General features: G+C 40.3%; 1 long non-coding RNA gene and 1 pseudogene across 1 annotated transcript; both read left to right on the forward strand.

The window, feature by feature from the left end:
- The first annotated feature begins 37,184 nt into the window (after positions 1-37,184).
- Positions 37,185-101,047, forward strand: LOC137498892 (myrosinase 1-like; annotated as a pseudogene).
- A 15,606-nt stretch (positions 101,048-116,653) lies between these two features.
- Positions 116,654-122,160, forward strand: LOC137502546 (uncharacterized). Its single transcript, XR_011018818.1, has 3 exons — positions 116,654-116,687; positions 118,021-118,127; positions 122,050-122,160. It is a non-coding gene; the product is annotated as an uncharacterized lncRNA (long non-coding RNA).
- Positions 122,161-144,179: the final 22,019 nt, after the last annotated feature.

A 144,179-nucleotide genomic window follows, 5' to 3' on the forward strand; every position in this document is an offset into this window, starting at 1 on the left:
TTGCTCAAATGTTTTCATTCTCCACCCTGAAGGGGCCAAGGGATGCGGGAGGTCAGTAAAGGATGTGAATAAGTTGGAGATGGGAGAGGATGTCTGTCTATACTTAAGTATGGGACAATTGCTTTATTTATTTCATAGGTTAAGTTACAGTCTTGTATAAGAGAGAAGATATAAACTAGGGTATGATGGGCAATGTGGAGTGTCAGGATGTGAAAGAAAACAGTTTAACACACATTAAAATACCACAAAATAAATCACACGAATATAGGAAACTATGAGCATTTCAGAAATTAATATGCCTGGGACGTACTGCAAGGCGCAAGTATAAATGCATGACCGTAGGTCGGTAATGTCTTTGAGGTTGAGTCAGAGGTACTCCTGAAGCGTGTGGTAATGTGATGGGGAGGACCCACATAAAATAAACGGTGGTTGGTACGCGTGGATTTTGACGGGGTGGAAGGAGGGCTGTTTTGTCTAATGTTATGTAAATAAAAACAAGGCATCATTGAGATATGTGTTTAATTGACTGTACAGTTGAAGGTGTGCCATAAAACTACTTCTTCCTACAATATTTATCCATTTATACAGGTGAAAAGTTATTTGTTGCCTAACAGCAACAGTATGCAGTAGAGGGTTAAGGTAGAGCTCCTGTATTTGTCTAGTGTGAAAATGGGAAACCACAGAAAACCATCTTCAGGGCTCCGACAGTGCAATTTGAACCCACTATCTTCTGGATGCAAGCTCACAGCTGAGTGCCCCTAACCACATGGCTAACTCACCTGGTGAACCAATTCTTGTCTTTTTCTTCTTCTTGCTATTGGCTTTACGTCGCACCGACACAGATATGTCTTATGGCGATGATGGGACAGGAAAGGCCTAGGACTGGGAAGGAAGCAGCCATGGCCTTAATTAAGGTACAGCCCCAGCATTTGCCTGGTGTGAAAATGGGAAACCATGGAAAACCATCTTCAGGGTTGCCAACAGTGGGATTTGAACCCACTATCTCCCGAATACTGGATACTGGCCGCACTTAAGCGACTGCAGGTATCGAGCTCGGTATGTGAACCAATTCAACATAACGTACAGGCTCTTTCCAGATCATAGAAAAATAAATACAGAGGCTGCTGTTGCTCTCTGCATTTTTCCTGGTGTTGTATAGCACAGAAGATCATATCTGTTGTGCCTCTGGAGGTTCAGAAACCACATTGAGACTCAGGCTAAATCCTCTCTGTGATAACTCGGAGCTAGTTTAATAGAATTCTTGCAAGAATTTTACCTGCAATTGCCAAAAGCAATATAGCATGGTAGTTCCCACATACCCTATGATCGCCTTTCTTGAAGCATTCTTCAAGTCATCAAGTACTTCTCAAGTTTCCCAAATCAAGAGGATGAGTGTGAAAAGTATAGTCTTTAAGGGACCAGGAACCTTTCTTGGTTTTCGTTGACTGAGTGCTTTGGTGAAGTCTCTGTATGTGGGTGGAACGGCCATGGTTGTTGGGGCTGCTGACGGACATTACAAAGTAAGTCCTCGGCGACACTGGAGACATGATTTAAAATTTCTCCATTACATTACAAGTAATGGAATTAAAATGTTCAATGTTTCAAATTGTGTTACTGTATATTGTGCTAATTTTATGAACACAGCTGTTTCTTGCAGGATAAACCTCTGTCACAGGAAACATTCTCACACAATTTTATTATTTGTCCTTGAATGTTCTCTTAATGATATTGTGATGGATGGCAATATATTTTAGATGATGTAACATTTCAATGTGATCATGTTTACACAGCAGAGAAGATTGTTTCCAATTCCAAATATAATTAATTCAGTTCAAGCCCTTGACACTCTGATCACATTTGAAATTAGATATAGTGGCTGCATACAAGCTGCTTGCTACCCCCTGTCAGTCAGGTGATGGTGGTGATTATTGTTTTCAGAGGAAGTACAACTAGGCAACTATCCTCTATATAACACTAATCAGAGGGAAAAATGGAAGGGATCCGACACTTCAAAAAATGAAGATATCGGTCAAAGAAAGACAAGGGCCACGAAGGGAATGAAAATGAAAGACTCCCTAGCCCTCGCAAAAATAATAGCGTCGGGGTCGGAAAAGAACAAGTGTTGACCAAGGTAGGTCAGATAGGATAGATGAAAGTGAGGAGCCTGGCACAAGTAAGTGGAAGCAATGCCAGGACTCAGCTGAGGGCCCCGTGTTCGCCGACCCACGCTCCAAAGTTCGGAGCCCCTGGAGCCCCTTTTAGTTGCCTCTTACGACAGACAGGGGATACCGTGGGTGTTATTCTACCGCTCCCACCCACAGGGGGACCCTGTCAGTCAGTACACCATGGCTCTCTTTCAGCTGGGGATCTGTCTGGTATTAGCATCATCAATTTCCTGGTACCATTGTAACCATGGCGACCAGTAGCGCCATCTTCTCACTGTGTGCTTTCTTCCTCTAACTAAGAGCTTGAAAAAAATCTCATTTCAGATGCTCTTCAGTCCAGAATTAAAATCCTTCTTGCCAGAAAATAAACCCTGAACCTTGGAATAAGAGACAGGCATGCTACCTCTACACCACAGGACTAGCTAATAATAATAATAGTATCTTATTTACAATATGTAGAAAGTCTTCATTCTCTCACAATTCATGAGCCTTACCATTCGTTTGCAAAGACACTCATTTTTCTCTCAGTTTATTGGAACGCTTTTTCTCCCCTGTGGTGGAATCTCCGTACTCCCTGCTACTCTCTCTCTCCACTTCTCAGCCCAAAAATAAATCCATGATTCAATGTTTTTCCACGTAGCAGAGAAAATGCAGGAGGGAGGTGTCATTAATATTTCTATATTAGGTGATTGGTTATTTATCTCCAAGTTCTGTTTGTGATAATATTACTTTTTGGATGCTTAACTTTTCATTATGTAACAACCATCTGTTATGTCATTTCAGCCAACTCCTGTTGCCACAGGAAATAACCGAGGTATGTATGTAAACGTGCAGCTTAAACATCTACAAAGAATAGAGCAGTCATTAGGCTAGAAATGAGAGGATTAATCAGAACTGGATAGACTTGAAATTTATTTTCCTTTCCAACACATTGTATCAGTACACAACACACAGAGCTGACTACTAATTAACATTTATTACAACCATTATGTTTCAATACCAGGTATTAAACTTCCATGAATGCAGATGGCATTGATTAGGAAATTCCCAGATGTCAGTGTATTCATAGTTTAATGAATTTGTCAAGTTCTAGATTTAACAATCCTGTAGTCTGTTTAGACATGGTGGTAACCGTAAATATTAGAATAATTTAATTTTTCTTCTGGTAATTCACTTGAGAAAAAACAGGAATTTTTCATGGGTTAACCAAAGATACTTGTTCAGTTATTAAAGTAAAGTGAACTCGTGAGTTTGTGCTGCACAATGGAGATGAGTTGCAATTACCATTTTGAACACATACCAGCCCTCTGTCATTCTTAAAATCCCGGTACAGGAATTGAGGATGGTAGTTGATAGTGTTATGGAGGCAGACCTCTTACATACCTCAAAAGACCAGGTGGAATGAGTACCATCCTCTATATAACACTAATCAGAGAGAAAAAATGGAAGGGGTCCGACACTTCAAAAACTGAAGGTATCGGCCAAAGGAAGAGAAGGGCCATGAAGGGCATGAAAATGAAAGACTCCCTAGGCCTCCATACATAATACCGTTGGGGTCTGAAAAGAAAAATAGTTGACCAACGGAGGACAGATAGGGTAGGTGAAAGTAAGGAGCCTGGCACAAGTAAGCGGAAGAAATGCCAGGACTGAGCTGAGGGCCCCATTGTCACAGACCCATGCTACAAAGTTCAGAGCCCCTGAGGCCCATTTTACTTGCCTCTTAAGACAAGCAGGGGATCCCCCACCCACAGGGGGAACACGTTTGACTTGTAAAATGATGTCACGCAGAGAATTTAAAACTGTCACACTAATAATTTCAATTAAAAATTATTATCACTTAATTTCCAGCTGATGACTACCTATTAATTTCAGCATTGGTGAACATTGGCTTCTGTGACTATTTCTCATTATATGCTCTAGTGTGGCCAGTATGTTTGTAGCCCTGTTCACTGACCCATCGTACCAGTGAATAACGGTCTGCTCATTATTATCAATCCTAAAGTACAATGGACTGCTCTCTTCTGCTCCCCTCTCAGAGCACAAATGTATTATTCCATCTCCCTTTCAGTTGATAGCAGCTGTGACCATCATCTTCCCAACCCAATGATTCCGGGCAAGTACGGGCAAGTAAGTTTGAGGAGGTCGAAGAAGGAGGAGTAGGAAGAGATTGTGTTCTTGATGGAGTAGCTTTATTCATTATTTCTTCAAAAGGGATGTTAGGTTTTCTGTTATTAATAAGTTACCATTAGGATTGGTTCTTTGACCTATATTGGTAAAAATGTTTTCGTATATAATTAGCAGAGTACCTTTACTAGCTATTTGAATAGTGTAGACAATGAATGACATAGAGAACTCATTGCTGAAAATCTGTTTTTCTATTACCTTTTAACATTTGTGAGGATGAAGATGTCCCCAAGAGGGACAAGACATGTTCCTCAAATTTTATTTTAAAGAATAAACTTTTAAGTATTGTAAAGGTGGCCCTTTTTCTTTATAAGAATCAAAAACTATTCAGAGTTGACAATACAGGCAAAAAATGACTTTGTTGTTTTAAAAATGTTTGGAAATGGATCTTCAAGAAAAGTCTCAAGGCAGTGTTGTTCTATTTTGCTGATTTTATTTTCACATTGTTTTCAAAAATATGTTTTTATTTTAAACAATTGAAATTGCCATATTGTACTAATGTGAATACTTATAGAGTTCTCAGAATACCAAAGAAAATGTGTTACAAAAAATAATTGAGAGTTCTGACAGAACCCTCCATAGTAGTTGAGAATTTAGAGCAGCCACCATGTGGTAAAAATAAATAGACCTGGTGAACACGAGACCTGTTGGTGTCTTTTGAAATGAAACTCCTTCACAATGCAACTTAAATGTCGACAGCTTAAGGTCATAACAAAGTCATTACAGTCCCAACTAAGTCTATACAGTATCATGTCTATAAGTCTGTTACTATTTCTTACAATGTGTAGTCGAGTGAACTGTTGGTTCTGGTCAGGTTAAATATAGAGTAATTGGAAGTGAAAACTTGTGTGTTTGACATTTGTATTTTTGTTCTTTTGTTCACAGGTCACACATCACGCACCCGCCTTTCGTAAGTACCATTATTAGATATGTTTGTTAAGAAATGGGGATATTTAGATTATCATATTTTATCGAGTTGTAGTGTGTATTTCAATGGATACCCTGGGGTGAATAATGAATCAGTTACTATTTCACAGGAACGAGCTCAAAATTAATTAATGGAGCTACAGCAACACTATTATAACTCTCCATCCTTCTTGTATCAAATCTTGCTCACCCATAAACAACTGAAATGTTATTTCACCAGTGGGGGTTGTCACATCCTAGTAAAGGTCCCGAGAGTCATTACTAGACCATATCCTCTTTGAGCTCAGGTGGTCAGGACTGTTGTGGTCCCTAAACTGGAGTGATGACACTCACCATCTTTTAAGAGTCTTAGACCTATGAGTTGCACTTCCAGAAGACAGGCCAGGGCTCCTTAGAAATACCCTGGTGTGGCTTATAAAGTAAGCTGTGTCAGGATGTTTCAGTAAGGATGAAGAGGTGGCATATTATAAGGTGTTAAAAGAGAATGTTAAAGTGCAATGTGGGAAATGATATCATACAATATAATGTTTGGCACTGTTGCAAAAACTGGTCAAACTTTAGGTAAAAGTAAGGACAAATTGTCCCCACTATTACACCTTGGATGTACAAAATTCCCTGTTGTGGCAAACATGTCATCCATTGGTACACATATCATAGAAAAAGAATGAAATATTCGCCTCAACCAACCACAACCAGCTGAGCAGTAAATCCGTAACAATGAAGATGTATGTCACGCACAGTGCACAAGAGGGACAGTCTAAACTCGTTTCTACTATGGTTCCTACAAAACCAGGCGAGTTGGCTGTGCGGTTAGGGACACGCGGCTGTGAGCTTTCATCCAGGAGGTAGTGGGTTCGAATCCCACTGTCTGCAGCCCTGAAGTTGGTTTTCTGTAGTTTCCCATAAAGTTACTACAAACATTGCTATGTAGCATTTTACATACAAGTAAAGAAACCACAGGCACCAGCACTTCACCTGCACATTATCACAAACCAGAATTGAGACTGATATAGTGATACAGTTTCATTCAGAGCAGCCAACTTCACATCTTTAAATTCACAACAGTTTCATTCATCCATTTGCTATTACTCTTCATTCATCTCACTCTCTAATTCAAGAACATTTCTACTAAGTCACCGTAGATAATTCAATGTTGTACTCTCTGTTTCAGGGTGAGGAGAATGCCATCTTTCTCCATATCTGTAAGTATGATTTTGTACCTCACTAAATATCATAGTTTTCAGTTATTTGGTCTTAAATATAAATATAAGTATGAAACCAATTTAGGTTTTGATGTCTTAAATGTAAATATGGGATCTGATCGATGTTTGGATGTCTTAAATGTTGTTCAGTCCTTATCCCATTTCTCTACTGTGCCGTGTACCATATTTTACAACCACTTTCCCTTCCTGATGTCAAGCTCATCTGGGGAGTTTAACAAGATGAAGTGAATGACATGACATATAACAGTACCAAGGAGAGGGTGAAACCCAGTGCCAGCACATAACCTACTCCTGTTGTATAGGACCAAGGCTTAAATTCCTCATCTGATGGACAAATCACCATCAGGAGTATCATAAGCCCTCACTCTATATGAACACTGTGGTGAGGTTTGGCACGCACTCAAGTGATTAGAAATTGTGTACCAGCACCTCTTGTACCCTGCCACCCCACAGTCTGGTGGTAAACTAAAGCCGGCTAACCACGGTGTCAGACCATCTAGACTTTATGCCTTAACAATCACGGCCACCAGGCAGGCTAGTTTTGATGTCTTAAATGAAAATGATTCCTCCTTCTTGCCATCGACATCTGGTAATCATTATTGTCTGTTATTCCTTCCTCTGTAAACAACTGGTGAAAGTCTCCTCCTTCATTCTTACCCTTAGGTACCAGTAAGTCTCAGTGTCATTATCATTATTTTATGATTTTGTATACCTTTTGCTGCATGTTCTGCTTCTTCTCCTGACTTCCAGTCATTGAGACTTATATTTGAAATGATTGCCCTGATTTCTCATCATCATAAATATCATAGATGTACTTTACTTCAACTTTATATTTCCTTACTAGCAGTTACTCGCGGCTTCACTCGCATGGATTTCGTAAAATTATAAAAGTAATCATTCCATTGTACTGTAATAAGACATTATCTGAAAATCCCTAAAATATAAACACTCACCAACAACGTGAGTTTCATTTACCCCGGAAACTCTTTATAACCACGTTTGTGTTATTGCCTTTTGGGGTTAAGATAACCATGCAACGTAGAACTGTACGTGTGAGAAAGTCTTCTCTCAAATTGAAAAAAAATATATTTATTTCCATCTATTTCCATGTCTGTAACATCTTCAGTTTTTGAGATAAGCTATAAGTATCTCCATCAAAAGAATTCAATCCCCTTATCAGTCCTTCCCATTTTCCGAAAACAAAAAATACATGTTTCTTTACTTTTAAAGGAGATTCCAAATAAAATTTTTGCGTCTATAACATCTTCAGTTTTTGAGATATGAGCATCCTTATAAAAAATTATTTCTTCACTTCTTTTCACCCTCCGTTAAATGCCTTTCCAAAATCAAAAAAATATGTGTACCTGTATTTTTAAAGGACTTTCCAAATAGCAAGTTTCATGTCTGTAACATGTTAAGTTTTTTATGTATACTCTAGATATACCGGTACTCATTTTAAAAACTCACCCACTTTTTCACTTCTTTTCAGCCCCTTAAGTTGATTTTCCAAAAACAAAAAATATGTGATTCTTTATTTTCAAAGGAGATTCAAAATACAAACTTTCCCATCTGTAACATCTTCAGTTTGTGAGATATAAGTTTCCTCATAAAAAGAATTCAACTTTTTCTTCTCTTCATTCCACCCCCTCTCCCTTTAAGTGGACTTTCCAAAAACAAAACATATGTGTTTATTTTTAAAGAAGATTCAAAATACCAACTTTCACATCTGTAACATCTTCAGTTTCTGAGATATAAGTATCCTCTTAAACATAATTCAAATCCTTCTTTACCTATCCCCCCCCCTCCCCCACCAGCCCTTTAAGTCAATTTTCTGAAAACAAAGTATGTGTTTATTTTTTAAGGAGATTCCAAATACCAAGTCTCATGTCTGTAACATCTTTAGCTTTTAGAAAGATAAGAATCCTCATACAAATAATTCAATAAATTTTTCAAGCCTTTCCCTCCCCCTTAAGTGGATTTCCGAAAACAAAAGAAGACGTGTTTTTTTATTTTTAAAGGAGATTCCAAATACCAATTTTCACACCTGTAACTGTCAATTTTTGACATAAGTGTCCTTATAAAATGAATTCAACTCCTTTTCACCCCCTCCCCCATAGTTTATTTTCCTCTGAAATGTGTGTTTATTTCTTTTAAAGGAGATTCCGAAGACCAATTTTCACGTCTGTATCAACTTTAGTTTTCATAAGGTACATATATCCTCATACAAATAATTCAAATAATTTTTCAATTCTTTCACCCCCCTTAATTGGATTTTCCAAAATCAAAGGAATATGTGTTACTTAACTTTTAATTGGGATTCCAAATACCAATTTTCACATCTGCAACAACTTTAGTTTTTCGGATTTAAGTAGTCTCATACAAATAACTCACCTAATCTTTCAATTTTTTAACCCCCGCTTAAGTGGATTCAACCCTCTTTTCACCTTTTTCAACCCCTCTTAATGGGATTTTCCAAAAACAAAATCATACATGTTTCTTGATTTTTAAAGAAGATGGCAAATACAAATTTTTACGTCAGTAAACTTTAAAGTTTTTGAGATATAGATATACTCATTTTAAAATTTCTCCCCTCTTCACCCCCTTAGGAACGGAATATCCAAAACCCTCCCTTAGTGAGCACCTACACTCTGGTATAAATGTATCCCCAAAATTTCATTGCATTATCTCCAATAGTTTTGGCTCAGCGATGATGAATCAGTCAGTCAGTCAGTCAGTCAGTCAGTCAGTCAGGACATGTTATTATATATACAGTATATAGATATCCTTTCTCAAGAACCATATGCAGCAAAAGAAATTTTTATTAGACCCTTAGTTTTCCTTGCCTATGTCCTTGGTGACCTGTTCTTTTATCTTACTTGTGATGTAATTTGTTGTACATTGCTTGCAGGATGTCTAGGTCTCTGTCACTGCTTAAGGTATATTATATCTACCAACATGTGCCCTTTGGAAAACAGACACTGTATTTCAATGCATACATGGGCTTTAATTTCACTATGTTTCGGCTTAGGGTTAATAATATCACCCTCTTCATCCTGGACATATTAATCCATTTCAGAGCTTTCTGTAATTGCATTTACGTATTATTATTAAAAGGCTGTCCAGATTAAGATAAAGTTTGAATTAATGGGGTCCGGATTAATGAAGTTATACTGTACTATGGAAGTTAAAACTACCTGTGGTCAAGAACTATTCAAAGGATGTTAAAAGAGAAATATTAAATCCAGTTTTCTGAATACTCTAGTGCTATAGCCAAATCATTGTTGTCCATTAACATAATCTATTTTTAATCACTAATGAACCACAAACATCAGATATAATTTTGATTTCTTCTCTTCCTTAGGCTCGACCATCAGAGCTGGAGGTACCAGATGAGGTAGCTCCTGGGTGCTATTGGGGTAAGTAACAAATGACATGCGAATAACAGTGAAGTTAAGTGATAATGGCAGTAATTATCTGATACACAGAAGCAATTTTCTCTTGATGAGGAGAATACCTCAGAGAGATAGTATGCCACCTAAGGAATGTGGATATTATAAACCTATAAGTAAACTAGACTTGAACAAGGTAAAAGAGATGGAAGGGAGGTGGTGGTGGTGGTGGTGGTGGTGGAGATTATTGTTTTAAGAGGAAGTACAACTAGGCAACCGTCCTCTATATAACACTAATCAGAGAGAAAAATAGAAGGGATCCGACACTTCGAAAAATGAAGATATCGGTCAAAGAAAGACAAGGGCCACGAAGGGTGTGAAAATGAAAGACTCCCTAGCCCTCGCAATCCTAATAGCGTTGGGGTCAGAAAAGAACAAGAGTTGACCAAGAGAGGTTGGATAGGATAGATGAAAGTGAGGAGCCTGGCACAAGTAAGTGGAAACAATGCCAGGACTCAGCTAAGGGCCCCGTGGTTGCCAATCCATGCTCCAAAGTTTAGAGCCCCTGGGGCATTTATAATTGTCACTATAGGTAGAACTGAGGCGTCTGAAACTTAATCAGCAGATGTTCATAAAGAGAAATGCGATGCCTATAAAGCCACAATTCCATGCTACAAAGCAAAATACAGTAGAACTCTGTTACAGCAAGAATCCAAAACAGCAAAAAATTTAATCGTTATAATGGATCATTTGTGAAATTCAGAAAAAACCCACACATTAAAATAGGTATAAAATGACAATCGGTCTGTTTAAAACTTGGATTTTTACAGATGATATCCATACTATGGCTTACTCATTTTCTAATTCTGTTACTATATAAACATGTTTGTTCAATTTCATCCATAAAATTGTAATAGTACCCCTCCAGAGGCTCCTGTGGCAAATGTTTCTATTTTCTTATACAGACAGCTTCACCTAACCTAACTTAATCATATATGTATCATGAAAACATTTTCATTATAAATTTAGATAGAAACAGAGTTTACCAGGCGAGTTGGCCATGCAGTTAGGAGCACGCAGCTGTGACCTCACATCCAGGAGATAGTGGGTTCGAACCCCACTGTTGGCAGCCTTGAAGATGGTTTTCCGTGGTTTCCCATTTTCACACCAGGCAAGGTAACAGGCTGTACCTTAATTAAGGCGATGGCCACTTCCTTCCCATTCCTAGGCTTTTCCTATCTCATCATTGCCATAAGACCTATCTGTGTCGGTGCAATGTAAACCAACTAGCAGACTTTCCAAAATTTAACCAGATGAGACAAATACTAACCTCTGAAATCAGTGTTGCACTCTGCCATATTTTGAGGTGTGTCACTTCTTTCTTAAGTTCAGTACAAAGCATTAAGAATGAGCAATCATTTATTTCAGCCTTTATTTCTAATGAGTTGTTGTTGGTTCAGTCATCAGTCCATAGACTGGTTTGATGCAGCTCTCCATGCCACCCTATCCTGTGCTAACCTTTTCATTTCTACATAACTATTGCATCCTACATCTGCTCTAAAATGCTTGTCATATTCATACCTTGGTCTACCCCTACCATTCTTACCACCAACACTTCCTTCAAAAACCAGCTGAACAAGTCCTGGGTGTCTTAAGATGTGTCCTATCATTCTATCTCTTCTTCTCGTCAAATTTAGCCAAATTGATCTCCTCTCACCAATTCGATTCAGTATATCTCCATTCGTGATCTGATCTATCCATCTCACCTTCAGCATCCTTCTGTAACACCACATTTCAAAAGCTTCTATTCTCCTTCTTTCTGAGCTAGTTATCATCCATGTTTCACTTCCATACAATGCCACGCTCCACACAAAAGTCTTCAAAAACGTCTAATTCCAATATCAATGTTTGAAGTGAGCAAATTTCTTTTCTTAAGAAAGCTCTTCCTTGCTGGTGCTAATTTGCATTTTATGTCCTCCTTACTTCTGCCATTGTTAGTTATTTTACTACCCAAGTAACACTATTCATTTACTTCCTATAAGACTTCATTTCCTAATTTACTATTTCCTGCAATTCCTGCCTTTGTTCGACTGCACTCTATTACTTTTGTTTTGGACTTATTTATTTTCATCTTGTACTCCTTACCCAAGACTTCGTCCATACCATTCAGCAGCTTCTCAAGATCTTCTGCAATCTCAGATAAAATAACAATACCATCAGCAAATCTCAAGGTTTTGATTTCCTCTCCTTGGATTATGAGGTGGTGGTGGTGGTGATTATTGTTTTAAGAGGAAGTACAACTAGGCAACCATCCTCTATATAACACTAATCAGAGAGAAAAAATGGAAGGGGTCCAACACTTCGAAAAATGAAGATATCGGCCAAAGGAAGACAAGGGCCACGAAGGGCGTGAAAATGAAAGACTCCCTAGCCCTCACAAACCTAATAGCGTCGGGGTCGGAAAAGAACAAGAGCTGACCAAGAGAGGTCGGATAGGATAGATTAAAGTGAGGAGCCTGGCACAAGTAAGTGGAAGCAAGGCCAGGACTCAGCTAAGGGCCCCGTGGTCACCAACCCACGCTCCAAAGTTCAGAGCCCCTAGGGCCCCTTTTAGTCACCTCTTACGACAGGCAGGGGATACCGTGGGTGTTATTCTACCGCCCCCACCCACAGGGGGGGGGTTTGGATTGTGATCGCCTTTCCAAATTCCTCTTTGATTTCCTTTAATGCTTGTTCTATGTAAACATTGAAAATGAGGTGGGACAAACTGCAGCTTTGCCTCACTCCATTCTGGATTGCTGCTTGTTTTTCAAAGCCCTCGATTCTTATCACTGCAGACTGATAATTCTTCGTTCTCGGTATCTGATCCCAATCCCCTTCAGAATCGTAAACAGCTTGGTCCAATCAACATTATCGAATGCCTTTTCTAGATCTACGAATGCCATGTATGTGGGCTTGTCCTTCTTGATTCGATCCTCTAAGATCAGACGTAAAGTCAGGATTGCTTCACGTGTTTCTACATTTCTTCTGAAGTCAAACTGATCTTCTCCCAACTCAGCTTCAACTTGTTTTTCCATTCTTCTGTAAATAATACGTGTTAACATTTTGCAGACATGAGATACTAAACTAATGGTGCGGTAGTTTTCACACCTGTCAGCACCGGCTTTCTTGGGAATAGGTATAACAACATTCTTCCGAAAATCGGATGGGACTTCTCCTGTCTCAAACATCTTGCACACGAAATGGAATAACCTTGCCATGCTGGTTTCTCCTAAGGCAGTCAGTAATTCAGGGGGAATGTCATCAATTCCAGGTGCCTTGTTCCTATTTAGGTCACTCACAGCTCTGTCAAACTCTGACTTCAAAATTGGGTCTCCCATTTCATCAGCATTAACAGCCTCTTCTTGTTCCGGAACCAAATTATCTACATCTTTACCTTGATACAACTGTTGGATATTTTCCTGCCATCTTTCTGCTTTGTCTTCTTTCCCTGGAAGTGGCTTTCCCTCTGAGCTCTTAATATTCATACACCTAGATTTCCTTTCTCCAAAGGTTTCCTTGATTTTCCTGTATGCAGCATCTACCTTTCCTAGGACCATAAAACCTTCGACATCCTTGCATTTAGGCGTAGATATCAAGGATAATTTAATAAAAAACCACCTATTCAATACTTTCCACGTTTAATGTGGTAATTATCTACATGATTTTATGTAGACTTATTTAGGTCAGTTACATGTTTCACCCATTATGTTGGGCATCTTCAGCCTGTAAACAACCTTTAGGTCAAGGTTTGGGACCTTTTTAACCAATATAAACATACCAATATATACACTATATACAATATATACATTATATACAATATATACAAACATTAATGAACTCTTAAGATGGGTAACATAAGTTGATACAGTTAAGTTTTTTGGTCCTAATCTATCTAATATGAAAAATGTCCAAAACTAAAATGGATCTTCTTTTTGGTAAAGAGGATTACATATCGGGGTTTATGTGACCCCTATATCATATTAAGTTCTTGACATACCGTTATTGGTGACAGGATGTGTCGTCAACAATAAGTGGAGATTTGAACTGATTGTTGCTTGTAGGTTGGTTATGATTGAAAAATATAAATTTAAATTAGATGTGTTTTTACTTGGCAGTTCTATTCTGGTTAACTTAAAATGTTCAAAAATAAAAACAAAATGAAACGGATCTTCTTTTTTATCATAAGTCTTGAGAAAGGGTGATATTAAAATTGGGGCTTATTTGACCCACGATTTTCATTTTCATGTTCTTGACGTAACTAATATTTAAATGTGTTGTCATGCACAAGTGGAGATTTAAAAAACCGATTGTTGTAGGTAGACTGGTCAAGAACGTTGTGAATGTAACTGTTAGTGTCTTGATTTTGGGTCTCATGTAATGTCAAGGAATTGACAAGAGTACAATATTAAGCTGTTTCATAGTTTTAGGCTGCTGCTTAATTGAGAAGGAACATCCTAGACACTTGATACAGTCTTGTGTGAATATTGTTCCCGTTGATGTGTTGCTTGGTCTTTGGGAGGGATCTTAAGAATATCTGTAATGAAGTAGAAAAGTAATATTGAATTAAAAATTTAGAGCATGCGTTGTGATAAAATGTATTAAATTAACAGCTCTTAACTGTAAAATGACTTACTTGTTCAATTAATACTAGATGGACCTGTCTGTTCCGGCAGCGCCTGTCTTATCAACATTTCAACTCCTGGTGTTGTACTGGTGCGGTAATGGAGGGACGGGGCATGAAGGGATAGTGGGGGTAGGCTGGTCTATGGGCATGTGTGCTGTTGCTGGAGGGGAGTTTCTAGAAGCGATATGGGCGGGTTTAACTTTTGGCATGGTGGATGAAGCATTTGAGTGTGGAGATTTAAATAATTGAGGGATTTTGTTTTGATCTGAATTCACGATATTAATTAATCTAGGTGTTAATTTGTACAAAGGATTTTTAATTTCATTGACGTCGTTGAGATTTTTATTCTTATTGTAGGTTTGATCTAAAAAGATGTGTAGATTTTCCAGTTCATTCATTAATTTCCCTTTACCTATGCTTCTAATGATGGTAAGATCTTTCTCTATGGATGTAAAGTGATGGCCCGTTTCTATCATATGTTGGCTCATCACTGAGTACTTATTGTGTTTTTGAGCATTATAATGTTCCAGATATCTTGTGTTAAAGCTCCGGCCAGTCTGTCCGATATAAGAAAAATCACATTGTGTACATGTTAGTTTATATATGCCGGACCTTGAATAATGGTTGCTATTGTGATTGAACTTGTTGTGGTTAAAAAATATGTTTCGATTGGTGTTAACTGTCCTGAAGGCTATATTAATATTGTGCTTCTTTAAATTATTTGCGATCTGATGGACGGCTGGGTTGTTATATGTAAATGTGGCGAAACTAGTTTTTTTAAGGTTTTTCTGTGACGAGGTTAGTAAACAATTTAATTTTGATTTTATTGATCAAACGGTTGACCATATCTATTTTAAACCCGTTGAGTTGAGCAAATTTCCTTATGTATTTCAGTTCAACTTTTAAATTGTTGGGAGAAAGAGGGATTTTTAAAGCTCTATAAATTAAATTATAGAAAGAGGCTTATTTTTGGGACTTGGGGTGTAGGGATGAATTCATAATAGTTAAGGGAGAATGTGTAGGTTTCCTGTATATTCGAAAATCGAAGGAATTATGTCCGCATGTAATAGTTAAGTCCAAAAACTTTAATGAGTTCCTAACCTCATCCTCTTTAGTAAACTTAACATTGGGGTCAATTTTGTTTAGGGACTCCAAGATCTCGTCACTATTAGTGACATTTTTGTCGAAATTACGAAAGTATCGTCTACAAATCTCAGCCATAAACATACGCCTTTTAATTGTGTTATAATTTTTGTGTGTTCTATTGTGTCCATATAAATGTCTGCTAAGATGCCAGAAAGAGGGTCACCCATCGCTAAGCCTGTTTGTTGGTAAAACTTTGCATTGAAAGAGAAAAAGTTGTTGCTTAAGACAAAATTTAATATCTTCATGAATTCTTCAATTTCCATCTTACTAAGGCCGCTGTGTTTATTGATATTATCATTGATGATTCTTACAGTTTCTTTGGTAGGGATGTTTGGGTACATATTTACGACGTCATAGGAGCACATTGAGTGATTGGGTCACAGCTTAAACTTGTTTAAAATTTTGCAAAAAGTGAATGAATTTTTTAAAGGATGTTTATTATTGAATACGTAATGTTTTTTTAGGAAGCCGTGAATGAATTTTGATACTTTATAGGTGGGGCTGTTCAGTTTACGATAGGGCATATTGGAATGTCCTTCTTATGAATCTTTGGTAAGGCTCTGGCTGTCGGAATACTAGGGTTCATGTTAAAAAGTTTTGTGTTGTTCTTGTTCATTGAAAAGAAAGTTAGAACTTCTTATTAGAGTTTTTAGATTTCGCTGAATTCTCATGGTTGGATCTTTGTTGACTATTGTGTATATATTGTCCTTAAAAAAGTCTTCTGTTTTTGGAATGTATGTGTTTTGATCTAGGAGAACTGTGGATCCTCCTTTGTCCGCTTTTGTGACAATAATGTTGTTGTCGTCTATTTTCTTTTTTACGTTCTGGATCAATTTTTTGTGGTCGAAATTTGAATTTGCATTTATTTCTTCCGCTAATTTTGGTAGTTTCTTTTTACCTCAAATCTGGTATCATTTTGTGTTTCGAAAGGGAGTTTAGAAATGTTAGCCTCGATCTCAGCTATTGCATTGATAATATCCCTTTCTTTTTTCTTGCTAGGCCAGTTATGCTTTAAGCCTTTATTCAAGATCCTCATTTCTTCTTCAGAGAACTGTACGTCTGTCAAATTAACTACTGTGGGTGTATTGTTCTGTGAGGGAGCCGCTTTTTGCGTGTCTGAACTATGTTTTGGTAACCGTGATTGGGATGCTTTTAATTGAGATAGTTTCTTGTCGAGAGTAACTTGCTTCCTATCCAACAAAGCAATCAATTTATTGTCCACATGTAGTTGGAAAGAGTTCCGTTCTAACGGATGTAAAGCCTGAGCTAATGCTAAATGAACTTTATATAACTGCAGATTTAAAAATGACTTCTTTTTATATGACGCTTTAATTTCATTTCTTAACCAAATGTCGTTGACCTTGTTTTGAATTCTAATCAAACTTTGGTTAGTTAAGTTTTTTCGCTGTGTAGGCTTCAAAAATTTTGGGATCAATTTCAGTTCTAGACACTGTTTTAGAAAGGCTATGTCTTTAGTTAGTTTACTTGTACTTGTAATCCTTGCACTTCTCCTTCACCCATTCTTCCTTATCTACCTTGCACTTTCTATCCACTTCATTCTTTAATCGCCCGTATTCTTTACTGCCCTCTTAATTTCTAGCATACTTGTATTTTCGTCGTTCATCAATCAGGTCTAGTATCTCCTGAGTTATCCACTGATTCTTAGTTGATCTTTTCTTCCTTCCTAACATTTCTTCAGCAGCCCTACCGACTTCATTTTTCATGACTATCCACTCTTCCTCTATTGTGTTTCCTTCAGCCTTTTCATTTAGTCCTTTTGCAACATGTTCCTTGAAACAATCCCTCACACTCTATTCTTTCAACTTGTCTAGATCCCATCTTTTTTGCATTCTTTCCTTTCTTCAATTTCATCAGCTTCAGATGGCATTTCATGACCAACAAGTTGTGGTCAGAGTCCACATCTGTTCCTGGGAAAGTTTTGCAATCCAACACCTGGTTTCTGAATCTCTGCCTAATCATAATGAAATCTATTTGATACCTTCCAGTGTCTCCAGGTCTCGTCCATGTATACAGCCATTGTTTGTGGTGTTTGAACCAAGTATTGGCAAGGACTAAATTATGATCAGTGCAGAATTCAACCAGCCGACTTCCTCTTTTGTTCCTTTTTCCCAATCCAAATTCTCCTACTGGATTACCTTCTCTTCCTTGGCCTACCACTGTATTCCAGTCTCCCATCACAATTAGATTCTCGTCGCCTTTTACATATTGTATTAAATCTTCTATCTCTTCATATATTCTTTCGACTTCCTCATCATCCGCTAAGCTAGTAGGCATATAGACCTGCACTATTGTGGTGGGCATTGGTTTGGTGTCTATCTTGATGACAATAATTCTTTCACTATGCTGGTCGTAGTAGCTTACCCGCTGCCCTATTTTCTTATTCATTATTAAACCAACTCCTGCATTTCCCCTGTTTGATTTTGTGTTGATAATTCAGTAGTCGCCTGGCCAAAAATCCTGTTCTTCCTGCCAACATACTTCACTTATACCAACTACATCTAACTTTAGTCTATCCATCTCCCTTTTCAGATTCTCTAATCTACCACAACGATTCAAACTTCTAACATTCCATGCTCCGACTCGCAGAATGTCAGTATCCATCTTCCTGATGATCGCCCCCTCTCGTGTAGTCCCCACCCGGAGATCCGAATGGGGACTAGTTTACCTCCGGAATATTTTACCCAGGAAGAAGCCATCATCAGTACATCATTCATACCGAGAGAGCTGCATGTCCTCGGGAGTTAGTTACGGCTGTAGTTTCCCGTTATTTTCAGCCGTGCAGCAATATCAACACAGCTAAGCCATGTTGAGTATTATTACAAGGCCATATCAATCAATCACCTAGACTGCCGCCCTTGCAACTTCCGAAAGGCTGCTACCCCCCCCTTTCGATGAACCATTCCTTAGTCTTGTCTCTCAACAGATACCCATCCGATATGGTTGCACCTGCGGTTTGGCTATCTGCTTCATTGGGACACGCAAGCCTCCCCACCGCGGCAAGGCCACATGGTACGCAGGGGAGGTCTAATGAGTTAACAACTGCTATTGGCCACATTATTTATGCATCTGTTGTAAAAACATACTCTCCGCTTTCATTTCAAATTTTGTTTACAGTGCACTACTCGACTGGCATTACTAATCAGTTGTCGAAGATGAGTTAGTGCATGTCGCGAGAAAAAAGATACTGAAGATGGTCTATCACATTTGAAATAATCTCTTGAGTACATACATTGTGATAACAGAAAAATTAATGTTCTTAATCACTCGTAATAAATCTCAATGAGAGGATTCTTGCTGAAACTGGAGGATATTACACAGTTTAATATAGAAATTTACAAGGGGCAGGAAAAGAACTGTCACTACAACAGTGTTCTCTCTATGTGTTCTACTCGCTATAACAGACTTCTACTATGTAAGTTAACGTCTATAGAACTAGTGGGTCCTATGGTTGGAGTTAGAGACACAATAACATCCAAATTTGCATAGTTCTGTAAGCTGCTCAGGCTAGACAATCAAATTATGAACATGGCAGCCTTGGTAGCTGTTAAAGAGTTCTATTGCTACTTTGAAGAATCATTCATATAACTGTTATGGCTGACATACAGGAATATTATTTGTCATCTGATTATAGAATGTACTATAAAAAGTGTTCAGAATGCGTTGTCTACTGGCAACCTCTATCTATGGGAAGCTGAAGAGCATTTGCTTAATAGAATAATCATGTGCATGTATATTTTAATTAAAAGGGAATTACATTAATTAGTGATTCTCAGCCATTCCATCAAGGAAGCTGAAAGGCTGATAGCACGTGCATTGCGTTCACCAACAACATCCGACAGAAATTATAGTCAAATCAATCATGAAGTTTTGCAATAATTTTTAGGGTGATGCAGTTCTATAACTACTGTACCTTATTGGGAAGCACTTCCCTCTTATTACAGACAGCAAACTGTTGTCACAGATATTCCACAATCACAACGCATGTCCTCAAATGACAACAGCTTGCTTGGTGCAGTATGCCTCACTCCTTTCTGGTTTTAACTATTCTGTACAATTCAAGAAGTGGAAGAAGCCCCACTCCTGTACCCCAATCTACCCAGTGATGAGCTAATATGAGATAAAGTAGTTCCTCAGTTGTACACTGATATATTATACCAGATAACTGGTAATATAGAAGATCTCACCTCAACAACACCTGAAGCAGTGGGACTAATCGCATTCACTTGTAACTCAGCTTGCATCGAACATACTCGTCAAGCAGATAAGATAAATTTGATTCATTCTACTTGTGTGTAAATTTTGTTGTTTGTATTTTTCTTAAGTTGGTCAGTTTCAAATCAGTTGTTTAATAAGTCTGTAAGATACACCATAACCTAAATAAATAAATAAACAACTGCACAGACTATAAAAAATATCCAGTGCTCAACATTTTTCTCCAAGACCTGAAAAATAGCAACAGTTATTTCCAGTACACTTTAAAGAATGAAATTTTCTCTTCAGGAACAATCCAATGTTAATTACTGGCAGTTTCCATTCCAGATTTCTCAGAAATTTGCATAAGACTCACCTGGAAATGACATAAAGAAGCAATTCGCTGGCCAAACATTAATTGGAATATTAGTAGTTGTGAAAGCTGCTCTTCCACATGATCAGACCCTTCAAAAGCACCTGTTCACCTTGGGATACTCCAGTGGAAAGCTGGGAATGAATAAATATCAATTATGCTGGTCATTTTGAAAAATTGGTTTGTCATCACCATCGTCATTTCCCGTTTCCAGCTTCCCGGGTCAGGTTGTGAATCAAGGACCTCCATCGCTGCCTGTCTCTCCACCACGCTTCTCCTTTTTCAACTACATCTTCTGATTTTCCTCCCCTCTTCTCTATGCACTCACACACTGAATCTGTCCACCTCTTTCGGGGTCTTCCACATGGTCTCTTTCCTGTTAACTTCTCTGAAAAATTTTTTTTTTTGGCACTCTCTCTTCTCCCATCTCATCATATGCCCATACCACCTTAGCTTTGTTGTTTCTATCCTGTCTTCAAGTTTCAAGATTCCTGTCCTTTCCCTCATCTCTTCATTTCTAAATCTATCCTTTCTGGTCTTGCCCTTGATACCTACCTCTTAGAAATTTCATCTCCGCTGCCTGTATTCTACTTTCCTCTCATTTTGTTCAGTCCACGATCTAGCTGCATAGTTTAGTATGGGTTCATAATAGGTTGAATATAATACTTTCTTACATTTCTTCTGGACATCTTGGTTCCACAAAATACCCCCTAACACTCTGGTAGAAGCTGTTTTCTTGTTGTTTTCTTTTTCCAATTTCCTCGGTAATCTTTCCATCTTCTGTGATCACACTTCCCAAGTACTTGAAACTTTTAACCACTTCCAGAATTTTACCATTCAGTTTTATATTTTCCTCTTCCTTCCTTCCTTCCTTCCTTCCTTCCCATTCTCATCACTATTGAATTACTTTTCTCTGTGCTAACGTTCATCCCAATTTTTTCTATTTTTGCACTTCTGTTTCATCCTCATCCCATATCACTATATCATCTGCAAACAACATGGCTTTTGTTGCCTGTCTTCCCAATCTCTGTTTAATGTTCTTATAAATTTCATCCAAGACTATGATTAATAGTACACTTCCCTGTCAGACATCAGTTTCAACTTTAAACTATTTTGTTTTTCCTATCCTGTACTAGTCTTCACACTACTAACATAATTTTTGTACATAGCTTTTATCATTTGCACTTCCACTCTGTTAATTTGTTTTTTCCTTAATATGTCCCATACAAAATGTCTGGGCACACTATCAATAAAAGTCATTACTATGTCTTTTCCAAAGTCCCATCGTTTCTCCATCATATGTCTTAATGTAAAGATCAGGTCAAATGTTGATCTGTCTTTGCTAAAACCATACTGTTCTTCTTCCATTTCTCCTTCTAAAATAAAAAATTAAAAAGAAAAAAAAAGAGTGCAAGAGTGAATCAAGGCCTCGTAAAAATTGGTTTGTAAAGATAGAAAAGTGGTGGTGCTAGTAGTGGTGGTGATTATCGTTTTAAGATGAAGTACAACTAGTCAACCATCCTCTATAAATCAATAAGAGAGGAAAAATGGAAGGGATCCAACACTTGGAAAAATGAAAATATCGGTCTTAGGAAGATAAGGGCCACGAAGGGCGTGAAAATGAAAGACTCCTTAGCCCTCACAAACCTCAGAAGAGTTGTAGGTAGTAGTAACATTCGGCCCTGCCAATGAGTAAACACATCTTTCAGCTCCTTACGACTGACAGGAGATGTTGTAGATGTATTCTACCGCTCTCACCCACAGAAGGAAGCCTGATGCAAATGTATTAAACTCAGCTATGCAGCTACAGTTACCTGTGTGTATCTCTAGTGTTCTGATATCATGGGAGATACTGTACTGCTTTTTGCTGCTCATGAACTTTCATCTCTTTACTGCTTCTGGGCAACAGCAGACTTCCTCTTATTATGACATACATTTCATCCAGCTGTTGACAAAATCATCATCATCTGCTTACCTCCTAATTTAGCTACAAAGTGCAATGACTATTAATATTAGGCTACCCTCACAGCTTGGAATGTAAAATGTTCAACCTTGATAGTGACATAGATTTATGAACTTGTAAATCATTTCTTCTATAAGAGAATTTCCTCTGCAAGTTTAACAGTTTTTGTTAAATACAGTAGTTCATTCAAATATCACCATTGCTGACATGTTATTAATTCTATTTTGGAAGACCTGTTGATTGGTTGAAATGTAACAAGAGAACATGTAGAACTTCTAATAAAGCCTGCACATGGAGGCTGAGGAATGGCAATGAGAAAACAAGCTTTCTGTGCAGGCAGCATCGTAGATGCCTGGACTAACAGTAGCCAGTGTGATAGGGAATTGAACATTTTGCTATTGTTCTTAAAGCACAAAATATATGTACAAAAGAAATCATACTGAAAACAAAAATCTGCATACTTATATTTTAAAGTGATGGTAGCTAAAGAGAGTTTTTGTATGCATTCTGCACAGAGGGGTGATCTTCTCGTCTTCAGACTAGCTCTGCCCTATCCCTGGTGATACTTTGTACAGGCTTGAGGACCTGACTGTGTATGTGGGACACTGTAGCTATCTTATTATTTGCATGAATGAAACAGATGACTTTCAATAACATTAACACAGCCTGAATTCATTGAAACTCATATATATAATACTCATCTGTTGGAGAGGCGATGAGTACTCTGAAGGATGAAAACTAATAATTAATATTTTTCATTTTCCGCAGTGCTGAGGAATAGGAAGCGGGCTGTAAAACGCCCATGGTGTTTCGCCTGTGAGGAGCCTTACAGCCTGCCAGTGAAGCACCCAAGAAGGTGGTAAGTCTTATATTTAATATATACTAGCTGCTTCGCTATGGAATTCTACATTGTATATGGAATTCTAGTGTACACATTGTGAGCAAGATTGTATTAAATTGCATAGCTCTTAACGTTACCGTAGAAATGCAACGGGGAAGTCACCAAACATCTTTTCAAAATCAAATCAAAATCCCTTTATTTGCAAATGAGGTCTCTACCTCGGTGGCAAATGGTACACTAAAATACATTATTGTCAAGCACTAAATATTAAATTAACAAGAGAAGAAAATTTTCCTATAATACAATATTACACAATTTATGCTAACAATTTTGTTTATTAAACACACAGCTTATCCTTAATAAATTTATATTGTTTACAAAATTCTACTTATAATATCTCCTGTACTACTTACAAATATAGTAAACTGATATGCAGTATGTGGAATTACTTCAAATGATACTATACAATAGTATAAGATTAAACTTTAAATTGCATTTATTTACTTATTTTCTTTTTTACCCATTCTGGAACCTAAGTAGCATAACGACCTGCTGCGTCTTAACCAGAGACCCTTTTGCCACCACTTTTCAGAGTTCCTGAAGGGCCTTCACAGCTACCATAGCGGTCCCAGAGCCCTCGAAGTACCCACTTTTCTCACATGAACACTGAGTTAGGGAATTTTCACTGTGATGGTAGGCCTGCTTGCATACCATCAGTCACAATCAGATTGGGGAGTTTTCATTATAATGGTGGACACTCACTCTTCACCTGTCTTTTTACATCCTCAGAAAGACTGTCTTAGTGGTTATCCGAACTGAAATGAACATACATTACAATGATGTCAGTAGGAATGGCGCAATTAAAAGCAGTGCTTTCACATGAAATACTCGATCAAATGAAACACCACACATTTTCTCACTTTTAATGGACAGGACTACACTGCCGATCTAACAGTACATAGTTCCAGAGCTGGAATGACCAAGCCGCAGACAGCCGTGATTTGTAAACACTCTTTGTCATTTTACGGCGGAGAGAGGGTTGAATAGTGGAGAATCCCAGGGCAAATACTATGCCCTTTTACTAATCTGTTTCATATGAGTACCCAATGAGTCGGAAAATGTCAATTCACTACACTGGCGGCAGATATATCTATCTGACTTGAAGGCAAATTTTTCCTCCAAGGCAGATGAGAAACACCCTCTTCACTGCTAATTTTGAATAAAATGAATGTAGCATTTAATAAAAGTGAAGAGGAAGCTTTTCTTAAGAAACAGCTCTTTTCAGGGTTGAATTTTGAGTTATTTCGTAAATTGTGTTGCTATAATTTGGAATAGGTCTAAATTGTTTTTCTAGATCAGGCCATACTACTACAACTACTACTACTACTACTGCTGCTGCTGCTGCTGCTGCTACTACTACTGCTACTACTACTACAACTACTACTACTACTGCTGCTGCTGCTGCTGCTACTGCTACTACTACTACTGCTACTACTACTACTACAACTACAACCACCAAGTTAGCCTCTGCCTTAAGTATGCACACCGTTCATTCAAAACTGCGCATCAGAGTAGGGATCAAATAGCTGGAATACTATGAAGACCCAGTGTGTCACGTACCATCTGTGTCAGATATGAACCCGAGGAATGGCATGTTAAAGAAGAAAGTTTTCTAACTCCCCGGCTATTTCCCTCCAATATTCAGTCAGGCTATTATACTCGGTACACAGCAGTAATCCCATGTATCGGAGTTGAGAGGCAGCATAAGAGACAAATAATATCACAACAAACAATGGTCAATGTAATGATATTGTTGATCAATGTTTTGTACTTTCGATATTGTAGGCCTTCATATTTAGTTTTCTCCCAACTCTGAAATACCACTCATCATAGTCGGTACGATAAAACTGAATAAAACATAAATGATCGGAAAATGTATTCTCTGTAACTTTTGTTATGTAGTACTTCTCGATAGGACCAAAAACAAACGTATTTAAGAATTAACATTTAGGTGCCATCCCCTAAACTACAATTTCATCCAGGGTGAATAAAATTGTTTATAGCTTAGAGTATAGTTTCTTATTCCCCGACCCTATATACTGATTTTTATTAAATTCTGTTAACCCTTCTGGAAAGGTAAAAATGGATAATTACAAGTAACTATTCTCATTTTGGTTCCGTATTGAAGTTGACGTATAACTCAAATATGTATGCACACTGTTCAATCAAAACTGCGCATCAGAGTAGGGATCAAATAGCTGGAATACTATGAAGAACCAGTGTATTACGTACCATCTGTATAAGACATAAATGGTCAAAATTTAATTCTATATAACTTTGGTTATGTAGTATTTATCGATACGACTACTAATAATGTAAATATTTGAGATTTAAATTTTAGGCCTTCCCCTAAACTACCATTTTATTCATCGTGAATAAAATGATTTATAGCCTAGATTATAGTGCCTCATTCTCAGACTTTGTATACCAGTTTTCAATGAGATAGGACCACTAATGACATAAATATTTAAGAATTAAATTTTAGGCCTTCCCCTAAACTACCATTTTACTCAATGTGAATAAAGTTATTTATAGCCTAATTGTAGTTATTTATTCCCCAACTTTGCATACCAATTTTTATTAAGATAGGACCACTAATAACATAAATATTAGAAAAGTAAATTTTAGGCCTTCCCCTAAATTACTATTTCTATTAGCGTGAATAAAATTATTTATGGCTTCGATTGTAGTAACTTATTCTCCGAATTTGCATACTGATTTTTATTAAATTCTCTTTAGCCATTTTCTAGTGATACGTGTACATACATACATACATGACAGACAGACAGACAGACAGACAAATAGACAGACAGAAATTACGGAAAAGTAAAAAGTGCATTTCCTTGTTACTATGGACATGACCGATACAGAAATACAATTTTTTTCAAATTCTGAGCAATGTACAGACAAAACTCTTATTTTATATATATAGATGTATGGATATGATCATATTTATCTTGTCATCCAGACTTGTACTGATACTAATGAACAGCAATTTTTCTTGACCCATAATTTGATTTAACCTATAGATGTTTTAAACTTTTCAGCATAATATCCTTTTCGACATAACATCCTTTTATTTAAATACATTTTTCCCAAAGTTCTGCAAATTTGAAAATGACCTCATGGTAAAAATCCTTTCCATCATCTTGTAGACACTGGTGCAATTCTTACTGAATTTTTCAATGTTGCCACATAGTATTGACCTCACATCTGTATAAGGTAGTCAGGGATCCCATGGGCCTCTAGAGAGAACATACTCCTTAAGTGAGGGCTCCCATTATCAATCAATCAATACTGATCTGCATTTAGGGCAGTCGCCCAGGTGGCAGATTTCCTATCTGTTGCTTTCCTAGCCTTTTCCTAAATGATTTGAAAGAAATTGGAAATTTGGTGCATTGCTTGATGGAGTTGGCAAAGTGTTTGGACAAAACTGCAAGCAAAAGTTCCTTTTAGTTCAGTTTCTGATGACCTCACATTTTGTTCCCGGTTCATAATGAAGGAACCAGTTTTCATCATCTTTTACACCATTACTTTCATTTCAGTGTCTACAGAAGACCCAGTAGTTATTAACTTCTCATCAGCCTAAGCTTGCACTGCACTGTATCCTGCTGAAGGTGATGTGCCCAACTCTTTCCATCTTGCATTCAGTGCAGGGGGACCACAATGAGGGTTCTGTTTCAATTTCATTTCCTACCTTTGCTGGCTCCAATGCACACTTCTTCATGGTAACTCTGAAGTCTCTGGAAAATTTCAGCAGGAATTTCTTCGTAACCATTTTGGAGCCAAGAGCCGATCTGGTCAGCCGCTCACCATTAGCTGGAAGAGGCCACGGCTCCACCTCCACTCTATTACTGTAAAGTGCCAGGCCGTTTTTAGCGGAAATACATGTATTTTAAAATTCGCGTATATTCGCAAATACCGACATGAATTTTTCTACATATCGACTACGTAGAATAAACAACTAATTTAGAGTGATATTATTTACGATACATAAGAGTATACGTAATGATGTATAATGTATTTCTAAATACAATTATATATAATAATTAATCTGAACGAGAAAAATGAAATCATAAAAAATAAACATTCAAACATGCCACTAGTAAAAACAAGACAATTTTTACTCATCGATAAAATTCACGTATATGTATCGATGTATGGCAAATACTGACAAGAAACTTTCTATGTGCAGACAACATAGTATAAAAAATAATTCTGAATTATTAAAGTATAAAAAATCTAGTTGATGCCTTTTCTCATTTTCGATTCTAGTATCTATTAAAAAGAATTTTACAATACAACAGAACATACACAATTACAAAATGTATATAGATGTTGATTCCCATAGGGAATCTGAAATATTTGTTCCGAATGAGTAAAGTTGATAAGTGTGATAGGTACCAACTGATGAGCCCAGCCTAGCACACGAGGGCGAAATGCTGGCAACCAGGAATGAGTTAGCTGGAAAATTTGTAATGTCCAATAATGGATCATTTATATTGGTATTACAAAATGTATGGCGCTAAAGCCCTGGTTTGCTTTGGCCTGCTAAACGACCGGTGCTCAGGTTGAAGAACTGCAGTTAACGAAGTGACGCATTGTCAGTGAGACAAATCATCTCGGTCATTATCCTTGGTTTTCTACACCGGGATCGCCCTCCCACACTCAGATATCTCCCCAGTTGCAATCCTTAGGGTCACTTAGGTCAAGTGGACTTCGAACCAACCCTCAGGCGCAGGTAAAAAATTCTTGACCTGGCCGGGAATCAAACCTGTTACCTCTGGGTGAGAGGCAGGCACGCTACACTTGGCCTGCGGGGATGTTGGTGGTGGTGGTGGTGGTGATTATTGTTTTAAGAGGAAGTACAACTGGACAACCATCCTCTATATAACACTAATCAGAGAGAAAAAATGGAAGGGGTCGACACTTCGAAATATGAAGGTATCGGCCAAAGGAAGACAAGGGCCACAAAGGGCATGAAAATGAAAGACTCCCTAGGCCTCCATACGTAATACCGTCGGGGTCTGAAAAGAACAAGAGTTGACCAAGGGAGGTCAGATGGGATAGATGAAAGTGAGGAGCCTGGCACAAGTAAGTGGAAGCAATGCCAGGACTCAGCTAAGGGCCCTGTGGTCGCCAACCCATGCTCCAAAGTTCAAAGCCCCTGGGGCCTGGCCCGCGGGCACCGGCAGTTACGTAATTATAGAGGACTATATGTGACTATAAGGTTTAGGAGATAAAAAGTGAAAAGTAAATTGAAGTGTGATATGGGCGTAGAATCAGATGGAGGGTCATGTTTAGTTCCAAGAAGTTCCATGAAGTAGACAGGAGGCTGAGGAATGTTGTCAGGTTCATTGGGAGAAAATTCCACAAAATGTTCTCCAGAGACATTATTATTATAATGATCTTCGTTATCACTAGTTTCATCTACCACCATATTCACAATAGCTTTAGTGCCGTTAGAAACAAATAAATGTCTCTTGTTTAGGTGCAATGATTCCGAAGGCGTGTACAGTATAATTTCATTGCTACTCTCTGAACTAAATTCGCTATCACTATCCGATAAATCATTCGCGTTAACTTTGCATTGTTCCAAATACTGTATTAATTTATCGTCATCAATATGTGCTGAAAAAATATCACGTAAACCACTTGCCATTTTGCTGTCACAAATCCATTCACTGCAAGGAGCAATCTCTTACTGACCGGTTAGCGGTATTTGTAAACACAGCAAACGACTCTTGTGAAAGCTATAACACCTTCTTAGATCTGCCAAAGCAAGGTCAGGCACACAATAACGTGTAGCCCCTTTACTATAGGTTGTCACAAAAGTATGCACAACACTATAGGTTGCCTCAAAATTATGTATATCACAGAATTCTAAGCCGGCCGATGTAATCGGCTCTGGCAACTACCAACTGGGTTTTTAAAGGCTGATCTGATCAGCTTTGGAAATTTAAAGGGCGGGTGATCGCAAGAGGGTTAAACAAGGAATTCAATGAGAGAAGAGTGCTGAAGTGAAAAATCACTATCAATAATTTCATACCAACTGTTCATCCCAAAGTGATAAAAATGAATGATATCGCAATGCCTAAAGTACGGAAAATAAGTTGATGAATTCCTAACTTTTTCTGCTCATTTATTTTATATAACAGTTGTATTGTGTTTGAATATCATTTATGTTGCCATGCTGTACTCCTTCCTTTATCTACTGTAAACATGAGATTCTTATAACTTTGTACTTACTCTTTCATTCTGTCTCAACTTGCTGACGTGTTAATATGGGGCATGAAGTAGACAGCGTTACAAAAACCTGGATTCAATTCACAACCCCTTCGCACTGTTCATGTGAGTTAGTGAATATGATGCTGCTGCTAGCAATTTTGGGTTGTTAAGCCTGGAGAAAACCCCTCGGTACTCCTTGATACGAGTAGTTTATGAATGAACACAGGGCTTCACCCACTCCCTACCTCATCACTATCCTACATTCAGATGCACAGGTCACCTATAGGCATCAAATAGAAAGACCCGCACCAGGCAAGCTCAACATGTCCTGAGACATACCTGGCACAAAAAGCCATGAGAATTACAAAGACCACACAAGACTAGTAAGATGAGCTGTGAAATTACTGTGATTTTTATATTTTTTCATTTCTGGTACCAAGTTGGACAAATATAATGTAACCTGTTTAGCAGTTGTTGTATTTCTTTCTGTTAATCTCTTTTCAGCCCTTGAGCTCGCTCATCTGGGACCTCCAACAAAGGGCGGGTAAGTGTTTTATACAGCTTCCTAGGAGAAAGCATGAATTGAACAATTCAAAATTAATTCTGATAAATCAGCATTTTCAAGTGGATTAGTAATTTTATTGAGAGTGTACATTGTATACACAGAATAAATAACTATGAGTAGGTTAATATCTGAGAGAATGATGGTCTAAACTAAACTTTTAAACACTATAGGAAGCCTGTGTCAAATGAGAAGCAGGCGTTATGTTGTCGCATTATCCAACCCCCTCAATGAGCTGCGCTACATGGAAAATGTCACTACGTTATTATTACTCGTGCCACTCCAAAAGTTTTTTACTTCAAAAAATGACAGCAAAAGAAGCAGCTTCTCAATTGAAACAGACTGTAAAAATTGAACATGCATACTTTTGGAGTATCTCTTCTGGCTCTTAAAACTCAAGCATCCCATCTTGATCCCTTTAGGGAATTTTTGGACACTTTCTTCTTCTAGGGATCTTGCAGTTACCAGGTTCTCTGACACAAATGTTTAAGCTTCTAGGCTGCTTTAATTTGCTATGCACACCTCTGTATACTTCAACTTCCATATATTGGTATAAATACCCTCCCTTAGTATAATAATTCTATTTTCAAGTTTAGTCAGGCCACTTAAGGGGGCTATAATTTTATAATTTCTCACCAGCATTGTCTATAAGCTAACAATTCAACTTTAAACCTGCTGGAATTAGCTACAACATCTATTTTATTACAAGATAAGTGTAGTATTTAATATTAATTCTATAACTTAATTGGATTTCTTTTTATACCAGCCTCATCGAAAGGAGGGTGTACACCGTGAAGTGAAGGGGGACGACCATCTGTCCCCCAAACCGGGCCCAATGGGCCCAACAGCCACCCCTTCAAGTGAAATATCCAACAATGACTCCTTCAGGATGAAATATCCAACAGGGCAATTATTCTGGTGCAAGTATCATCAAAGGTAAGTCCTGTGGAGGTGAACGTCCCCACAAACATGCACAGTGGGTATGAACCCATCCTCCCTAGAGTTTTACCTATTCTAGTTGGCTCTTAACACTTGGGTACAACCATCACAAGAATACAAGAATCCTATAGATTTCATCTTAATAAGAACCCAATTGAGAATTTCAACCACCCGGCAAATTAAGCAATTCTGCCCTCGAATCCTAAGAGCAGAACTCAAGATAAAACTGCATACAACAACAAGGGGCATCTAAGTGATGGAAGGAAACCCCTGACAGCAGCAGTTTTCAAGAACATTTTCTACAGTTGGGTACCCCAGCCCTTACAAAAGTCCCAGAAGTGTCATGGCATAAGACAAAGAAATGGTTTGCAGAGATCTGGAAAAGAAATACTGGGTGCCAAAACAGCACCCTAGCTTTAACAGACTCAACAGCACAACTTACTCCCTCCCCAGCATCTACCTCCTCCAACGAATTTTCCCCTGGAAGTGAACATCTTGAACAAACTGACCCTGACCCTGCAGCCAACCACGACAATCTCACCCAGTGTTACTTCAGCAAACACCTCCCAAAGAATGATATCATTGCGATATTCCCCCCTCCCGCTTAACTGCCAAAACCATGAAAGCCAACAGGATATCCCTCCAAGAAACACTCACCTACTTGACCAATAGCCTGTCAGTCATTGAAAAAACCTAAAACCTTCTCATCCTAATAAATCATGTCAAAAACAGTCATGAATCCCATAACAAAAGCCCTAGAAAAATTTGCAGTACTTCTGAATAACCTATCCCAACTGACATCTCAATAAATCCACAAGCAGAGACTGCATTCTTCACAGAACCTCACAAAACTAATAGTACCCAAACCCCCATAGAAACAGATACCAAACAAACACAGAAAAATGGGCTAGGCAAGGGATCAAAATCAAAGCCCCATACAATCAATATCAATCAATGCATTTAGGGCAGTTGCCCAGGTGGCAGATTCCCTATCTGTTGTTTTCCTAGCCTTTTCTTAAATGATTTCAAAGAAACTTGAAATTTATTGAACATCTCCCGTGGTAAGTTATTCCAATCCCTAACTCCCCTTCCTATAAATGAATATTTGTCCCAGTTTGTCCTCTTGGAATTCCAACACCGCCCAGAACCCGGATCCGAGCCAAAACCGTGCCTCCTCTCAACCAGGGATGGAGGTGGAGACTACCACTGCAGCCCCTGCCCTCTCACCACCACCAAAGACTCCACCACCTACACATCAAAGAGAAATCGCCTGAATCCCCAGACCCAAGGCAAAGGCTATAACACATCTCGACAGCTTGTAATACAATGTTTCAACTGTCAACACTTACACCGCTCCGCCCACGGCTGTTCTCATCCTCAAGATGTAACAGGTGGGGGAGTAACCCCCACCATTCTGCATGTGAGGTACCCAAAGAGAAGACAACATTTGATAATTGTAAGGGTGCCCACGCAGCCTCTTACCCTGGTTGCCCCCTTATGAGAGTAGCAATCACACATAACCAAGCCACACTCAATAGAAAAACACAGCAGACCCAAACTAGTGGACTTCAACATAATACCTCCAAACTTAAATCTACCTCCTGACACTATGAAACTGGCTCTACAGTTACTAACTACACTCATTACGACGGAGTGGTACTAAGCAATAATGCCAAGGCAGGTGCACTTTTAATACATTATTGATAACTTCATACCAACAGGTAAAACTATTTATGGACTTATGACTTACCATAGCACACAACACTGGTACAGTGAGAGGGTACCAATAAAAACATAAATTATGCACAAACAGTTAAGCAACATCAGGCGTGGTCATCCACTGGATGGATCCCCACATCTGCGCTCAGACCCAAACTAGGAAGCATCGAGTTCTTTCCTAACACCTGACTATATAAACTTACTTGTCACAAGTCCACAACTCAAAATTTAATACTAAAGTAACTAGCTGCAAGTTGAATGCGTGCTTTGTCATCATACGCCATGATAGCTGTCCGGTTGGAGAGGATTTCATATCATACTTCTTAACATTACCTAACATTTGCTCTGTAGTCAGCTTCATCCTTAGTTGGCTACAGAGCTAAATTACTTCCACTCCACAGTCATAAGAGCAGCACAGAGATGCACCAGAAATAATGAAAAAACAAAAGAAAACCTTGCCTCCCCCCTTGGGGTAAGGGCCATTGGGGTGTACAAACTGGTTACAGGAGTATAAGGCTGGAGCAGAAGCTAGAGAACAGATAACAAGATAGAAAGATCTAGAAGACATGTAGAAAGGTGGTGTTGGTGATTATAGTTTTAAGAGAAAGTACAACTAGGCAACCATCCTCTATATAACACTAATATGTGTAATAAATTGAAGGGACACTTCGAAAAATGAAGATATCGGGCAAAGGAAGAAAAGGGCAATGAAGGGCGTGAAAATGAAAGACTCCTAGGCCTTGGGAACCTAATACCGTCGGGTTCGGAAAAGAACAAGAGTTGACAAAGGGAGGGCGGATAGGATAGATGAAAGTGAGGAGCATGGCACAAGTAAGTGGAAGCAATGCCAGGACTCAGCTAAGGGTCCCGTGGTCACCAACCCACGCTCCAAAGTTCAGATCCCCTGGGGGCCCCTTTTAGTCGCCTCTTATGACAGGCAGGGTATACCGTGGGTGTTATTCTACCGCCCCCACCAACAGGTTGAGTCCCTTTTAGTCGCCTCTTACGACAGGCAGGGGATACCATGGGTGTTATTCTATCACCCCAACCCACAGGGGAAGATATGTAGAAAAAGACTTTTAAAAAAAACTCAATTGCAGTGAAATAGAACATGCAAAAAGTGACAGAAACCATGAACACTGCAAAGAAATGTGTATTTTATCTTCAATCCACCCAGATGGATTTCGGTTCTTAAAAAAAAGGAAAGATTATGGTAAACCTAAAAAATCAATAACCACTTTATTATTTATTAATACAAATTCATTCCCCCCCATGACAAGGATGCTACAAACATAAAATATACTGATTACAATTTTTTTATGTGTACCGTATATCTTTTTTACAATTTTCTGTATGTCACATTGACACAGATAGGTCTTATGGCGACAATGGGATAAGAAAGGGCTAGGAGTGGAAGAAATTAACTGTAGCCTTAATTAAACCTGCTCTGAACATGGAAAAAAAAGGAAAATAATCTTCAGGGTTGCCAACTGTGGGTGGTGATTATGGTTTTTAGAGGAAGTACAACTAGGCAACCATTTTATTATTTATTAATACAAATTCACCCCCCACCCAATATAACAAGCATGCTACAAACACAAAATATACTGATAACAATATTATGTGTGTGTGTTTTTTCTTTATGTCACATTGACACAGATAGGTCTTATGGGGGTGAATTTGTATTAATAAATAATAAAATGGTTATTGATTTTTAGGATTACCATCATCTTTTTTTAAGAACAGGCACTAATCAGAGAGAAAAAATGAAAGGGGTCCGACACTTCGTAAAATGAAGGTATCGGCCAAAGGAAGACAAGGGCCACGAAGGGCCTCCATACGTAATACGTTCATTTTTCAGTAGATTTTTGTCAGATTCGAGATGGCTGAAACATTTACTTAATAGGCGTGCTTCGATACGTGCCATAAATATCAGTTGCCGTTTATTAGTGCCCAGTGTTCAGCATGCTTCTGGATACTGGAAGATTGAGGTACGATGGAGTAAAATAAAAGAAATTGGAGAACTGCATCAGAACAGTCCGAGGACTGATAATTTAAAAAAAAAAAATCATAACCTTATGTATTGCTATTAATGAAAAAAATGAAATCCACAGTCGGTTTCCAGTCATTCTACAGCGTCAGGAATGAAATGAATGAAGCCCCCATCTAGCGGCGAGGATAGGAATTGTGCCAAAGCCTGTCGCACTCCTCTGGGGCAATGATTAATGGCTGACAGATGAAATGAAATGATATTAGAGAGTGTCGCTGGAACGAAAGATGACAGGGAAAACTGCAGTACCCGGAGAAAAATCTGTCCCTCCTCCGCTTTGTCTAGCACAAATCTCTCATGGAATGACCGGGATTTGAACCACGGAATCCAGCTGTGAGAGGCCGGCGCGCTGGCCGCCGGCGCCACGGAGGCTTCCTATTATTATTTTGTTCATATCGGCCTACTAACATCCACGTTATTTGAGCTGTCTTCTCTGGGCTTTGATCGTTGCCAGTGCTCCTTCTTTCGTTGCTGGTGTTGATCTTTTCTATCCTCCGTCCACGTCTTTCCCGTCTTCAACTTTGGCTTTTCTTGAAAACCCTGGCGGTCCTTTAGTTATTATTATTATTATTATTATTATTATTATTATTATTATTATTATTATTATTATTATTATTATTATTAATCTGCTTACCCTCCAGGGTCGGTTTTTCCCTCGGACTCAGCGAGGGATCCCACCTCTACCGCCTCAAGGGCAGTGTTCCGGAGTTTCAGACTTTGGGTCGGGGTATACAACTGGGCAGAATGACCAGTACCTCGCCCAGGCGGCCTCACCTGCTATGCTGAACAGGGGCCTTGTGGAGGGATGGGAGGATTGGATGGGACAGGCAAGGAAGAGGGAAGGAAGCGGCCGTGGCCTTAAGTGAGGTACCATCCCGGCATTTGCCTGGAGGAGAAGTGGGAAACCACGGCTTCCAGGATGGCTGAGGTAGGAATCGAACCCACCTCTACTCAGTTGACCTACCGAGGCTGAGTCGAACCCCGTTCAAGCCCTCATACCACTTTTCAAATTTCGTGGCAGAGCCGGGAATCGAATCCGGACCTCCAGGGGTGGCAGCTAATCACGCTAACCACTACACCACAGAGGCGGACATTATTATTATTATTATTATTATTATTATTATTATTATTATTATTATTATTATTATTATTATTAATTTGTTACGTCCAACTAACGAGCACGTCCGAAATTATTTTGCACAATAATTCACGTTTTCTTTCCACTACCTCTTCATTCTTTCACTGAGTGCCTTACTACGTTCTTCTGCCCATCTCGTATATTTCTTTTCAGTTTTCGTCGACGCAAGTATGGTAAAGAAGCTGCCGTAACCTTCATTAAGGTACATCCCCAATATTTTTCCGGTGTCAAAATGGGAAACCACGGAAAACCATGTTCAGCGCTGCTGCCGGTGGGATTTGAACCCACCATCTCCCAAATGCCGGCTCATAACTACGTGACGCTAACCACACGGTCAGTTTTTAATAATTTAATGATATGAAGTGTGTGGTGCCGACTATAGTAAATTGCGAAAATAATACGAAGGAGTAGAAGAAGAAGAAAGAGAAGAAGAAGAAGAGTATGAGGTGTGGAATTAAACGGGGTCACGAAGCTAGTTGCAAATTGAAGACGGCGTAGGTTCTTAATTAATTCGCAGTGGCTTGGGGATTGAACACTGAAGAACATAAGTCTGTCTAATAATAATAATAATAATAATAATAATAATAATAATAATAATAATAACAATAATAATAACTGTTAGAAATAAGTCAGTCCTCGAAAACCAACAATGCATTGGGGAAGACTCAATAGTATCCGAACTTTGGAAGCAGGCTGGAGACAGGACAGTCAACAATTTGACGGAGATCCCCCAAAACACCTGAGAGACTGACTCGACTTCTGCCTTGCTTTAAGAGGACTAATTAAAGCAAATATCCGCTTATAGTATTGGGAGTTAGGGATTGGAATAACTTACCAAGGGAGATATTAAGTAAATTTCCAATTTTTTGCAATCATTTACGAAAATAGGAAAACAACAGATAGGGAATCTGCCACCTGGGCAACTGCCCTAAATGGAGATCAGTAGTGATTGATTGATTCAGCCCTTGCACAAGAAACGAGACTTGACCGACATGAACAATTTTATTGAGAAATCTCATTCGTACCCTAACTAGATCCACAACTAGGACTACACCAAGTGGGATTCAGAAAAGGGCACTCTTATAATGAACACATATTCAACCTGAAGTCAGTACTATGACAGGTAAAATGAAATGGCGTATGGCTCTTTTAGTGCCAGGAGTGCCCGAGGACATGTTCGGCTCGCCAGGTGCAGGTCTTTTGATGTGACTCCCGTATGTGACCTGCACGTCATGATGAGGATGAAATGATGAAGACGACACGGACATTCAGCCCTCGTGCCAGCGAAATTAACCAATGATGGTTAAAATTCCCGACTCTGCCGGGAATCGAACTTGAGACCCCTATCACCAAAGGCCAGCACGCTAACCATTTAGTCATGGAACTATGATAGGTAAAAATGGCTGGTGAGTAATATGTCATTGTCTTTGTCGACTTTATGAAGACGTATGGCTCAGTTGACAGACTAGGATTGGACCTGAGGACCCATGACCTTATTCAGCAGAATTTAAATAACACCAGGTCACGAGTGAAGTTCAGAGTAACGCTCTCAGAAAGTTTTGAAATCAAGATGGGGGTGAGACAGGGAGACGGTCTCCCATCTCTCTTCTTTAACTGTGCACCGGAAAAGATCATAAGAGAGTCGCGAAAGGAGTTAGCTAGATAGGGGATTCCATGTGGTATCTCTCCGGGACACAAGCGCAATGGACTCAATATTGATTGCCTGTTATTCACCGACGACCTGACACTTACATCTACAGTAATTCAATAGAAACTTCAGTGAAACAACTCATTGTTATCAGACAACAAGTATCAAAGATAAAGCTACACATTTCGCTCGAGAAAACACAACAAATGACGAACATCAGTGAATATTCTTAACACTGTTTCTGGAGCAGGGCAAGATCACGAAAATCAACGGGTTTAATGATCTGAGAAAATAGCTGGAACGCAATCTCTCCGAAGGAGTAGCACTATGAGCTCGAGGTAACAACTAGAACTGGTATACAAACTGACCAAGAACATGAATAATAAAAATTGTCTCTCCAGTAACACTAAAATGAAGCACTACCAGACAGTCATCCACCCTGTAGCCTTATATGCTTCAGAATGTGTAATACCGAGCTCGATAGCTGCAGTCGCTTAAGTGCGGCCAGTTTCCAGTATTCGGGAGATAGTAGGTTCGAACCCCACTGTCGGCAGCCCTAAAAATCGTTTTCCATGGTTTCCCATTTTCACACCAGGCAAATGCTGGGGCTGTACCTTAATTAAGGCCACGGCCGTTTCCTTCTCACTCCTAGCCCTTTCCTGTCCCATCGTCGCTGTAAGATCTATCTGTGTTGGTGCGACGTAAAACAACTAGCAAAAAAAAAAGAAGAAGAAGAATGCGTAATATTCAACGGGAAGGGACTTATCGCGTATCATTCAATCTGTAATCTACTCGTATTTCCACTACTGTTTACACATGAAAAGCTCTCGACTTAAATCAAGACTCATCAACTCTTCTCTTATTTATTATCTCCTTTTTCTAGGAGAAACTATAGTATTACTTTACTAAAACAAAGACATTGTTCTACCAAAGCAATATTGCCAACCCTTATCTCCCCTACCAGTTACCAAGTTACATTTAGACAATATTTATATGTAGGTTATGGACAGGAAGAATTATCGTACCATCGCGAGATAGTAGTGGTGACATTGTAAAGTTATTTATTTTATTAAGCTGCAATGGGTGGAAGTTGGCACCATGTGTGGTAGGTTCGGATGTGAAATGGAGCTCGGGTAATATTGCTGTAGTCAAAGAGGTGTAACAGCACATCAATCAATCAATCAATCAATCAATCAATCAATCAATCAATCAATCAATCAATCAATCAATCAATCAATCAATCAATCAATCAATCAATCAATACTGATCTGCATTTAGGGCAGTCACCCAGGTGGCAGATTTCCTATCTGTTGTTTCGCTAGGCTTTTCTTAAATGATAGCAAAGAAATTGGAAATTTATTGAAGAACTCCATTGGTAAGTTATTTCGAACCCTAACTCCCCTTCCTGTAAACGAATATTTGCTCTAATTTGTTCTCTTGAATTCCAGCTTTATCTTCATATTGTGATCTTTCCTACTTTTAAAGACACCACTCAAATCTCTTCGTCTACTGATGTCATTCCACGCCATCTCTCCACTGACAGCTCGGAACATACCACTTAGTAGAGCAGCTCGTCTCCTTTCTCCCAAGTCTTCCCAGCCCAATCCTTGCAACATTTTTGTAACGCTACTCTTTTGTCGGAAATCACCCAGGACAAATCAAGCTGCTTTTCTTTGGATTTTTCCGTTTCTTGAATCAAGTAGTCTGGTGAGGGTCCCATACACTGGAACCATACTCTACTTGGGGTCTTACCAGAGACTTATATTCCGTCTCCTTTACATCCTTACTACAACCCCTAAATACCCTCATAACGTTGTACAGAGATCTGTACCCTTTATTTGCAATCATATTTACGTGATTACCTCAATTAAGACATTTCCTTATATTAACACATAGATAATGATCCCCAAGAGCAACTTTCACCCCATCAATACAGTAATTAAAACTGAGAGAACTTTTTCTATCTCCGAACTCGTCCAGGCAAGGTCAAATTGCCAGCATACCTTGCCAGCACTTGTGAAATTCTAATTAAAGTGGTGTGTTTCCGTGGAAGTGTATTAGTTTCTCCTGGAGGAAACTTCAAACCAATATCGACCGTAATTCAACCTCAGTAATCTGGATGGAAAGCCAAACGCTGATCCATTGCGGAAATACCCCCCCCCCCAACGCCCGCCCTCAATTAGCGTTAGTTTTCAGTTCAGAGGCTGATTGGATCCTCAAATAGCGCCACGTAATGTTAGTTGCGGGCCAATTGACCATGTTTGGAACTGTACCTCCTTAAAAGGACTATTGGGTTTTTTCGACTTCTTGTTGCCGTGAGGCTCCTTGTTATTTTCGAAAAATTCAATAATTCGAGGAGGATAAGTAAACAGATTTACAAAGTCACAAAAATGGTGGTGTTGGCGGTAATAAAGAGACTCTTTATAATAAGCACGCACGCGTTTATTTCAGGTAAAGGAGAGAGTATATGGGACCATATGCTCCACATTCATCTAGATTTTGTTGTAGACGGGCAAAATGGAGACGTGGCCGATGACTCGTACCACCGTTACAAAGAAGATATCGCTATACTCAAGGAGTTAGGGGTACGTAACATATTGATCGGCCTCCAGAAATGCTCACCATACTCTCTCAGAATATCATCTGATGTATACCTTTGTTACAGGCGGAACTTCTACAGGTTCTCCATCTCGTGGCCACGTATTATGCCAACAGGAGAGGCGAACAACATCAACCAAGCAGGAATAGATTACTACAACAAACTGATTAACGAGCTGGTGGATAACGGGATACAGCCGATGGTGAGTAGATTGTCTAGAACTACCAGTGCTGCTGAATACAGTGCTCTAGTAGATTTATTATTGGGATGCACCCAATGAGAACAGTACTGTAGGAGATTTATTGACAGAAAACAGCATTCAGGGAGGTGTTTCGTTGGACTACGGTCAATTGTGAGTGAGTTATCTTGAGCTATCAGTGTTGTTGAATACCTTATTCTGTCAAATTTATTGTAAGGATATATACAATGGTGATCGAGTTATCTCGAACTACTAATACAGTTAAAAGAGTATTCTAGGAGAACTATTGTTGGAATACAACCAATGGTAAGTGATTTACTTTCAGCTACCATCGATATTTTCCGATATTATGAGCTCTACTATCGATAGTAATCGATAGTTTTCAAAAAGTGGAACGAATCATGAAAATAGGACCTTCACTGAACACAATCCACACAAAAAATTCAGTAGAAATTACAACTATTTCGTGCTATGTAATTTCTGAAATTCAAATCGGAATCACTCATAAATCTATTTAGTGGCACGTCCGAGACATTCTCGAGCTGCACGCGCTTGCCCATAACTTGACCGCCCGAGAATTTTTTTTTTTTTCAGCTGCAGTGTTCATTTGCGATTGCCCGACATTTTCTTGGGTATAGTAATATCTTTGGAAAAATGTTTTACAGCCTTCTGAACGGATGGCAAGAGAGTTTTCAGTTGCTTTGGTGAAGCCTTTGGCCTAAAATTTGCCTTATCTTCTCTCGCCTATAAGTTTTACATTCTCTGACTCACCAGCTGACAAGGTAAGCAGAAATGGCGAGGGCGAAAAGGAAGAAATGTTTGTCTGATGACAAACTAAGGGACTCGCCTACATCAAAGATGAATCTCTAAATGATACTGGTAATTCTGATAGTAGTAATAATGATTTTTCGCATGATGACCTGGTATTTCTAATGAATGTGAGGAAGATATTTTGTCGGAAACAATGCTGATGGTATATGTAGCACATACATTCGTGTGGAAAAAATGTAATCCTGTAAATACTGAACGATCTAATATAATTCCATTTGCGCATATTCTCGTGTAGGGGTTCTATTACAGTATTCCACACTCATTGCACTTAGCTAACTTTTTATCCTCATTACGCCTAAACCACTTCCAAACGTCAGGTATCTTCCTTCTGGGCATCTATATATGAAGTTCAAAATTTTAAACCGGGATATTAAAGTTACTACCAAACAGTGAAACATCTGTACAATTTCTGTTAGTGCGAAAAATAAGTCAATAACGAAAAAACGAAAACTATCGTTGACTATCGATAGTAGGCAACTGACTATCGATGTCAGACGATAGTGGTCGCTATCGATAACTATCGTTAGCACTATCGATAGTTTTCCGTCTCTAGCTACCAGTACTGTTGAAAACATCATTCTAGGAGAATTGTTGTTAAGATAGAACCAGTGGTGAGTTATCTTCAGCTACCAGTACTTCTGAATACAGTACACTGTCAGATTTATTGTTAGGATGCAGTCAGTGGTTATTGGGTTATCTTGGACTCTTAGTAATGAATGAAGTGAAGGTACCTTGCGTTAAAGGATACAATTGTATATCTAACATATAAATTTATTTTTCCTTGTGCTTATAATATTTGGCCAGTGTTAACACATAACTAAAAAAATGTTGAAATGTATCCTTGAATATTTTCTAGAGGAAATATCGTTTCATAACAATGTTTTCCCAGTATAAACTCACGTGTGCAGGTACTGGAAATGGCTCTAATGTAAAAAGTAATAAATAAATGAGGATGGTGATCGTATCCAAGTATCCTCAAATAATTTAAGCGCTCCAGTATGAAGCAGCCACAATAGCTGTATCACTGACTGTGATGGAATTTTCAAGTGGAGTTTCCAAAGGACAGCTTGGAGAGATGATCAAATCGTGAATTGCACAGCAGTCTCAATCAGCATTCTGTGTATAACCCCATCTTTTGAGGGAAGCCTAGGTTCTCGTCACTCCAGTCCTTATCCTGTTAAGGGCCTTCCAGACAGTTCAAGATTGTGAAGTATGTGCTGGAGCTCTTTCTTTTTGCCGATTCCAGTCCGATAGTGTGGAGTGTTGCTGCCAGTGTTGGTGTGGCTGGTGCTGCCGTTCTGATATTAATGAAACTTCTCCGTGACCTTAGAAAATGTGCTATGCCAAGCCTGTGGAAAAAAATGACGGTTTTCCACCTCTTGTCTCAGTTATATTCAGCTCTAGACACAGAGAAAATAAAAATCTGCGTACATACAATTATCTCCGCAACGAGTACGGATAGGCGGACAAGTGCAAGGAGTTCTTATGAAAAATACTTTTTCGAAAAGCAATGTCCTAGAGTTTTAATGGGCTTAACAGGTCGCTTTAAGTATAAATTACCTTTTAAAATCAAACCCAGCGAAGGTGTTGGTGAAAATTTCTGATATATTACACACTGCACGAACTTCTGCTCCAGCACTACTTACTTGATATAACCCAGTCCGTAATTGTAACGGAAGCACTCTTGACCTAATGTTAAGTGATCAATGTAACAAGGAATATGGATACGCTACTGCAACAAGATCCTAACCAGCCCGCCCTGAAAGTACAAGTTCTACTGTCATCGTGAAAATACATTTTACTATCAAGTACAATATACCATATAGTTTTAGGAGGGCAGAGTTTGGACTGATATACTATAACTGTGAGTCGGTCTATAAATAACAGTAGACAGATTTTATAATAATATTGTACTTATTCAGTTATATAAGACGCAGCACCTAAAACAAAACCATCTTCTAGCAGCAAATACCCCCTTGCTTCTCTCCTGAAATAAGACAAAAAGTAAAATGGAAAGAGTATCATAGAAAACTGTGTTTTGAGAAAACCGCAATTACAGCTTTCACTAATTGTCTTACCAATTGTACACATTTTTCATGACATCGAGTGACGAAGACTCGAACTGCTGTGGAACTTGAATTATTAAGAAGACTCACAGGTAGTGCAAGAAGTTAAAAGATATAAATGCTAATTTTTACACGTCAGACACGTTTGACCCACGGCTGGAAACTCCACACAAATCATTACAATACCCGCAACCACAACCAAAGAGACTCAAGCCAAACCGATAATGAAGCGCCAAAATTACACCAACACTCCGGAAATCAAACCCACAACTGATTCAGACATGCAAACAAACCCAACTCCAAACATCCCGACTCCCCCACCCCAGCCATACTCACACAACACAAACCGTTCTCTGGACAGAGGCCGAGCAGGTTCCGAACCCAGCCCCAAGCCCAAATACACAAGATACAGCTACACAGACTAGGAGCAGGCGTATAAACTCTGCCCCTAAGTCCGAGATACACCCACCACGTAAAAACAACACGGAGACTCGAACCCTTACTCGCCCACGTTCATAGCTAGTTACACAGTGCTTCAATTGCCTGAAACTCTATCACTCCGCAGCATCCTGCTCAGAACGCACCCGCTACAACAGATGTGGTGATTCGAACCACCACGCAGATTGTAAGGTGCCTCGGGACCAGGTGAAGTGTGCGAACTGCCAACGCAGCCACGCCGCTTCGTTCCCTGGCTACCCACATTTTAAACAGGAAATATGAGCACGCTACAGACACTAACTATACCTCACCTATGCGAACACACATCCCCCTCCTCTGCTAGGTCTCCAAACCTCTCCCCTATCGAGTACAGGTACCCCAATCACTCCACCCCCACCCCCACTTCTGCTTCAAATTTAACCATGTTTAAATTAGCGCAAAATATACGGCATGCGCCGTTGCAGTACCAAAAGCAACATCCGGCATGGTTGGTCCCTGGATGGGTCATCATTTAAGTCCAACCACACAGAATATCTGCGTCAGCCTTGTCACGAATAGAAACAGGCCGCATCACCTGTTAATAGTTCATTTACTTAAATCATTATTAACACCAAATACCCTCCCCACAAGCAAAATTTATTAAGTTTTTAACAAATTCATAAAAGAATATCCCCTAATTAATGACCGAAATATGAATAGCGGAGGTGCACCGGTATTGGTACCTCTCAAACCAGGCTCATAAGGATGACCAGGTTTGCTCTGCTGTAAAACTTCCATTGCCTACTTCGGGTCCCTTTCCGATCAACGGGTCACGTATGTCTTACCTTTGTTTCCAGTTGGTCTATGGAGCCATCTGTGTTACTTTCTCTTGGACTGACGAAAGTAGTCTCAGAATATAAATGCGATCCTTTCAATATTACCAAATATAGACCGAATATACATCGAGTGGAGTTTCCAGTGGGATACACGTTTGCTTCTCAATAAACCCTGTTCAGTTTATCAGTCACCTCGATGAAGCCTTTACGGTGAACTCTGGACCCCAAGAATAATTATTGGTAAATCATGATCTCTTCTAGGAAGGTAGCATTATATACAGCAGGACTAATGACAATAATTAATTTCTCCACAGGTCTCCATGTATCACTGGGATCTCCCTCAGTGGCTCCAGGATCTTGGAGGATGGACCAACCCAATCATTACCGACTACTTCGAGGACTACGGTAGGGTCCTGTACGAGAACTTCGGTGATCGAGTGAGTGCTCTTTGGTTCTTGTATTTACTATACATGTATATCCTTGTTATTCAGATAGCAGTAAGGAGGGTAGCCTTATAAGCACAGGAGGTCCAGTGGTAGCCGGTTATGTTCCCTTTAAGGGAATTAAAATATTCGATTCGTAATCTTCGGATTAGGATCACTGAAACGATGTCTGCATGGGTTACGTATTTTCACAATTAACAATAAAATAATTTCAAGTAAAGGAAGAAATCAAAAAAGAAATTAAGGTATTTGCTTCACGTCGCACCGACACAAATAAGTCGTATGGCGACGATGGGATAGGAATGTCCTATGTATGGGAAGGAAGCGGCCGTGGCCTTAATTAAAGTACAGCCGCAGCATTTGCCCGGTGTGAAAATGGGAAACCACGAAAAAGCACCTTCAGGGCTGCCGACAGTAGTATTCGAACCCACTATCTCCCGGATGCAAGCTCACAGCTGCGCGCCCCTAACCGCACGGTCAACTCGCCCGGTAAAAAGAAATTAAGAAAATAAGAGATTGGACGCAGGGTGCTACGTTGCAGGGAGATGATTATACCCCAGTTTCGAAACGAATAACGTAAACTTATCACTTTAGTGGCTTTTGAATACAATATTTTATTTCATTCTTTCTTAATCCATTTACCCTCCAGGGTTGTTTTTTTCCGTCGGACTCAGCGAGCGATCCCACCTCTACCGCCTTAAGGGCAGTGTCCTGGAGATGAGACTTCGGGTCAATTGCATACAACTGGGGAGGAGGAACAATACCTGCTATGCTGAACAGGGGCCTTGTTGGGGGACGGGAAGATCGGAAGGGATAGACAGGGAAGAGGGAAGGAAGCGGCCGTGGCCTTAAGTTAAGCACCGTTCCGGCATTTGCCCGGAGGATAAGTGGTAAACCACGGAAAAACACTTCGAGGATGGGTGAGCTGGGAATCGAATCCCACTACTCAGCTGACCCCCCGAGGTTTAGTGGACCCCGTTCCAGTCCTCGTACCATGTTTCACATTTCGTGGCACAGTCGGGAATGAAACCCAGGCGTCTGAGGGTGGTAGCTAATCACATTAACCACTACACCACAGAGGCGGAATACTTTACTTCATACTGTGTTAACTTTACTTTTTAATTTCATTTCATTACAAATAATTTTCATTTATAGCGACGCAAATTGACGATGTTTGATCACTGCATTGGCGTTTTCTTGTTCTGTTGCCCCTGTCTCCCTGTGAAAGATATTAGAGGTGTGTACATGGAGTTACGTTGTAATAAAGCATAACAAGCCGCGAAACTGTCCACTAAGCTACCAGAGTCCTAAACAAGGTCTTAGATTAACGAAGGCAATACAACTTTATGATATACTGTGATATGTGCGGTATTTATCTGTTGGAAATGGATTAACCGATACATTAGCCAGTATTGTACCGAGCGAGTTGGCCGTGCGGTTAGGCGCGCGCAGCTCTGTGCTTGCATTCGGGAGATGGTGGGTTCGAACCCAATTGTCGACAGCCCTTAAGATAGTTTTCCGTGGTTTACCATGTTCACACCAGGCAAATGCTGGGGCTGTACCTTGATTAAAACCACGGTCGCGTCCTCCCCACTCACCTTTCCTATCCATTCGTCGCCGTAAGACCTATCTGTGTCGGTGCGATGTAAAGCAAATTGCAGCCAGTATTGTATTGGCTACAGATTACTGCGAATATTACGAATGCAGAGACCCGATTGCTTGTGTAGATGGATATGGATCTACAGTGCTGCAGTCAGGCGAAGAAACACTTCACTTGTTTTATGATCTCTCTGACTATCCGTGCTTGCATTACTGCGAAGCTGTTATCAGACGTGAAATGGCAGTTAGAATTGAAAGATCAAAGGCAGATAACTCAGAAAATCATCCTGCATACGGACAAAATCCATCAAAATCGAAAGCTTAAGTCAGGGAAAAATTTCCTTCATTCTACAAAAAGCCTTACGGTACTGCCCAGAAATATCAAAGTAGCATCACGGAAAAGAAAAAGTTAAAGATATTGAAGACTGAATTCCCTGAAAACATACGTACATATTCACTATAGACTGTTATGCCTTTAAGCGTTCAGTCTGCAAGACTCTGTGAGTTTACTATACCCCTCCACAATCCTCTAGTTGTGACCAGCTCTGTGGCCTCATTTACTTCCATACGTCTTATCTTTAAACTAGCAAATGTACCCGTGCTTCGCTACGGTTTTTTACTCCGTACACGGATTTGTAAATAAAATATTTTACACGCCGTAATTGAGATTTCATTAAATGTATTAAAGTGCAGACCTCCACTTCGATATTCACTCCTTCTAAATGGTACATCATATTAACAAACGGTTTACGTTATTAGACGCGCCTTTTAACCATCTACGTGTTTGGTTCTGAAAACGTTTCTCATTTCTCCCATATTTATGGATTACATTGAGTTCGAAACTTCGGATAGGGTGAAAATTGAGTACATTTTTAACACTTTACATTACTTTTTGCACACTTATGTATAAGCTAGAATCATGAATTTGGTCCACATATGGCCCCCAATCGTGCCAATATGCGCACGAAACTCAATGACTCTATCTTTCGTATAAATGTATCAAACAATGAAATATTCGTGTAAAAATCACCAAATTTACGAACAATCCAGAAATACAGCCAAATATAACTTATAAGGGAGAGAGATAGGACAGAAAGTCGTAGTACCAAAGTTGTAGATTACTCCAAGTTGAACGGAGATTGTGCCATCCGTTTATGTATACGACTTACCGTTTAGCCAACATATAGCTAAAAAAGAATATCTGCACAGTCATTAAAACTGCCTCACCATTTCGATATTTTGAGGGGTAAAATGTGAGAAATGTGACATCTTCCAATGTTTCCGTCGGTTAAGGCTAAAAGCTATAATTTCGCCAAATTTCAATTTTCTAGCTCGCCTGGCAGATAGTGCCGCCATCTTGATTTGGGGGAAGGGGGTTAAAAATTAGGAAATTCACGATTATTTTAAGCCCACGAAACATATAGGTTGTCGCTATGGATAACTTATGTGACTGCGTTGTTATGCTGAGCCCAAACTTTGAAGCCCCCTAGCGTGCCCACTTCGGGGAATTTTGATAATTTTCTATTTTTCTAGGGATGCTGGAGTCATTAGCTTTTCCGGTACCAAATTTGAAATTTCTGAGGTTTCTGGAAGTGCCTCATTAATTCACGTCTATTTTCTTTTTTATACGTTTATACAGGGTGTTAGGTGTATACGTGCAGGTATTTTACTAGTCGGTAAAGAAAAGTACATCTCATAACACATACTATGTAATGTGCCCGTTCGCACGTCCACGACAGATTACAAAATGGCGCCGACCGAAGGTATGGGCCATGTAATCTATTGTAAGCAAGGAATAGTCACCTGTTGTGATGACTCAGAGGGCCATATACGTCATGGAATGATCAAGTATTCGAGTAAAACGGACAGTGGACGGTCTACAGTATTGTTTTTTAAAAAAAATAGAAAAAAACATTATTATTAAAAAAACTTCATCTTGAATTTTCACGACATCGAGAGCGGACGCAATCACCGTCAGCGGAATAATTCTTGAGCAGAAGCAAAGGATCGCGCATAAGAAAAGAAATATTTCAACGATTAAATAAGAATAAAGAATAAGTTTTTGTCAAGATTCAAAAGCAGTTCAGGCGAAAATAGACATACTGAAGTCGTTACATACGAAATTGCGGATACGTCGAAGAGCTACGAAGAAAAATAAAAATAAATAAAATTAAGGATTAAAGACGTCAGAGAAGAATAGCATAAATGGCTGTATACTGCAATATAATCTTCAACTTTGAGACTGACAAGAAGATGACCAAGATGATGTGCTAAATTCACATGATGGACCGACCTGGGAACAATTCATCTTACCATACGACCAGGCAATGACGAGGAAGGCGACGGGTAACCATCCGACCGAGCCATGACGAAGGAAGGCAACGGGAATCCAGATAGTACTTCCAGAACGAAGCAGCGGATGACGTACCAAATGTCTAACCCGTGACCGAACCGAAGACCCAACTACATCCATTGGGAACGGAACAGCTGGACCAGGGACAACCATGAGCGAGCTAAGTCATTCATAATATTTAATCACATAATTTTTGGTTTGCCTACACATGTACCTTAGGTATGTGCCGATGGGCTAATTGTAGACCGATAAATATGGCAATGCAAGTGAGGATTACCAACGATGTGTGAGATAATTAAGTTCATAGTTACGATTTAGTAATATAGCAATAGTTTATGCTATATCGACCAGAATACTTGTAGGAAGCGTGAGGTTTGAAGAGAAATGTGAAACAGCTGATTGAAATGATATACTGGAAGATTATAGAGATTTCATTGAAGTAATGCTTAAAGTTGACGTCACGAATGGTTGTGCGCGGTGTAGAAAGAAACAAATGGAATTACGCATTGTTTGGTTCATAGAAAGGGCATTGAACTCGTACGTAGGTTATGAGAAGCTGTGACTTGTAAATATTATTAAGAAACTGTGTGGTATTTTAACGTAGTCGTGAAGTTGGGAACGCGATATATTATTATGGAGGCTACGGTGTTTATATTAAAAGGATGTTGTAATGAGAATGTGAGTATGGTAATTAGATGAAAGATTCGAGTTATATATAGTGATATGAGATGTTTTTACGCGATGCAGGACCTACGAGTACCTGCAAGTTAAGATATGCCACACTACAAGTTTATTTTATGTTTTATTTGCGTAAGAGTGCCCACACCGCTGGAGCTACACAGGCCAAGGTACGAACTGGATTTACTATTATAGATGTATGCTCGTGACGTAATCGTATGTCAGTGTAGATGATTATAATGAACATTAGAATACTACGATACTTTGAAAAGCTGTAGTTAACCAGATGCATTTCGACACACCAATGTATATGAGATAATGTTTTCTAAACTTCGCAGCATAGCGCTTCCATACTAATTGCAAGAGAGTAAAGTAGCTTGCATTGTAGTTGAATGTTATTGGAATATAACTATAGAAAGGGACATTGAACCTAAAAGGGCATGTGTAAGACAGCCAAAGATTATGTTGAAATTAGATAGATAGCTAGATTGATTAATATTCTTCGTTTGAACGTATATTTCTTTAACGAACTTCAGCTAGGGAAAGGCTAGAGTAGGAGCCGCATTTATCAGGCACTAGGAAAGAATGCCTTAGTTCGTAAGTAGTTATCCATGCACAACGTGATCGTTGAAACAAAATCATGACTTCGGATTTTACTCAAAAATTATCTTAATTTACTAGATCTATTTTCGATTTCCTATAATTTATTCTGAACCACTTAAATGTATTCCAATTTATTCAGACTTAATTTATTGTGTATTTGAGAGGTATTTCGGCTGGATATTATGTCCATGTGAGACTGGTTTAATCAGACTAAAGAAAGTGAACGATCGGAACTAGTTATTTGTGTCGATGTTATTCTTACATTGCAATTGCGAGGCGGACCTCAGATGTGTCCAGTGATCTATTGTAAATGTGTAAATATTGAACTTCAACTTCACAAAGGAACTGATCATTTTAATAATTTAAAATACTGAATAGTATTTTCATTTTATTTTACGAGCCAGCGCTGACTCATTCTCACACTTATTTTCAGTCAATTTTTAAATAACGCGTTACTTTATATGGTAATTTAATGATTTAATATTTTATTAATCAATATCTTGTTGTTTTTCTATAATTGCTGGTGTCATGAATTCTTTAATTACTGTCTAGTTTGTAAGTTAATTAATGGCTAAGAAAGGTACCGTGTAATTAAGAGTTCATTTAACCATGGTAAGTTCTCTCGAAGTCTATACTCTGAAAAGGTTGTCGGCGATGATTATTATTATATCGTGAGTAACAATAGGTGTCACCCGTGAGTTGGAATTCTCTTGAACTCACGTAAAGCGAATTCTACAGTAAGATTACATGTCTTACTTGCCATACGTAAACCCTGAGGTATCCGCTGAGCGACTCCATTTCGTCAAACTAGGCTGCCCAACGACGAGTAAGAAAATGGAGGTATCGGGTAAAGAATGTTAATCCGACTGCGCTTACAGTACGTTTTACCTTGTCTTATTAGTTTCCCTATAAATGAGCCAAATATTTCAGGGGCTAATGTGTTTTCAATTGCCGTAGTAGGAAACGCTGGTTATGTCATACTGTCCTCGTGTCCTTGAGTCACGTGTTCAACTACACTAGCAGAGTATAGAAGTTGTTGAACCTGTTTGCTATCGCAGGCAAACGCATGTTGTACTCCTCCCCTTGTCGCTGGGGAAGAGAGGTGACAGCCCACGTGCGAGACGAGGTCATGCTGTACTCGTAAACCGGTCTAGTGTTCGTAACAATAATAATAATAATAATAATAATAATAATAATAATAATAGGTTTTACGTCCCATTAACTACTTTTCGATTTTCGGGGACACCGAGGCGCCAGGATGTTGTCTCACATGACGTCTTTTACATGCTACTAAATCTACTGAGCGAGGCTGACGTATTTGAGCACCTTCAAATATCACCGGGCCGAGCCGGATCGAACCTGCCAAGTTGCGATCAGAAGACCAGCGCTCTACCGTCCAGCTAATCAACGTGGCATTAGAGCATCCGTTTCACTATATTTAAGACATTATATACACGTTGAGACCCATAGTTATAAACGTTGATGAGTGTTTTCTAGGCAGAGCATTAATTACGAGTTGTCAATTATTCTTCTTCCTATTATTATTATTATTATTATTATTATTACACATGCCTTCGCTCCATTGATTTATTCCAAAAATCATTCTTGTTTTTATTTTAAATGTAATATGTTTGAAGCTCAAGACTTAAATCTACGTATACCAATCAGATGAAGAAATGATTTTATGCAGCTGTTATGTAAGCAATCCGAGTGACGTTATACTCAGCAGTAGGGCTCTCTAAAGACTAGGTATGCTCGCCCGCCATTATGGTTCATTCCTGCACTATGTTAGTAAGGCGGTTGACTGCCCCAGCCTTATATATTCCTCTTTTTTACTGTTCTCGACGCTAGAAAATGAGTCTAAACTAACATACTGTAAAAATACTCATTCTCAGTATTACTCAAACGGTTACACAACATAAATATTAGTGTATTTCGTACATTATTGTGTAAGTTTTACTCGAGACGGTGATTATAAAAACAAGGTCGTTGATAATTTGCCTTTTAATAAACAAACAAACTAGGCATGTACTCTCACTGGAGAAATATTAGAAGAAATAGCTTACTAATAAATCGTTGTTTTACTATTATATTATTGATAAGTAGACAGGTTGTTCGTAAGCTATGCGCCGCGCTACCGTCTAATGAAATGAGGGACACCGTGGTATTGATATAGGCTACTGTCAATTTTAAATCGTGGAATTTGACGAGGTAATCGGTCAGTGTCCAAGATATATAAATTGTGATAGAAGATTTTGATACCACATGATCTCAGTCGGTATTTCACACTTGCGTAAAATTGATTCGGCGCTATTTTCAATGTTGTCGAAATAACAAGAAAAATATTCATCGAACTGAAATAACGCTGAAATGTCATGTACCTGTCTGCATGTAAGCCTACCACAGATCTTAGTTTACAAAAATGCATTTGTTGTACTACCACCAACGTTAAACAAATTATTTCTGTCATATGAAGTTAGTTTTGAAAAATATTGTACCTGTGGTGCTTGGATGTTGAACTCCTGTTCCCGGACTTTGAGGGCAGAACTGAATATTGAATGATCAATGTGACTGAATTAAGGGGTGTAGAAGTGTCAGTGGGAGCTGGATGGAGGTTTAGGGTCAGCAGTTGAATTAGAAGGTGTAGCATAGGGAGTGGATGCATAATGCAGACCAGAAGGGAATCTAAACAACCTGTATCCCGCAGTAGAGATATTAGGTGCAAAACAACCCACCATTATGTAATAAATATCCACACAAATATGACACTACTCTGTCCCTGCACGCGGTGATTAAAGCAATACGTTCAATATGACGAAGCGAGCGCTCGTAGGAGAAACTAGAGTTTGATCACATGGCCCATTGCGCCATGTATGAACCAAAATGGCGGCTAAGCATACCCATCTTATAGAGCCTTACTCAGCAGTAGTGCGTGAACAAGTGAATGCGACATTGGATGTGGGCTCCACGCTACCTGCCCCACTGTCACTGTTGGCTGCCTGTCCCGCAGTCGTGGGTTAACATCACTGTAGCCAATTGATTACATAACGGAAACGTTTACATGTGCCGAATTAGCCGATATTCACCTCGTTTACGGATAGCTGGAGAAACTGCACATTCGGCGAGGAAGCTGTACAGAAGAAGATTTCCTAACTGCTGTATTTCCAATAGCCGAACGTTCGCCGCTGTGTACCCAAGGCTCCGGGCTTCATTCTCGGATTGAGTGCCGTGGATCGCAACGCGATCCCTTGGATCTTCGGCGGGAAGAAGGATTTAAAAGAAAACTTGGCCAAAGGAGCTTGGCAAGACAAGTAGGTACATCTAACCAGACTGCTCATCGTACATTTCGTGAACAGCTGTTGTACTGTACCCACAGCACTACCACAACAAAGTTCAGCATCTCACTGAGCAAGTAGTCGCATGGTGTGCGTCACGTAGTTATTAGCCTGCATTCGGGAGACAGTGGATTCGAACCCCACTGTCAGCATCCCTGAACATGGTTTTCCGTGGTTTACCATTTTCACACCAGGCAAATGGTGGGGCTCTAACTTAATTAAGGCCACGGTTGTTTTGTCCCATTCCTTTCCTATCCCATCGTCGCAGTAAGACGATGGTATAGGCAATTGTAAAAAAATTGAGCATCTCCAAGAAGCTGATTACCTACCAAGAGCTGAATCCTGTACCTGGTTCTTGTAACAATGTGAACGTAATGCAGACGTTCCGCACAGTGAGTTGGTTACAGTTGAGTCATCCTTTTCCAGGGAGTGAGATGTAATTATTTTTCACAATGCCCTTACGTGAGCAGAAGAAGACCCTCAATGCCATTCACCAAGGTCATTTCCAGCACAGGTTTTCTAAAAATATTAAGGCTGTAAATTCGGGAGATGTGCTTCTTAAGCCATTAGAGCCGCCTGCACCACTGACTGACTCTAGTTATCTCCATTTTATGCAGTTTTCTCTGCCAGAGCCTCTGGATGACGTGCCACTACAGATACGTAAGCGGCTGTGGCTCATGCACCTCAGTATGTATGCTTGTCGATCACTAGAACGCCGTTTCCCCAATCGGTGGGTTTGTCGGTATAGTCCCGTCAGCTGCCAATCGAGCTCATCCGAGTTCAGTCCACTAGATTTTTATTTCTGGACGCACCTCAAAGACTTGGTGTACCAAGTGGAAATGCCGATGAATTTACTACAAGACGACGTATTGGGGATGCCATCATAACTGTGAGAGCTGACATGGAGGTGGGTGAGGGATTTATGCTGTCACCACATGGAAGTCGGTCGTCGAGTTAACGGACGACATTTCCAGCACCTTCTATGAAAGAACAGAACTGTGATTTTGAAGTACATGTTCCAGTAATTTCGGAGTCGTGTTCAGTGTTATGATATTTTTTGCTATTTATTTTACGTTGCACCGAGACAAATAGGTCTGATGGCGACGATGGGACAGGAAAGGCCTAGGAATTGAAAGGAAGCAGCCGTGGCCTTAATTAACGTACAGCCCCAGCATTTGCCTGGTGCGAAAATGGGAAACCACGGAAAACCACCTTCAGGGCTGCCGACAGTGGGGTTCGAACCCACTATCTCCCGGATGCGAGCTCAGAGCTGCGCGCTTCCAACCGCACGGCCAACTCGCCCGGTAGAGTTATGATTAACAATTCGGATAATAATTCGGAGTTTTTGACAGTTCACTATTTTCTTTTTCGTGTATTGTGACAAATTAAAAGCTACAAAGTTTGAGTGTGATGGATAGCTTTTATTTTAATAATAATAATAATAATAATAATAATAATAATAATATAATAACGTTATTTGCTTACGTCCCACTACTTGTTACGGTTCTCGGACACTCCGAGGTGCCGGAATCTTTCCCACATATATTCCTTAAGTCTACTGATAGGAATCTGACGTATTTGAGAAGGTTATAATGCCACCAGACTGAGCTAGGATTAAGCCTGCCAAGTAAGGGCCAGGATGCCAATGCTTTGACAGTCTGAGCCACTCAGCCCGTAAACTTGAATTTTGATGCGGTTAATAAGAACTGCAAACGCAGCAATAAGTTAATGATTTTTATTCTACCATTAATCATGGGGATATACTAAAGACAATGGGTTGGAATATAGTACCATATCTGAGGTACTTATTTGATTATTGTTTGGTCGAAGGAGCTATACCAGATGAATGGAGAGTTGCTATAGTAGCCCCTGTGTATAAAGGAAAGGGTGACAGACATAAAGCTGAAAATTACAGGCCAGTAAGTTTGACATGCATTGTATGTAAGCTTTGGGAAGGCATTCTTTCTGATTATACACTGACTGACAGAGCAAATGCAACACCAAGAAGGAGTGGTCAGAACTTTATGCCAATTGCAGGGTAGACTGACGTCACTGAGGTATGCTCATGATGTGAAATGCGCCGCTGTGCTGCGCACGTAGCGAACGATAAATGGGACACGGCGTTGGCGAATGGCCCACTTCGTACCGTCATTTCTCAGCCGACAGTCATTATAGAACGTGTTGTCGTGTGCCACAGGACACGTGTATAGCTAAGAATGCCAGGCCGCCGTCAACGGAGGCATTTCCAGCAGACAGACGACTTTACGAGGGGTATGGTGATCGGGCTGAGAAGGGCAGGTTGGTCGCTTCGTCAAATCGCAGCCGATACCCATAGGGATGTGTCCACGGTGCAGCGCCTGTGGCGAAGATGGTTGGCGCAGGGACATGTGGCACGTGCGAGGGGTCCAGGCGCAGCCCGAGTGACGTCAGCACGCGAGGATCGGCGCATTCGCCGCCAAGCGGTGGCAGCCCCGCATGCCACGTCAACCGCCATTCTTCAGCATGTGCAAGACACCCTGGCTGTTCCAATATCGACCAGAACAATTTCCCGTCGATTGGTTGAAGGAGGCCTGCAGTCCCGGCGTCCGCTCAGAAGACTACCATTGACTCCACAGCATAGACGTGCACGCCTGGCATGGTGCCGGGCTAGAGCGACTTGGATGAGGGAATGGCGGAACGTCGTGTTCTCCGATGAGTCACGCTTCTGTTCTGTCAGTGATAGTCACCGCAGACGAGTGTGGCGTCGGCGTGGAGAAAGGTCAAACCCGGCAGTAACTGTGGAGCGCTCTACCGCTAGACAACGCGGCATCATGGTTTGGGGCGCTATTGCGTATGATTCCGCGTCACCTCTAGTGCGTATTCAAGGCACGTTAAATGCACACCGCTACGTGCAGCATGTGCTGCGGCCGGTGGCACTCCCGTACCCTCAGGGGCTGCCCAATGCTCTGTTTCAGCAGGATAATGCCCGCCCACACACTGCTCGCATCTCCCTACAGGCTCTACGAGGTGTACAGATGCTTCCTTGGCCAGCGTACTCTCCGGATCTCTCACCAATCGAACACGTGTGGGATCTCATTGGACGCCGTTTGTAAACTCTGCCCCAGCCTCGTACGGACGACCAACTGTGGCAAATGGTTGACAGAGAATGGAGAACCATCCCTCAGGACACCATCCGCACTCTTATTGACTCTGTACCTCGACGTGTTTCTGCGTGCATCGCCGCTCGCGGTGGTCCTACATCCTACTGAGTCGATGCCATGCGCATTGTGTAACCTGCATATCGGTTTGAAATAAACATCAATTATTCATCCGTGCCGTCTCTGTTTTTTCCCCAACTTTCATCCCTTTCGAACCACTCCTCCTTGGTGTTGCATTGTCGCTGTCAGTCAGTGTATTAGACATGTTTGTGAAATTAATAACTGGTTCGATAGAAGGCAATTCGGTTTTAGGAAAGGTTATTCCACTGAAGCTCAACTTGTAGGATTCCAGCAAGATATAGCATATATCTTGGATTCTGGAGGTCAAATGGACTGTATCGCGGTTGACATGTCTAAAGCATTTGATAGGGTGGATCATGGGAGACTACTGGCAAAAATGAGTGCAATTGGACTAGACAAAAGAGTGACTGAATGGGTTGCTATATTTCTAGAAAATAGATCTCAGAGAGTTAGAGTAGGTGAAGCTTTGTCTGACCCTGTAATAGTTGAGAGGGGAGTTCCTCAGGGCAGTGTTATCGGACCTTTATGTTTTCTTATATATATAAATGATATGAGTAAAGGAGTGGAATCGGAGGTAAGGCTTTTTGCGGATGATGTTATTCTCTATAGAGTGATAAATAAGTTACAAGTTTGTGAGCAACTGCAACGTGACCTCGAAAATGTGAGATGGACAGCAGGCAATGGTATGTTGATAAACGGGGCTAAAAGTCAGGTTGTGAGTTTCACAAATAGGAAAAGTCCTCTCAGTTTTAATTACTGCGTTGATGGGGTGAAAGTTCCTTTTGGGGATCATTGTAAGTATCTAGGTGTTAATATAAGGAAAGATCTTCACTGGGGTAATCACATAAATGGGATTGTAAATAAAGGGTACCGATCTCTGCACATGGTTATGAGGGTGTTTAGGGGTTGTAGTAAGGATGTAAAGGAGAGTGCATATAAGTCTCTGGTAAGACCACAACTAGAGTATGGTTCCAGTGTATGGGACCCTCACCAGGATTACCTGATTCAAGAACTGGAAAAAAATACAAAGAAAAGCAGCTCGATTTGTTCTGGGTGATTTCCGACAAAAGAGTAGCGTTACAAAAATTTTGCAATGTTTGGGTTGGGAAGAATTGAAAGAAGAAGAGCTGCTCGACTAAGTGGTATGTTCCGAGCTGTCAGCGGAGAGATGGCGTGGAATGACATTAGTAGACGAATAGGTTTGAATGGCGTTTATAAAAGTAGGAAAGATCACAATATGAAGATAAAGTTGGAATTCAAGAGGACGAACTGGGGCAAATATTCATTTATAGGAAGGGGAGTTAGGGATTGGAATAACTTACCAAGGGAGATGTTCAATAAATTTCCAATTTCTTTGAAATCATTTCGGAAAAGGCTAGGAAAGCAACAGATAGGGAATCTGCCACCTGGGCGACTGCCCTAAATGCAGATCAGTATTGACTGAACATGTTATTTTCGTTAAGAAGGATGAACTGTAGGTACGTTAATTTATGTAGTTTTAACATGTACATTATCCGTTTGAAACAAAATGTTCGATGTGCTTTAATAATTCACTTTCAATACTACCTATTTGGATATCTTATCCCATGTATTATTTCCTTCACGTAACGAACGTTGTTTACGTATACGATAGCATGATTTTGCCTTGTTTATTCTCCATTTATGCAATACAAAACGCGATAGTAGCATACTTCGTGTCCTGGAGTACCTATCCTAACTCTACTCTCGAATAATTATAATACCACATAATCTTACAAACCCCGTATCGACACAGATGATCAGGCCATTTCCACACTCTATATAGCATGGGACTGATAACCACAAATATCCCAATCCCCTAAAGGACCTAACAGCAACAGAACCCACATTAACACCGGCTATTCGATACATCTCCATTAACTGAGATCGATGACTAAGGGCGTCTGAAGGTCTTGAACATGGAAATCCACAGCCTGTTTCCATTCATTCGACCGGGCCAGAAATGGAATGATTGAAGCCCCTTGTAGCTGCGAAGATAGAAAATGTGCCGACTGCCGAAGCCTGTCGCACTCCTCTGGGGCAATGACCTGCACCTGGCGATCCGAAATTGTCCTTGGGCATTCCCAGCACTAGACTGACAGATGAAATAAAATGTTAATGAAGAGTGTTGCTGGAATGAAAGATGACAGGGAAAACCGGAGTACCCGGAGGAAGCTGTAGCGCCTCCGCTTTGTCCAGCACAAATCTCACATGGAGTGACCGGAATTTGAACCGCGGTATCCAGCGGAGAGAAGCCGACGCGTTGCCGCCTGAGCCACGGAGGGTTCGTGAAGATATTGAAACGGAAACAAAATGCTAACAATTTATCGTGGACAGGCTGCTCGTAAATAAACAAAACTGGTTTGGGAAGAATGTTAGGTAACATATCATGAACCAGTAGTACCAGCCTTCAGCTGTTATCTTGGACAGGCTGCCCATATACATAAACAGAGCAAAGCTATATTTTCACATCAAAGAGGCGTATTAACTACTCTAAAAATCATTATATCCCTCTGCTCATGAAAATAACTTCCGACGATTATTAAAAAGTTGATATATATATATATATTGGTTCTGCACATCATTCTCGATTGCTACAAGAAATATCTGCACCTATACACCTAACAGTCTGTATATATAAATCACTCCAGACCGACTTGCTTTTATATATATATATATATACAAACTGAGTCTAAACATCGTCGTGTTGGTCTCCCTCTACCTGTCTTACCCTCCATGACTGAGTCCATTATTCTCTTAGGTAACATATTTTTCTCCATTTTCCTCACGTGACCCCCATAACCGAAGTCGGTTCTGAATACCCTCCTGTCATTGTTCCCACCTGGTTGTATCAGCGATCATTCTCGCTCTTTAATTTGTGTTACTTCTAACGTATGTATAAGATATCGTGAGTCCACCCAACTGTCACTCCCGTAGAGCAAAGTTGGTCTGAAAACAGACCGAGGTAAAGATAGTTTGGTCCGAGAGCTGACTTCTTTCACAGAATATATTTAATCGTTCTCAAGAAATCGAATAATGTAAGAAACGGCATTTCCACTTCTGAAGTAACAAGTTAATTCTTGAGAGCAAAGGCGGCCGGGCGTATGGCTAACTACTCTATCACACTTAGGGCCAAGTGTTAGAAAAGTGACAGCCTTTGCCTTTCACTCCTCCAAGGGCCTTTATGGCCTGTACGGAGAGGGCTTTGTTCAATTTTTTTTAGGGTAACATACGCCTCGAAACTCTCGAACGATTATTCTCAGAGAGAGCGGTAACCTTTACGGTAAACCCTCCAAATAGTCCTCCAGATCAGGCTGTTCCAGCCGACCTGCTCGCCAGTGAGTAGCGGCATACTCGCCGCCTTACGTAACTCTGCAACATGCAATACAGCTCGGCTCTGAGGTAAACTGTCGTCACGGCGCGGTGGATACCTGTTGCGGAGAATATTGTTGAATGAGGATGCATCATCGTGAAGGTGGGAATGTAGGAAATATTCATAAGATGAATTGAAGATACAGAATACAATATGTTTATTGAATATCAGAAGGAACACGGTTCACTGCGGACACAAGTGCTGATATATCGGGAGTCGATGCATTTGCTGACAATATGCGCAGAGCATTCTTCAATGTTGGTTCTCCGAGCATTGATTTGTCTTTGCATTGTATTCGGTTCATGTCCGAGAAATGATGCTCGCAACAGTATGTGGACCCAAACATACACATGAGCTGTGGTGCGTTCTTGTGCAGCCTGGGAAAGGTTTCTTGATGCAGTGAACGATGCCATCGTGATAGATCCAGTGTGTTGTAATATCTGTCTTCTGGCAGGGTAACATTCTGTAAGTCTATTATTTCCACCCGGTCTAGAAAGCCCAGAATAACGGCGGATAGGATTCGTCGTCCTTACCACACGACACTTCATAATCTGCAGGAATTCGGGCTGAACAGCGGTCAATTGGTAGCCCAATTTCCTCCGGGGCTGTTGTGCCGTGGGGTTTAGTTTTTTAATTATTTCTGACTGTGTTCAGGGCGGATAGTCATGAGGGGTATCTGAGAAAGGAGTGTTGAATAATCACACTTCTTTTTCAAAAACACCGAACTCTTGGAACCTCATTTCAAATGGACTGGAGAAGTGCCATGATCTTCTTTATATAATTGTCCAAAGAGGTCTCAGGAGGGATTTTTAAAGAGGAAAGACGAGTGAAAAATATTAAATCTCTATTTCGAATCTGCTTCTCAAGTCAACGGAGCTTTTCTGTGAACCCTCTCAGTTTATCGTACATATCTACGATTAATAGATCTTTTTCTTGCAATGACGTATTCAGGTGGTTTAGGTGCAAGAAACGCCAAGTCTGCTACCCATGTTTGATGACCCATTGTTCTGCCTGTCCTTTTATTTCTACGAAAAGAGCGAATTTCTTAGCGAATGAAAAAAAAAACACGCCATGAATTTCCCCGACTTAGGGTGCCAACAGTGCTGTGGTAGGATATATCACCGTAAGCCGCTTCGAGATCTTTTGAAAACCCTTTGAACTTACGATGATTAACACCGTGACGCAGACAAAATTTACACACATCACTATATCTTTAATAATAAATTCCAGTTCCACTGCTGCGGTACAAAGTGCCTCTTGATAACTAAAACAGTGAAAAATGCCTCAGTCAATGCAACCATTTCTTTTCGCATGAGTGCGGAATCTTACAGACAAATTTGATTGAAATGTGCAGACGGGAGTGGGGAGCGTAAGGTGCTGTGTAATGTATGAATAATACGGAGTAGGTTTACCAGGTGTAAGCGAGGAAACCTTGTGCTACATAATGTTTATTCTCAGATATTTGGGCTACCGTTACGCTAAAACCTCAAAATAGTCCCCTAGAGTGCCCACAAAACGTAGCCAGCGATTCGAAAGAAGACGGATACCAGTCGCCTCACCCATGCGTAAATTTTGCAACCTTATATTGAACAGCATTAGAAATATTCTCTCGTGTCCCAAACCGTCTCCCAGGCAATAGTTCTTTCATTCTGGGGATGAGGTCAAAATCGCACTAAGATAGGTCCGATGAGTATCATGGGTGTTACAGTACTTTCCACTCGCAACGCTGAAGTTGCCTCCGTTACAGCCTCTGCTGTTGACAAGATTCGAGCGTTTGTCTCGAACGGCACGACGTAACTGTATCTGCAGGAAGGTTCAGTAGTACGTTGCTGCCATCGTTGTGCCACGTGGAACGAAGTGACGCTCAATCATACCTCACATGTCGTAAGCCAAAATGACCATCAGCTTCACGGAGGAAGGGTTTTGCTAGAACTTCTGTCTTCGTGGTGATCCTGCACGTCGCCATCCTGCAGACTGGAGTTTAAGCTCTGGTTCATGCGCCCTGGCCCAGCATTCATTCGTCACATCCATTCTACACAACCGGGCGAGTTGGCCGTGGGCGTAGAGGCGCGCGGCTGTGAGCTTGCATCCGGGAGATAGTAGGTTCGAATCCCACTATCGGCAGCCCTGAAGATGGTTTTCCGTGGTTTCCCATTTTCACACCAGGCAAATGCTGGGGCTGTACCTTAATTAAGGCCACGGCCGCTTCCTTCCAACTCCTAGGCCTTTCCTATCCCATCGTCGCCATAAGACCTATCTGTGTCGGTGCGACGTAAAGCCCCTAGCAAAAAAAAAAATAGCATTCTACACACTACTGCAGTCCAATTGTCCTGCGCGTGGTACCCGTCCAACTAGTGCAATCTTGTACTGTGACAATCAATCAATCAATCAATCAATCAATCAATCAACATTGGTCTGCTTTTATTACTGTCGCCCAGGTGGTAGATTCTTATCTGTTGTTTTCCTAGACTTTTCTTAAGTGATTGAAAAGAATTTGGAAATGTTGTGAACATATCCCTTGGTAACTTATTACAATCCCTAATTTCCCTTCCTATAAACGAAAGTTTGCCCCAACTTGTCCCCTTTAACTCCAACTTTATCTTCATATCGTGATCGTTCCTACATTTCAAAACACCACTCAAACTTATTCGTCTACTAATGTCATTCTGCGCCATCTCTCTACTGACAGCTCAGAAGATACCACTTAGTCGAGCAGCTCGTCTCCTTTCTCCCAAGTCTTCCCAGACCAAACTTTGCAACATTCTCGTAACGCTTCTCTTTCTTCCGAAATCACCCAGAACAAATCGAGCTGCTTTTCTTTCCATATTTCAGGGATCCTATTTACCGGAACCATACTCTATTTGGGGTCTTACCAGCGACTAGCATGCCCTCTCCTTTACATCCTTACTACAACTCTTAAATACCCTCATGACCATTTGTAGAGGTCTGTACCCTTTATTTACAATCCCATTTATGTCATTATCCCAATGAAGATCTTTTCTTATATTAACACCCAGATACTTACAATGATCCCCATAAGGAACTTTCACCCCATCAAAGCAGTAATTAAAACTGAGAGGACTTTTCCCATTTTATGTGTCTATGTGTCCAATGTCCATGTATAGTTTGGACGGGCAACCGATCCTCAAACGGCAGCAAAGAAAACAGCATATATTTGATCTCCTGGCCCCTCGCTTGCCCAACAAGAGTTGATTTACGGAGGTAGTAGGCTTTGAAACGGAAGTGCTCATTCCCCAACAGAAATCCTCACAGCTCTGTTGCCAATGCACCTCTTAAGAATAAATTAAATGCTAGCATGTTTAGATAATCGACGTAAAATATGACAACCATGCTCTTGAAAGCCCTCATTTGCATTTGCACCCCTTTTTTCCAGAGGTACCAAATCGACTGCCAACACTCTTTATCATAAGTGCGGGCCACATTTTGGGATCAGGAGCTGCCGCCTGGGGTTACGTTCACCGTCCCAACTTTACACTGACAAGGAAACATCGGCAATGGTTAAGTCGCCGATCGCGATGAAACTTGGAAAACACATTGAGTTACATGTAAAAATGATGTCGGCATCAATTTTGGGTGCCAACATTCATTAGAGCGTTAACTACGGGGCTTAAAACTTGCGACATTTCAAATTCCGCGCGATCAGCGGTGAATACCTGCTGGCCAATGCTAAGCTGGCACACTGCGTACCTGGAGACACGCCTATGCACCTCCTCCCCTCCACGCTCCAATTGGTTCGCCACCGCAGCCGACAAGCGCGGGGAGAAGGGAAACGTGCGGTGGCAACCAATTGGAGCGTGGAGGTGAGGAGGTGCAGAGGCATGTCTCCAGATACGCAGTGTGCCAGCTTAGCATTGGTCAGCAGGTATTCATCGCTGATCGCGCGGAATTTGAAACGTCACAAATTTTAGGCCCCGTAGTTAACGCCCTAATGAATATTGGCACCCAAAATTTATGCCGACATCATTTTTACGTGTACCTCCATGTGTTTTCCAAGTTTCATCGCGATCGGCGACTAACCCATTGCCGATGTTCCCTTGTGAGTATCACGCTTTCCAGGACACATCACCGTTGTAAGATAGCACCGTGCAAATATGAGGAGTAATATATTAGCCGCGACTTATTTCCGGACCCTTGTATTTGAAGTTTTGTGATTTTTGACTGAATATTATTTTATACTGTAATGATAACAATTTTGTGCAGGTGAAATTGTGGGTCACGTTCAATGAACCAGCAACCTTCATGACTGGTTATACGTCGGAGAGGGGAATGGCACCTTCAATCTTCAAATCAGGTGTTGGGGATTACCTGACAACTCACCACCTACTGATAGCACATGCTCGGGCCTATCATCTGTACGACGAGCAATACCGTGCTACACAACAAGGTAATATTCATTAGGTCAATATTTTACAGTAATCCAAGTAGTATTAGTTATGTAAAAGTTGCTGCAAGCTCAGGGCCGTATTTTGACATTCTGTCGCCTGCGGTAGTCGTTATTCTTTCCGACTAACTGCAGTACAAACACGCATGGGTATGAATTAAAACTATTTCAAAATGAAGGATACAAAAACAAAAACTATTAAAATGGAATTTATTAAATATATTTTAAAATCAGTTTAATACAGGTCCGTCTCTGTGGTGTAGTGGTTAGTGTGATTACTGCCATCCCCGGAGGTCCTGGGTTCGATTCCCGGCTCTGCCATAAAATATGAAAAGTGGTACGAGGGTTGGAACTGGATCTACTCAGCCTCGGAAGATCAGGTGAGCAGAGGGGGCTCGATTCCCTCCTCTTCCATCTCGCTGTGGTTTTCCGTGTTTACCCCACTTCTCCTTCAGGCAAATGCTGGCATGGTACCTAACTTAAGGCAACGGTCGCTTTCTTCCCTCTTCCTTGTCTATCCCTTCCAATCGTCCCACCATCCCCCCTCTCAAGGCCCGTGTTCAGTATAGCAGGTGAGGTCGCCTGGGCGAGGTACTGGTCCCCCTCCTCAATTGTACCTCCCCTCTTGACTGCCCTCACTTGGCTTTGCACCCCTTTTTTCCAGAGGTACGAAACCGACTGCCAACCCTCTTTATCATAAGTGCGGGCCACGTTTTGGGATCAGGAGCTGCCGCCTGGGGTTACGTTCACCGTCCCAACTTTACACTGAGTATCACGCTTTCCAGGACATATCACCGTTGTAAGGTAGCACCGTGCAAATATGAGGAGTAATATATTGGCCACGACTTATTCCCTAACCCTTCAACAACAGTCTCGCGCTCCAGGACACTGCCCTTGAGGCGTTCGAGGCGAGATCCTCGCTGAGTCACAAGGAAAAACCAACCCTGGAGGGTAAATGGGTTAAGAAGGAAAAGAGAATTTCATGCAGCAGGCCACATCAACAGGGCCTTGCGCCGAGAGTGCCCAGCTGCAGACTTCCTTATTATGGTTCGAATCCCACTGTAGGCATCCCTAGTTTTCTGTGATTTCCCATTTTCACACCAGGTTAGGGCTGTCAATTAAGGCCACGGCCGCTTCGGTCCCACTGCTAGCCCTTTCCTTTCACATCGTCACCGTAAGACCTATCTGTAACGGAGCGACGTAAAGCAAGTTGTAAAAAAAAAAAAAAAACTTTTATTATGTCATCGTACTCCACATTTCTCACCGGCTCGGGTTCTGTACTGTGTACACCACGGCACTAACTCCTTCTGTGAATCAGTTGTAGAGTGTCGACCTCCCGACCGCAACAGAGTGAGTTCAAACCGTGTAGAAGTAGTCGGATTTTTGGAGGGTGGAAAATGGTCGGTTAGACACTCCATGCCGTAAAATGTCGGCATGTAAAAGATCTCTGGTGACACATTGATATTTTCCCGACAATATTCAGTACATTTCAGCCACAGACGGTTTACTCTGCCATCTAGTGGGCCTAGAGTAGAACGGAACGTCGAAATTGACGAGCAAGCAGCCAGATAGCGTCAAATTAAAATGCTTACACACGGTAGCTGAGGCCATACGATTATTATTATTATTATTATTATTATTATTATTATTATTATTATTATTATTATTATTATTATTATTATTGTTAAGAAGCCTTTCTCGTGAACAGTCGAGAATTTTTCTGAGGACGCAGAGCACAGTTTTCTGCTAAACGTTAAGAATTTCACCTTAATTTCTTGGCACGGCACAAGCCCAAAAGCCTGTACAATATCATGTCTATTATTATTATTGTTATTATTATTATTATTATTATTATTATTATTATTATTGCATTGCATATTGCGGTCTGATTCATTATGTCATGGGGCTCTAATTTCTTAAAAAGTACCGTAATTCTAGATTTTGAATTCTTGCTATAAACTCATGTTTCTTTTTAATTCTCGTTTCTTGTGCTGTGTAACAATTTAACTCTACGGACACTCATTCTGCAACTGAGCTTGCGAGCTACTTGGCAGCTAGAAGCACTTGTTGAAAATATTGCTGTCGTGCTAATGTTCGATAGTGAGTGTGGCACCGAGGCGTTCGGCTCTTTCTTTCCTCTACCCATTCAAAAACAGAATAATATAAATAATTCGCAGGTTTTGAACTGACTGACATTACAGTAAGATGCGATATTCCATTCAGGGATATTTACTGACGGTGACAGTAGATATTCCCTTTATGCGCTGCCGTGCTGTCACCACACTACTGTCATACAGCAGCCGCAATCAGCCGCTACAGGAAACAGTAAATATTCCTCTTGTTGTGGGGATACCGTGGTTTACAGGGGAGAAAGAAGGTGCTGGCATGAATGGATGGATATGAAAAAGACAGAAGATTAATTTAAAACTTTATAATTGGAGCTATATTTCTTCCTTATATCTTTTGCTTCTTTTCAAATTTTAAACTTTACATTTTGCTAAGCAAATATCAAATTACGTACAAAGTCTAGCTTGTGAGCTGGGGTAACAATCTTATAAATAATCAACAAATAACCAATTAACAAACTGAGCTTGAAGCTCTCTAATTACAAATTTTACATGAGCGCTACTGCTCCTTTCAACCACCAATCAAGGGGACGGATTTCCCAATTTCTACATCACTGGAAGAGCTTCTTTGATCTACAAATTTACACGTTAGGAGTCTCTTTTCGAAAGTTCTCCCTTTCCAGGCCTATCAAAGGCACAACCTACATTTAACAAAACAACAGTATTCATCGTCTTAACCGCTGTACAGTCTGATATGCCTGTAAAATGAAATGAATTAGGTGGACTGTAACAGAGGTAACAGGTACCCATTCTATGAGGCCTTTGGTAAAAACAAAAGGTTAAAGTTACTGGCCGAACACTTGCACTCCTTGAAATGCACATGAAATACGTAAAACTCAACTTGGGCTTATGGACTTACGTTACAGAGGCTAAGCCTATACTACGGAGGTTACAAAGGGTTACAAAATCGTAGTCACCTCGACATCAAGTCGAAGGGGAACATTCCCTGTTTAGAGAAAGTTCTTTACACTTGAGTGAGAATTTACATTAAGAAATAAAAGTTACCTTGCGAAAGAAATTTTTAACCTTCCTCTCGAGCTATTACAGACTATTACATTGTTAAGTAGAATCTGCCATTATCTTGAGCTGGTGGACCTCCCGAAGATGGACAAGGGAGCCCTTTCTCTCTGCCTCCGTTACGAGCACACCCTAAACTGGAGTGATCACAAAGACAACATGGTCCGAAATGTTACAGCTTTTATACCGGAGAGGAAGGTTCCAGATTTCTCTGGGCCTAGGCCCTGACACGATCGCCATTCTTACTGGTTAATTTAATAAATGTCAAAAATTGATGATTGGTTACTTATAATAAATGTACAAATATATACATTTATTTATTTATTTATTTATTTATTTATTTATTTATTTATTTATTTATTTATTTATTATCCATGAATAAAGCCCTACTTTGTCTATCATATTAGGGCTGTAGGCTATAACTAGTTACCTTAAATATTAAAAACATATAATTCAAAATTTTTGAAGTGAGTGATTACACACACAATTAATTAAACTGGGAGAAAAGTAAAACTATCCTAATTTTTTTTTTCTAAAATAAACTGCAAAAACTTAAAAAATTCTTTCAAACAACAGATGTTGTGAAATATCCTAAAAATAGGTTTGACTAACATTACTGTACAACAGTTTAAGTGTTGTTCCAAAATATATCTAGCTTTGCTGAAGAATGGGCAATTAAAAATAAGATGAGTTGCAGTTTCTTCATCTCCACAAACACAACTGTTATTACTACCAATTTTGAATTTATGTAAATAAAATTTAAATTTTCCGTGACCCGAAAGAAACTGAGTGCTGGTGAAGTTTGGTTTTAATAAACTGCAGTCCAAACGGTCCTGTACTTATTGGCTAACATATTAAGTTGGCGGGAAGAAATAAAAGTGTTGATGATAGAAGTGTTGATATCTTTAGAATACCAAAAACAACCAATAAACAATTCAGGTTAGGAAACCCTGACGCCCAAAATTAGTCTACTTTGAAAATTAATAGTTCATCCTCACCCCAGACGGCGCAATATAAATTGATAGTGGTGACATCTGTCAAGAAATGTCCAAACTTCTTGTATCAAACAGTTTGACGACCAAATTCTAGGTGGCCTTGTCAAAGGCGCTTAATTTAAATGCATGGGGCGGGTGTACCCCGGTACACTCTTGTCGTGCTGTCTGAACACTACTGTCACACCGGTCGAGTTGGCCGTGTGCGTAGAGGCGCGCGACTGTGAGCTTGCATCCGGGAGATAGTAGGTTCGAATCCCGCTATCGGCAGCCCTGAAAATGGTTTTCCGTGGTTTCCCATTTTCACACCAGGCAAATGCTGGGGCTGTACCATAGTTAAGGCCACGGCCGCTTCCTTCCAACTCCTAGGCCTTTCCTATCCCATCGTCGCCATAAGACCTATCTGTGTCGGTGCGACGTAAAGCCCCTAGCAAAAAAAAACTACTGTCACACAACAGCCTCACTCAGCCGCTACTGGAAATACTAGCTATTCCTCTTGTAGTGCTGTCATCGTCAATAATCACTCATCCCGGGGAAAAAAACCTGATAATTCTTTTCTCTTTGTTAATATTTTTGCAGTAACATACTAAGGTCAACGCTCTCTGTCCTTTGACTCTAACAAGATAAGTCATTTCATAATAATACTGAAGAAAGAGCCAAGTTTTACTTTGTTGCTATTTGTTTTATGTCGTACCGAGACAGATAGGTCTTCTGGCGACGATGGGATAGGAAAGGCCTAGGAGTGGGAAGGAAGCGGTCGTGACATTAAGGTACAGCCCCAGCATTTGTATGGTGTGAAAATGGGAAACCACGGAAACCCATTTTCAGGGCTGCCGACATTGCGGTTCGAACCCACTGTCTCCCGGATGCAAACTTACAGCTGCGCGACCCTAACCGCACGGTCAACTTGGCCCGGTCCAAATTTTACTTCCTGCTTTTTCAAGAATGCAAAATAGTCACTGGTAAGAACCAGATAAGTTGAGTTATCTTGCTAGTATTCTGAATATTGTTAATAAAGTGGCTTCAACCAGATAAGTCAGTTTGTCTTACGTGTAGAATAGTATATTTTCTGTTGTTATTGTGGACGTGGACATCATTACCTTGTAAAGGAATTATTGGTAGTGAATTTATACAGCTGCCTTTATTATAGGGAACTGTTAAAATCTTACTAGCTAACAATACACAAATGTGAATTACATCACTTTGGTTTTTACTGGTCCACATCAGAAAATAATGTCTGGTCAATACAGGAAAGGTCACTTACATTTACAACCCAAGGAAGATATTTCATTAATATTTCGATTGGCACAAGATCAAATGAAAACTATTCTTGAAAACGCTATGTCATAAAACACAGAAATATTTGATAACATTTGGTGAATCGGTGATTTCGTGCTTTTTTAGAAATAAAACAAAAATGTTTTCCCAGAAAACTTCATTTTTTTGACTAATTTTCTTATTCCCTGGGATAAGTGAGATGTCCTTGAACGGGATATCCCAACAGACTAATTTGAGGCTGCTCTCTCGATTAAGCACATAAAATTACATTTTTTCCGTCGACACCGAATGTCTAACGACTTGAGTCCGGATGTTCACACAGTAATAGGTTAAAACACGAACTAATTGACTAGCAGGAGATGGCGTCTAGCCCGTTCTTTCGAACTGTAGCAAGAGAAACATAACTGTAGGGGTTATAATTGGCTGAGCCCCTGTTGTTTATGCAAATCTCACAACAGAACTGTTGTCTGGGCTGCGATATATTTGTTGCTCGTTTCAGTCAGTACGCATTGTAATCTATAACTGCCTAAATATCCGGACTCTACCTCATGACGTGCCTGACATGGTGGTGGTGATTTTTGTTCAAAGGGGAAGTACAACAAGGCAACCATCCTCTGTATAACACTTATCAGGGAGAAAAAAGGGAAGAGGTCCGACACTTCGCAAAATGAAGATATCGTCCAAAGAAAGACAAGGGTCACGAAGGGCGTGGAAATGAAAGACTTCCTAGCTCTCGAATGCTGTAATAGCGTCAGAGTGGGAAAAGAACAAGAGTTGACCAAGTGAGGTCGTATAGGACACATGAAAGTCAGGAGCCTGGAAGCAATGCTAGAACTCAGCTAAGACCCCGTGGTTGCCAACCCACGCTCCCAAGTTGAGAGCCCTTGGGGCCCCCTTTAGTCGCCTCTTACAACAGGCAGAAGGTACCGTAGGTGTTGCCGTACCTGATGATAAACCTGTTTGAACTGACTCTTCCTACACATTACCATAAAGAAATTGAAATTATTTACCTTGAACACCGGAGAAAATGCTATGTATGTATGTTGTAACTGAAGACCTTGTGCGTGTTGTAGTGTTTTGTTCACGTTTTGAGCAGGAAACGAAGGAGTGTTGTAGGGATCGACACCTCTCCGTTTTTCCGTAAGTGTTCTGTCCTCACTAAATTACTTTGCATGACATTACAAAGCAGAATATTGTGTTCGGGAGAAAACGAACACACAGCTCTTGGACTTTACCTTGGATATCTGTAACGTGGTTGCGAAGTCCCTTGCTCTTACCGCCTGAGATACGTCAGTGGGGCAGTAAAGTAACACTTGCTCTTTGTAACAAACTTCACGCAGACCAGGCGGTCCCATGACTATGATCACTATTTCTAGTGTTATGTACAAATAAAAGCTTACCGATAACTATTTGCATTTTTTTTTTTTTTTTCAGGAAAAATATCCATCACCCTGTCCTCAAGTTGGGAGGAACCACTGACCAACTCCACTGCGGGTGCCATTGCTTCAGAGCGTTCTATGCAATTCGTGGTATGTATTTATGTATTTATTTAATATTCTTCTTCTTCAACTGTTTACCCTCCAGTGTCGGCTTTTCCCTCGGACTCAGTGAGGGATCCCACCTCTACCGCCTCAAGGGCAGTGTCCTGGAGCTTGAGACTCTGGGTCGGGGATACAACTTGGGGGGCAATGACCAGTACCTCGCCCAGGTAGCCTCACCTACTATGCTGAACAGGGGCCTTGTTGGGGGATGGGAAGTTTGGAAGGGATAGACAAGGAAGAGGGAAGGAAGCGGCCGTGGCATTAAGTTAGGTACCATCCCAGCATTTGCCTGGAGGAGAAGTGGGGAAACCACAGAAAACGACTTCCAGGATGGCTGAGGTGAGAATCGAACCCCCTCTACTCAGTTTACCTCCCAAGGCTGAGTGGACCTCGTTCCAGCCCTAGTACCACTTTTAAAATTTCGTGGCAGAGCCGGGCCTCCGGGGGTGGCAGCTAATCACACTAACCACTACACCGCAGAGGCGTAATATTCATTCATTCATTCATTTGTCTATTTATTTATTTATTTATTTATTTATTTATTTATTTATTTATTTATTTATCAATATAAAAATGAAATTCGTATCTGGAACAGTTAAAGAATACGTGTACTGTACATGAGGATACATTACTAAACATATAGTCCCCACCATGTAAGCGCGTACACTGAGGGTTCAACCATACTCTTTCTCCCCTATTAAAACTGAAAACAGTTATTTAGAGCTATTTTCTAACCGTTGGGTTTGGTTCAATGTCGCCAACCATACAGTTTAGGGAAACTACTCGCCGATATGACGTCTTACAGTTTCCGTTCATCCCGCATGTGGCATTAAATGGTCATAATTTTATCGTGATTTGTGAAATTATACTTATTGTCACTGCCGTACTGTTAAAATCACTAGCGTTACATTTGCGATCGTAGCAGTGGGCTCATCACTTGGAATGCTACACCTTTCCAAGACGCTGACGGCTAGTGCGCCGTTGAGACACCACTGCAAGCCCCTTATGTAGGACACTGCCTATTTTCTCTTTCCGTAGGATTTAAATCCTTTGGAAAATACCAAGTAAGTTGAATTGTGTCAGGCTCGAATAATTCAGTTCAGGTTAAATGACGAACGCATTATTTCATTAATACGGTCTTATTTCGTCCAATTCGAATGTATAAGAAGCATGAAAAATCTACAAGAACTCCTCCGAAAAGGAAAGTAATGTTACCTCCTCTATAAAGAACAATTCAGTTGAAATGGGAAGCAATTTCGTTATTAACCTAATCGTGTCTTATCACAACTTGGGTAAGGTTTGAAGATTTAGCCTTTGTGTATTCTTATTGACTTACGGCACATGTACTTGATACACATTTGCTTGTGTATATTATTACAGCGAGGTTTCTCTTCAGTCCGACAGGTAATTGCACATTTCAAGAAGGAAGCTGACTTATTTACATCAAGCAAATACCGAAGAACATTGACACATCCAGTTTTTAACTATTGCGATGTTGTGTTACTGGATGCTACCAGTGAACACAATAAGAAACTACAGAGAACTTTAAACTCCTGCATTAGATTTATTTTTTGATTGCCTCACATGTATCCACTTTTTATGCAAAAATGTCTTTGTTAAAAGTAGAGCAGCAGAGAAATCAGCATGTATCGACCCTTGACCGAAAATATACCTGCATATCTTTCCTGTAATTTCCGTTTTCTATCTTCCTTTCATGGCCGTGCCACGCGATCTGGGTCAATAATTGCAATACCTCCACATCATACATTTGCCTTCAGTATTCCTTTTGTCGGGCGCTAGAATATGGAATGCTTAACCCCCTGAAATTAGAAATTGTTCCTCATTAATTACCTTCAAAAGATAGCCTAAATATTTCCTCTGGAATACGTAAGCTATATTATGTAGTTATGTGTGAATGTCTTGTGTAACTATTCCCAAATGTTGTCATAAATTACTGCTATATGATATGCATTGCACGTAGAGTTGTTAATATTGAATTTATTTTGCTTATTTTATACTTGCAGATCTTTTAGTTTTAGTCTATACTTTATTATATTATATAGAGTATATTAAGTTTGTAACGGTTCAAATCCCGTTACAAGGTAATATCTGTATTTCATTATTATTATTGCATCTGTGATATTATTATTATTGTTATTATGTCCGTATTATTATTATTTTGTTATAATTATTCAATTCCATTATGCAATGCTTGTCGCTTGCGTAATTGTAATTGAGTGTATGCATATATACGTATATGTAGATTAATATTAAATACCTGTACAGTGAGAGTTTCGATATATCAGATGTGGATGTGACGTTGTTATATTGTGCAATACTGCTGACATTTCTGCCAAGTCATCGCTACGTCATGGCTACGTCATCGTATTTAGTTAGCACTGAGCTCACTTTCTTTGAGAAACCCAGCGAGCCGGCGGCGGTTTCACAACTGTATGTAATATTTGCCGCGCGGTAGGAGTACATCATACTTATTTCTGGAGATTACGTAGATGCGTCAACCAACGTCTATATAAGGTGGCTGCATATTGTAGCGTCAGTCATTAGTCATTAGTTAAACGGAAGCTGAACAGTGAAGAAGTCTACTAGATGAAGAGGCCTCAGTCGGTCAGTCAACGAGTGTGAACGAGAGATGGAGAAGACTCAGTGAGCCATTAATTATTGGTCATTAAGAGAGTGAGGCCAAAGTTGGTCGCTCACTTAGTTGAAGATACGGACGCAAGGGCTTACTATGGAGTCAGAGAGGGATACCACCTGCCATGAGGTAATACCATATTGGCTTACAAAGAAGTCAGATGATGTGGAGAAGAAGCAGTCACAAGGATGTATCACCAAGTTAGGCGTGACACATCTACAATAAACACCAGATCAAAGGAATACGTCGTAATTACACTCAAAGTGTTGAAGATACAGTCAAGTGAATCAGTGAGGGAAATATTTCGTATAAATTGTTAAATGTCCGGTCAAGAAGAATTCAAATTCATGCCTAGTTTCTTTCAGTTGCAATGTCATAATTTCATATTCTCATCTGTTTTATCGCAACAAGACTCACTATTTTATATATATTATTTAAAGAATATATTTTGCTCTATCAAACGAATTCATAGTTTTATTTCAATGACAGTAAAATATCTTAATCTCAAAATTAATGGGGAAACCGAACGCCAATCTCCTTTTCCCAGAACTTATATGGTATGTTGTCAAAAGTAAGCTTATTACCCCACACCCTGTTAGAATCAGTATTAAATGTTTACAAGTTTGAACATATATAATGTATTCAGTATCAAGTCGCATAATTTGGTTAAGTGTAGGAGAGGGCCAAGGGCCCTAACTTCACCACAAATAAAGACATCAATAAATAAATAAGAATACAGTTATCGTAATGCGTATATAGAAATAAAGGCAGAATATATATAACATTAAACTGAGTGCGGGTGAGAGAGAGAGTGTTTATTTCCTTAATTTCTCATTGAGCTTGAAAACCGTCTTAATTATGAATATCTTGATTTTTCATTTCCTTCGATAAGGGAGCCTGCAGTACAGATACTTATATTGAGGTTAGTTTGTGATTTCAGTATGTAACTAGTCAAGTTGGCTAGAGTGATGAGCCATTAAAACAAAGGGAACAGGGCTGTGATATTTGCTTTTTTAGTGTATAGCCTTACGTGCACCCTATCGGCACTGCAGCCCTGATGATCATTGGCCTACCAAGCGATTACTGCTCAGCTTGAAGGCCTTCAGATTAAGAGGCGATGCGTGCTCTGTTTCGAAATATCGCACTAACACTTCGAAGGTTCTTGGAGACGCAGGTATGGGGAAGGGCTTGGAAGGGAAAGGTACTGGCCGCGGCCTTAACTAAAGTATAGCCCCAGCATCTGCCTGGTGTGAAATTGGGAGACCGCGGAAAATCATCTTCAGAACTGCCGACGATGGGATTCGAACCCACTATCTCTCGCAGCCTCTATCTCACCAACAAATAGTTCCTCAATTGTTCTTACGTACGCTAAGTTGCCCTCAAACCAGCCTTCAGATCAAGGTAAAAATATCTGACCTCGTCGGGAATCGAACGTGGGGCCTCTCGTAAGAGACAGGCTTGCTAACCCTAAACCGCGACTCCGGATTAAACACAAAACAGTCAATAAAAACATTATAGCAAAAAGTATGAAATTTTGCCCAAAATATGGATCTCTATTATCGATCCCTTAGTTCTGAGGATCGCGATCTCCGAGGAGGCTTTTGCTCAGTCTTCATCTCTTGCGGCCCTCAGCCAGAGGTGGTCCACTAAAGAGATTCAATCCAGTTATATTCATGGTGTTTCACACAAATTTAACATGCACCACTAGGATTAGAATAAGAATTACATTATTTGTAGTTACAAATAATATACACATAACAAAAATAACACTTCTTTACCGTAGCTTTGGCTCGGCTTCTCATACACACTGAATAGAATCCACGGTCCCCACGTGGGACGGGTCTCTCGCTTAAGTGGTTCACCTCAGTTTCGCTTCCTACCGGCAAACAGCTGGTCATCTAGCTCTCACTGCCAACATAATATTCAAAGAATAAAAGCAAATTTTAATAATTTCCTGTAGTTACTAAATCTTTCGATCACTTGGTGAGAACTTGATATGTTCTTAGCTTTCAGTATGTAGATTAAACTAAGTTCAACTCCGAACTTACCGGGCGAGTTGGCCGTGCGCGTAGAGGCGCGGCTCTGAGTTTGCATCCGGGAGATCGTGGGTTCGAGCCCCACGGTCGGCAGCCCTGCAGATGGTTTTCCGTGGTTTCCCATTTTCACACCGGGCAAATGCTGGGGCTGTACCTTAATTAAGGCCACGGCCGCTTCTTTCCAACTCCTAGGCCTTTCCTGTCCCATCGTCGCCGTAAGACCTATCTGTGTCGGTGCGACGTAAAGCAACTAGCAAAAAAAAAAAAAAAAATCCGAACTTGCAGAATAAAATGTAGGTCAGAAATTGGATTCCACTCCATAGTTAGAGTCCTTATCCAACTCATAATCACGAAGACATGAATCCGGCCTCCGGCGACCAAAATTTCAAAGAAAGGCTGTGATTGTTTCATATCACTTGTTCTTTTTAAGCATTTCCCAGGTGACACCATAATTCAGCTTGTAAACATTGAAATAATTTCCACCTCGTGTCAAAATCCACTCCGCAGAGCTCGTAAGTTTCCAACCTCATGGTTGGACCATTTGACAGTTGTAAATATAGCTATAAGTGAAATCCTAATAATTATATTACGAGACGCGTCATCAGACTATAATCTCTCCCCCTCCATGGCGATATTAACTGGTGTCACCTGGCGTTGTGAACGCGTGATGTGTCACCTATATAAGTAACTACCTGGTAGTACCCTGCTCTGCTCCGGCACTTATTTTAATATATATTTTTACGATTTATATTACCTGTTTGCAGTGAATATTTATAGATATCTTTTTTATTTGTGACGTTGACTGGTCGTTTACGAACCCTTTAGTAGATTTAGAAAAATTGTTATGTGTACAATTTTAAGTTTTAATTTGGAATTATTTAGTTTCACGTTAAACTATTTCTTTGTTACACCGCATATTGCCTGGGAATTACTTGTTCCTTTCAAATAAAAAATAACAGTAAGTTATAAATGTACGCATTTACGCGTCGCACTATACTGTAAATATATACACGATTCCAACTGTCGTTGAGGCTGCCATCCTGAAAATTGTGGATTAAACCCTAATGCCGGTTATTTTGACATTTCGTCTTTCACTTCTCAATGTGCCTGGCGATGGATGCTGAACTTGGACTTCAGCGGCATCCAGAGTGTCACAATTCATCTCAGCAACCCGAAAACTATGGTTTCCACATTACTATCGGTCGTTTTCAATCATTTTTAAATGTCGCCCCCTTTCCTACAGGTGCTAGGAGTATCTTATCCTCACAGTATTTTTTCCAGGTATTAAATCATATGTGTAGCAAGATTAGTTGAGAGCTATGTCGAAACATACACACACACAGCCATAATATTGGTCACTTTGGACATTTTCTTTCTTCCCCTTCCCATCTCCCATGTCGATGGGCGCTGAACATGGACTTAAACGACATCTGCAGTGTCACCATTCATCTCAGTTACTCCAGAAACTATGGATTCTACATTAACATGGGTAGTTTTCTATTATTTTTATATTTCACCCCTTTTCACTCCCGCCCCTAGGATCGATAGTTGTGTCTTACACCCGCAGTTTTTTCCCCACACATATGTGTACCAAGTTTGGTTGAGGGCTGTGCTGTATCCTAGACACATACATCCATAATATCGACCATTTTGGCTATACGTTTTCATCTCTTCTCAATCGCCATGCCAATGGAGGCCGAACTTGGACTTAAACGGCATTCAGAGTGTAACATCTCATCAACCCAGAGAACTACGGAATTGACCCAAAATTGATCGGTTTTTATTATTCTTGAATGTCATACCCTCCTCACCAACACCTCAAGAGATGCTAAGGTGTTTTATTACCCCTACGGCATTGTTTTGCAACTCCCATTCCGACTGGGATTTAACTATGACCTAAACGGCATCCAGAGTGTAACAGTTCATCTCGGCGACCCCGAAAACTGTGTATTCGACACTGATATCGGTCGTTTTAGGTTATTTTTTACACTTCAATCCTCACCCGGGTGTCTTGCCTCCAAAGTCGTTTTTCAAGATAGTACGTCATATGTGTACCAAGTTTCGTTGAGAGCTATGCTGGAACATACAGGCTACAAATTCATTCGTAATCTCGATGATTTTGGACATTTTCTTTTTTCACCCCGTCTCACCTCTTTGACGATGAGGCTGAACTTGGACTTAAACGACATCTAAAGTGTCACTATTCGTCTCAGCTACCCCGAAATATTGGACTTCTATTACTTTTATACACCATTTGTATACTTCACCCACTTTCCACTCCCGCCCAAAGGGTGTTAGAGGCGTTTACCCCCAGAGGTTAGTTTTCCAGATGGGAATGGCGTATGGCTTTTAGTGCCGGGAGTGTCAGAGGGCAAGTTCGGCTCGCCATATGCAAGTCTTTTGATTTAACTCCCATAGGCGAACTGTGCGTCATGATGAGGATGAAAATGATGAAGGCGACACATACACCCAGCCCCAGTGCCAGCGAAATTAACCAATTAAGGTTGCCTAATAAATAATCAACGGCAGTTAAAATGTCCCGTATTTTCATGCTTGTAATCTGATCACGCTAGCGTGTGTGAACGTTTCATATCTCTAGCTTGTAATTTAAATTAATAAATCCTTATAAGTTAGATTGTTTTGACTGTCGATTAAATAGCGTATTTTCTGAGAAAAACGGTATTCATGCGCGAATAAATAAGCATCTAGAATGTCGCCATTGTCTGTAATCCAGGTAGGGAGAACATAATTTTGGATACAAGGCAGTCACCAATATGGTAACATTTACATCTCATAGACATAACTACTATTATCGAGAGGTAATGACGTTTTCTCTTTGACTCCATCGACAATTGATGCAGTATGTATGTAAGTATTTACGTATGAATAACTCCAGATAACAAATGTAATACTCATCTTTCAGCTCGGAATACATGCTCACCCCATCTACAGCAAGGAGGGAGACTATCCTGCCGTGGTTCGTGAGCGAGTTATCAAGAACAGTAAGGCTGAAGGTCGAACTCGCTCCCGTCTGCCAGTCTTCAGCAAGGAAATGGTGGAATACATCAGAGGTGAAGTATTATGCTTGAGGAGCAGAAATTTACTGCATTGGTAGATTAAGAGAGATTAAGCTCAATGGATCACAATGCATGTATAATGGTAATACCCTGTTTATCCAGAATGATTATGTAAATAATACTCCCATTTTAAACTCAAAACTCGTCCTGAATCTCAGATGAATGATATTTAGGGCCGCTTCACACTAGGTGAAAGGAATCGGTTGTTGGAATCGGCTATCAGACGCCCGTGCTTATGAAACATTGTTTTAAATGAAGCTCTTCCCTCTGGGTTACTCTGGGCTGCCGTGGCAGATTTGCAACCCCAAATTGGGGATAGCTAGTGAACCATTGCTCGCCTGCAGACACGTTCCGTTCAGAACTCCCTTCAGTGTCACTGTGCATTTCAAATTCCTTCTCGTTAGGTATCCCGCTTCAAGATACTATAAACTGTACTGCATGTCTGCCCCTTAATCCCGTCTCTTGATACGGGTTCGGGGATGCGAAAAGATTAATTTACATGGCATGTTTTTACGGCCAGATGCCCTTCTTGACACCAACCTCAGTTTAGGAGTTAATGGAGATGAAATGAATTGTGTTGAATGAAACTGTGGCCTACGAATAGGATCTCTTCCGGTATTTGCCTGGAAGTAAAAATAGGAATTCACAGAAAACCATTCTCAGAACAGCCGACTGTGGGGCTCGAACCAGGCGTCTCTCGATTGCAGAAATTGGCTCCATAGCCGTAGCGCGTTGACACGAGCGTATTAAAGAAAATAGTTAAAAAATACTTTATATTCAATACGAATCATCTGTCTAGACAAGGGGACCGAATACGGAAGATTTAATTGTACAAAATATACAGGTATCTGCAAGTTAAACTGTGAAAAATATAGTGACAGAGTTGAGAAGAGTAATGAAGTAGTGACCAGCACTCAGTTCAACTTACCTCAAAGTTAAGGTTATTATTTTCTTTAGCCGGTGTTGTTCTCAACTTGATATCCGTTCCCGCAATTTCTTTCACACTTTGGAAGAGTACCTCAAAAGATTTCTCCGACATTCTAATTTTACCAAAAATCATGATATGATCACCACATAAATCATCGAAATGTTTATAGAAAAATCCTTCTTCCAAACGAATTTTCAACATAAGTTGTGAATGAAACCTGCAACGCTTTATTTTCTTCTTTCTTTTCGACAGTAACAAGAGCAGGCCGGGGAAGGCGGTTAAGTAGCGCGGTGGGCTACCGCTCGGCGACGCGGACATCACATGAGCTACTCTGTAACCGAGTCCTGCCGCCTAGTGTGAAGCGGCCCAAAGTTAAGAGGATGCCACTGGCAAAAAGGACTTTATTCTTAGATGAATAAATGCAATTCCTTCAGAATTTGTTGAAATGTTCAGGAGTATAGAAGGGTGAACGGACGTAGAGGTCGATGATGTCAGCTCATGGTTGCACTGCGACAGTTAGATATGCAGAATTTCAGCTGACAGACGAGGAGAATATTGCGGCTCGTTTCAACGTAGGATAATGTGAAAAGTGAAGGTAATTCTGATGACGATGCTGGTACAGAGCTAAAATATGGAATAAGTGACAATGATGCTCGAAAATGTATGAATATAGATTTGGTGACCAAATTTCCTGAGCCCGAATTCGGCACAGATGAATGGTTCATATTGGACTGTTGATAACACCACAATCACCGCTTACACACTCTTCGTAACTGCATAGATTGATATAAAACACGCCTTACTTTGGTTCCTTATCTTTTAACTTCTAAATATTTAACAACTAAAAATGCGAGTATAATCATAGGTGATATGGATGAATATTATTAATAACAAGAAAACATTTATTGAAGTTTGTACACACCGAGCTCGATAGATGCAGTCGCTTAAGTGCGGCCAGTATCCAGTAATCGGGAGATCGTGGGTTCGAGCCCCACTGTCGGCAGCCGTGAAGATGTTTTCCGTGGTTTCCCATTTTCATACCAGGCGAATGCCGGGGCTATACCTTAATTAAGGCCACGGCCGCTTCCTTCCAATTGCTAGGCCTTTCCTATCCCATCGTCGCCGTAAGACATATCTGTGCCGGTGCGACGTAAAGCAAAAAAAAAAAAAGAAAAAAGAATAAGTTTGTACAACATACCTGAACAATTTCATTCCATGTTTGCAATTGAAGCCGTCGATGGCACCGAAGATGTATACCAATCGTACTTCTGTGATGGTGATGACGACTTATGAGTACTTTGTCTCATTCAATTTGTCAGGCATTTTTGAGCAAAGTTCCGAATGATTCATCTGGTTGATGACGATCGAATTTGTTAGATATTGCTCGCTGTAGCGGAAAACGTCAAACCACGCAGTAAGTCATATAAGATTAGATGATATGTTGTTACTTCTACTAAACTCTCAATATCACCTCGCAGAATGGGAGGCACTTAATTGAAAATCTGTATTTTCAGTCATAGCCCGAAGACTGGTTGGATCCTCAAAATGGCACTACCTAAAGTTACGTGGTTACCAGGAAACCGCAAAACTGCATGCCGGCGCTCCAAAATGAGGCGTACCTGACAAGATGTGGTGAGAGGTAGTTTGCGATTGCTTTTCTCACTCGGCCACAAGTGCTATTTCAGCAGGACTGACCTTATGAGGTTTCATAACACTCAGACGCACTTGTAGTGGTCCGAATGTCATTGCTCAGCACAACACGTACCTCAGCACATTGTCACAGCCATAAATGGGACTGGGGCATCGGTGGAGGTTACATTTTACTCTGGTCTGTGCCAAAAGAAAAAGGGAAAACCCTGAATAAAGAATGAGTAACGGTGGATCACTGAGAACCAAGCATTCCACGATGGTAAAATATGCTGAGTAGTGCTGTGGGAGGTTACAGAACTCAGGGATGAAAATAGTTTGAACTCATGCCGGTAGATAGGGCTGTGGGTGTCAACGTGGCGATATGTGACAATCACTTCGCTGAAAGAAGGTTATTTTTCTCGAAGGAATAGAAACAAGAGATGTTCATTGTATTTTAAAACGGAGATCATAATCCATATCTAGTGTCAGTTCAGGCGTTTAAACGTTCTCTTTCTTCTCAATATCGCTGTGAAAATCAAACGGGCGTAGGCATTTCATATAGATGAATTAGAAGCTCGATATAAGATGAATTCCGATTTCATGTGGTGAAGAGAATGAGCCCCCAAAACCACCACCACGTATCTAAAAGAAATAGTCTGAATTTATTAGTGAAATTCTTATTTTCAAAAGCCAGTAAATTCGTGTGCTTAAAAATGGTGGCAAATTTCGTCCCCCTGTGGACAAGGTCGGTAGAATAACACCCAGAGTAACCCCTGCCTGTAGTAAGAGGTGACTAAGAAGGGCCCCGGCGACTCTTAACATGAGAGCATGGGTTGGCGACTGCAGGACCCTCAGCTGAGTCCTGACATTGCTTCCAATTAGGCTTATTTGTGTCAGGTTCCTCACTTTCCACTATTCTGGCCGGCCTCCCTTGGTCAACTCGTGTTCTTTCCGAGCCCGGCGGTATTAGAGCACTCAAGGCGTAGGGAGTCATTCATTGTCACGCCCTTCGTGGCCCTGGTCTTTCTTTGGCCGATACATTCATTTTTCGAACTGTCGGATCTCATCATCATCATCATCTGTTTACCCTCCAGGTTCGGTTTTTCCCTCGGACTTAGCGAGGGATCGCACCTCTACCGCCTCAAGGGCAGTGTCCTGGAGCTTCAGACTCTTGGTCGGGGATACAACTGGGGAGTATGACCAGTACCTCGCCCAGGCGGCCTCACCTGCTATGCTGAACAGGGGCCTTGTGGAGGGATGGGAAGATTGGAAGGGATAGGCAAGGAAGAGGGAAGGAAGCGGCCGTGGCCTTAAGTTAGGTACCATCCCGGCATTCGCCTGGAGGAGAAGTGGGAAACCACGGAAAACCACTTCCAGGATGGCTGAGGTGGGAATCGAACCCACCTCTACTCAGTTGACCTCCCGAGGCTGAGTGGACCCCGTTCCAGTCCTCGTACCACTTTTCAAATTTCGTGGCAGAGCCGGGAATCGAACCCGGACCTCCGGGGGTGGCAGCTAATCACGCTAACCACTACACCACAGAGGCGGACACTGTCGGATCTCTTCCATGTTTTCTTTCTGATCAATGATAATAGAGGACGGTTGGCTAGTTGTACTTCCTCTTAAAACAATAATGACCGAGCTCGATAGCAGCAGTCGCTTAAGTGCGGCCAGTATCCAGTAATCGGGAGATAGTTGGTTCGAACCCCACTGTCGCCAGCCCTGAAGATGGTTTTCCGTGGTTTCCCATTTTTACACCAGGCAATTTTTTTTGTAAGCGGCTTTACGTCGCACCGACACAGATAGGTGTTATGGCGACGATGGGATAGGAAAGGCCTAGGAGTTGGAAGGAAGCGGCCGTGGCCTTAATTAAGGTACAGTCCCAGCATTTGCCTGGTGTGAAAATAGGAAACCACGTAAAACCATCTTCAGGGCTGCCGATAGTGGGATTCGAACCTACTATCTCCCGGATGCAAGCTCACAGCCGCGCGCCTCTACGCGCACGGCCAACTCGCCCGGTGTGTACCTTAATTAAGGCCACGGCCGCTTCCTTCCCATTCCTAGGCCTTTCCTATCCCATCGTCGCCAAAGACCTATCTGTGTCGGTGGGACGAAAAGCAAAATAGCAAAAAGAATAAAAAATAAAAATAAAACAATAATGCATGCTAACAGCTGCGAGCCACTCGCTCGGTATATCACGGCTAAACTATAACGCTGAGCTGAAATATGTACGCAACAACCGCGATAAATCGGCTTTCTAGTGTCTATAAACAGATACCAGTATTGTAAATAAAGTACATCACTCTAATAGTTACATGAAAGCCATTAGACTAACAGCAAGGTGCATCCATTCTAGCTAACTCTGTTATAAAATGAATAACACAATGTGAACACTAAATATTCTATTACTTCAGACAGGTACATACGATTACTTCGCACTCAATTACTACACCAGTCACCTGGTCACGGAGATGGACACCGGATATGATCCATCTATTGAACGAGACTGTTATGTGGCCCGCTCCTTTGATCCATCATGGCCGGAGTCCTCTTCGGAGTGGCTTAGGGTGAGTTTAATAGAGAATGATTACAAAGCGAATATCATTGTACCTTAATAATCTAGGAGCTAGCATAGTGAATATCTGTTAAGTTTTCTCTATGTTTTGACTTCATAATCTGCCACAAATTTAGGACCAGTTTTAAGAATGTGATGAACTCATCACCATTTAACTCAACTGATAAGAAAATTTGTTAAAATTTCACTCTCATTCATCCTAGAAATATTTTAAATTCAGGTTAATGCTGAAATGATACTTAAGATACAGATTAGATAATTTCCTGTGTCCTGACACACTGTATTCTGGCAGACGGAAAGCATGTCTGTACCTGGGTTGAATCTAGATAGGAATACAGAAAAGATGAGCAGACCACTCAGTTCGTGTGAAACTTTTGAACCAGATGACCATTTGGAACTCAAAGCGGAGAATATGAAGTAACAGTTCCCATAATATTACGGAATGTCTCATTCTGTATTTCTACAGAAGAGAGAAGAATATCCAAATGCCCGTAAACTATGAGTTCTGTGTCGACCTTGTGAAGAAACAGTTCAGAATTTTTAAAGGCAAAATTGATGCAAATTTTACACAGGTTCTTTTCATAAATTCAAGTAGCGTGAATGCCTTACTTGTCATCTTGTCAGTATATCACGGCCAGTCTCACCAAGGCCATTCGCGTCACTCACACAGGCCTGTTCCGAATTACTCAACAAACACTTTGTAATAACTTACTTTTCGTTGATAAGCTTATTACATGTTATTTATTTGCCGGGCCGAGTGGCTCAGACGGTTGAGGCGCTGACCTTCTGACCCGAACTTGGCAGGTTCGATCCTGGCTCAGTCCGGTGGTATTTGAAGGTGCTCAAATATATCAGCCTCTTGTCGGTAGATTTACTGGCACATTAAAGAATTCCTGCGGGACTAAATTCCGACACCTCGCCGTCTCCGAAAACCGTAAAAGAGTAGTTAGTGGGACGTAAAGCCAATAACATTTTTTGCTACCGCTTTTTCTCACACCTGTGGGGTCGTGCGTGCGAACTGCGTTGCACATGTGGATTTGGCCCTGTTTTACGGCCGAATGCCCTTCCTAACGTTAACCCTATATGGAGGGATGTAATCACTATTGCGTGTGTGATGGTTGGTAGTGTGGTATGTTGTCTGAATATGATGAGAAGAGTGTTGGGACGGACACATACACCCAGTCCCCGAGCCAGAAGAATTAGTCAGAAGCGATTAAAATCCCCTATCCGGCCGGAAGTCGAACCCGGGACCCTCTGAACTGAAGGCCAGTATGTTGACCATTCAGCCAACGAGTAGGACAAGGCCAATAGTATTATTATTATTATTATTATTATTATTATTATTATTATTATTATTATTATTATTATTATTATTATTATTATTATTATTATTATTATTATTATTATTTCTTTGAACCGAGGAGGCGATCTTTGCGGCAGATATTCAACAGTTTTACGTAACACTGGAAAAGTAAGTATGCGATCCCTTGCCTTTAAATCGTAAACCTTCAGAAGGCAGAAACTATTCTGAAGAAAAAAAGGAAATTAATTTACATACGATATAAACAGGAGTGGGCCCAGTAGTGAACCCTGAGGGACATAACGTTTCTCGGAAAATAAAAACCAAACCAAACCCCATGGCGCAACAGCCCCGAAAGGCCTTGGCCTACCAATCAACCGCTGCTCAGCTCGAAGGCCTACAGATTACCAGGTGCCGTGTGGTCAGCACGACGAATCCTCTCGGCCGTTATTCTTGGCTTTCTAGACCGGAGCCGCCATCTCACCGTCAGATAGCTCCTCAGTTTTAATCACGTAGGCTGATTAGACCTCAAATCAGCCCTCAGATGCAGGTAAAAATCCCTGACCTTGCCGGGAATCGAACTCGGGGCCTCCGGGCAAGAGACAGACACGCTACCCCTACAACGCCGGGCCGGCTTCTCAGAAAATATTTCTCCCTTGCAGACTGAACGCTGTAAGGCATAACAGTTTATCTATATATATAAAATAAGACTTTTGTCTGTACATTGCTCAGAATTTGAAAAGAATGGTATTTCTGTATCGGTCATGTCCACAGTAACAAAGAAATGCACTTTTTACTTTTCCGTAATTTCTGTCTGTCTGTCTGTCTGTCTGTCTGTCTGTCTGTCTGTCTGTCTATCTGTCTGTCTGTCTGTCTGTCTGTCTGTCTGTCTGTACACGCATCACTAGAAAACGGCTAAAGAGAACTTAATGAAAATCGGTATGCAATGTCGGGGAATATGTCGCTACAATCTAGGCCATAAATAATTTTATTTACGCTGACAGAAATGGTAGTTTAGGGAAAGGCCTAAAATTTAATTTTCAAATATTTAAGTTATTAGTGGTCCTATCGCAATGAAAATTGGTATTCAAAGCCGAGGAATGAGTCGCTACAATCTAGACTATACATAATTTTATTCACGCTGAGTGAAATAGTAGTTTAGGGGAAGGTCAAAAAAATTAATATTTGAATATTTACGTCATGAGTGGTCCTATCTCAATGAAAATTGGCATGCGTAGTCGGAGAATGAGCCATTATAATCTAGGTTATGAATCATTCTATTAACACTGAGTGAAATGGTAGTTTAGGGGAAGGCCTAAAATTTAATTCTCACATTTTTAAATTATTAGTGGTCGTATCGATAAATACTACATAACCAAAGTTATATAGAATTAAATTTCCGACCATTTATGTCATACATTTTTACTGTACCGACTGTGATAAAACAGATATTCATGAAATTGTAATTTTTTTCCTAAGTCCATATCAACGCCGAGCCACGAGAAAATGGGTTAACAGAATTTAATGAAGATCGTTATATGGAGTCGGGGAATGAGAAACAACAGTCTAAGCTATAAACAAATTTATTCACCCTGGATGGAATTGCAGTTTAGGAGAAGGCGCCTAAAACGTAATTTTTAAATACCTATGTTATTGGTTCTATCGAAAAGTATTGCATAACAAAAGTTATATTGAGTACAATTTCCGATCATTTGTGTTTTAATCAGTTTTACCGTACCGACTATGGTAAGAGTGGTATTTCAGAGTCGGAAGAAAACTAAATATGAAGACCTACAATATCAAAAGCGCATAGCATTGATCAACAGTAACATTACATTGACCATTGTTTGATGTGATGTTCTTTGTCTCTTATGCTGCCTCTCAACTCCAATAGATGGGATTACTGCTGCGTACCGAGTATAACAGCCTGACTGAATATTAGCGGAAAATAGCTGGGGAGATAGAAAACTTTCTTCTTTAGCATGCCATTCCTCTGGTCCATACACTATCTGATACAACTGGTACGTAACACACAGGTTCATCATAGTATTCCAGCTATGCGATCCCTAATCTGACGCGCTGTTTTGAATGAGCAGCGTGCATACTTACTACAGAGGCTCACTTAGTAGTAGTAGTAGTAGTATGGCCTGGTATAGAATAACCATTTAGGCCTATTCCAAATTATAGCACCACAATTCACTAAATAACTCAAAATTCGACCCTGAAAAGAGCCGTTTCTTAATTAAAGCTTCTTCCTCTTTAATTTATTAAATTCTACTTTCATTTTATTCCAAATTAGCAGTGAAGGGTGGGTTTCTCCTCTTGCTTGGAGGAAAAATTTGTCTCCAAGTCAGATAGAATTTTCCGTCGCCAGTGTAGTGAATTGAGATTTTCCGACTCATTGGGCAATCCTAGGAAAAAGATTAGTAGAAGGGCATAGTTTATGCCGTGGGAGTCTCCACTATTCGACCCCCTCCCTGCCAAAAAGACGAAGGGTGGTCACGGATCACGGCTATCTGCGGCTTTGATCATTCCAGCTCTGGAACTTTGGACTGTTAAATCGGCAGCGTAGTCCTGTTCGTTAAAAGTGAGAAAATGTGCGGTGTGCTTTTAATCGCTACTTTCCTACCGACGTTTTTGTATTGACCTATGTTGACTTCAATTATGAAAACCACAAGGTCAGTCTCTCTGAGAATCCATTCCCGTAGCGAAGCACGGGTACATCAGCTAGTAAGGAATATGTAAATAAAGTGATCATATCATTGTGAGAAAAAGCCGGCCACTGTGAGTATTTGTGTGGCAGATAACGCGGAAAGCAATGTGTTAGTTATAAAATATACTGTGTAGGTATTTGATATTCGAGTTTCTTAGCAGCGCAGTTCGCTACGTGCTTGCCTCCTGGGTTGTCCGTGCAGAGGCACATTCATTAGGTATGGCATTGATCATCTTTCTACTGAAATTCCTTTCATTATTCTCTATTCGAAATTTTACTCTTATAAGAAAACAAGTTGGAACAGCAAACGTCGGAAGGAAATTGGTAACAGCTTGATGCGAATAAATAGTTTGTGAACCAGTGAGCCCATAACTAAAGGAAGGCGTCCATCACTCTTTCGCTTTCTCTTGCTGGTGGTCTTATTATTGTTTTTAAGAGAAAGCACAACCGGGCATCGATATATCACTTGTAAGTGAAGCTTCAGTGACATCACATCGCAACATAACCTGAAATTCCATTGACAGAATGGATGCTGTGTAAGAACATCCTGCACCAAAACTCAGCTGCAAGTTTTAACTGGAAGGTCACATCGCATGACACCAGACGTACCAGCTGCAGTGAATATCCCTATCAGTTTGGGGACTGGAAACGGTGTGGCTTGAGGGGTTGATAGAGGCAACTGAGGTCCGTTCTTTCTTCGGGAGTGGGAAGACAAAGCGGTAACGCATACGATGATTCACGCACCTTATATGTCGTGTGCGCATGATCTATTGCACACCGTTCGGCCCTTAAAGGGCATCCCAATCCGATTCATCCAAAAGACACTTCTTAAACTATATTTTTCGACAAATTCCGATGTCAATTTCAAAAATTTCCACTTAAAACAAGCAGCTAGTTTTTAGTTGGTGACCATATCAGCGAAATTTCCGGTAAGTTGAGATGTGATTTCGCTGAAACTTCCCTTGCTAGATTAAATCAGAATATAACAAGGACGAGATCCGACCCGTAAAAGAAAGAAAGAAAGCTTGAAAGGAAGAAGCCACATAGAATGTGAAGTTTACGGGTTAGAATCCATGTGAAACCGTTTAATATTATTCTGGTGGTTTAACTTCGTACTAACACATCGAAGGTTTTCGGCGACGCAATGATTGGAAAGGGTTAGGATTGGGAAGGTAGCAGACGTGGCCAGGTGTGAAAATGGGAAACCACGTTTGTTTAATTGTTTGTTTGTTTGTTTGATTTTTTTGTTTGTTTGTTTCACATTTACGAGTGATAAAATGTTTCTGTGTTGTTTATCACCAAGCCTTGTGTTCATAGATGGTGCCCTGGGGTCTACGATAGCTGATCAATTGGATCCACAAGGAGTACGACGGACCCGAAATTATTATCACAGAGAACGGGGTCTCCGACCGCGGGACTTTCGACGATCAAAGCCGCGTCAGTTACTATACAGTAAGTACAGTCATCTTTACACCACTTTCCTACATATGAGAGCAACGTTATTTCCCTCCAGTTATTACAATCTAAGAGGTCACCGTTTTTCGGCATCTTGATGTGGAGTCTCACTGAACAGAATAAGCAGTGCCGTTGAAATGAAATGGCGTATGGTTTCTGGTGCCGGAAGTGCCCGAGGACGGTTCCACTCACCAGGTGCAGTTGTTTTTATTTGACTCCCGTAGGCGACCTGCGCGTCGTGATGAGAATGAAATTATAATGAAGACGACACATACACTCAGCCTCCCTGCCAGCGGAATAAACTAATGATAGTTAAAATTTCCGACCCTGCTGGGAATCAAATCCTGATCCCCTGTAACCAAAGTCCAGCACGCTAACTGTTTAGGCATGGAGTCGGACAGTGCCGTTGATAGGAGACTCCGCCAAGAATAAGCAGCTTTCAGAGAAGCTCGTCTACTGTGGCTCAGATCAACACACTTAGGCTAATCAATGAACAATCTGCTGAGTATCCGACATCTTTCGTATATACTTTTCATGAAAAGGATTTTGATGCTGTTAACCGAAGGAAAATGTGGAGGGCTATTGAAAGTTTGGAATCCCACAAAAGATAGTTCATCTTACACAAGCAATGTACAATGAATATTCTTGTCAAATAGAATGTAAATAGAAACTGTCTGAATCTTTTGCTGTGAAATCTGGAGGGGACAAGGATGCCTCCTGTCGCCAGTCTTGTTTATCATGACACTGGATTATATATTGAGAGAGGCAACGAATATAAATCTTGCAATTCGGTGAGGATTAAATAACAGATTGGAAGAACTGGCTTATGTCTTCTTGCAGAATGTTTTTGGGATATAGAAATCAAACTTAATGACTTAAAAATAGAAGCTAGAAGTAGGCTGAAAGATAAATAATAAAAGACTAAGGAAATGTGTATAAACCATCGTAAAATTCTACCTTCACTACATAGAATGTGTATGGAAAGGTTAGAGCAATTTTGCTATTTAGAAAGCGTGGCCAGTCAGGATGAAGATGTTTTAGAGATGTGGTGAGTCGGATAAATAAAGCTTTTTTTTTTTTTGCGCAGTAACGACCAATATGGAAATCCCCTCATATTTGCATAAAAACGAAGCTAATAACATTCAACTCAAATATTAAATCTGTTTTACTGTATGGAAGTAAGACCTAGAAAGTGACCAAAGACATTACCTCAAGGTACATACCTTTCGGAGGCCACAAGTCAAAGTCTCGTAAAACAGCAGATATTGAGAAGTAAATGGAGGTGGATCGGTCACACTCTGAGAAAACCTCAAGGAAGTACCACAAGACAGACACTGAGTTGAAATGCGCAAGGTAGTCGCAGGCAAGGCAGACCGAAGATTACTTGGAAAAGAACCGTAGACAGGGAGATAGCTGGAGTCAAAAGGATATGGAGAAGGGTGAAATCATTGGTGGTAGATAGAACAAGCTGGAGAAATTTCGTCGAGGCCATATGTTCCGCCTAGAAATTAAAGGAAATAAGTCATGTACAGTTCGTAATTAATACCTAATTATGATGATCGGCCAACGGCCGTAGCCGTGTTGAAACACCGGATCCCGTGAGATCTCCGAAGTTAAGCAACATTGGGCGTGGTCAGAAGTTGGATGGGTTGCCACGCGCTGTTGGTTGGGGTAAGGGAATGGAGGAGCGGAAAGGAAATGGCCACCCTACCGCACGTAAACTCCGGCTCAGGAGCACCTCTGCGGAGGTTCGGACCTGCCTTCGGGCAGAATAACCCTTACCTTATGATGATCGAGTGTTTGGTAAATCAAGGCATTGTGCAAAACATCGTTAATGTAGGGAATCCAAAAGTGAGCATTTTGTCATGAAGCCTAATGCACACATTTAGTGTGCACCTCTTCTGCCAATATAGACTTATTAGTTCTTCACTGGGAGAACAGATCGTCGCAGAAACTAAGGTTTAACGTGACCGCGAGAACGTTGTTCTGTCATTAAGTGGTTTAACGGTACACTAACACATTGAAACTTTCGGCGACGCAAGGATGGGAAAGGGATAGGATTCGGAAGTTAGCAGCCGTAGTAAGGTAGAGCCCCAGCATTTGCCTGGCCTGAAAATTGGAAACCATGGAAAACAATCTTCAGGGCTGCCGACAATGGGATTCGAACCTACCATCTCCAGAATGCAAGCTCACAGTTACGCAAACTGGGAGAACAGAACGCCGGTCTTCCAGGAAAGTTTATCTCGACTTATGATTAATAATAATCTGACTTTACGTCTGAACTTAGAGGATCGAATTAAGAAAGACAAGCCCACGTACAATGCATTCGTAGATCTGGAAAAGGCATTCGATAATGCTGATTGGATCAAGCTATTTTGAGATCTGGAAGTGGTCGAGTTTACATAGAAACAAGAAAACAAAACTCAGTCTACAGTGATAAGAACCGAAAGCTGTAAAAAAATAGCAGCAATCCAAAAAGGAATTAGACAAGGCTGCAGTTTGTACCCTCTCATTTTCAATGTTTCTATAGAACAAGCGGTAAAGGAAATCAAAGAGGAATTTGGAAAAGGAATCACAATCCAAGGACAAACAATCAAAACTGTAATTTGCTGATGATATTACTGCAGAAGATATAGAGAAATTGCTAAATGGTATGGACAGAGTCTTGGAGGAGGAGTACAAGATGGAAATAAATAAATCCATAACAAAACTAATGGAGTCCACTTGAACGTAGTCAGGTGACGCAGGAAATATTAGATTAGGAAATGAAATTTTAAAGGAGGTCGGTGAATATTGTTACTTGGTTGGTAGACTAACCATTGACGGCGAAAATAAAGGACATAAAATGAAGAGCAGCACAAGCAAGGAAGGTCTTTTCTAAGAAAAGAATTTGCTCACTTCGAACAATGACATAGGAATTACAAAGACATTTTTGAACACTTTCGTATGGAGCGTGCCTTTGTACGGAAGTAAAAAATGAATCAATACTAACTGGAACGAAGCAGAATAGAAGGTTTTGAAATGTAGTGTTAATGGATGGATATCACGAATGATGAGATATTGACTCGAATAGGCGAAAGGAGAAAAATTTGGGGAAATATGACCAGGAAAAGGGATAGAATGATAGAAGACATCTTAACTCTTAGGACACCCAGGACGTGTTCAGTTAGTTTTTGAGGGAAGTGTAGGAAGGAAAAATGGCAGGGGTAGACCAAGGTATGAATATGAGACAAAAGTCTCGTGTTTTCACAGCGGGTCTTTGGTTCGTAGTCTTTACCTGGAACGCCAATCCGTCTGTAATCTTGATTGACAAGTCTCACCTATCACTTCTCTTCACATGTATACCATTGTCACTTAACACAGCAGTTTCATACAGCCAGGTTCGAACACATGTTTGTTGACTCTTACAACGCACGACTGTTGTAGAAACTGCCACTCCAGACAAGACCGATAACACGCACAATGAATTCACGTGCTCCTATAAGATGTCAACTCGAAAGACCTGCACAAGACAAGGTGATGGGAAAGAAAGGCAAAGGGAAACCACGGAAGAAGATCATTGAGAGGTAATTGAGATGATGGGATGCCAAGGTTATGGAGAGATGAGAAGGATCGCAGAGAACAGATCAGTGGTTGCAGCGACAAGGCAAAGCCTTTAGATAATGATGATGGTGATTATTATTATTATTATTATTATTATTATTATTATTATTATTATTATTATTATTATTACAGACCAGAGTAACCAAGATTGTTAACGCACTACGGCATTCAGGAGACGCGTGAGTTCGAGCCCCACCACCTGCTACCTGAGAATATTTTTCTGTGGTTTCCCATTTTCACTTCCAGGCAAATGTCGGGACAGTTTCTATCCATAGACCACAGCCGATTTTTTTCACCTCCTTACCCAATTTATTTCACCTTCATTCCATCTTCCTTGGCTCCTCAACTGATGTTGGCGTCAGGAAGGGCATCCAGGTGTAAAAGCATGCCATTTAAATCTCATCTCATTCCCGACGCCGAGTCGAGAAATGGGACTAGAAACACGTGCATTGCTAGTAGTAGTAGTAGTAGTAGTAGTAGTAGTAGTAGTAGTAGTAGTAGTAGTAGTTCACGTGCTTCCTCGACACACACAATGAACTCTTAGGTTACGACTCGTAATCAACAATCCATAACTGACCGCAAACATAATTTAGCTACGACCAGTTCGAGGCGAGCCTGCTTTTATACAGGGTTTACATTTCAAATCTTCCCTGTATAACTTTAATTAATTTAATTAAGAAACACGTTGGTTTAGATATTGATGAAGGAATTTTAAAACCAAGGTTAATTTCATTCTAGGTTTCACCCTCTCACCCCAAGTCAATGTCTTTTGATATTTGAAATTACACACCTATTTTTAATACTTATTTTCGAAGCAGGATGCATTTGTTAGTACATCTCATTGTTCTCATATCTTCTATTTTATATCGTATTGGAAATTTGCGTAAATGCTTTTCTTAATCGGTAAGGTATTTAGGGATATCTCGACACGCTAAGCAAAAACCTGTAATTTTGATCATGCTTAATTTGCAAAATAGTTCAATTTTTACCTGGTGAATTTGTACACAGTCAGTGTACGTTTTCTATTATTTGTGGCAAAAAATAACACTTCATATCATTGTAAATTAGAAAATAAATAAGCGATGCAAAAATGTCCACTTCTCCCGCACTTAGGGAGAACCTGACGCTCGGTAGGACCTCGGAAGAGTTCCACAACTATTGTACACAGTGGGCACATATAAACTGTTCGTCGTTTCCATTTTCCACACACATCTCGTGGAACCATTTCCTGCATTCCCCACTACACTGGACCCATGCCTCATTTCGGTTATCGTCATAGAAATAGCCATCACATACTGCGCAGTAATTCTCCGAGCAATTACGACTGCTTGAAGAACTAATCCTGAGAAGTCACCATGGCGGATTCTTGCACTCTTCTTACACTTCCTTCTCCAGATAGGAGTCTTAATATCGGAACAGGAGATAACTCCTGCACTGAGCAACTCGGAGGTGTAAATGCAGGTGAGGCTTCATGTTCCTGTGATAATGCAGGACTACTGGCCTTAGCTTCTACAGCAATATATTCTCCAACATGTACGTGATTTGAACCATTTTCGTCTTGCACAAGGTCGTATTCAAAAATGTCGTTCTTGGAGGATATCGGGATTGTACGGATAAATGCCACATTTCCTAAATCCGCCGGTAAAATTTCCTGCTGTTGCCGATTTGTTCCAAGCCATCTTTAGAAGGTCTCCAAAATTATCTTTAGTGATCCCTTTTCCCGGGAGTGTCGGGATCTCCCACGCTTGTCATGTCGACATCTCCCCGAGTTACATTGGCAGGCAAGAGGTGGCAGCACTTACCACGCTGAATGATTGGCGATTTGGAAATGACATGGCCACTTCTCCAAAACGTGCTTTGTGCGCCTAACCTCAAACATTGTCTTAAAAATATCGCATATCTACGTATTTCGTTATACAACCTACTCATTATCTTATAGTACGTTACTTTTCCATCACATATCACTTACATACTCACCTTCAACTATTCAGATGTCTTGTATTTATAGTGATAATCGTCTGCCACCAGGATCACAATGAGCACAACACCCTACGGCTCTAATACATGTAGTTACTAGTTCGACCTGTAGAGTACTGTGGTCACCAGTGGCGCTAAGCTTAAAAGTGTCGAGTTCTCCCTCATGTCGGGAATTCCCTAAGTTACCTTAACTGTACAACGGAGGTGGTGGTGGTTGTTGTTGTTTAAGAGAAAGTGCTACTAGGCAAGCATCCTCCATTAACACCAATCAGAGAGAAAAATGGAAGGTATCCAACACATCGAAAAATGAAGGTATCGGCCAAAGGAAGACAAGAGCCATGAAGAGCGTGAAAAAGAGACTCCCTAGGCCTCGAGACCTACAATAATACTGTCGGGGTCGGGAAAGGATAAGCGGTGACCAAGGGAGGTCGAATAGGAATATGAGAGTGAGGAGCCTGGAAAATGTAAGTGAAAGCAATGCCAGTACTCAGCTAAGGGCCCCATTGTCGCTAATGCACGCTCCCAAGTTAAAAGCCTCTGGGGCCTCTTTTAGTAGCCTCTTTCGACAGGAAGGAGATAGCGTGGGTTTTATTCTAACGTCCCCACCCACAGCGAGAGTGCGACAGGGGCTGGTTACAAGATTTTCCGGAAAAAGAGTTTGGTAGTAGAAATGCCTTAGAATGGCCAGACATCACTAGATCTGACACCTCTAGACTTATTCCTATGGAGTCACATGAAATTAATTATTCATTCTCCGAAAACCATAAAAGTAGCTAGTGAACGTAATAAAATATATTTTAGTTGACCTGGACGGCTCAGATGCTTAGTCGCTGTCTTTCTGAGCCTAAATTCACGGGTTCAAATCCGGCTCAGGTCGATGGCTTTTAAAGGGCGTCTTACAAGTAAAAACTCCGTTTCGTTGGCTTTTGGCACGTTAAAAAACTCCGCGTAACCATCCATAACACGTCCGCAATTTTTATGTAAATCCGAAAATAGCTACTTGGGTTCGGAGTTAAGCCTTAACTGGAGTCCAAAGAAGACGATTAATCAGAAGTCGTAGAGATGACAGGGAATTAATTTTCCAAGTACATGTTACCATCAGTAGTTGCAAGGGTTATGGTATTCTGTACACCTATAAAAAACAAGAAATAATAGTTTTGAAATACAAAGAAGATAGATTTTATTCAGAATTTTGAAGTGAAGTTCCCCAGTATAACACGTTAGCAGTTACCGAAATGTTGTGGTATACTGACACCGAGAATCGTTTTACAATTCCGTATATGTGTTACAGTGATCTAAAATCTCATAAAATCATTCCCTTTACGAAGCAAGCCGCCTTATTTTGCAAAGCCAAACTATTCATCTGGCGTTTATGCCGACTACGTTGGTTTATAATAACATTCTCTTAGCAAAGCAAGCCGCTTGGCTACTATACTGCGACGGCGTCCCCCATTTTATTTTAATACCTTGATAGGAGCAAGTTAGTCTAGCTCCAGCCGTGAGTAACGTCACCGAATTAGGGCGCCACCCACTCGCCACTGCAGCAAGCAGTCAGGGACGAGCCAGACGCGCAAGGCCAGCCCTCTTTGTCACCTCTATGTCATCGCCCCATTATCTCACTGGATGCTTCCCTGACGGCATGTGAAATAACTAGATGATGAACCTAGAGCTTTCGGGTTGCAGAGGACTCCAGCTGTGTCTTCTCTCGCAAAGTATAAGGAATTGCCGGCTTCCCTATACAAGGCAGGCTAGACGAGCATCAGTGTTTTATTTTAGCTAGCGATTGAGATGGTTCAGTTCTTTCAATGGTGAGTGCTGCTGTGGAGCACTGGGTCAGTCCGTGATAATAATAGAGTATGGCCTCAGGAGAAGCCTAGTGCAGGTCTTTTTCTAGTAGGCGGCCTATTAGGCAACGTATATGTCTGTGAGAATGGGGCTCTACCTAAGATGGTTTCTAATGTTGAAGACATCACGAACATCCTGCCCTCGAGACAGGAGAATTAACCAATTTAAGGTTTAAATCCACGATCCGGGCGGGAATCGAGCCGGGGACACCCTGGGCAAAAGGCTAGCGCGCAAACCATTTACCCGTTGAGTCGAACGATCAGTCAATGTACAATGACGACTGAGTGCTGTTAGTGTTGTGTGTGTGAATTGACAGCGAGTGCGGGACATTGCAGCTGTGTGGCAAGGAACAGTGAACGAAGACTACCGTGAGTGTACGGACAGTGTACCACGTACAGTACTGTAAGACTGTGTTGCGCGTGCGCAAGCTGTGAACTGTGTAGTCGTGATAGTTTACATGGAACCTAATTGTGAACTGTCTGAGGGTCTAAGTGACAGTTGTGGAAGAGTGCGTTGTGTTATTTGCTTTAATTTGAAATGACTAGAGTGAATAACTAGAGTGCCTGAGCGATGAGAGTAAAGAGATTGCGCGAACTGGTGTAATTGTGCGCCTATCTAGCTGTGTGAGCAATTATTCATTAGTTAGTAAATCTTTGAGTAAACGTTCCCAGTTGTATGCTCAGTTAGCTACCCGCCTACATGTTACAATATTAAATTAAGATACTGATAATATTTAGACTGTGTATGACAGTTATTATATAATCAATAAGTTGAATCTGTAGTAATAGAATACTCTCATATGTTTATTCTGGGAGCAGAACGTGTGGTTATGTCACACTGACTTTTTGTTGGGGGGAAAAAGAGATGGAAAATACTCCAAAATATCTGCTTTTACAGAGTCACTTGGCTGAAATCCTAAAGGCAATCCATGAAGATGGCTGTAACGTGGGGGGATTCACAGCTTGGAGCTTAATGGACAATTTCGAGTGGCTCAGAGGATACTCGTAAGTATTGACACATATTATTTTTGAAAAAAAAAGATTATATTAAAAAATTAATAGTTCATTAATTATTTACTTCTAGATTGATTGAATATTCCGTCTACGTTATGACTAGAAGTTTTTTCTTCTTCAACATAAGAAGTACCTTTTCATATTTTCTCTTATTATCCTGATTAGTGCGTTTCAGCATGTCAACGCACTTCCTTGTAGTACCCATATTGATTGCACACCTCTTTTCTGTGTATAGTAGTCTATACTTATTCTATTGGTATGGTCATATGTCCTCGCTAACACACGTCTGAATGGCTGGCTCCGGACTCGCTGACTGCCTCGAGACTGCCTCGCGCTCACTCACGACTGACTCAAGACTGTCTCGTAATCGCTCTGTTTACAGGCCAGTGAAAAATTCCCGCAGTTTCAAATCCAGACCATTCCAACGCTTCCCCATTGTTGGCCGTTTCTAGCGTTTTCGGAAGGATCGCAGTCAACTTTCTCACCACATTCCTCAACAATGCACCTACGCTATTGTTTACATTCGCTGTTGGCCACACTCACATTCTCAACGCTACACCGGCATTATCGCCTCACGCCAGCCACCACATCTTGCACCCTCATTGTTACAGTATCAGTCATCTTCGTCGTTTTCCTCCCGTAGTACGCATATGGCAAGATAACAAATATACTGATCATTTTCTGCTCCTTATGAGAGCAAAGATGGTGCTCATGTACAAAGATCATTTACTTCAATAATGTTGGCACAGATTAAGTCTACAAGATGAAAATGGAAACGAATTTAAATGTTAAAAATATCCGAACCATGCTGAAAGTTGAACATTAAATTAATAAACATGTATAAAAATTCGAACGAACCATCTATATGCTTTGTTTTCATTTTTACTTTCTTAGGCGTTTCCACTTTTCAGCAGTTGCCTGTTCTCAGATGCCACATATCCCTATCCTGCCAGTCTTCTTCGGATGGCTTTAGCTATTGTTCCCCTCCATATGCCCTTGGTCTCCCTCGACATCTTCTCCCTGGTGGAGGCTTGTGGCTATCGCTGTTCCTCCATCCGTCGGACATGCCCGCAGCATCTCAGTGCTCGAGTATCAATCCTATCTGTAAATGGTTCTTCCACATCTAACCTCTATTCTTACTAATTCATTCCTCTCATGCTCCACCGTAACAGTCTTAGTCTCTTGTTCAGGGCCCAATACTCTAAGCCATATGTCTGAATGCTTTCAACCACAATACGCAGCACCGTTTTCTTTGTTTCTCCAGATATGTGCCGACTCCAACAGATCCTGTTTAGAGATTTAACAACTACCCCTTGCTTGACTTATCCTGTGTGATATATCCACATTACACTGGCCAGTCTTGGCCATTAGTACTTGAACAGTTCCACATTTTTCAACCGACCGAACTCAAAATTCAAATCATCACCTTGATCACTTCCAACAAATATTCTGTTTTATTCATATTGACTGCTAATCCTCAGTGTGTATATGCATCCACTAACTTTCTCATTTGATACATGGCATCATTCTCATCCATAGCAAGACGTACTTAATCCTCACCAATCAGTAGTGTGCAGTACTGGCACACCCAAACTTCTGCACTGCCTATTCCAACAGCCAAGAACACCTAAATGCAACTGATGACATAGAATATCCTTAAACCTTTACTTATTTATAAAATTTCTGGTATCTTATTACCAACCTTCACAGCTGCCTTGCATCAATGGTACATTCTTTTCACCAACTCTATTTTTGCACCATCCATACCAACATTTTCTAATGCCTTCCACAGTAATTAGCTTGGCACAGAATTGTAATCGTTGTCTATATCAACAAACACCAAGTGAAGACCTTGATTTTTTGCCAACATTTCCTGGCACATCTGACGTACAAAAGAAAAAATTCTATCCACACAACGTTTTACAGCAATAAAACCCACCTGCTCCTGACATACAACATGTACCAAACTTTCCACTTTGTTATTTTAATTACTGTACTACTGAACAACATTCTCACCGAATACATGACACTTCTTCCTCTGTAAAATGTAACTTAAACAGCTATACAGCTGTGAAATAGTACTATTACTACTACTATTATTAGTAGTAGTACTACTAACCGAGTAGAGGGCGGTTGGCCACGGTTCTACCGTGGTTCTACACTTCTGCATTCGGGAGACGGAGAAGATCAGGCCGTCCACCGTCAGCTGTCCTGAGAATTGTTTTCCGTGGTTTTCCATTCTCCTGCACTAAAAAGAACGCCGGTACAGCTCCTAATATAGGCCACGGATACACCCACCTCACTTTCTCCGCAAATTACATCACCTATACAAACCTCCCTGGTCTGAGAGACGGCGTTACCATCTAGGAAGCCCGCCGCCCCCCTTTAGGGGCAAGCTTTAGTAGTAGTAGTATTTCTCAGCTGTCCAGTTGCTTAATTGTGTGTTGAGTAAACGTAAGAAATCAGTTACTTTCACAACTGCTGTAAATATTCCAAACTTGATCTTTAACCCAAGATACAGGACCCAGGAAAGAGCACTTTAAAAATAGTGCATAAAGACACTGTTATTTAATACTGTAACAAAGAAGGCCGAGTGTCTGGAGGGTCTGGCCATAGGCGACAATGCCAGCGTAAGGATTAGTCTGTCACATATCTTTCATGCAAAAACAAAATATAAAATATAACGTTCAATGTTTCAGGGAACGGTTCGGTTTGTACTCCGTGGACTTCAATGATCCGGCAAGGCCCAGGACAGCCAAAGCTTCGGCCCAAGTTATGAAGGAGATCTTTCACACCCGGCAACTACCAGAGCAAACTAATAGTCGATATCTTAACGTGTTAGCTGAAGAAATGGTAGCAATGTTAGCGTCATAACACTGTATATAATTTAAAAAATAAAAGTATGTATTTCTATTAAGTGAAGGTCTTCTCATATGCAAATTGTCATCGAATCCCGTCGTTAGCCTCAAAATGAAATTCGACTTGATAATCTGTCTATAAATAAATGGATTGTTCTATCCATGCAGGTGAGAAGTTATGATGGCTAAATGCTATCGAAGCATCTGGGTTGAACATTTTCACACTTTTACCAGTTATCTTCATTCCTGAAGAGTTACTTCTTTCGATATATATAGGGTTGATGGCTAAATTTTTAATCACCGAGCCCGATAGCTGCAGTCGCTTAAGTGCGGCCAGTATCCAGTATTCGGGAGATAGTAGGTTCGAACCCCACTGTCGGCAGCCCTGAAGATGGTTTTCCGTGGTTTCCCATTTTCATACCAGGAAAATGCTGGGGCTGTACCTTAATTAAGGCCACGGCCACTCGCTTCCCATTCCTAGGCCTTTCCTGTCCCATCGTCGCCATAAGACCTATCTGTGTCGGCGCGACGTAAAGCTACTAGCAAATAAAAAAAAAATTTGATTAACTTTTATACCACCTTCAGTCACCTACAATCGCCATGGCGAATATTTCCAAATGAGATGTGTAACTGATTTGCACTTTTCACAGCACGGAAATTCATCATCATCATCATCATCATCATCATCTGTTTACCCTCCAGGATCGGCTTTTCCCTCGGACACAGCGAGGGATCCCACCTCTACCGCCTCAAGGGCAGTGTCCTGGAGCTTCAGACTCTTGGTCGGGGATACAACTGGGGAGAATGACCAGTACCTCGCCCAGGCGGCCTCACCTGCTATGCTGAACAGGAGCCTTGTGGAGGGATGGGAAGATGGGAAGGGATAGGCAAGGAAGAGGGAAGGAAGCGGCCGTGGCCTTATGCTAGGTACCATCCCGGCATTTGCCTGGAGGAGAAGTGGGAAACCACGGAAAACCACTTCCAGGATGGCTGAGGTGGGAATCGAACCCACCTCTACTCAGTTGACCTCCCGAGGCTGAGTGAACCCCGTTCCAGCCCTCGTATCACTTTTCAAATTTCGTGGCAGAGCCGGGAATCGAACCCGGACCTCCGGGGGTGGCAGCTAATCACGCTAACCACTACACCACAGAGGCGGACACGGAAATTCATTTTTGTAATTTTTTTCTAAATTCAGTCCTGGTGTATCATATGGGACATAGGGTCATTCCATTCTTTCTAACAAGGGGACATTCCCTACTCGTCACCACCGATTTTGCTCAAATTTATAGAACATGCAGGGCTTGGCTAGAAATGAAAGTACCCAAAGTGGCAACTCCAGATGACCAAGCGTATTTAAAAAAAAAATGTTGACGCGGCTCTGGCACCGTATTAGCCACTTACGTTAGCGCGTCCACCGAGCAGTTGTTGGCGTAGCGGTAAGAGCTTGGACTAGTAATTCGGTGGTCGTGGGTTCGACTCCCCGTGTGGAGAATATCTTTCTTAATTTTTGTATTATTCATTTTAATTTATTGTACTTATTTATATGCAAAAGGCATATAGGATGCCATTTTTTTAATGAGCGCACCTTTGTAGAAAATTTGGAGTTGCGAACTTTCCCGACGTGTTCAAACAGATATTCTTCTTTTTTCTCCTTTATTGGCTATCTCCCCTCCTTGGGGAATGTGCCATAAATGTGAATAGTTATTTCGCTGTAAGATTCATTTTCACCTGACAAGTGAAGGTTGCTCCTGGCGGCATAGAGGGAATTAGATATTTTTCACTAATAGAGCATGTCAAGAACATATCAGATGTAAGGCTTTTCAGGCGTTTGCTCTATTAACCAGCGTTTCGTCTTAGGTCTGACACTAGACTCGTCAGAGTGGGATGTGTCAGAGCCTACCCACTGACGCTGGGTGTATGCAGGTGAGCTTATCAGAAGCCTATTTATGAGGCACAGTCTGATAACTGCATACAGGAGATAAATCTCCACAATGGAATTATTGCCCACCTAGCAATTCCAAATGGAAAATTCTACATTCCCATAGAGGGAATTAGATATTTTTCACCAATAGAGCCTGTCAAAAACATATCAGATGTAAGGCTTTTCAGGCGTTTGCTCTCTTAACCAGCGTTTCATCTTAGGTCTGACACTAGACTCGTCAGAGTGGGATGTGTCAGACCCTACCCACTGACGCTGGGTGTATGCAGGTGAGCATAGCATAGCATGAGTTATTTCATTCCCACTCCTCATACGAGGAGGGGCGGGCCATCAGCTCAACAAAGGAGCTCTTCGGCCTTTGAGATTAAAAGGACAGCGATGAAAGTAAAACGCAGAAGGGCATGTGTTGTACATACCATATAGAGAGGATGGTAAATGAGTTTGGTGCAGGGAGACCGTGACAACAAGCTGGGACCCAGGGAGGACCCGCAAAGCCCCCGCACGAGCAGACCCCTACAAACACCAGAGGAAAAGGGAAGAGAAATTTATTTACATAGCAAAGCATCTTGGGCGTGCATTCCGGAAGAAGAAAAGTGGTACAGAATAAAACATTCATGTTGAGAAAGACAAGAAGAACAAAGAATTACGAGCTAGAGTTTTACTAGTAATGCATAGGGACAGGTAACGGGTTCGGCGGGAAGGTGGTGTAAGGAGGACAAGGGAAGTGTTGCAGTATGAAATAATAAAGGGTGGTTGTGATATTGGTAATCGAGGTAGCGAGTAGGCAAAGGAGATCTAAAATTGGGAGGGACGACGAAAAAGAAGTGTGTTGGGGAGCAAGGAGATAGATGGGCTGCGGGTGTGGGGTGGATGGCGGGTCCGGTGGTGATCGATGAGGAGAAGTGAGAGGAGAGGAGCGAACAGTATGGGGCGGGGAGCGAGAGTGTTCCACTCGGTGGTGTAGACGACGGAGGCAGACGCCGGAAGTAACCAGATGAAGGACGTCGTCATTGCAGGGAAGTTGGAGACGGACCATGAACGTTGGACCATGATTGTTATAGATACGAAAAACTCTATGGGTGGGGATGCCTGCCGCGTGGAGTTCGTTCATGATGTCCTCCTCCGTTATAGCTGGGTCAGCACCGCGGACAACACAGCTTGGCGGCGGAAGGAGACGATGACCTGCGGTAGCTGCAGCTGTTTGTTCTGCTCATCACTACTACTACCCCTACCACTACCATCACCGCTTCTGCCCATACTACCCCATCTACTTCTCTTCTTCATACAACAACTAGCCACCTCACTCCTATCATGTCCACTCCCACCCCCTCCCTCTCTACCACACTATCCAGTCCACACACGCCTCCTGTCACCTACACGGATGCCGTCCTTAAAGCTCAGAACATCTCCCATGCCGAAGCAACTACAGCAACGTCACCTCACCAGCAGTCTCCATCTCCAAGCTGTGTCATCCGTGGCATTGACCCCGCCATCGCCAACCGGGACATCCTGGAAGAACTACAACTGGCAGGCGTCCCCGCCCGTCGAGCATTTCGTATCTTCAACGCCAACGGCCCGACCTTCATGGTGCGCATACAACTCTCCTCTGCAACCGACGTAGACCATCTACTCACCAACGGTGTCCGTTTTTGCGGGCGGACTTATCGAGTGGAGCCCTCTCGCTCCCCACCCCGCCCCGACCAATCCCCTCCTTTTACCCCTTCTCGCAGCCTACCGCCCGCCCCGCCACCCACCCCACCCCCACAAGCTGGCCCCCTACCTGCTCCACCACCGAACTTCCTCATATCGCCCTTCCAGACTCTAGACCTCCTTCGCCTACTAGCCACTTCCATTACCATCATAACCACGACCCTTTCCTACCTTCTATCACAATCCTACCCTCCTCCTTACTCCACCTTTCTCCCAGCTCAATTTATGTAATTTATGTAATTCATGTAATTATCTGTAAATACTGTCACTTTCTGTAATGCGCCCCCGAGATACATTGGTATTAAATAAATAAATCACTTGTCCCCTCTTCCCCCGGTGTTTGCGGGGGTTTGCCTATGTGGGGTGCTTTGTGGGTCTTCCCTGGGGTCCCGGCTTCTTGTGATGGTGCCTTTACGCCAGATTCATTAACTATTTTCCCCCTCTGGTGTGTACAACACACACCCCCTACATTTTCTCTATTTCAGTAAAATCTTTCCTTCACATGGCCGAAGACCTCCTTAGTTGAGCTGATGGCCCGCCCCTCCTTGTTTGAGGAGAGGGAGTGAAATAACTTGTTTTCGCTTCGCTCACCTGCATACACCCAGCGTCAGTGGGTAGGGTCTGACACATCCCACTCTGACGAGTCTAGTGTCAGACCTAAGATGAAAGGCTGGTTAATAGAGCAAATATCTGAAAAGCCTTACATCTGATATGAGTGTTAAGTATGTTGGGCTGTTTCAGCAACTCTAGCTTGACCGAGCTTGTGAAGTTGTAAAGGGAGGTGATGAGGAGGTGATATGGATCGTAGGTCGGTTGGAATGGGAGGTTGAAACCTGTTTGAGAATGGGGTGGGTATTCTTGTGGGTATGGTGTGATTGGAGTGGGGGGGTGGGCAGGGGCGGCGATGTGCAGTGACTGGGGCTTGGCAGCTGGGTAGGGGTGGAGAGTGTGAGGTGGTGGTGGTGGTGATTATTGTTTTAAGAGGAAGTACAACTAGGCAACCATCCTCTATATAACACTAATCGGAGGGAAAAAGGGAAGGAATCCGACACTTCGAAAAATGAAGATATCGGTCAAAGAAAGACAAGGGCCACGAAGGGCGCGAAAATGAAAGACTCACTAGCCCTCGCAAACCTAATAGTGTTGGTGTCGGAAAAGAACAAGAGTTGGCCAAGGGAGGTCGGATAGGATAGATGAAGGTGAGGAGCCTGGCACAAGTAAGTGGAAGCAATGCCGGGACAGCTGAGAGCCCCGTGGTCGCCAACCCACGCTCCAAAGTTCAGAGCCCCTGAGGCCCCTTTTAGTCGCCTCTTACGACAGGCAGGGGATACCGTGGGTGTTATTCTACCGCCTCCACCCACAAGGGGATGGAGAGTGCGAGGGTTTTACTCTGCAGTGATGGCCATGTATTTGAACTCTGGTGCTTATTAGTTGCTTGACGTTGTTTTCAGTTGGAAGTTGCAGATGCACCATGTATATAGGGCTATGTGCGCAGAGTATTCTGGTGACTCTTTGTATGCGCGATGTAGCACCTTACTTCATATAAGTGACTGACCCTCTATTTCTTCTAGATTTTATCATTTAAAATTGCACAGTGCCAATCCCCAATCCTATTCAACTGTTTTTCTGAAGGACTCACTATTTAATTTCTTATTTACCTATGCATAGTTTTTGCATTTTATTCGGCTGATGATGACCCAGATTGGGGACAAAACCGGTACCCGCTTCTGCTTATAATTAAATAGAAATGTAACGCTACATTTCTTATTTATTTGTAATGAATATGGAAGGATAACGAAATACCTGAAGATTGGACAAAAGGGGTGATAGTTCCTATCTTTAAGAAAGGGAGTAGAAGGAAAAGTGAAAATTACATAGGCATTACCCTCTTATCACACGGCCTTAAAATTATGGAGAAGATCATGGAAGCCAGAGTAAGGGATATACTAGAGCCTATCTTAGAAGAGGAACAACATGGCTTTAGGACTGGAAGAAGCACAACAGATCTGATATTTGCTTTGAGGATGTTGGCAGAGAAACACTGGGAAAGAGGAAAAGACCTAATTATTGTATTTATGGTCCTTGAAAAGGCGTATGATAATGTTCCTAGATCAACTCTTTGGAAAAGTCTTAGAAAACTTGGTGTACCGGAGTACCTTATTCAGAAGATCCAAATGCTATATACTAATTGTAAAAGCTGTGTCAGAATTGGAGATGGTCACTCTGAATGGTTCACAACCAAAGGAGTACAACAGGGAAGTTCCTTATCACCTCTTCTATTCATAGCTGTTACGGATACCATTTCAAAGGAACTAAAAGGAAAAGGTAATAAAGATCTTCAGGCTCTGGTGTTTGCAGATGATGTGGCAATATGGGATGAAACAGAGAAGGGGGTGAAAAATAATCTGAATGCATGGTGTCAGAAGTTTGATGATTATGGAATGAAATTGAACCCATCAAAAACAGTAGCATTGAAAATCAGCAGACATAATACAGAATGCAACATAAAAATACAGGAACACCAAGTTGAAGGAGTACACCAATTCAGTTATTTAGGAAGCGTAATGGCTAGTAATGACAGAGCTGAGATAGAAATAACAAACAGAGATACCAAAGGCTCTAACTTTTACAGTATCATTAGACACCTACTATGGGATGAGAAGATCCCACAAAGAACAAAAATGACCCTGTACAAGTCATATTTCATTCCCATCCTTACATATTCTCTGGAAACCTGCACACTAACATCAAAGGATTGTAGTAGGATTCAAGCCTGTGAAATGAAATTTCTTAGAACTGCCCTAGACCCGACTTGATCATGTGAAATATGATGAGATCCGATCTAACCTAGGTCTAAATGAATTGATGGAGGAAAGACTTAGGTCATCTAGACTTAAATGGTTTGGGCATGTTAAATGAATGAATAGCACAAGGTTACCATGTGCTTATTTGGAAAAGAGAATAACAGGTAGAAGACCAGCTGGAAGACCAAGAAGAAGATGGATGGACCAACCGAGGGAAGACGTGGAGAGAAGAGGATGGAATTGGAAATCTGTCTTGGACAACAAAATGTTTTTGAATAGGCAACTTTGGAAGACGCTCGTTTTCAAACACCCTACCCGGCTCGCCGGAAGGGCAAACCGATGATGATGATGGTGATGATGATGATGAGGTTGAACTACGTTATTTGTTATTTCAATTTAATTGTGATACTGTTCAATACGGAACATCATGAAATTTTTATCTTTAAATGTCAGCAGCTATCAGGTCCTCATAGATGTCATCTTCCGGTATGGCGAGGTCCACGCCTGGAACTATGCAGCAGGACATGGTTAGGAGAGGTGACTGCCTACTTGGCGTCTGCCTGTTTATGTTTTATTGGGCCGACTGAGTTAGCATTTATAGGCGAGGGCCACCAGCCGAAAAAATTTAGGCATGTATTGGTACGTTTTCCGAGTTTTTCGATCTTAGTAGTTCACTGTACTTTTAAAATTTTCCATATCTTTTTCTTCGTTTACATCATCTAGGCATTTTTTTGCACATTTGCAGACAAAGAATCGTTTAACATTCATTGCTAACCTTGTCACTGAAAATGGCTTTGAAAGAAAATGCATTGCATTTGTAGAACATGTTCTTGGTTTTTATGAAATGTGCATCCAATACCTGTTAAAGTGGTGTAACCCTATGATGGAAGAATTTAAGTGTTTCCAATGGACGAAGATTCATAGTATGAAAGACATTCAGTTTGAAGATGTTCTTCCTTGTCTTGACTGTTTGCAATCTAAAAGTGTAGACATAGACGACTCTAAACTTTTTTTAAAACCACTTTTGCAATGTTCAGAATTACACTAGGAGTTCTGAAATTGATAAACATACAACATGAGATAAGCAGTGGTGTGAGTTTTTCAAATATAGCCCTAACGTTGAAACATTTAGTGAGCTGCTTAAAATTTGTCAGTTTTATTTCGCTATTCCAGGTTGCAATGCAACCGTTGAAAGAGTAATACACAGTGGTCGGAAGAAAGAAACCGTCTGCTGACCGATTCGGTCACATGTCATGTGGAGAGTTTTACAATTACTTATTACAAGAAAATAATTCATCTTTGCTGTTGGTGCAGTTGACAAGTATCAGCAGGAAATAGCTACAACTTCAGCATCTTCATCAACATAACAGTTGTTTCGGTATGTAATACTAAATTTTGTATGTAAATATTAAAATTCCATTTGTCCTCCATTTTTAGAACATTTTTATAAAAGTCCTCATTTTATTAAGAGTCTGTCCTCCATTTGAAAATTTAGAGTTGGTCACCCTATTATCATGGTCCAATTAAGCCTGGTGTGAAAATGGGAAACGATGGAAAACCTTCTTCAGGGCTGCTGACAGTGGGGTTTGAACCTACTATTTCCCGAATGCAAGCTCACAGCTGGACCACCCTAACCGCAAAGCGAACAAACTCGGTTATGTCTTTGGACGAGGGCCACAAAGGGTGTGAAAATTAAAGACTTCCTAGCCCTCGCAAACCTAATAGCGTCGGGGTCGGAAAAGAACAAGAGTTGACCAAGAAAGGTCGGATAGTATAGATGAAATTGAGCAGCCTGGCACAAGTAAGTGGAAGCAATGCCAGGACTCAGCTAAGGGCCCCCTGGTCTCCAACCCACGCTCCATAGTTCAGAGCCCCTGGGGCCCCTATTAGTCGCCTCTTACGACAGGCAGGGGATACTGTGGGTGTTATTCTACCGCCCCCACCCACAGGGGTATGAAGTTAATAGAATATCTGAGATAGAAAAGAATAGAAGGCTCAGAAATAAATTACATCATATCTATATATATAAAATAAGAGTTTTGTCTGTAAATTGCTCAGAATTTGAAAAGAATGGTATTTCTGTATCGGTTATGTCCACAGTAACCAGAAAGTGCACTTTTTACTTTTCCGTAATTTCTGTCTGTCTGTCTATCTGTCTGTCTGTCTGTACACGCATCACTAGAAAACGGTCAAAGAGAATTTAATGAAAATTGGTATGCAAAGTCAGGGAATAAGTCGCTACAATCTAGGCCATACATAATTTTATTCACGCTGATAGAAATGGTAGTTTAGGGGAAGGCCTAAAATTTAATTTTCAAATATTGATGTTTTAGTAGTCCAATCTTCATAAAAATTGGTATGCAAAGTCGAAGAATACATCGCTACAGTATAGCTTATGAATAATTTTATTCACGCTGAGTGAAATGATAGTTTAGGGGATGGCCTAAAATTTATTTTTTAAATATTTACGTTATTAGTGGTACTATTTCATTGAAAATTGGTATGCAAAGTCGGAGAATGAGCCACTACAATTTAAGATATAAGTAATTCAATTTACGCTGAGTAAAATGGTAGTTTAGGGGAAGGCCTAAATGTAATTCTCAAATATTTATATTATTAGTTGTCGTATCGATAAATACTACATAACCAAAGTTATAGAGAATTAAATTGCTGACCATTTATATCTTATACATTTTTACCGTACCAGCTATGATAACAACGATATTCATGAATTTGTACTTTGTTGCTAAGTCCATATCAACGCCGAGCCATGAGAAAATGGGTTAACAGAATTTAATGAAAATCGGTATATAGAGTCGGGGAATAAGAAACTACAGTCTAAGCTATAAACAATTTTATTCATCCTGGATGAAATTGTAGTTTAGGTGAAGGTGCCTAAAGTGCAATTTTTAAATACCAATGTTATTGGTCCTATCCAAAAGTACCATATAAAAAAGTTATAGAGAATAATATTTCCGATCATTTATCTTTTATTCAGTTTTACCGTACCGACTATGATAAGAGTGGTATTTCAGAGTCGGAAGAAAACGAAATGTGAATGCGTATAATATTGAAAGTGCATAACATTGATCAACAATAACATTACATTGACCATTGTTTATTGTAATGTTCTTTGTCTCTTATGCTGCCTCTCAACTCCGAGTATAACAGCCTGACTGAATATTGGCGGGAAATAGCCGGGGAGTTAGAAAATTTTCTTCTTTAGCATGCCATTCATCTGGTCCATACATTTTCTGATACAGCTGGCACGTAATACACTGGATCATCATAGTATTTCAGCTATTCGTTCCCTACTCTGGCGCGCTGTTTCTTTGAGCTGTGTGCATACTTAAGGCAGAGCCACACTTAGTAGTATTAGTAGTAGTAGGTTTTTTTTTTTTTTTTTTTTTTTTTTGTTATGGCAGGGGAAAATCTTTTAAAGACACCACTCTGTGTGGGAGTTGGATTTCCACCAACTAAAAACCCCTGCCCTCTTCACTCAGACCATTCTGGAACTGCTTGTCGGCATGACATCAGAATGGAGTGATGTATGTTATTAAGTTCTTCCTTTCTCTTCTTTCTCCTTCATCCCCATAATGCTTGTCGCCATTGCCTTTACCGTGTTCCAGGCAAAGGGGCTCTCTAACATAATCTGAACCAGATTCCCTGGCGTGAGTTGTCACCCAAGTTGTTGGCAGGCTTTTCTTCGTTCTTCTCCCCATCGAACACAGTAGAAAAAGGTGTGTTCTACTGTATCCCTTTCAGAACAGTACCAACAACCACCTCCCTGCGTCTTTCCCATCTTCATGGCGTATACGCCGAATCTTCCATGTCCTGTCAGGATCTGCGACAGATAGTAATCTACCTGCCGATGTCTACATTTAAGCCAGTCTGGTGGTGGTGGTGGTGATTATTGTTTTAAGAGGAAGTACAACTAGGCAACCATCCTCTATATAACACTAATCAGAGGGAAAATGGGAAGGATCCGACACTTCGAAAAATGAAAATATCGGTCAAAGAAAGACAAGGGCCACGAAGGGCGTGAAAATGAAAGACTCCCTAGCCCTCGCAAACCTAATAGCGTCGGGGTCGGAAAAGAACAAGAGTTGACCAAGGGAGGTCGGATAGGATAGATGAAAGTGAGGAGCCTGGCACAAGTAAGTGGAAGCAATGCCAGGACTCAGCTGAGGGCCTTTAAGCCAGTCTCCTATGTTGGGTATTGGCTTTTTTGTCCATTGGCCAACATCGGTTGTGCCATCCCATCGGTCTTGCCAGTCTAGTAAGAGTTGGTTCCTCGAGGCTTTCTTTTCCTCAGCAGATATAGTTGCACCACTTTCATGCCAAAGTTTTCTCTCTACAACGAGGAGGTCAATGGGAATACTGCCAGCTACAACTTGTAAAGCTGCTGTTGAAACAGTTCGATATGCACAGGTAACTCTGAGCAGCATTTTCCTCTGTACTCTTTCCATAGCTCTTCGGTGAATCTTCCTCCTGAGTGCATTGTGCCAGATAGGTGCAGCATAAAGTAAAATGGAATATACTGCAGAGCACATAATCTGTCTCTTAACTGTTCTTTGTCCCCCGATGTTAGGCATAAGTCTGGCTAATGCCGATGCCTTCTTCTCTGCCTTTTGGGTTACTGCCTTCACATGTGCACCAAATGTGCAATTCCTGTCAATAAGAACCCCAAGGTATCGTACAGACTTTCCTGGGATAATCACTGTATCATTTAATAAGAAACGGACATTTTTCCAATTCCTGGAACCTTTCAAAATTACAGCCTCAGTCTTATGTGGAGCCAATCTCAACTTATTATTTACCATCCAAAGGTTAACTCGTCTCAGTGATTCATTTACTCGGAAGGTCAGTTCTTCTACATTCTCTGCTATTACCACTATTGCAAGGTCATCTGCATAACCAATAGATTTTGTCCCTTTTGTCAGCTGCAGGCGTAAGACACCATCATATAGAATGTTCCACAAGGTGGGTCCTAGGACAGATCCCTGTGGAACGCCAGCACTCATTTCAAGATCTTCTAAATCATGAAATCGTATTCTTCGTCCTTTGAAGTACTTAACGATTATTTGTTGTAGATACTGAGAAATGATCATCCTACGAAGTTCTCTCAAAATAATGCTCCAAGAAGCAGTGTTAAAAGCATTTTTGACATCTAGCGTTATCAAGGCAGCCCATTTCTCACTGCTTTCTGCCTGTATTTGCATCACCCTCTCAATAGCTTGGGTTGTGGTTCTACCCTTTCTAAATCCAAACTGGTTCGAAGAAAGTCCTCCCTGTTGTTCAAGTTCTTTCTCCAGTCTAGTTTTAATCAATCCTTCGTAAAGTTTGCTCAAGGTGTTTAATATGCACAGTGGCCTGTATGCTGATGGATCTAATGATAGTTTCCCTGCCTTCAATAACAGCACTAGCTTGGCTACTTTCCACTCATCGGGGAATTCACGCTTTTTTAATAAATCATTGAAGACTGAGAAGATCCAACCAGGTGCCACCTCAACTGCATACTTGATGGCTTCTGGTAGTAGTAGTAGTAGTAGTAGTAGTAGTTTTTTTTTTTTTTTTTTTTTTTGTTATGGCAGGGGAAAATCTTTTAAAGACACCACTCTGTGTGGGAGTTGGATTTCCACCAACTAAAAACCCCTGCCCTCTTCACTCAGACCATTCTGGAACTGCTTGTCGGCATGACATCAGAATGGAGTGATGTATGTTATTAAGTTCTTCCTTTCTCTTCTTTCTCCTTCATCCCCATAATGCTTGTCGCCATTGCCTTTACTGTGTTCCAGGCAAACGGGCTCTCTAACACAATCTGAACCAGATTCCCTGGCGTGAGTTGTCGGCCAAGTTGTTGGCAGGCTTTTCTTCGTTCTTCTTCCCATCGAACACAGTAGAAAAAGGTGTGTTCTGCTGTATCCCTTTCAGAACAGTACCAACAACCATCTCCCTGCGTCTTTCCCATCTTCATGGCGTATATGCCGAATCTTCCATCTCCTGTCAGGATCTGTGACAGATAGTAATCTACCTGCCGATGTCTACATTTAAGCCAGTCTCCTATGTTGGGTATTAGCTTTTTTGTCCATTGGCCAACATCGGTTGTGCCATCCCATCGGTCTTGCCAGTCTAGTAAGAGTTGGTTCCTCGAGGCTTTCTTTTCCTCAGCAGATATAGTTGCACCCCTTTCATGCCAAAGTTTTCTCTCTACAACGAGGAGGTCAATGGGAATACTGGCAGCTACAACTTGTAAAGCTGCTGTTGAAACAGTTCGATATGCACAGGTAACTCTGAGCAGCATTTTCCTCTGTACTCTTTCCATAGCTCTTCGGTGAATCTTCCTCCTGAGTGCATTGTGCCAGATAGGTGCAGCATAAAGTAAAATGGAATATACTGCAGAGCACATAATCTGTCTCTTAACTGTTCTTGGTCCCCCGATGTCAGGCATAAGTCTGGCTAATGCATATGCCTTCTTCTCTTCTCTTCTCTTCTTATTTTGAGAGAACTTCGTAGGATGAACATTTCTCAGTATCTACAACAAATAATCGTTAAGTACTTCAAAGGACGAAGAATACGATTTCATGATTTAGAAGATCTTGAAATGAGTGCTGGCGTTCCACAGGGATCTGTCCTAGGACCCACCTTGTGGAACATTCTATATGATGGTGTCTTACGCCTGCAGCTGACAAAAGGGACAAAATCTATTGGTTATGCAGATGACCTTGCAATAGTGGTAATAGCAGAGAATGTAGAAGAACTGACCTTCCGAGTAAATGAATCACTGAGACGAGTTAACCTTTGGATGGTAAATAATAAGTTGAGATTGGCTCCACATAAGACTGAGGCTGTAATTTTGAAAGGTTCCAGGAATTGGAAAAATGTCCGTTTTTTATTAAATGATACAGTGATTATCCCAGGAAATTCTGTACGATACCTTGGGGTTCTTATTGACAGGAATTGCACATTTGGTGCACATGTGAAGGCAGTAACCCAAAAGGCAGAGAAGAAGGCATCGGCATTAGCCAGACTTATGCCTAACATCGGGGGACCAAGAACAGTTAAGAGACAGATTATGTGCTCTGCAGTATATTCCATTTTACTTTATGCTGCACCTATCTGGCACAATGCACTCAGGAGGAAGATTCAGCGAAGAGCTATGGAAAGAGTACAGAGGAAAATGCTGCTCAGAATTACCTGTGCATATCGAACTGTTTCAACAGCAGCTTTACAAGTTGTAGCTGGCAGTATTCCCATTGACCTCCTCGTTGTAGAGAGAAAACTTTGGCATGAAAGTGGTGCAACTATATCTGCTGAGGAAAAGAAAGCCTCGAGGAACCAACTCTTACTAGACTGGCAAGACCGATGGGATGGCACAACCGATGTTGGCCAATGGACAAAAAAGCTAATACCCAACATAGGAGACTGGCTTAAATGTAGACATCGGCAGGTAGATTACTATCTGTCGCAGATCCTGACAGGACATGGAAGATTCGGCGTATACGCCATGAAGATGGGAAAGACGCAGGGAGATGGTTGTTGGTACTGTTCTGAAAGGGATACAGCAGAACACACCTTTTTCTACTGTGTTCGATGGGAAGAAGAACGAAGAAAAGCCTGCCAACAACTTGGCCGACAACTCACACCAGGGAATCTGGTTCAGATTATGTTAGAGAGCCCGTTTTCCTGGAACACAGTAAAGGCAATGGCGACAAGCATTATGGGGATGAAGGAGAAAGAAGAGAAAGGAAGAACTTAATAACATACATCACTCCATTCTGATGTCATGCCGACAAGCAGTTCCAGAATGGTCTGAGTGAAGAGGGCAGGGGTTTTTAGTTGGTGGAAATCCAACTCCCACACAGAGTGGTGTCTTTAAAAGATTTTCCCCTGCCATAACAAAAAAAGTAGTAGTAGTAGTAGTAGTAGTAGTAGTAGTAGTAGTAGTAGTAGTAGTAGTAGTAGTAGTAGTAGTATGGCCTGGTCTAGGATAACAATTTAGGCATTTTCAGAATTATAGCACCACAATATTCACTAAATAACTCAAAATTCAACTCTGAAAAGAGCCGATTCTTAAGAAAAGCTTCTTTCTCTTAACTTTTATTAAATCCTACATTCAATTTATTCCAAACTAGCAGTGAAGAGGGGGTTTCTCTTATGGTTTGGAGGAAAAATTTGCCTTCAAGTCAGATAGATTTTTCCGCCGCCAGTGTAATGAATTGATATTTTCCAACTCATCAGGTACTCCTAGGAAACAGAATAGTAATTGGGCATAGTTTTTGCCCTGGGAGTCTCCACTATTCGACCCTCTCTCCGCCGAAGAAAGCCGTAGAGTGTGCACAGATCACGGATGTCTGTGGTTTGGTCATTCCAGGTCTGGAACTTTGGACTGTTAGATAGGCAGCATAGTCCTGTTCGTTAAAAGTGAGAAAATGTGTGGTGTTTCATTTGAACAAGTATTTTATAATATGAAAGCATTGCTTTTAATCGCTTCATTCCTATAGATGTCATTGTATGTTCATTTCAGTTGGGAAAACCACCAAGTCAGTCTTTCTGAGGATGTAAAAAGGCATTATAATGAAAACATCATAACCTAATTGTGACTGATGGTATGAAATTTGGTCTACCATTACAGTGAAAATTCTCTCAGTCTTCATATGAGAAAAGATGTTTGGTGACCTCCCGTCGCGCTTCTAGGGTAACGTTAAGAGCTATACAATTTAAGACAATCTTGCTCACAACGTGTACACTACGTAACCTAGAATTCTGTATACAACGTAGAATTCCGTAGTGAAGCACGGGTACATCAGCTAGTAGTATATAGTATTATGAAAAGTTCATCAGATGCTAAATAAATAATTGTGGAGTATAGGTGGTAAGCATTCTATGTCGTGAAGTCATATCCGGTTGAGTCCATGAGAATTCAACAGTTGTAGGAGAAATTTAGGGAGTGTGTCCCAAGCAGAGATCATGAGCCCATGGATGGAGATGTTGTGTAGGTGATATTTGCTATTATATTAGTTTACAGTTGGCTGGTAAACCAACTTCTTCATTTCAGGCTGGCCAACGAGTGACTTGAAGCTGTACTGTAGAATCTACATTGCTGCTGAAGACATCATAGAATGCTGCAAACTGTCGTGCACACAGGTTGTGGAGTGTTCATACACTTCACAGAGAGGATCAAATTTTCATGTGTAGTCACTTAAAACAGGAAGGTATGCTTGTCACATTTAATATTTCTTGTTATCAAAATATAATTCTTCAGTAGATTATATCTATAGGTTGAGAAGAATGCCTGCCTTCAATTTTCTGAGTGACTATTTTTGGACCTGTGGAAATTCCTTCCACAAATCAATTCCACAAGAAAAATCTCAAATCAACAAAGAATTATTATATGAAATACAACACTGAAATTGCCCAGCTGTTTTAGCAGATTCTAAAGGAGATTGGGATCAGGCACTGAGTAAAAAGAATTATCTACATCAGTCTGTAGTGATAAGAGTCAAAGGCTTTGAAAAAAGAGGATAAATGTAATCAATGAGGAATTTTGAAAGGGAATCACAAAACATGGTGAGGCAATCAAAACCCTGAGATTTGCCAATTATATTGTTTTTGTTATTTTATAAGAGTCTGCAGAAGTTCTGGAGAAATTGTTGGATGGTATGGACAAAGTCATGGGGATGGAGTACAAGATGAAAATAAGTAAGCACAGAACAAGTGTAATGGAGTGTAGAGGAATGAGTCAGGTGATGCAGGGAATACTTCACAAATACAGTATGGGGAAAGGTAAAAAGAAACATATAAAGTGTCCTGCTTTGCACACTATTCAGAATTTTTGCTAAGTATTTTCATCTTCTTCAATATCCACTACACCGTTAAGTCCTTCAGTGTCAGCGACAACTTCTTCATCTGCAATAAGAGACTAATAAGCAGGCTTTGGCATCACAGGAAATCAAATGCAACATAGATTTCAGACCTTTAAGTTTCGGTCTATATATGGCTTTCCCTTTACACACCAGTAGTTCAAAGAGTGTATAAAAGAAGCATAAAGTTTCAATTTAAATTTGTGTGGCTATTTCTAGGGTGGGTGACATCTGCCATATGTAGGTAACTGCGTGTTATTGTGGTGGAGGATAGTGTTATGTGAGGTGTGTGAGTTGCTGACTTGTTGGGGACAGCAAAAACACCCAGGCCCAAGCCATTGGAATTAACCAATGAAGGTTAAAATACCCAACCCAGATGGGAATCGAACCCGGGACCCTCTGAACCGAAGGTCAGTACGCTGACCATTCAGCCAATGAGGCAGACAGCATAAAGTATAAAGAAGTATAAAAGAAGGCCTTCCACGATGTTTCTTCTGTAGGTCCACAGTTACATAGGCATCATCATTATGGTCTGTGTTTAGGTACAGATTGAATTGATCTTCCTTTTTCAAGACTATTTTGTGATTTTTCTTCCAATTAATCTTGTTACCTGAGGTGTCAAACTTAATGTTTATAAATCACTGGTGTTCTTTAAAATTACAACAATAAGACTTTTTCCCTACAGGTACAAGCAATGCTCAATTTTAAAAGCCTGCTCAACATCATTGCAATTGGCATCATTTGAAAGAAATATATATATACCTTGGAATCAGGAGCCTTAAAGAAAATGAGGTAAGATTTGGATTATTTTCCATAACAGCCTTCAGCATCAAGGTTAGTTTGATGTTAAAGTTTCGGCCTTTGCATAAAATCTGCCCACAAAACTAGATCAGTAATGTTGTCTTTAACATTGTTTTTAATATACTTCTTCTGACACAAACCTACTTCTTTGGCATCACAACTTGTGGTGTCTTCGACCCAAGAAAGCAAAACCTTTTTCCGGTTGCACCACAGAGAACTCCACACTTATACACCCACACCTGCCGCATTTTACCAAATGCAATGTTGGTTGAGATTTTCAGCAACAGAGTGTCTTCTCAAGATCAAATGTTATCATTTCCAATTCCTCAACTTCTTTCTCCCTTTTCATATCTTGCTTCATCTTTGTTTGAACATGACATGTTACCTTTAAGTGATCTTGATGCTCTAAATGCAATACTTCTTTGCAAGTTGGATCATTCACTGATTTCATTTTTGCATGGACATAATAGCAACAATTACAACTGTCCTTTTTTCAACGCTTTCCTTTTGATGTTGAAGTACTTGTAGAAAATGGCTTTATACTTCGACACACTCACTGGATTGTTAACTTCCAAATTTATTTATCGTACATAATTGGTATAGTTACGTGACTGTCAACAAATTCCTTGTTAGACACATTTCGACAGCAGTTGGATTTGAATCTTGGAATTTCAATTATTTAATTTACCACTTCCTGGACTCTCTCATGATCAATCTTATTGTGACCACATTTCCATCCTCATTTATCAGACATATTATCAGAGGTCACCATTTGTAGTGATGTGTTTACATTTTGAGGAGAAATCCAGCTATTGAGCATATTCTCGAGATGTTCATCCTTTCATAAAAAGCATTTCATTTCTGTTTAATTGGCACCTGTTTCACCATAGATGTAATAAAAAAACTTGAGCATCACTTTGCAGAGCATTGTACTTTTAAAAATTTACATCTTGGTTCATTTTCAGCCTCTGGGTTATTGTTGCACATTTCCAGACAAAGAATTGATTAACGTTCATTACTAACCTTGTCAGGAAAGGTGTTGGCGGTGGTGATTTTTGTTTTAAGAGGAAGTACAATGAGGTAATCATCCTCCCTGAACAAATCAGTAGAAAAGAAATTTAAAATAAAAATAAAAACAAAATTATTTATACAACAAAGGAATTTGGAAACAAAGTACAAAATAAAACAAAAAATTTATTGAATTAGGCCGAAAAATTACTAATGAATTAAAAGGGAACCTGCATTTCCTGAGTAACAGTACTCTTGTAATTTATATACCCTTGATTAGTCCACTGTCGTACATAAAGCAGATGACGAGAACAGCAGGAGTCGCGTCATCGTCTAATATGCGTTCGAGTGTTTCCTGCAGGTCGAGGCTCCGTCTTAGACCAGAGAGATCAGCGCACTCTGTGAGGATGTGGGCCACAGTGAAGTCGGCACCACAAGAACACACTGGGGGGGTCTTCCCTCTTTAGGAGATAAGAGTGCGTAGATCGTAAATGACCTATCCTCAGCCTACATTGTACTATAGCCTCTCTCTGTGAGGGTCGAAAAGAGGACCGCCACACGGTTATTGTTCTCAGCTGGTTGGAAGCCACGCGAAAGTGATTCTGGTGTCAGCATCACTTAACCTGGCTAGAAGGTCATGAATCTGCTGTACCAGTGGGTGTTGCAGGAACAGATTTCAATAGACTGCAGAGAGCTTAACAAATCAGTACACATAAGAAAGTGGCTTCTTTCGTCACGCAGTGCAAACTGCAGAGCCTCTAAAATGGCGTAAAGCTCTGCAGTATACATGCTACATGCTCTAGGAAGTGAGATCTTCATGCTTATATCATCAATGATGAAAAAGCAACCAACATTATCTCCGATTTTAGAACCATCCGTGAAGATATGTCTGGATGTCTGGATATGTCCTGGAAATACCTCTGATAAATGGAGCAATCTGTGTTCACCTAGGGTCCACAGAGCAGATCTAGACATATATCTGGTCGCAGAACAAACCACGGAGGTACACGCTAGAAGTTTGATCAACACAGCCACCGATATCGATATTCAAATCATGACACAAGCGATCAATTCGAGACCCAACCGGTATTCGGCCAGTCTTTACACCTCTGGTAAGAATTGGGTACGATAGATGCACTGATAGCCTGGATGTAGCGGCATTTCACGAATTTTGGCAGTGTACCTGCGGAGTAACTGCTGCCTCCTTATTCGTAAAGATGGAACTCCCGCTTCAGTGAGTAGGCTGGGAATGGGGCTAGTACAGAAAGCTCCCATTGCCAGGCTAACTCCACTATGGTGAATACTGTCGAAAAGGCTCAGCGTACAAATTCTGGTTCATTTCTTCTTTCCTCTTCAAAAGCATGACTTGTCACATCCATGAGAAATAGTCTTGAAATTAGTACAATTACATGTGGACAACAAAACTGATTAAAGTCAATGATATCATTTGGTTCATTATTGCAAAACAGATGGCATTTGGAACACCTTTGCGAAAAGAGAAAAAGAAATTCGTAGTTCTAACCTTTCGAAATAAGCACTCTTATCAACTGGCTAAAATTTTCAGGAAAAAGAACATCAATGTCACATACAAAATGGATAATAATACTAATAAGATAATTTTCAATTCAGATAAAATAGAGAATAAATGTATATTTAATAAATCAGGAATTTACAAATTAACATGCCAAACATGTAAACAATGATACATAGGACAGTCCGGAAGAAGTTTGGCTATAAGGTACAAAGAACACGTATTGCGGTCAAACATAAAAGATATTCGGCAATGGGAGAACACATGGTTGAAATGAATCATAAGTTTACAGACATTTCCAATGACATGAAATTATTACATTCGACCAAAAAGGGAAAACTGATTAATGTTTTGGAAAATTTAGAAATTTACCTTACACAAAAATGTAATTCTGAATCAAGTTTAAATGAGAAAAGTACAGAAGATAACCCACTGTTTAGGCTAGCATACAATCATTTGAGGAACAAAAAGAAGAAGAAAAGAAGAAAAACTTGAAGATCCTAAATTTGTGTAGTGTTCTCATTCAGTTCAACCAAAATTGTATGTATTGATCATTTTTATAATATTTCATAAGTTCTCTTTACTCTTTGATATGATGTATTGGGACACAATACTCCTTCAAATTGTAAAACAAAAGATTGTGTCATATTGTGTTATTCTTTGATCTAACCACTGATGAAGGGAATGGTTGAGATTTCCCGAAACATGTATGGTTTAATTAATAATGTTTCTTTCATTTAATGAGTGTATTGATCAAGGCAGATTTAAATAAACTATTATAAATAGTTATATTATACAAACTGGAAATTTGAAATGGCAAGATGGATCTTGGTTTAACTGCCGTAAGATGGAAGCACCTTGCAGCTGCTGCTTGGGTAATGTTTGCTGACCAACAATGTATCTCTCTGAAAGTTCTGAAGTGATAATCTCTATATTTCGGTCTTGGCATTTGTAATGCTATTGCTTACCATGTTCCAAATATATTGTACTTCTTAAAACAATGGTCACTAAAACAACACTACCACCAATGTCTTATTTGAATTTTTTAGAACAATTACAATTTTTCTATTTTAATATTTCTTAATAAGAATACCTTATATATGTTATTATTGTGGCAATTGTAAATCTTGGACCATGGACACAATGTAGGCCTAAATGTTAAGTTGCTTTATTGCTCAGAATTTTGACACAGCTGTTTATTATCTAAGGTGCCACAGTGTTCTTGGTTCATGCTAAATAAATTGTGTTAGATGAACAACACTTCATAACATCCCATGATGCGACTGCTGCTGTCTATTATACAATGAAGAGGAACAATAATTTATTATCTAGAAAAAAAATGGTAATAATAATCCTCTGTTATTTTCTTTGCAGTGTAAGATAGGCAGTGCAGGAGTTTCAATTGCTCCAAGTACTGTGCAGTAAGCGAAGAATATACCCAGACTTGCAGCCAGCAAGAATTGTGCAATTTATTCACAAGCCCAGAAGAAAATTTTGGATAATATGGATGTTCATTTACATTGTTGTAGTGGAGAAAACAGCCTAAACTTGATAATTTGAATTTCATTATGGTTAGATATGTCAAGACAAATGACAATAAAAAATACATGTCAAGCAGTAACTATAATATGAAGTCCATTCACCATGAATTTGTAAATCCGTGCAGTTTAAGCATGCGGCTGTGAGCTTGCATCCAGGAGATAATGGGTTCGAATCCCACTGTTGGCAGCCCTGAAGATGGTTTTCTGTGGTTTCCCATTTTCACACCAGGAAAATGCTGGGGCTGTACCTTAATTTAGGCAACAGCTGATTCCTTCCAACTCCTAGGCCTTTCCTCTCCCATCGTCACCATAAGACCTACCTGTGTTAGTGCGACGTAGAAGCCACTGGCGAAAAAAAAAAATAGAGCAAAAATTTGAAAATAATGATTCGTATGATTAATTAACTATGTTGAATTTTTAATACATACTTAGTTTCTTTGGTTTTGTGATTTGAATAATATCTTCAAATTTGTTACCTCGTGGTGTTAAAGATTAGGGGCTTGTCATAAGTTAAATATTTTGTCTTTGGTAAGAGAAGACTTACCAAAATAAAATAATTATGACAATTTAATAGCCATGCATCAGATAGAATCTTCGTAAGATTATTCCTTTAAATAGTGCTAGATTTATGTGATTTATACTTTGCGTCATATTGTTGGGTTGTGCACTTGAGAAATGTTGTGTTGTGTTATCGAAGAACACTTTAGTGTTTTTGATGATGAAAAATTGCAGAAATTAAGAGTGCATTGTTTGCGTACAGATCGTCAAACAGTCAATCACTACTGATACGCATGTAGGGCAGTGGCCCAGGTGGCAGATTCCCTGTGTGTTGTTTTCATAGCATTTTCTTAAACGACTGCAAAGAAATTGGAAATTTATTGAATATCTCCCTTGGTAATTTATTCCAATACCTAACTCTCCTTCCCATAAACAAATATTTCCCCCAATTTGTCCCCTTGAATTCCAGATTTATCTTTCCTACTTTTAAAGATACCACTCAAACTTGTTCACCTACTGATGTCATTCCACACCATCTCTCCACTGACAGCTAGGAACATACCGCTTATAATACCTCCAATAACGGACCATTTATATGGTATTACAAATTTACACATTTGGGACAAATATTTAAGGTTCCCTACGGCAATCAACATCTATATCAAGATACCACATAGTTGAGCAGCTCGTCTCCTTTCACCCAAATCTTCACAGCCCAAGTTTTGCACATTTTTGTAATGCTAATCTTTTGCCAGAAATCACCCAGAACAAATCGAGCTTCTTTTTTCTTTGGATTTTTTACAGTTCTTGAATCAAGGAATACTGGCCAAAGTCCCGTACAGTGGAACAATACTCTAGTTGGGGTCTTACCAGAGAATTATATGCCCACTCCTTTACATCAATTCTACAACCCCTAAACACCCTCATAACCATGTGCAGAAATCTGTACCCTTTATTTACAATCCCATTTATGTGATTACCCCAATGAAGATCTTTCCTTATATTAACACCTAGGTACTTACAGTGATCCCCATAAGGAACTTTCACCCCATCAACGCACTAATTAAAACTGAGAGGACTTTTCCTATTTGTGAAACTCACACCCTGACTTTTAACTCCGTTTATCATCATACCATTGCCTACTCTCCGTCTCAAACCATTATCAAAGTGATTTTGCATTTGCTCACAACCTTGTAACTTATTTATAACGCTGTACAGAATAACATCATATCTCTGATTCCACTTCTTTATACATATCATTGATATATTTAAATATGAAGGTCCAATAATACTGCCTTGATTAATTTCCCTCTTATTATTACAGGTTAGATAAAGTTTTGAATAGTCTAATTTTCTGAGATTTATTTTCTAGAAATATAGCCATCCATTCAGTCACTCTTTTTTATAGTCCAATTGCACTCATTTTTGCTAGTAGTCTCCCATGATCAACCCTATCAAATGCCTTAGATAGGTCAATTGTGATACAGTCCTTTGTCTTCCTGAATCCAAGATATCTGTTATAACTTTCTAGAATCCTACAAGTTGAGCTTCAGTGGAATAACCTTTCCTACACCCACACTGCCTTTTATCAAACCAGTTAATAATTTTGCAAACAAGTCTAATATAACTTAATCAGAAAGAATGCTTTCCAAGAGCTTACATGCAATGCATATAAATCTGACTGGCCTGTAATTTTCAGCTTTATGTCTATCACCCTCTCCTTTATACGAAGGGGCTACTATCCTTCGTGTCGATGATCTCTTAGATAAGTGCTTTACAATGCAATATGATAAAGGCGTCTTTGAGGATGAATATTTACAGAGATTATTAGTGTGTTGTTTGTCTTCACATATAAATTTTCAAAGTAATGAAGTAATTGGTAAGTACTCATAATGAACTGAGAAACCATGTGATGCAGTATGATGTTTTCTCATGGAAATTTGATGATTTCATGATTCATCCTAATTTTGTATTTTATGAGAGCATTTCTTCTGGTGTGTCCTCAAGGGAAATGCCTAATAATGCTAGGATTCTTCATGTTAAGTTACATTCTTGCGTGTAAGTTCTATACAAATAACCACGATTATTTATCATCACAATTTTTCAAAACAACGTGTGAACAAGGGGTGATACCTTATCTGGAGTACATCAGTTATCTTACCTAACTGAAAGATTTACATAAACATTCATGATGTTGCATCTTATTCATGTTTTCAGGATATTTTATCTCGCTTTTGTAGATAATTTTCTTGGATATTCCTTTCGAGGTATTTATTGATAGTTGGTGATTAGTACAGATATTAGCTGGTGTTGTTATTTTAGAGCTAAGGAATATGCCTTTCTTTCGGCTGTGATTTATAACATTTATTTCATTTCCATGTTTTGTGGTTTACTGTTGTTTTTAGTCACCTACATTGCTGAATAATTTTTGGCACTGAATACTCAGATTCTTCTTCAAGGGAGAGAGATATTGTATTTTATTTTTCTTTGATTATATCACGATGTCTAAACGTGATAGATATTTTCTTGAACAGATCATTATGCAAGTTAATTTAAATGTAAAGGCACATAATGTACAATTAACTTCATTTCTGCTTATTTATTTAAGTTCAACTTTTATGTTTGCTGCTCATTTACATTGAATTACTTTTAAAATGTTTTAATTAAATAACATTTAATCTTTTCCAGATTTGGAACCAGAATATTATGAGCATTTCTAGATAAAATTTAGCATTGTAAACTAAATTATTTAGAATTTGTTAGAATGTATAGAAAATATTTTTGTAACATCCCGCTTCTTTGCCATCATTTATGTAAAAATCAAATATTTAATTTAACTTAGCAATCATGAACAACATTATAGTTCGCCAGGATAGCAAATGTTGAAGAAATTGGTATAATTAGTTTTAATTTTACTGTGCTGTTATTTATTGTTATCCTGAACGCTAGACCATGGTGTACAAGGCTGGAAAATATAGACATTGTTCATAATGCTGATCGTGAAATCCTCGACTGCTATTTGAGGAGGAGACCACACACCTCTTAGGCATGACAACTTACTCAATTACAATAGTGGACAAACATCATTTTGATGAACCAACAAAGACTTAACTGTCCATAATGATGGAAAGGTAGATAAAGAAAGGAAGGTAATTGAGCAAATGGCTCATTAGTGCAGAAGCTGCCTGAGGAGAAAGGATTTTTATAGAAATCAATGATTTAAATTAAATTGATCATAACAGTGAAAAGGACAATAGGTAGATAAAATTAAACTTAACGCATCAGATATCCAAATCTACCACCAAAAGGGTTAGAAGAGTGTAACGTGGCAATTGGTGTCATCACACGCATCAGCAGGCATGTACGAATTGCATCATCCTTGGAGAACTTTCTCAGAACCATCGCGTTACTTCTGCCATTAGTCATCCAAGTTCTCCACCTCACTCCAAGACCCTACTAACTTCACCAGGACTAACCACAATGGGAAATATCTGAGCAATCCAAAACTACCCGATGATGTGCTGAGAAGGATACCCCAAGCCTCGATGGCAGACAGAAGAAATGGTGTGCTGACAATACATCTGAAGATCAACCACAAGCCTGGGACTAGCCTCTATAAGCTTTAGTTGGTGAGGCCCACCACCTAGTCCTATGTATTGATGCAAGTGTAATGGACTAGTATAACTTGGAAAAAATTCTCCATACCCATGGGTACATAGTGAAAATATTGAGCTCAATTAGTAGGTGTTGTTGTTTACATATATATATATATATTATTATTATTATTATATCCATATACATTTATTTAGCCCCCTAAGGAGCACGTGGAACCATTAAATACCACTGATATTCTTCATATTCTAGCTCTTATCTTCCCAAAACTTCCTCATCCTTTTACTATGAGACTGCCATCTTTCTTATTCTTCTTCTTGTCCGTTTCACCCAATTTGGAGTAAAATAGATCTATCAGGTGGTAGTGGTGATTATTTTTTTAACAGGAAGTACAACTGAGCAACCATCCTCCATATAACACTAATCAGAGGGGAAAAATGGAAAGGGTCCGACACTTAAAAAATGAAGGTATCGGCCAAACGAAGACAAGGGCCACGAAGGGTTTGAAGATGAAAGACTCCCTCGCTAACCTAACAGCGTCAGGGGCAGAAAAGAACAAGAGTTGACCAAGGGAGGTCGGATAGGATAGATGAAAGTGAGGAGCCTGGCACACGTAAGTGGAAGAAATGCTAGGACTCAGCTGAGGGCCCCGTGGTCTCCAACACTCGCTCCAAGTTCAGAGCCCCTGAGGCCCCTTTCAGTCGCCTCTTGTTTTAAGAGGAAGTACAACTGGGTAACCATCCTCCATATAACACTAATCAAAGGGAAGAAATTGAAGGGATCCAACACTTTTATCCTTTTAGATCTTGCCTTCCTCTCTTCTTCAGAAATTCTTATAGTTGTTTGGGCTTCACCATGTCCTGAAAACTCTTTACTTTATCTTCAGTTATTTTCTTCACGGATCCATCTACAAGCATCTCTTCTGTAATTTGGAACTCTCGTAGGTCCTTCTCAGTTTTCTTAAACCAGTTTGGCTTGGTTTTCTTATTGCGGAAATAGTCAAAGATTCTTTTAGTTATCCTTCTCAGGTCCATTTTTAGGATGTGGCCTTAGAAGTCAATTCTCCTTTTCCTTATTGTGTCGGAAATCCTTTCTGTTTTCCTATAAAGGGTTTCATTGCTGATCTGTGAAAGTTCATTTTTATGGAATTTGGGGCCTAGAATTTTTCGTAGTATTTTCCTTTCCTTTATCTCCAACTTTTCCATTGGACCATATGTAGTTATAGACAGTGTTTCTGCAGCATAAAGGGCATCAGGCTTGACTACTGTATTATAATGTCTGATCTTGGAATTCCAGGAGAGGGATTTTTTGTTATACCTGTCTTTTGTAAGCTGGAAGGCTGTTTCTATTTTGGTTCATCGAGATTCCATTGCTTTCTTCTCAAGACCATTCCAACTGATCCATTCACCAAGGTATTTAAAATCAGTGACGATCTCTATATTTTGTTCCCCCACTTTCAAACATTTTGGAGGATTCTTAATATTGGTTATTATTTTGGTTTTTCCAAAGGCAACTTTGAGACCTATCCTCTTTGCTTGCTTCAGCAGTTTGATGGACTGCTCCATTGCTTCCTCCCACATCTCAGCTAGTAAGGCCATGTCGTCTGCGAAAGCTAAACATTTGATTTGATTTGATACCCTTGTTTACCGATCCCAATCGAATTCCACCACTGGTTGCCTTATCCCATTCTCAGACTACCATCTCCAAGGCACAATTGAACAGTATGGCGTACAGTCGATCACCCTGTCAGACACCAGTTTTGATCTCAAAAGGAGCCGACAATTCTCCCATCAATTTGACTTTGGAAAATCTATTAGTGAGAGTATCAATCAATCAGTCAGTCAGTCAGTCAGCCAGCCAGCCAGCCAGCCAGCGAGCCAGTCAGCCGGTCGGTCGGTCGGTCGGTCGGTCGGTCGGTCCTGATCTGCATCTAGGGCAGACGCCCAGGTGGCAGATTCTCTATCTGTTGTTTTCCAAGACTTTTCCTAAATGTTTTCAAAGAAATTGGTAATTTATTGAACAACTCCCTTGGTTATTCCAATCACTAACTCCCCTTCCTATAAATGAATATTTGCTCCAGTTTGTCCTCTTGAATTCCAACTTTATCTTCATCTTCTTTCCTACTTTTATAAACGCCACTCAAGCTTATTCGTCTACTAATGTCATTCCATGCCATCTCTCCACTGACAGCTTGGAACATACCACTTACGATATAGATGTTAATTCCCATAGGGAATCTGAAATATTTGTCTGGAATGAGTAAATTTATAATATCAATATAAATGGTCCGTTATTGGACATTACAAATTTTCCAGCTAACTCATTCCTGGTTGCCAGCGTTTCACCCTCGTGTGCAAGGTTGGGCTTATCAGTTGGTACCTAGCACACCTACCAAGACGCTAGCTAGTGCATTAGTGAAATATTTGTCCGGAATGGGTAAATTTATAATACCAATATAAATGGTCCATTATTGGACATTACAAATTTTCCAGCTAACTCATTCCTGGTTGCCAGCATTTCACCCTCGTGTGCTTGGTTGGGCTCATCAGTTTGTACCTAGCACACCTACCAAGATGCTGGCTAGTGCATTAGTGAAATATTTGTCTGGAATGAGTAAATTTATAATACCAATATAAATGTTCCGTTATTGGACATTACAAATTTTCCAGCTAACTCATTCCTGGTTGCCAGCATTTCACCCTCATGTGCTAGGTTGGGCTCATCAGTTGGTACTAGCACACCTACCAGGACACTGGCTAGTGCGTACCGTGGAGGTCACTGCGTAGACTACTTGGAGCCACCGGCAGTGCCAATGCATTATGAGGGACTTTGTCTCTTTAACAAAAATTGATGCCTGCTTGGCCATCAGATGATATAGGTGTTGATTCCCATAGGGAATCTGAAATATTTGTCCGGAATGAGTAAATTTATAATACCAATATAAATGGTCCGTTATTAGACATTTGAAATGCTGGCAACCAGGAATGAGTTAGCTGGAAAATTTGTAATGTCCAATAACGGACCATTTATATTGGTATTACATACCACTTAGTCGAGCAGCTCATCTTCTTTCTCCCAATTCTTCCCAGCCCAAACTTAGCAATATTTTTGTAATGCTACTCTTCTGTCAGAAATCACCCAGAACAAATTGGGCTGCTTTTCTTTGTATTTTTTCCAGTTCTTTAATATGGTAATCCTAGTGAGGTGGTGGTGATTATTGTTTTAATAGGAAGTACAACTAGGCAACCATCCTCTATATAACACTAATCAGAGGGAAAAGTTGAAGGGAACCGACACTTCGAAAAATGAAGATATCGGTCAAAGAAAGACAAGGGCCACGAAGGGCGTGAAAATGAAAGACTCCCTAGCCCTTGCAAACCTAATAGTGTCAGAGTTGGAAAAGAACATGAGTTGACCTAGAGAGGTCAGATAGGATAGTTGAAAGTGAGGAGCCTGGCACAAGTAAGTGGAAGCAATGCCAAGACCCAGCTGAGTACCTGTGGTCGCCAACCCACGCTCCAAAGTTCAGAGCCCCTGGGGACCCTTCTAGTCACCTCTTACGACAGGCAGGGGTTACCGTGGGTGTTATTCTACCGCCCCCACCAACAGGGGGTGTATACACCTGACAGCGTCCTGTGTGTGTTTCTTTGTAGTTACGACAGTACACGCCTCAAGCAACACAGAATCCAGCACATCAGGCCCATGTCTACCATCGTCAAGCCATCTGCATCCCATGTCACTACTTCTTTGTGGCTATGATAGTACACGCCTCAGGCAGCACAGAATCCAGCACATCTGGCCCATGTCTGCCATCGTCAAGCCATCTGCATCACGCGTCACTATTTCTTTCGGAATCAACCTGGGACCCAGGAAAAGGATCCTTATCATTCACTGCAGCTTCAAGATAAAATACATCAACAAATGCAGCTCCATCTGAGGATCAGTAGTGGTGTCGGCCTCCGGATCCCAAGGGTTTAGACTCGGCATAGATAGTCAGATTTTTGAAGCGTGGAAACAAATTCAATTCGACATTCCATGTTAAAGCAAGCTAAAGATATCAGTAGTGGTGTCGGCCTCCAGATCCCAAGGGTTTAGACTCGGCATAGATAGTCAGATTTTTGAAGTGTGGAAACAAATTCCATTCAATGCTCCATGTTAAAGCAAGCTAAAGATAAATATATCTCGTGACACATTTGATAACACGACAAGATTCCTTAAAACCCAGCCATAGATGCAGTTTACTCTGCCATCTATTTGGCCCAGAATAAAGGGGAACATCAAAATTCACAAGCAACCAGCCAGACGGCATCAAATTACAATGTTTGTACACTGTAGCTGAGGCCAAAAGTGGTTATATGCCTACTGGGGATTCCACTATAAAAAAAAAACGCACCCTACCTGCTACCTCCGGGGTGGTGTGGAAATGCAGGTCCACAAACAACTGCCCTTCTGCTCATTGGCGATGGACATAATATGTAAATTACTTTATCCTCTCTTCCTCATCTTCACGAACGAGCCAGCAACAACATCCCCTACATCTAGACCTCATGAAATTGGAGCACTTCTCTACTACCAATGAGGTGCTGTTTTTCAAAAAATCTGAGACCTGTCACACTCATATTTGTTCTCAAAACTCTTGAGAAAATGCTTGATCGGCATGTTAAGGATAATGATCTGGCTAACACACTGCCAACAGAGACTGGATATAGAAGGTGCTTTTGATAACACACCCTTTCATACTATGTCCACTGCAGTCAGGAGCACAGAATGGATGAAACTCATGTAGGATTATGGAATCGATGCTCCATAGCCACAGGCGTAATTCAGGGGTGGCAAGGGGTAGCAGATGCCCCACCAAAATTTTGAAGGAAACCAAATTTTCATAATATTACAAACTTAGAAATACATATTTTTCAAGTATGTTTTTGTTGTCTGGCCCCGCGGTGTAGGGGGCAATGCATCTGCCTGTCACCCGGCAGCCCCGGGTTCGATTCCTGGCTGGGCCAGGGGTTTTTAATTGTAAATTATTAATATCCCTGACCTAGGGACTGGGTGTTTGTGTCGTCCTTAATGTTCCTTTCCTCACATTCAACACTTTACACTTCTGACATTTCCAAATACACGCAGGTTCACAACATGTGGTGAAAAGTAGGGGCAAAAGATTTTCTTAAGTCGACGTCCCGAATAAATAGCATCTTTTAAAAAATGTTTTTGTTACTCTGTTTAATTTAGCTCAATGAAACAAAATTATCATTGGAAAATTGTATAGGCTACCTTATAATATTTATATTGGAATTATGAATTTACTCATTTAGGACAAATTATTCAGGTTCCCTATGAGAATCAAAATCTGTATCATATGATGGCCTAACAGGCATCAATTTTCGTAAAAGAGACTCGAGTCTCTCATAGTGCATTAACACTGCCTGTGGTTCCAAGTAGCCTATGCCATGGCATTTTGGTAGGTGTGCTAGTTACCAACTGATGAGCCCAAATTTGCACACTGGGACAAAAAGCTGACAACCAAGAATGGGTTATCAGGAAAAAAATTTTCATTTCCAATAACAGACGATTTATATTGGAATTAAATACATAATGTTGATAGAAGTGATTTGTTGTTCAATTTTACCTTCTCCCCTCAATTCTAATTAAAATGTCTCTAAAAGTTCTGAATAAAAGCTGAAGGGTGGGCGCTAAATGTCTCAATCTGTGGACTGTGATGGTGGTGGTGGTGGTGAATATTGTTTTAAGAGGAAGTACAACTAGGCAACCATCCTCTATATAACACTAATCAGAGAGCAAAATGGAAGGGTTCCGACACTTCAAAAAATGAAGGTATCGGCCAAAGGAAGACAAGGGCCACGAAGGGCATGAAAATGAAAGACTCCCTAGCCCTCGCAAACCTAATAGCGTCGGGGTCGGAAAAGAACAAGAGTTGACCGAGGGAGGTCGGATAGGATAGATGACAGTGAGGAGCCTGGCACAAGTAAGTGGAAGCAATGCCAGGACTCAGTTGAGGGCCCTGTGGTCGCCAACCCACACTCCATAGTTCAGAGCCTCTGGGGCCCTGTGAACTGTGCTCTACATAATTTTCTCGATGGTTAGATGTTCAGATTACTTAAAAGGATGTGTAGTGGAGACACTGGTTTATTAATGTTACAATGCACTGTTTGTCTCATACATCTCCTGTAGTTGTATTCAATGGCTGTTCTGTTTTTCTGAATTCTTCAATATTTTTAATAGCTAAATGGTAAGCAAACTCTCTAATGTATTTATTTTCCTACATTTAATATGTACCAGTGTGAGGAATATAATAGGCCTATTTGTTAGATAAATTTAAAGCCACTCTGTCAGCTTTTCAAGAAATTTTATAGACTGTCAAAAAACATGGATGATTTCAACTTTGAATTTAATTTGCTTTTACCCAGAAGAGTTTTAAAGCAATGTGACTCATTATCAAAAACCGTAAAGTTCAGCAGTGTAATCAACGAAGCTGTAAAATCAGTGAAGAATAGGATACTTGAAGTTTTACGATCTTTTAAAACTGAAGAATGTTTTACTCAATATTGTTCAATTACTGCATAGATGTAGCAGTTAAAAGAGGATTTAAAGCATCACAGTTCCCAAGAAAAGGCAACAATCCAGCAAAATTTAGCGATAGGAGTAAAGGTCCATTTGAGACACTGCTACACCGCTACAATTCTGTTTTCTGTAAGTGACATAAGAGATAGAGACCACGTGGTGGTGGTGGTGATTTTTGTTTTGAGAGGAATTACAATGAGGTAATCATCCTCTCTGAACAAATTAGTGGGGAAAAAATTGAAAATTTAAAAAAAAAAATTGAACACAGGAATTTGGAAAGGCAGTACATAATAACTTTACAATGGCAAAAAATGAAAGTATCCTCCTATTCAATACATCATATATTCTGCCATTAGATGGAGCAAACAAATTCAAACATGTTTCAGCTCGCTTGAGCCATCTTCAGTGAAAAAAATTAGGGGGTTGGAATAATTTACATAATATAAGTTGAACAAATGCTAAAAAACATAATGAAAGAGCAAATGAAAAAACAAACAAAAGAGAGCCTAGACGGAAACAAAATTAGCACAAATATACAATATTTACATCAATATGCAGAGCAAAAAAACTTATTGCGACAAAATCAGTGAAACAGGTGTTAATTTAAAATAATAATTGAAACTAAAAACTGCGTTAACCTAAGAAACAAGGGAATGAGAAAACAAATGATGCAGATGGAAATGAATAATAGTAGCATATGGTGAGGTTGTGGACCTCATAGTTTACAAATTATTGGTTTAGTAAAAATGGCAAAACAATTTGAAACTGCCTCCAAAAGCCTGGATTCTGTAAAATATTTCCTTCATTAGATTGCCTGCCAAAGGCCTGGAATCTGTAAAATATGTCCTTCATTAGATTGCCTGCCAAAAGCCTGGAATCTGTAAAATATTTTCTTCATTAGATTCCCTACTAAAAGCCTGGATTCTGTAAAATATTTGCTTCATTAAATTACCTACCAAAAGCCTGGAATCTGTGAAATATTTCCTTCATTAGATTGCCTGACAAAAGCCTGGAATCTGTAAAATATTTCCTTTCTTAGATTGCCTGCCAAAAGCCTGGATTCTGTAAATCATCCACATTCACAATTTAAAATACCGAACTAACTCCATACCTAACTAAAAGTTGCATCTAGGAGCCTTGAACCAAGTTGGTTTATCAGATTAACCAGTCTTAACACCAACATTTTCAAACGCTGCCGCGGATCAAGTGATAGCAGCGGGGCTGAGTGGATCAGATGGTTCAGGTGCTGGCCTTCTGATCCCAACTTGGCAGCTTCGATTCTGGCTCAATCCAGTGGTATTTGAAGGTGCTCAAATATGTCAGCCTCGTGTTGGTAGATTTAGTGGCATGAGTGGTGGTGATTAGGTGGTGATTATTATTTTAAGAGGAAGCACAACTAGGCAACCATCCTCTATATTACACTAATCAGAGAGAAAAACCGAAAGGGATCCGACACTTCGAAAAATGAAGGTAGAGGCCAAAGGAAGACAAGGGCCATGAGGGGTGTGAAAATAAATGACTCCCTAGGGCTTGAGTGCTCTAATACCGTTGGGGTCAGAAAAGAACAAGTGTTGATCAAGGGAGGTTGGATAGGATAGAGGAAAGTGAGGAGCCTGGCACAAGTAAGTGGAAGCAATGCCAGGACTCAGCTGAGTGCTCCGTGGTCACCAATCCAAGAGCCCCTGGAGCCCCTTTCATAACTGGCTTGATGAGTTACAACTCTCAAAACTTATGCCACTGATTAAGTTATGACTTATTCAGAAAAACAGTTATCATCAGTAGTCATGTGGGACTCTTGTAGTAAAAAAGGTAGGTGTTATTCTACCACCCCATCCACAGGGGGATTAGTGGCATGACAGAAAACTCTTGTTGTATAAAATTCTGGTACCTCAGAATCTATGAAAACCGTCAAAAGTGAGACGTAAAAACAGTAACATTTTTATTATTTAAAAAGGGATAGCTGCAATAAAGTAAGGTTTAGGTCCTCAACCAGTCAAAGATCTAGTGGCATGTATTCTGAAGACATGTTCATTTGTGGCTCTGCAGCAGATATACACATATAAGAAATTTGCCGCTGACGGCAATAGAGAAAAATCTGCTTCAGAACTGAAGAAAAGATTTATGATTTTGTTATAGATGCATTTGCAGAAAAATATTGCCAAAGTGAGATATAATAATATTTAGAAATTTTGTAAGTGATATTTTGTTTTTATAAACTTTCAGCATAATGCATAATTTCATAACTGATTTAATGAGTTACAACTCTCAAAACTTATGCCACTGATTAAGTTATGACTTATTCAGAAAAACAGGTATCATCAGTTTCACGTGGGACTCTTGTAGTAAAAAGGGTAGAACCTAAAATTTACTGGAAGTGTAGGCCTAATTGGATAATTTTACCATCTACGTTGGAAGTGATAAGTCTCTAGGGTAGCTTGGAGTACCTCATTAATTCCTTTCTACCTTTATAAATCTCTACTGACACCTTCAATTATCAATTTTAATGCAGATTGCATCAAACTGGGGTGTGATGTTAAAAATTAATCTGGATATCCAGGAACATGATTTTTGCAGGTCATCACTTCAGACTCGCCTACTGAGCTCTTCTGCTTCCAAACTAGAATTCCAAACCCTCCATGGGAAGTTTTATTCACGGGTTACGAGTTTCTGGTAGCAAATTTAGAAACTCTAGTGTGCCTGAAAGTACCTTATTAAACAGTGCTTATCTCTTTGTAAAACATACTGTCTTGGAGTGTTTAATACTTGAACTGTGCAATAAACATCCTCTTCTCTGTTCCAGGCAAGTAGAAAGAAGAATATTAAAGCGGGTGAGTACTCAGTAAAAAAAATGGTTTTTCATAGTTGTGAAGTACAATAGGAAGATATCTGAACCTATTTCATACCTGCCATTTTGATCAGCTCATTTAGCGTTGCTGTGTCTTTGTCCTCTATCGAAGAACATAACGAATCTCAGCCTGATAATATGCAGCAGCTGCACACACCCGACAGAAAACTCATCCCCACCATCCCCTATTTGGTCTACAGCCAGCCAGATGTCGGTTTACTTCAAAGAAGAGCTTCCTTCCAATAACCAAAATCCAGAATGGGATACAGGAAGGAAACAGTCTCGTAGGATGAAGGTGCTACCTGGATCATCCTTTACTGAAAGCCAAGGAAGATTTGGCCTGGTCAAAAGCTAATTTACCCAGTACGAAGAACTTTGTTAGGACGAAGATTGGGTGCAAGGAGAACATTGGGAAACCTTCCTCCACGGATGATTTGTTCCAAGCAAATGACAAGGCGGTCTCAGTTGCTTGTTATCTCTGTTACCTTTCTTCATGTTATCTGATCAAAAACTTTTGATGTAGGTTTCAGACCCTCTCAATGGTTTTTATCTGAATTTCTACCATTAGCAGTTTCATCTTCTTTCCAATCAAGTTTTAAAATGTGTCAACATTATTTATAATATTTTCTATTCTAGTTACCATTTAACTTCTAGTTACTCTTGTTTTTTCTAACTTCACCATACTTCACTGTAGAGAACTTGTAATTTCTTCCTACACATCGTACTTAGAGGGTTTTGCTTTCTTAACAAAGCTAAACTTTTAATTCTAGCACAATTTATCTTCTCTTCTGTGCATTCCCCTAGACTTATGATGCAGCTTGAATTAATATTCAGCCACTCACACATCCAGTACTTCATGTCGATTCCCAAACATACCTCACTGTGCTGACTACCATTTCTTGCCTCTTTTTTCACTGCCTTGGTAGTAACAATCTTCTAGATTACTTCATCCTTTGCATCTGATGATGTATCCAAAGTTAACACACAGCACTTATGTATTTTATTTAGCTGTGCAGGAGTCCAGGAATTGTACAATCCCTAACTAAATAACAGTGTCTTTACCCATTTCTCCAATACCTTTTTGTTATTTAAATTCTCTGAGCTGATCAGCATGTTACTTGCTATTAGAAGTGACACTGCCTCTAATTTAATTGGTCCATTCCTTCTTATTACCCATACTTTATACCTTATCAAATGTGTAGTACTCTGCAGATTACTCATTTCCATTCTTTGTCACCTCTAACATTTACATATTCATCCTCATCATGTTAGAAATTCTTCTCCTTGCTTCCCTGTTGTCCATATCCCCTTGCTACCCTTCGCCCAGTTCCTTCAATTTTGACTATTCACAGTTATGTAATTTTTTACAGAACATTTATGTTCTCTTCTTTTTCAGAAACGAGAGGACAATGACGATGAGGCTGGGCCCTCTTGGAAAGGTGGGTGTTTATTTTAGATCAGTAAGGATACTACAGAGAATTCCACTAATCAAATACCATTCTATCACACTCAAACAGGAGATGAACTTGTAAAATCTTACACATTTTCAGATCTTAGCTCTTTAACACTACTGATGACAGTGGTTATGCAAGTTAGACCTGTATTTAGTCAGATATATGCTAAAATATTTCAGAAATTAATGGGGCTATGAACATGATTTCTGTACTAGAGCTTACTATAAGTCTCAGCAGTCTTTACAGAATGTTACACTGAGTAGAATAATCACTTAATCATTGAATTACAAAATCTCTGCAGTAGTAATCATTTTCTCTGTAAAACATAGAATGTATCATTCAGATCCAACCGAGTTCAAGAGAATACAGGTTTTCAATTAGCAAAGCCTAGGTCACATTTTGCAAGTGCTTTGAATGGTCTCCTTAACACCTGAGCACCTTTAAGAGATTAGTAAAATTTCTGCTGCACTTGGACTTATATGGTGTGGTAACCTACTAATTTCAGAGAAGAGCTGCTATGTACTTGGTACTGACTGGCTTCAGTTCTTTTAGTTTCCAGGATCTTCAACACCGCAGCTGATATGTCTGTTAGTAAGTGTGATAACTGGTGTAGATTGCTTCCCACAGAGGAGATTTTAAACCAGGTGGTAAGAATGAAATCTCATCTAGACAGAGAGAAAACATTTACTCACAAATGTATGGCTAAACTTTCATCCAGTTTCCACAAGACACATTTTGATTCATATTTAATTTATATAGATATCATCAGATGTTTGAATATTTGTTATCAAGATGAACACATCAAGTAAATCCTCTCGTCAGTTCTGTTCTACCTAAAGTGATGCTTGCATGTTCTATTGACGGGCAATACAACTCTTTTGTAGAGAAGTCCATTAATTTCAATTCACTTCACTCACCACTTGTTATTTGGTGATTGAGTCAATTCCGTCAACTGGTTTAACTGGTATCAGCGTGTCTTTCGGAATCTAGATATACTATGAACTTACACAGTGTTTTATAGATTTTGTTGTTTATAGAACTTAATTCCTTTAAAATATTCTTTAAATCACATCACATCAAGGCTTAAAAGAAAAAAGCAATAATAAATTACAAAAATGGTAAAATGAAGTCTCAAAAATTGGGCCTTCTTATTTTTCTTAAACATCCACAAAGGAAGCTTTCTATTATGATTTCTCTGCTATATCAGTATTTTATAAATGCATAATATGTGAAAGAACCATTTAATTTCCCCTTTGAATATTTTAGTCGATGCACCATGTCCAGAATTTTGACCCTGGTTTATTCCTCATAACACACTTATCACTTCATGTTGTTCAATTTGGCAACAATTATGTGAAGTGTATCTCCCTAATTCTGGCACCTCAGTGGTTCCATAAACTTTAGTAGTTAGTGGTATGTATCATTACCGGTATCATAAATAGCATTAATCAGGAGCACAAAGAGACTTGCTAATTTCCACCAAACAAAAATTGTAACTGTGAAGGAAAAAGAAAATGATGCCAACTGATGAACATTTTCCTCTCAGAAGAAGCAAATTATGCTCACTGTTCTGGAATTGGCCGACAAACTGGGGGAAAAGGGAGCTAAGTTGCATGTTCATCATAGACTTCTGGCAGCTGGAAGGAAAGCCTGAAAACCTATCTTCCTAACAAAGTAACATCTCTTGTGAGAACATAGACATCAGGATTGCACAATGTATACACTGGAAGAAAGTTATTTTCTCTTATGAGAGTCACTTTGACATGCAGGGCCAAAGAGTTGAATATGTAATCTGAGCAAAAAATAGGCAACAACTCCAGCATATTTGCAACAGACTGTACAACAATGAATATTGAATTTTCACGACCGCATTGTAATCGAAACAGACTTTCAACGTATTAGGTCGTGTTACCTACATGTAGTACATGTTGAAGAGATGTTAAGTACAGAACAAAAACGGCCAGCCGGACTCCAGTGGGATCCGAACCCACACCCCATGAAGAAAACGGTTTGGGTGTATATCACGCATGAAGGACCAGCTAGGGGGTTGATGATACCTGACTAGTATATCCAAATGCTGGAAATGAGAGTTGCTGGTGACAGAATTATTCAGCAAACCATTGTTCAAGAAAGTAATGAAATTCTTCAGTGAGAACAATATTCCTTAAAACAGAAAGTACATGTTAGCTATTAGCAAACCGGGCGAGTTGGTCGTGCGGTTAGAGGTGCGTGGCTGTGAGCTTGCATCCGGAAGATAGTGGGTTCAAATCCCACTGACGGCAGCCCTGAAGATGGTTTTCCATGGTTTCCCATTCTCACACCAGGCAAATGCTGGGGCTGTACCTTAATACCACAGCCGCTTCCTTCCAATTCCTAGGCCTTTCCTATCCCATAATCACCATAAGACCTATCTGTGTTGGTGCAACGTAAAGCCACTAGCAAAAAAATAGCTATTAGCAAAGATTGTAGATATGTTTTAGTAAATAAGTGCAAAAAATAAAAATGTGCAGGCCTACGTTCTGATTAATTTGCACAGGACTGTATTTCATTAAAATCTTTTGCATTACCAGTATCTCACTTACATGCTGGTCAAGATAACTGACAACCAGATTGAAGGTCAAATGATGAAGTAACTGTAGAATGTTTAATTTTATTTTTGTTTGTTGCAGCGGACTTTATAGAAAGGTGGCTTCAACAGACACTACAACGGTACGTACCACAGCAATAGAAGGAACTTGTTTATCTAAGGATCTAGAGCTAAGACATGCTATTGTTCTTTGAATTAAATTTTTTATTTTTTATTTAATTTTGGTTGGTAATTTCCTTTAACTCCATAAATGCTGACATCAGTGTCTGTTTTATACCTTCCTGTTTTCATTTTTCTGATTTACAGACTTATTAAGAGTTTATAGAGTGTACAATGTTCCGTTGTGAAACATGATCATATATCTTGGAAAACAGGAAAATAAATGGGAAATAGCTGTAAATAAATATTTGAACAGATTTTAATTTAGAAAAATATTAATTACATTCCTAGGAGTATGTAGGAGAACAAGCTGCCCTATAATTTCCTCCACTCCATAGACATCAAACTTTTGTCGTGGCTGATTGACAAGCTGTGTACTAACTGATTATAAGAGGACTTCAGAGACAATATCAACAGCAGAATACATTCTCCTTTGGAGAGATTGACAAATTTAATAAAATTCCTCTAAAACTGTAGGGAGTTTACCCTGATTGGCCACTCAAAGTGAACAGCAGCACTAATCAACACAAGCATTGCACCATACAGAATTCTAGGCTTAAAATCAATTTGAAGAAATAAACACATTGGAGATTGCGATTGCTGCAATAATTGTGAAAAGTCTGATTAAACTGCCTAATTCCTTTTGGAGCTACAGTAGTAACTTTCATGGTATTTGGAATGCGGTTCAGGCAGAATAGGTCAAAAGCAACCATAAACTCCTGGTCAAGCGGTATTCATTTTTGAGTTTTTCATTTACTTGGTTTCAGAAAATAATATACATCTCTGCTTTCTAATCTTGGGTTACAACAGAATATTTAAGAGTTGGCATATGTCTTGATGGAGTACCTAATTTCAGTTGCAAACTTCTCTGATAATAATTTGGCTCAGGGCTACTTCAGTCATTTGGATCAGCCTGGTCCCTTTGGATCTCCAACTTAGCAAGAAATGTATCACAGAACTTACTCTGTGGTGATGTTTTGTATTCCAAAGTACAACAGGATGTAAGTTTTAACCGGAGGGAGGTTGTAATAAATCTCTGAAGTCAGCCTATGCATTAACTCAAATGGGGATAGAAAACTCACAGCAGGTGGTTACATTCCTCCTCCTACACATCCTGTGTACTGATGGTTAGCCTCTTCCTCTCTGTCCTACTGAGATAGGTTATATTGTAAAATACGTCCTTCCCAATCTGCAAGGTCCATTTTCTCGAAGTCTATCAAGCAAATTTTTGGTCTTCCTACCAACCATTCCCCTCCCATGTTGGCACCGTCCTCATGACATGCCCAAACCACATCAAGCCGGTTATGCTGACCTGATCTTACAACAATGTCTCAACCCAGCTTCCTTTCTTACCACATCATTCCTTAACTTGTCCAGTTTTGGTTTTAGAATTGTGGACTTCAGGAACTTCATCTCAGATGCCTGTAACCTTGATGACTACTTCTTAGTTAGGGTGCATATTTCGATACCATAGGTTAAGATCAGTATGAGGAATTGACTGAACATCACCATCTTTGTTTTTACTGGTACTTCGGGCTCCTAGAGGAGTATTATTAGTTGCTAGTAAAATTGAGAGCTCTTTTGCACTTTATATGCCACCTCCTTTTTGGCTAGTGTGTCTCAAGAAAAGGTAAACAAGTTTCTGGAAGATCTATAAGGGAGGAACCTCAACATACACCTTGGGACGGAAAGAAACTGTTAAGTATTAAAAGACAGCTGTTTCACAAAAGAGTCATTGGCTATGTCATTAGAGAAGTAGATGTTGTCAAGGTGATTCCAAGTGAGAACCTCAATAGTGAGCACATAGTAGCACATCTGAGTGACATTAGTACGCCCAAGATAACGATTAGCAAATATCCTACGATTAAAGTGTGGGACGAAAATGGATTGGAAAGATGGCTAACTATCACGATTGTATAAGAGAACTATTGCCAACCGAGAAAGTGGAGAGTGCTGAGGTAGAGTGGAGCAAATTTATAAACACTGTCATAAGGAAATAATTGAAGATAATTGTAAGACTAAGGGGAAAACAGCCACACTGGTAGAATGAAAGATTGCAATCCTCAATAAAGGAAAGGAATGTTGCACAATAAGAATGAGATAGAAAGAAATCCAAGGTCGAACAAGTTTACCAGGACAAGCAACAGAGAGTTAAAAGAGTAGTGAAAGATGGTGGTGGTGATTATTGTTTTAAGAGGAAGTACAACTAGGCAACCATCCTCTATATAACACTAATCAGAGGGAAAAATGGAAGGGATCCGACACTTCGAAAAATAAGATATCGGCCAAAGGAAGACAAGGGCCACGAAGGGCGTGAAAATGAAAGACTCCCTAGCCCTCGCAAACCTAATAGCTTCGGGGTCGGAAAAGAACAAGAGTTGACCAAGAGAGGTCGGATAGGATAGATGAAAGTGAGGAGCCTGGCACAAGTAAGTGGAAGGAATGCCAGGACTCAGCTAAGGGCCCCGTGGATGCCAAACCACGCTCCAAATTTCAGAGCCCCTGGGGCCCATTTTAGTCGCCTCTTACGACAGGCAGGGGATACCGTGGGTGTTATTCTACCGCCCCCACCCACAGGGGGTAGTAGTGAAAGAGAAAAAAATACTGGTGGTGGTGGTGGTGATTATTGTTTTAAGAGGAAGTAGAACTAGGCAACCATCATCTTTATTACACTAATTAGAGAGAAATATGGAAGGGGGCAAACAGTTTGAAAATGAAGGTATCGGCCAAAGAAAGACAAAGGCCATGAAGGGCATGAAAATGAACCTAGCCTCAAGTGCTTTAAGACTATCAGGGTCATAAAAGAACAAGAGATGACCAAGGGAAGTCGGACAGATTAGATGAAAGTCAGAAGCCTGGAACAAGTAAGGGGCAGCAATGCCAGGACTCACCTAAGGGCTCCGTAGTCACCAACCCACGCTCCAAAGTTCAGAGCCCCTGGAAACTCTTTTAGTCACCACTTACAACAGTCAGCAGATACCGTATGTGTTATTCTACTGCCTCCACCCACAGTGGGGGAGGAGAAAATAAAGCACTGGGATAACTGCAATCAACAACTGGAGGAAGACAATAAAGGTACTGTATTATGAAACTAATGTTTAGAGTGATCAAAAAGGAAAGGAATGCAGTTGAAACCATCAAGGCAATTGAGGTACCCATTGGAAACCTAGCCAGTAAAGCAGAGGAGAGATTGGGAGGAATCATATGGTCCATGTGAGAGGAGCTTTATTCCAAGATACAGTCTTTGGTGCATTTTTGGTGATTTCATTTCTTAAACAGGGGATTAATCATGGCCTTGCTGCAATCAGCAGGTGTCTTTTCATCTATCCATACACAATGCATTGAGCACCCTGTGTAGCACTCCTGCACAAGTGTCAGCTGCTTCTCTTTTCCTGGGTGATATTACCTTCTCATTGATGTACTGGATCTCATCGCTCGGTTGTATTCTACTTCTTCTATTTTCATGTAGTTTCACCCTGTCCTAGGATTGATATTTTCCTTCTCTCCACTCCTCACGATCAAACTCGGTACACTGATTGTGAGTGTGTTGTCTTCTTCTTGCATCATCAAACTATCACTATTGCTCTGCATTTAGGGCAGTCGCCCAGGTGGCAGATGCCCTATTTATTGTTTTCCTAGCCTTTTTTTAAATGGTTGCAAAGAAATTGGAAATTTATTGAACATCTCCCTTGGTAAGTTATTCCAATCCCAAACTCCCCTTCCTATAAATGAATATTTGCCCCAATTTGTTCTCTTGAATTCCAACTTTATCTTCATATTGTGATCTTTCCTACTTTTAAAGACACCACTGAAACTTATTCATCTACTGATGTCATTCCACGCTATCTATCCACTGACAGCTCAGAATATACCACTTACATGTTATAATTCTCATATTTTGGTCCGTATTGAATTGTACAATAAAGTCAAAGAAATATTAATGTTTATTTATTCCACCTATCCAATATTGAATTTCCTGTTGAATTTATGTGTTATTCCCTACACAAAGGCAATAACAAGCACCCTAATGCACCTATAGCTACAGTAGTTTGTCAGGTTTGATAACAGCCAGCAAGTGTACCTGACTTGATTGTTATACTGACAAATCTGAAGGATACAAAAATGAGCAAATTACTTACTTTGAATGCATCCTCTACAATATCCACCCTTGTTATCGTAAAAAGAAACAAAAAAAAGAAACAGTGCTACCAGCATTTATTGCAGTT

The sequence above is a fragment of the Anabrus simplex genome, chromosome 1, assembly GCF_040414725.1.
Source record: "Anabrus simplex isolate iqAnaSimp1 chromosome 1, ASM4041472v1, whole genome shotgun sequence".
Classification (NCBI taxonomy): domain Eukaryota; kingdom Metazoa; phylum Arthropoda; class Insecta; order Orthoptera; family Tettigoniidae; genus Anabrus; species Anabrus simplex.